At 47.2% G+C, this 101160-nt stretch overlaps 1 protein-coding gene across 5 annotated transcripts; it reads right to left on the reverse strand.

Annotated features, from left to right (window-relative positions):
- Positions 1 to 473: 473 nt before the first annotated feature.
- CLDN14 (claudin 14) lies at positions 474 to 99244 on the reverse strand. Of its 5 annotated transcripts, XM_057546153.1 has the most exons (4): positions 98366 to 99244; positions 49098 to 50088; positions 40507 to 40642; positions 474 to 1955 (listed from the first exon to the last, which is right to left on the reverse strand). In XM_057546153.1, exon 4 carries the CDS (start codon positions 1909 to 1911, stop codon positions 1201 to 1203), a length of 711 nt encoding a protein of 236 aa, XP_057402136.1. In that variant the 5' UTR covers positions 1912 to 1955; positions 40507 to 40642; positions 49098 to 50088; positions 98366 to 99244; the 3' UTR covers positions 474 to 1200. The 5 variants fall into 5 exon arrangements, 4 of the variants coding, with proteins under 4 accessions (XP_057402136.1, XP_057402139.1, XP_057402138.1 ...); XM_057546156.1 differs by lacking the exon at positions 49098 to 50088; XM_057546155.1 differs by lacking the exon at positions 98366 to 99244 and having other exon boundaries at positions 49098 to 50164.
- Positions 99245 to 101160: the final 1916 nt, after the last annotated feature.

Genomic DNA, 101160 nt, shown 5'->3' on the forward strand with positions numbered 1-101160 from the left:
CTCACCAGGCCACGCCACGCCACGCCAGTAAGCCCAGCCACATGTGGCTGACTCTCTGTGGCTCGCTTCCCTGCAGACAGTGACGGATGGAGCCCTGGTGGCCCTATTCTAAGACCCCTTGAGGATGGTGGGGCTTCACGTAACAGACCTCAGACTCAGCCCTTCCACACGGCAGGCTATTTCCTTCCGTGTTCACAGCTTGAGGCTGGGGCAGAGGCATGAGCAGTCTCCCTGGGCTAACGGGGGAGCAGCGTGTGTGTGTGTGTGTGTGTGTGATTTAGATCACAGCCCCGAAAGCAAATTCAGTGTCCTTAAAGAGGTCAGGCCTCACCTGGCCCTCGCAGCAGTTCTTTCCAGCTAAAAGAGCAGTCAGCAGCCCTTGTACCTGCTCTGATGTCAGCTGCCATCATACTTCTGTTCCCAGGAAAGACGCCAGTGACATTCTGTGCTTGGGGTGAGCAGCCTTCCTAACTGGGCCTCTTGCCAATGCCTGGAAAGCCAAGTGAACAAGGCGTGTTTCACTTTGCCTTTTTTTTCCTTCTGACTTTTGCTGCCTTACTAGTGCGGGCCGACTGCTTCCCGGTAGAAAATGACATTGTCCTTCTTTTGTGGTTTACGGCAATTATCTTTTTTTCAAGGAAGCCCGGCACCTCCTGCCTTGCCTCTGAGATCGAACCAGGACAGGGCGACCGTTTTTGGTGATGCCGCTCAGGCACCTTTTGGATGAACACCAGCCCAGCCCTCCTGTGATTCTCCTGTCCCGTGTGGGCAGAGCCCGGAGGCCTGCTGACTATGGCTACCAGCATCTTAGCAGACAGAATCAGGGTCTGCAAACAGACACGGATATTGTCAGTTTCAGAGACAACCGCATCCAAAAGGTTTATTCCTGGCTTGCAAACAAACCCCACTGACCAAACTCCCAAGTCGCTTTTTATTCAGCTGTCATTAAATCACCCACATAAATACATATAATAAATACAAAAACAGGATTTTTTTTTTTAGTCTTTGGTATGTAGAGCTTTTCTCCTCATCTTATTTCCCCGCCTTCCCTGCATCCTAAGCCCATTTCCTCAGGTTCACATTATTCCTTTGGACACCAAAGCAGCCCAGAAGTAAACTTGGTGCCCGGACCTTGAAGCGGTCGGCAGTCTGGGTCCCGGGCGCCTCTCGGGGGCCTGGGGAGGGCCAGGCCGTGGGGACTCACACATAGTCGTTCAGCCTGTACCCGCTGTGCGAGGCCGAGGTGGCCGAGGGGGCCCGATTGTCCTTGTAGGCGTCGGGTGGCCGGTAGGCGGGCGCGGTGGCCGTGCCGGCCCGGGGCTGAGCCTGGTAGGGCCTGGAGGGCGCCTCGTCCTGGCAGGACAGGCAGAGCAGCGTGCCGCCGATGAGCGACAGGGACGAGGAGATGAAGCCGAGGTACAGGGCCTGCCCGATCTCGAACTTCATGCCGCTGGGCAGCAGCGGGTTGTAGAAGTTCTGCACCACGTCGTGGGTGGTCCAGGACACGGCGACCATGCAGAGCAGGCCGGCCAGGAGGAAGAGCACGCCGCCCAGCACGGCGAACGCGGGCTTGGCAGGCGTGCCCTTGGCGCAGCGCGTGCACTTCATGCCGACCACGGCGCAGGCGCAGGCCACGCCCGACAGCAGGCAGGAGATGACCATGAGCGCGCGGGCCGCCTGCAGGTCGCGGGGCAGCGCCAGCAGCGAGCGGTAGATCTGGCACTGGTAGACGCCCGTGCTGTACCACACGCACTCCATCCACAGCCCCTTCAGGTAGGACACGGCCGTCAGGATGTTGGTGCCCACGTGCGCCGTCCGGCGCCAGTGCGGCAGGATGGTGGTGATGAGCGTGCCGACCAGGCCCAGGAAGCTGAGCAGGAAGCCCAGCAGCTGCACGGCCGCGCTGCCCATGACCTTGCTGGCGGTGGCCGCTCGCTCAGGCGCCCGCAGGAGTCCTAATGAAGCCGGGAGGCGGGGCGGGGGGAGAGGAAACGGGTTAAAGATTATCTCGATGCATCTATTTCTGCCACCGAAACGGCCATTTCCATAGGCGGTTGGTACCACGATTAACATGTTTTTAAAAATAGTTTCTGAGACTTGATTGGGTGAACGAATAAGCGGCTCGCCTAAGACACTTTCCCTGGAAGGCCAGAGCTAGAAGGGGTGACAGCCGACATCTGGCTGGGCTGTGCTTTCCCGGGACCCCGGGGAAGGACCCTCCAGAGACCCCACTTCTCTCAGTACTTAGCAACCCCACGTGGGAAGTTTTGTCTTGTGTCTGCCCTCAAACTCTGCTGCATTTGAATCTCACTTTATTCTGTTGATCAGTGATCACTAAGGTTGTTAAATCAACAAATGGACTGGTAAGTCTTAAGGCGTGTGCCGCTTATGACTTAGAAAATAGCTCAGACTGCCTGTCAGGAGGAGACATTTTCTGGAAGTGGGAGACTTCCCTATGTGCTCATAGGAGGGGGTTTGGCACCATAGGCGGGTCAGACGCCGCCTCCCAGAATCCCAGATGTGACCTTAGAGATTATCCACTGACGCCAGGGGAGAGGAATGACCAAGGTCATCAGCTCCTTAGGCGCTGCAGCCAGGACCACAAACCAGTGACCCTCCCCTGCGGGCAGGGTACCTCCTCTCACACCGCTCTGAAGAGGGGTGGGCTTATTACAAGACAGGCTGCTACTGAACATTGTAACCATGGCAAAATCTCAAACACTTCTTGGGGAAAAGGACCCAGCACGTATGTGGTATGTAGTGCCAGGCGTATCGGGGATACTCGGGAAATATTGGGAGGGAGGAAGGAGAGAGGCAGGGAGTGGGGGAGGGAGGAAAGGAGGATGGAAGGGGGAGAGGAAGGAAGGGGAAAAGGGAGGGAGACCAGAACTGCCTGAGTGGAAACCACCAGCTCCTCTCTCCTGCCGGGAGCAGAGTAAGGGGCAAAAGAAGAGAATCCCACCCTCTGCGTGACTCGGGGCGTCTCTGTCTTTAAAACAAGGGAGCTGGACTTCATGGCCGCAGAGTGTCTTCTGATTCTGAAGGGAGGAAAAGGGAAGCTTCTCTGCTGGTGCCAAGTCACTTCAGCGACCCAAACTGGTGAGAGTTCGGAAGGCAAAACCCGCTTCTTCCTTCTTTCTCAGAGCAGTGTTCTGCAGTTAAGCGCAGGAAGGCTGCAGGGAGCCAAAGTGGGCCGGGAGGGCGTCGCCCAATGCAGATTCTCTTGCGAGCTGTTTTTGGGGTGCCCCAGGCCCTCTTGGCTTTAATCCTGGGTCCGCTGTAAAGAAATCTCCCACTAAATCACGATGAAGGATTTGGTTAGTAACAGGTGATGCTTCCATTGGAGGCCTCTACGATCATCTTGCTGGATTTAAAAATCTACACCTGCATGTCTTAGCATTGTTGGAGATGATCTTTAGATCTGTCCTGCTTAATAGACAAACGAGATAACGGTGAGACAGCGTGGTGCTGGACAGGACATCAGTGGTCTCGGGGGGGACGAGGTCGGGGGTTTTGCTGATGTTAAAAATGACTGTTTGCTCAGGACCCTGTGTTCTTCACTCACACCTCGAGCTGATCGGCCACAGGCGTCTTGCGAAGCTGGCTTTCCTTAGGAAGCCTTCTTCCCTCCATTCAGCAAGCACTCACTGCAGGTGCTGGGCTTGTGGGGCGGGGCAGCGGGGGGAGACCCCACAGTCCCTGCTGCCCAGGGAGGGGCAACTGTCCTGTGGTCCTGTGGGCGGCGGGGCCCACAGAGGGTGCCGCTCTGATGTGCGCCGCCAGAGCTGCCGCCGCCCACCTCCTGGATGCACTGGGCACCTGAGCAGAGCTGACACCGAAAGCGCCAATTTACTGGGCCTGAATGATGCTCGGCCCTGGGCTGAGCGCTCACACACGCCTCCCAGTTTATTCCCCACAGTTACCCAGTGAAGCAGCAGCTGTTACCTCCTCTGCTTTCCACGTGGGGAAACTGGGTGCAGGGGTGAAAGTTCTTTTTCTGGCCTGGCTAGTATTTTCCCCGGTTTAAGTCTTCCTTTCTGAACGCAGTAGGACTGAAGTTAGCGTGAGGGCCTAGGGGTGGTGTCCTCGGTGTATCCTGGGGGAGTTGACTCTCCCCCCCCCGAAGATGTCCTTTTACAGTGGTTCAGGTGGCCAGGGTGACGGACTTTCAGTGCTGAAATTGGGACAAGTCCCAGGCAAACCAGGACGGTCGGTTCCTCCAGGGAGCCTGGAGCTGCGGATTTCTCCAGGTGGCCTCTGAGATCCTTTCAGTAATGCCTGAAGGCCACCTCCAGCCTGGTGGCCCCGCTGTCTGTCCCTGGCCAGGGCCTTCTGAGGCTCCTCACAGCTCTTGCTTGTCAAGGTCAATCATTAAGCCCACTGAGCCTAAAGAATGCGGCATAAAAGCTAAGCCTGCTGACCCCATTAGTCTAGGGAAGTGGACCAGAAGTTTATTGGATGTCTAAATATTTATGGAGAGCAACGACTGCTAATTTTAGAAACCATTAGGTTGCTATATTTAAACTTGTGCTTGAAGGATTTGCTAATTTAAGAAGTGAGTGTTAATGAGCCCCCAACTCCCAGACCCCAGCCCCCCACCCCTCTCCCCCTAGTTACCAGCAGCTGCTACTGGTGTTAGGTCATAATTCAACTTCCCAGCAACCACTTTTCACTTTGGGGCCATTCGATGGAAAAACAACCTCAAGCCAACGAATCTCCTTGGAAACCACATAAAACTCATCGCTGATGCTTCGGAAGGAACTTGCCCAAGCATGGCCTCCAGGAGGGGCAGCGCGTGGAGGGTCCAGCTGGCCTGCAGTTGGCTTCGTCCACGGGCTGCCCTTTTCCTGCAGACGTGCGTGTGCTTGTGGAAACATTTGCTAGAGAGATGTGCGTCCAAGACAAATATGGTTCTAAGAATCAGGTTCCAAAAAGACCTCGACGGGCGGGGTGGGTGGGGCTGTGTGTAACAAGACGACGCATTGCAGAAACAGACATCGGGCCTTGCGTTTGGGTTCACAGAGCCCCCAAAGCACGCTCCTGGGTGGGCAGTATGTGGCTGTCACACCTGTGAGCAGGATTTAGGGCAGTCCTTCCCAGTGGCTGCTTCTCAGGATGCCGTGCTGGCAGGAAGTCTCGTGGAAGACAGAAATGCCAGCTAGGTTGGAGAAGATCTGGTAACTAACTGTAGGACTTCTCATCGCTGGTAATATACAAACATAACTGGGAATCTCCCAGAAAAGTCTCGCGTGTGGCATCTCCTAAGCTCATTTGACTGGAGACATCCTCCCCCGACTCTGCCGAAGGACAGCTTAAAGTCAAATCACTTAGGCAAGTGGACTTAGAGGATGGAAGTCTGTTGCAAGTTTAATGGAGCAGTGATGAGATAGGGTTGATTTAAAAAAAAAAAGATAATCTTGATTTGGGGGAGGGTTGAATGAGCACAAGTAGGACGGCCAGCAAGATGCTCTGATGTGTCCCCAGTAGAGTCTCAGCAAACCCCAGGGCTGTAAACGAATGTGCAAATCTGTGAAGGGCAGCTGTGAAAAGCACCAGGGCTGCTGTCGCCCCTTACACTGGATCTGGTTTTATGAGCACCAGATCTGAAAGGCGAGGGTTTTTTTTTTCCATATAAACTTTTATGTTGTCTCCTTCCTCTGTTGTCCATGAGCTACATTTTTTTAAAGGAAGGAATTCAAAACAAACAAAACAAAACAAAGAACACGAGGCAGGAACCCAGAGCACATGGTGGATTTTCTCCCAGCCTGCCTGGACCCCAGCTGTGTCAACTTTGGAGCTTTGCCTCTGAATTAGGCATCATTTCAACAGCAGTGACCGGTGGGGAGTGCCTCACCGGGATGAGGGACAGATGGGCTGTTTGCCCGGCCCCTACTCCTGCTTCTCTACTGCCCTGTGTCCCTCAGCCCCTACTATGAAGAGCTCTGCTATGGACACGTGTGTCCTTTGTCTTTTCCACACGCACTGCTGAAGGGAATGGCAGCCCCGGGGCAGGAGCAGGTTGTACCCTGAGAGACAGGGCCCCAGCCAGGTGTGTGGAAGGTTCTATACCCACAACCACCTGGGCAGAAGAGTTGGATGATTTGGCCTCCCGAACCTCATTTCAGCTTCTGACCAGCCTGCGGTCGGAGTGGATTTAGAGCCGGTTGGGAATGGGCCATCCCATGCATGGCTGCCCCACGGCCTCCTGACACATGTTGGATCCACTGTGGAGACAGCTTGGACTTTGTTCCTAGAGCTTTATCGGAAAAATGAAGAGCTGCCTTTTAAGGAAGATGGTCATTGGACTTTGAAAGAATGCAGAGTTGCCTCAACTTTGATGTTCAGCAATTGAAGAAAACATCTGGTTCAAAAAATTGTAATGCTGAGAGGGATAGATTGGGAGTTTGGGATTGACATGTATACACTGCTATATTTAAAAAAGATGACCAACAAGGGTCTACTGTATAGCACTGGGAACTCTGCTCAATACTCTGTAATAATCTAAATGGGAAAAGAATTTGAAAAAGAATAGATACATGTATATGTATAACTGAATCACTTTGCTGTACACCTGAAACTAACACAATATTATTAATCAACTATACTCCAATATAAAATAAAAAATTTAACCAAAACCTGTAATGTCCTCCTTGTCACCTCATTATATCAGTAGTTCAGATATTTCATAAATGCTAGACCTTGGGAACTAGGGATAAACTCAAGGGAGATTTGGATTCATCTAAATGAGCTACATTAGCAACACTACCCAACAGGAGAAAAGAAAAAAGGACTTTTATGGTCTATCAGTATAAAATAACTCCAACCAGTAATTCCTAAATGACATGTTGGATGCTTGTTTTCTTCATAGTGTACAAAGCGAGTGGATCTCTTTCCTAGAAGCTTAGGTATACTCCAGAGGTGCTATTTTAGTACATCTTTTTATACAAATATATAAGAATTATGACAAAGTGATCAAGTAATACCTTGGAAAAACCATTTCATATTCATTTAGGATGGGCTGGACTGTGGGTTTTTTGGCTCTAAAAATGAAGTTTCCTTCATTATTATTCCAAGCTTTCTGTAACTTTCCTTGGGTTATTTTTCAGACTGGCAGGCATCTGTATTTTAAATTTATGAGGACCTCTATGCCATCTACACATGGTTTGGAAGAACCGCAGTCTTTCCATAAGAGGCAGAGACAGAATAACTATATAATTAACTTATTACTGCCATGATAGTTGGGGCTTGCTAATATTATTCAGGAAAACCAATGTGAGATATCTTGTACAAATCATATAGAAATGACAATTTATAGGTTAAAACTTCCCCTCTATTTTGGATGAGTAAAGAAAAATCTATTTTTCATAACAAGAGCTGGTTTGGGGAAAAAGCCTGTGTTAATACTGTATGAAAATCATGGTATGTGGTTAAGTGCTTGCAGAGGCCATTTTCAACTCAACGAGATTGAACAAACTATTGATTTAGTGAAAACTACAAGCTTAAGTTACCACGACCATAAAAATTCTAAACCATTTCCCAGGAGGCATTATCTCTCTAATTTCAACTCACCAGAATTTCATTAGAATCCATTAAAAATGCAGTAGATCAACATGTTAAAATGAAATGATTGAATTTCATTGAACAAAAAACCCTGGTGCCTTTGCATATGTGTTTTTTCTGACAAGATAGTTGTGTAGATTTGCTATGTTGTTTTCATTTTTCAGGGGACAGGTGACTAAAAATCTGCTGTGCAAGAAAAATATTAGAAAAGCAAAAAACACCCCATAGGTTGTAAGGTTTTTTTCAAAAGTGTTAAATGATGATTAGATGACTAATAGTTAAAGTGTTCTCTAGGAAGGCTTTATATAAGAGATGCAATGGGTTGAATTGTGTCTCTCCAAAAATGTGTGTTGAGATCATAACCCCTAATGCCTCAGAAAGTGACCTTATTATTTGGAAATAGGGTCACTGCAGAGGTAATTTTTAGTTAAGATGAGGGCATACTGGAGTAGGGTATATCGCTAAACCGATAAGACTGGTGTGTTTATGAGAAGACGGTTATGTGAAGACAAAGACATAGGGAAGACACCATATGAAGATGGAGGCAGAGATTGGAGTGATGCTGCTACAGGCCAAGGAGTGCCAAGGAGGACCAGCAGCCACCAGAAGCTAGGAGAGGAGCCTGGAACAGATCCTTCCTCACGCCCCTCAGAAGGAACCAACCCGGCTGACCCCTTGACTTTGGACTTCTGGCCTCTAGAACTGTGAGAGAATACATTTCTATTGTTTTAAGCCACCTACTTTGTGGTGCTTTGCTATGGCAGCCCTAGTAAACCAATGCAGGGGATCACTGAATGGTGGCCTAGGGGAGTACAGAAAAAAAACACTCATGTCTGAACATGAGAAGTGGGTTCCCTTCCAGAGCAGGCACTGAGCATGGTCTGATGACTTCATGTCTGCCACAGAAAACAGCAAGGCATTGGTCAGCTTCATGTCTGAAAGTGTGGAGGATAGAATCCAGGGAGAGGGAGAGAACACAGGGAAAGAGGAATTTGGAAGGCCTTCTGTAGCTGTAAAAACTCAAGAGCGAGTGCCAACTACAGTAAGTAACCCATACGGTGGTCAGATGACTCAGCTTCTCCAGATTGGAAAAGTGTATGAATCCACTGATCCCCCACAGAGTTTGAGGGGCTCAGTTCTCCACTTTGTATGTAATTGGCTGGGCTGCATCCAGAGACATGGCAGACCTTTTCAGGCTGGATGTCTGGTTTTCTTAAATCAACATGTTTTGGTTTCACAGACCATAAAAACCCAAATTTGGGGTGCCGGCAGGTTTGGATAAGGCAGCTCAGATGGTTGCCCAGGCTTTCCCTTGGAAATCCAGTAGAGCTCAGTGGGACCTCCCTTTAGGACTTACATCAAAACAGAAATGAAGTAAGTAACAGGACATTGTCTCAGCTGGGCTGGAAACCTCCATGAATAAGATAACTATTGGATGGATTTTGTAAGCCTGTGAAAATGATTTATTTGAGCACTGAACTGGGATTATATAGCAGTGACTAAAAATGTGTCAAATGAAAACATAAGACTGAGATTTACAAATGCTAAATAAAATACAGCTAAAAAATGATGTTTAATGCTCATTCTCTGTAAATTTAGCCTTTCAAGCCCAGGTGCACAGAAGCTGTGAGTTATTAATGATAAGAATAAAAACAATCACAGCTAAATGTCCTGAGTGTTTGTGATATGCCAGACCTGTGCTAAGTGTTTCCACTGGCGCTAACTTATTTAATCCTTCAACAAATCTGTGATGTGCATGTCATTGTCCTTGTTTACAGATGGAGAAACTGAGGCTTAGAGAGGTTAAGTAACTTGTCCAAGGTCACACCTGGGCTGAATCAGGGATCCTAATAGGAGAGTCCTGTGATCACCCAGGTAAGAGATGTTGGCAGTGACAAAGGTAGATGCTGAGAAGAGGTTGGTTTCTAGATACATTTGGAGGTGAGACAGGTAGGGTTCGCTGATGGCTTAGCTGTGGGGTGTGAGAGACAGGGGTCAAGCATGGCTCCAAGGTCTTGGGCAACTGGAAGAATGGAGTTGCCATTTATCGAGGGTGAAGACAGTGGGAAGTGGGAGGATCTGGGTTTGGAGGGTGAGGGCAGACAAGAGGAGTCTTGTTTTAGACATGCTGGGTTGAGATGGCTGTCCCCACCCAGTAGGGTAGGGGGATACTGTGGTTGGATGTATAAGTGCAGAGTTTGGGGAGGGCACAGAAGTGGAGAAGTCCACTTGGGACTCAACAACATAGAGACAGGATCGAGGGAATTCCCTGGCAGTCCAGTGGTTAGGAGTTGGTGCTTTCACTGCCGTGGCCCAGGTTCAATCCCTGGTTGGGGAACTAAGATCCCACAAAACAAAACAAAAAAAAGAGAAAGAGACAGGATTGAAAGCTGTGAGACTGGGTAAGAGCCCCTAGGGAATGAGTGTAGACTCCTCTGTAGAGGAACAGGTGCCTGATGACTGATCCAGGAACCCTCCAACATCAGAGATGGGGGTGATGAGGAGGAACCAGCCCTGGGCCACAGGGAGTGGCCGGGAGGGAGGAGACAACCCAGAGGGAGAGCGGTGAGCGAGGACAGAGATCCAAGTTGGAGGGAGTGTCAAATCATCAGATAAATCACGTCATCTGAGCATGGAAATGATGGTTAGCAACATGAAGGACATCGGAGACCTTGACCAGCTCAGTTTCAGCAGAATGATGGGAGTGGCTTCAACAGAGAGTCGGGATAGGGGCACAGGACATAATGAGCCCAGAGAATTCCTTCAAAGACTTGGACCATCAAGGGGAACCAGGAGATGAGGCAGCAGTTTGTAGGGTGGGGGCTCTTAATCTGGGGTTCAGGGCCCATAGAATTCAGGGTACCTGTCAACTTGGATAGAAAAAAAAGTTGCATGATTTATTTCATCAGCTTCTCCCTGGAAAGCCTGTCCTTGTGTTATGAATAAAGGCAGCCACCTACAGCGATCTTAACGGTGCCTGTGAGTTGATCACCGATAGGAATCACTCATAGTTCGCATTGCTTTATAGGTGTTGCAGATACCGGGAAAGATCATTTACCATCATTGCTATTTCAAAACTATGGTAGTTATAAGACCCCTGCTAGGTCTGGTAATGTAATGCATTGATAGAGAAGCACATAAGTTACTATGAACAAAATGATTTTAAAATATTTCGATAACTGTATTTCAATATAATTGGCTTCCTTTATAACCCTGCATATTATTTTATACATTTAAAAGTATTGTTCAGGGACTTGCCTGGTGGTCCAGTGGTAAAGAATCCACCTTCCAATGCAGGGGACGCGGGTTCGATCCCTGGTCAGGGAACTAAGGTCCCACATGCCGCAGGGCAACTAAGCCCGTGCGCCACAACTACTGAGCCCGGGCGCTCTAGAGCCCGCGAGCCACAACTAGAGAGAAGCCCACACTCCACAACAAAGATCCCGCGTGCCACGACTAAGACCCGATGCAGCCAAATAAATAAATAAATACTAAAATAAATAAATAAAAGCATTGTTTGGAGAAGAGATACATAGGCTTCACTAGATTGCCAAAGGGATCCAAGGCAAAACAAACAACAGCCCACTAAACAACAGCAACCTCAACAACAAAAGAACAAAAACAAAATAGTTAAGCACCTCTGCCAATGGGATGTGTGGTCAAGAGAAGATCTTTGTTTTGTTCTGTTGCTGATCTGAAGATGAGAGAACCCGAAGCACGTTTGCCTGCCTTTGGAAATGATCTGGTAGGAAGGGAAACATTGACGATGTTGAGGAGATGTCCTTGAGCAGAGCACAGGAGGGACCCGCGCACACACCTGGAGAGGCCAGTTCAGACCGGAGCAGGAAGGAGGCCAACGTGGGGAGCCTGGGGGATGGGGCAGGGAGCACTCGGTGATGTTCTCAGATTGTCCCAATTTTCTCAGGGAAACAGGAAGCAGTCTGATGTGTTGAGAAGGAAGATGGGGGAGAAGGTGTTGAAGGTTTGAGTGGAGAGAGAAGGGATGCTGTGGTCGCCTCGGAGAACGGGAGCTCAGTGGACTAAGACAAGGTCAGCAGGAGATGCCCGTGTGAGGCCAGTGGTCATGAGGCTTCAGTGACCACAAGCCGCTGGACAGCCTTCTCCAGCACAGTCAGCAGGACCACATGGCCCTGGAGTGGGCAAAGGGCTGGACTCAACTCAGTGGGGATTTTTCTAGGAGAAATGGTGAAGGGAGGGTGGAAGGGAGATTGGGGTGTACACAGAGGAGTGAGTGTAATGGTGGCTGACGCTGGGGAGGAGGGCAGGGAGGACAGGAAAGAATGAGCTGTAAGGACAGGAGATGGTGGCCGGAGACTGGGACACGTGTCACTGTGACCTCGGTGGGCAATGGTGAGCAGTAGATTAAGACAGTGGGAAAGGATGGGACCACCGGGGAGGGTGGAAGAAAAGGACCACCGTGGATATGGAAACACCATGAATTACTGAGAACAGTCCGTAATCTGATTGTTTCACTATTGTTTGAGAGGTTACATCTCCCTGATTACTGCCCTGATTACTGACTTATTTTCCGCCCGTGAAGGTGAGAAGAGGAACGGCACACAAGTTGAATGTCTGCTAAGTACCCTCTCAGTCACGGTCAAGTCAATCTTGGCCTAGCTCTCAGTTCTGCCCTTTATGTCTTTCACCCACAGGGCTGCTGTGTGATACACATATTGTTCCCGGAATTCAGTCTTCAACATCGTTTTTTTCATAAAGCCACCCTCTTTCCTTGTCCCCCGACACCCTGTTCTTCTCTGTCGAGCAGGAGAGAAATGCAAGATGGTAGCTTTGCACTTTTGAGGATAGACTCTGAGACACAGGGGAGAGGAATCATACCAGAACCTAGCCGGGAAATGCACACACTGCGTGCTGGTGTGCGTGACCCCAGATAACTGGACAAATAAATTGTGGGGCAGGTCTCTGCAGGAGGAGAGCTTCCTGGTGTGTGTGAGAGGCGGCTGGACCTCAGCCAGGTGGGAGGCAGCTCTGCTCTGGTTTCGCCCTTCTGGTCCCCCAGCTCTGCGTATTCCAGCCAAGGAACCCGAATTCAGCAGCTGTCCACTCCCCTAATGCGTCAGCATCCCTTGGAGAGCTTTAAAAAGACCCCGATGCCCCAGCCACCCCAGAGAGCACGATTCACTGATTGGGGTGGGGTCCGCATATGGGGACTCTGGAGCCCCGCCCACACCCCCGGGTGATTTGGATGTACAGCCAGGTCTGAGAACCGCTGTCTTAATTGACGTGACTTGTAAAGGTCCTATCAGGAGCTTTAAGAGAGTTTCTGCTGTATTTAAAATAGATAACTAACAAGGACCTACTGTCTAGCACAGGGAACTCTGCTCAACACTCTGTAATAATCTAAATAGGAAAAGAATTTGAAAAAGAATAGATACATGTATATGTATAACTGAATCACTTTGCTGTACGCCTGAAACTAACACAACATTGTTAATGGACAATAAAAAAAAAAAATACAGGGACTTCCCTGGTGGCGCAGTGGTTAAGAATCCGCCTGCCAATGCAGGGAACACGGGTTTGAGCCCTGGTCTGGGAAGATCCCACATGCCGCGGAACAACTAAGGCCGTGCGCCACAACTACTGAGCCTGTGCTCTAGAGCCCGCGAGCCACAACTACTGAGCCCATGTGCCACAACTACTGAAGCCCACACGCTCTAGGGCCCATGCTCCGCAACAAAGAGAAGCCACTGCAATGAGAAGCCCGCACACTGCAACAAAGCATAGCCCCTGCTCGCCACAACTAGAGAAAGCCCGCGCACAGCAGCGAAGACCCAACACAGCCAAAAATAAGTAAATAAATAAATAAATAAATTTATTTAAAAAGAAAAAAGAAATACAAAGTTAAATTTATCAAAATCCACCCCCACCCCCCCAAAAAAACAGTTTGAAACTGTTTAGCCAAGAGTCACAGTACCAACGTCTGCTCTGCTGGCTGGCTCTGCTGGTTGACTATGGGCCTTCTCCGGGGTCTCCCAAGATGGGAACGGTTGGGCTCATCTGCTCACAAGCCTTTGTCCTCACACTGCCTCTGCGTCAGAACCTCGTCTCCATCCACCCGTCGTACCTGTGCTCGAGTCCCACACCCATCCTTGACCCTGCACCTCCATCTACCCCCATACTTCTTCCTCGACAGCCAAGCATCTAGAAAGAGGCAGTTCCCCTGTTCACCCCTCTGCCATCTGGATCCTGCCCTCCCAGTGCTTCACAATCCACCCAAACCTGTTCTTACCAGCTGGGTCCTCTTTCAGTCCCTCTCGGGCACTCGGCCCACCTCATGTGTTAATATCGGCCAAGAAGCTACCCCACGGGGCATTTCTATTTTCCTGGCTGGCCCTTGAAAACAAAACTCTCGCTGGCTCCAAAGAGTGTGTTCTCGCAGTGGCAAGAACGCGGTGGGGGTCAGTCCTGGAGGGAGGCCAGTGCTGCTTTGATGTATGTGTTTTGAAAACGTTTAAGAAGTTTAGAATGAATTGGGTCAGGTCTGAGATTTCAGCTTGCAGAAGCCCTTATGAGAGCCTTGAAGATGAAACAGTGCAAGATGAAAACATGGGGCCCCTTGTTCAAAAATTATTAGGAATTTCAAGATGGTGACTGCAGAGCATCAAACCAAGCAGGCGCCTTCCACAGCCCAGGGTCCCATGCGGCCGCGCAGGTGGCAGGCCCATGCAGCCTGGACGCTGAGACTTTCCTCCCTTAAACCAAAGAGTACATCTAATTTGAACGTTGAGAGGAATAAGAGACACTTCTGCAGTGTTCTGCAGAAAGAAAAATATGGTTTCATATGTTTGTTTTTCCTTCATTTAAGTGTAGCCCAGATGCCTCTGTAAATATCTGCCAAGGAGCAGCCTTTGGAAAACAAAGCTATTGCTGGTCTCCTGTGCCCAAGAGAGGCGGCCAACAGAAACAGACCTGGTGTTCTCAATCTCAGCTTCCATTTCTCTCTTGCTCCGGGGAAGCTGTAGGTGTGTGGGTGTGTGTGTGTACCTCCAAGTCCGGGGTGAACCGCTGCCTCTGGGTGGCTTGGCTCTTCACCCCAGAGACTCTGCTTATAGGCCCCCCCTGCACCCTGGCGGGGGGCCCCAGCCCCAGAGAGAGAAGAGGATGAGGTATGGGAGTCCCATCTGCTCCCTTCTTGCCTTCACCCCACGGGGGGAGGGTCTCTTAGGGCAAGCTCGGGGCGCCCTCCCAGCAAATAGCCCCCAGTGGAAAATTCCTGTGCACGGCTGCCGTCGGCTTCCCAGCAAAAAGCCTATGACTCTGGCAGCCGCTTGTCCTGCAGACAGTGTAAGGACTCGCCCCGGAGTGAAGATTATGAAGATCAGCTGGAGGGAGGAATGTTGGAGTTGAAAAGTGCCAAGAATCACTCCTGAACTGGCAAGATTGACTATCTGAAGTTTTAACAAAGACGTCAGGAGAAGCCTTGAAAATAGGCTTTTAGACTTCTTGTTCTGTGTCATGCAAGATATCCTCTGATATAAGCAAGAAAATGATTTTTTAAAACCAAAAAATTTGATATATTCGATTTTGTTGACCTTTAAAAAAAGACTAACTGGAAAGCAGGAAATATTTATAGTAACATTTTCATGGCACTGAAGGAAGAAACTGTCTCTTCCTTTTTACAGATTTCTCTGCAGCTGCTCAAGAGGCGTTGGTCCTATTATATAGATGGATAAGTGAAGCACGGTAAGCTTTAGAGATTTGCAAAGCAGATGGAGTCAGATAAGAATGGAGGCTGGCTTTCCGGTCAGACTGATTTTTGGGCAAACAGCTTAGCCGTATGTGACTCACTTGGCCATCTACATCGTAACAGCTGCTTCCCAGAGCTGTTTAGAAGATGCTAAGATAATATATGTATAAACCTGTAAGCCCTGTAAGGAAGGACACCCAGTAAGGCAAGGTGTGTGCTATTGAAGTTTTATCATTATTAGAGATAAATCTGTTCCGACTCCACTGAAGCCAACCCGGCAGGAGACCAGCAGCTGAGATGCTGGGAGAACTTGATGACAGGGCTGTGCTCTGGTTTCCCAAGACTTTAAACTTAGTGATTAAGAGATTTTTTGGCCTTGGGACTTCCCTGACGGTCCAGTGGTTGAGACTTCACCTTCCAATTCAGGGAGTGCGGGTTTGATCCCTGGTCGGGGAGCTGAGGTCCCACATGCCTCGCGGCCAAAAAAACCAGAAAACATAAAACAGAAGCAGTATTGTAACAAATTCAATAAAGACTTTAAAAAAAATGGTCCGCATCAAAAAAAAAGAAAAAAATCAAAGAGATTTTTGGCCTTGAAAGCAGCAGGAATTAAATCTCTCGGTGGGAACGTGCAGCCAAAGGCCCTCCCGCTCATTCTGGGAAGCCCGCAGCAGCCTCTGGGGATGTGGAATTCAAGGTAGTTGAAGGATCAACTCACGGATCGGATTGCATGGGATTTCCCCTCTTCGGTACCATTTTTTACCCTCACTAAGAGAGATCTATCACTTCCCCTCCCCTTCTCCAGTGTCTGTGTGCGCTGGGGGGAGGGGGAGGGCTGGGGGGAGGATACAGGGGAGGGTCCAGGCTCCCATGTCTGGAGGCTCTGGACCTTCACAGCGCACAGAGGGGCAGTGACAGCAAGCGCCCAAAGCTGACCGTCTCCTGACACCCACAGATCCAGTCCTCCCAGCCCAAGGCCCCACCAGCGATGAAAGAGTTCAGCCCAAACGCTCAGGAACTGGACTCTGTCCCTCCTGGCTCGTTAGGAGCCTGGCTGTCCCCATACCTGGTGCTGGGTCCCCAGGGCGCCCGAGGCCCACGTGCCCTTCTGCAGGGGGTGATACCAGCCACCTGGAGAACCCCCGCCCGCACGCAGAGCCCCGGACAAACGACGGCCAACCCCAAACCCTCCCAACTTGTCGCCTCGCCTCTCACTCACATGCACAGGTCCTGGCCACCCAGCCGCCTCACCAGGTCCCCGGCTGCTCTGGGAACTGGCTGGGCGCCGGGCGGCGTGACCCACGGACTCCCCAGGGATGCTGCCGCCCTCCGGTCTTCCCTCTTCCACCGACTGGAAGCTTCAAGGCCAGGGCCCTTGAGAAGATAGTGACTAGACAGTTACTGGGTCCTTTGGGAAGGGCCTGCGTGGGCACACGTGTCATTTGGTTGGAGGAGTTAACCATCCAACTGCCCCATGCACAGGATAAGGCCGCTGGGCCAAGGCAGACATTCAGGACCAACCAGAAATGTCATCTCTGCACTTTGGAAACCTGCCTGATACATGTGAGCATCGTCATCTCCTCCCTGAAACACCCTCTGGTGACTCTCCTGGACTGACAGGACAAAGCCTGGACTGCCCAGCCGGGGGTTGAAGGCCATCTACGGTCCAGCCCGGCCCGCCGGCCCACTCTCTGCGTCCTCGTTTCTCCACATCCTTGTTCGTGACCCCCCAGCAGACCGCCCAGTTCCTGCTGATGACCCACACGGATCCCCTCCTGCTGCCCTGCCGGCCACCCAGCCTGCTCTGAGCCGGTCACCCAGCCGTTGTCTCCACGCTGCTTTGGACTTTTGTTCTATTGAGCAATGCAGAGTTTCTCACCCTGCAGGCTGCTGGGGGCTCTGGGCGCATGCCAGTGAGTTTTGATCAATGTGCAACTGTTTTTTGGCTACAGTTGCAGATATGGGTGGTTGGGTGATGTCTGTCGTGGGGAGTGTGAGCTGGGTGGGTCCTGGGCACAGGTGGGAAAAGGAACGGGTTGCTATTAGTTTGAGATGAGAGACGTCATGAAGAAGGTGGCTTTGGGGGGACGTTCAAGTATGACTTGAGAACCCAGTGGGGCTGGGATTGTTATTCTGAAAGTTAGGACTGCGCACAAGGCTGGCCGAGGGAACTGGGCCATGCTGGGACGCCTCCAGCTACTTCCAGTGTGCTGCAGACCGTGCTGGGATCCAGAATGGCTGAGAACCACAACTAACTTGTCACACACATCTGTCCCTTCCTCATCAGTTCCCTCACGGATGCTCTAAGGGCAGCAACTCGGCTCCTGAGTTCCTTCCGCAGCTCCTCAATCTGTGTGGCTCTGGTTGGTGCTTAGAAAAAGACACAGCGAAGGAACTCAGGTGTGGGTGGATGGCCCTGGGTGTGGACCCGAGCCCGTCCCTGTGTCCCTGGCAACGGGCTTGGGATGACAGAGATGGGAGCATTTTGTGGCTGGGCGTTTGGAGCAGGGGTTCAGAAGTGTCTCTTAAATATCACTGATTGAGGATTGACAACCCAAATCCACATAGTTTTATTTATTTATTTAGTCTCTTCTCTGGAAATAACTGTCTTAAACAAGATCCTCTTTAGTTCGGGGTCATTCATAGGCCCTTATCCTCTTCTATTTAGAGGTTTCCCACTCTATCTTATATACTAAAATGCACCCACATTACCTATAATTTTATGCTGGGAGTTTTTGAAATTATCTTTATAATTTTGCTTTTGGGATGATTTGGCTACAAGTCATACATTTAATTCACAACTGCCTTTGATTTCTTGATATTGATCGTGTATTCTTGGGCAGTCTTGCAGAGAGAGAAAATGTAAACCCCCAATTCTGGTAAAATATCATGATATATTTAGGAATACTGCATTCAACAATGAAGTGGACATAATGTTATGTGTTGTACCCTTTTGTTAAAGCTTGATTTTCTCTGGAACAATTCATTCCTATTCTGGGCTGAAGTGTGAAAGCTCCCAGGCCGGTGGCCCTGGCCTGTGGTTCCTGATGGACAAAAGAGCCCTTCCTGGGCCAGAGGGCAAAGTCAAAGGGACACTCAGTGACTCAACTGAAGTATAAAGGTATCGATTCATTTAAAAAAAATTTTTATGTTTTAAAAAAATATTTTATTTATTTATTTATTTGGCTGCCCCAGGTCTTAGTTGCGGCACGTGGGATCTTTTGGTTGCGGCACGCAGGATCTTTAGTTGTGGCATGTGGGCTCTTAGTTGCAGCATGTGGGATCTAGTTCCCTGACCAGGGATCGAACCCCGGCCCCCTGCATTGGGAGCGTGGAGTCTTAACCACTGGACCGCCAGGGAAATATTCATTCATTGAATATTGCTCGAACTCCAGCACTTGTGAGCAACAGGGTGCTTGGTGAGAAGACAGACACTGGCCCTGCCTCTTCAGGCACGTGGAGTCACCGCACTAGTGACAATTAGGCAGGGAGGCTAGGCTTGGCGCTCCAGCCCTCCCCTCCTACCCAGGACCCTCATCCTTGCTCCTCCCACCTGCCATCAAAGTCTGCCCTTAGATCTTTTTTAACTCTAAGGTTTAAATGACTAATAATGGTTTAACATTTTGTCCCTCCCAGGAGGTATTTTTGAGTCTAAGAGATAAAGATTTAATAGTGAAATTTCAAGCACCAATCAGGGTGTAAAGGGGAATTTGGGGAAGGAGGGTGGCGAGCATTTTCCTAACACCCCCAGTCATTTCACTGAGTTAGGGCAACCTCTGTCCTTATGAATACAATGGAAGCCAGTAGATATTTCAAATTAAATGGCTGGACGGATGGATGGATGATGGATAGATGATGCATGAATAGATCATCTTTATTCTATCTCAACTGGCCTTTGAAGCCTGGTTCATTTTTTTCATTCCTCACAGAGCCAGGCTAGGGTCTGATACACATTAGGAAGTTGGTAGAAGTTTGTAGAATAATGAATTAGTAAAAGGAATGTTATAATTTTCAGTTACTATTTTGGGTACCCTTTGATTTGAGACACACACCAGCAACTTGAGTCTGAGTGAGCGGATTCAGCTATCTTGCTGGGATGGAGGCCACTGTAAAACTTGACCTTGCTCAGTTTATCGACAGCATAACCTGTCAGACACACAAGACTTCCATGGAATCCTTTCTGTGTGGTTTCATGTTACCTTTGCAGAGGTCCAACTTTCAGAGAATTCCTGGTATTAATAATAGCAACGATTACAATTGTACTGAACTCATTGTGGGCTAGTTTTCGTTTTAAGCACATCACATATGTTTACTAATTTTATCCTAAAAACAGCCCTTTGCTTTAGGTACTACTATTAACACCTGCCCACCAGTTTTATGGATGGGGACATGGAGGCTCTGAGAGGTTAGGTTACCTGCTCAAGGTCATACTAAGTGGTGGAGGTCGGATTTGAATGCAGGCAGATTGACCTCAGCATCTGGGCTCGTATCACTACAGAGTCGGCCCTCGCTATCTGTGGGTTCTGTATCAGCAGATTCAATCCACCACGGATCAAAAATATTCGAAAAAAATTTTTCCACAAAGTTCCAAAATGCAAAACTTGAATTTGCCATGTGCTGGCAACTATTTACATAGTATTTACATTGTATCAAGGTATTATAAGGAATCTAGAGATGATTTAAAGTATACGGGAGATGGGAATTCCCTGGCGGTTCAGTGGTTAGGACGCTGAGCTCTCGCTGCCCAGGGCCCCAGGGAACTAAGATCCCACAAGCTACGCAGTGTGGCCAAAAAATAAATAAAGTATATGGGAGTATATGTGCGTAGGTTATATATGCAAATTCTACACTGAGCATCCTCGGATTTTGGTTTGGGGGGGAAGCTGGAACAGTTCCCTGCAGATGCCAAGGGACAGCGGGGTGTGTGCGCCATGCTGAAGGTTAGCTGGCAGCTGCAAGCTCTCCTCGAACCCCCGCTACAGCCTGCGCAGCGCAGCTTCACCCACCCGTCTGCATGGACAGGCGGAGTTGTTTCTGACTCGGCTCTGCCTCCATCTCAGCTGGGTTCAGGGGGCCTGCGGGGAAGCTGAGGCCCTTGCCGGCTTTGCATGTCATAGCCCTCAGGCTGCACCGTGAGCAGGGTGGCGTCGCTCGCTATCAAACCATGGATCTGCCTTCATAGGAACTGCCCGGCTGGGCCTGGGACTGTTCCCAACCTTCTTCTGTCTGGGGTCACAGCATCTGCGTCCAGTGAGGTCCAGAGAGCAAAGCTCAAGGCAGCTGCCCCGTCTGAGACCTGTTTGTAACCACCCGGTGAAGGACAGGGGGATTCTTCTCTACTTATGGGCAATTGGGGAGCACAGGTCAGCCTTGGAAAGGAAGCCCCCATCTTTGGTTGAAAGAACATGAGCTCAGGTTTGGTGAGGATGTGGCTGAATGAGTTGATGGACAGCACCTTGTCCAGCACAGGGATCGCCGAAAGACAGTTTCGTCACCCCTTTGTGCAGAGGGCTGTGGTGGGCACCAGGTTGCTAAGGTGCTGGTTTGGGGGCTTGGGACATTTTGGGGTCCTGGCGTTGATGATGGCCTTATCTGGGGCAGGACCATCTTGGTGGCGGAGACTCCTTCCCTGCCTGCTGTTGGCTTAGGTGGCAAGAGAAGCCAGGACCAGCCCAACTGCAAGCAACGAAGAAACAACTGACCTCAGGGCCATCCCCATCCTGCAAGGGGCAGAGGGGGCGGGGACAGGTACCAGGGCAGGGCCGTATCCATCTCAGGGATGGGCACTCTCATCTCATCACTGAGAAGGCCTCAGGACTTGCTGACCCGCCAGGTGGAGGAAGGTAAGGGCAAGGCCGACCGTCCTTCTCAGACACAGTCTGGATTTAGAATTGGGGGCCTAGGGCTATTTTGCAAAAAGATATTTTCTCTAGGAAAATACTATGTGGTGGTGGTGGGATGAATTGGGAGACTGGGGTTGACATATACACTAATATGTATAAAATAGATAACTAATAAGAACCTGCTGTATAAAAAAATAAATAAATAAAAATCAAAACAAAAAAGAAAATACAATGGAACTGTCCCACAGACAAGTGAGGTCAGAAGAGGGTGAGAATCTGATCATTTACATGTGAATGTCTGTTAGATTCTGGATTTGAAAGCTCCATATTTTGGGGTTTCAGATTGTACTTCCTGACCTAAAGAATGAATTGCAAAATCAGACTTGGAGGAGTATTACTTTTTCATCAAGTGAGTAGCCTTAAAATTTGGCCAGTATATTAGTTTCTTGGGGCTTCTGTAATAATGTACCACAAACTGGGTGGCTTACAATTACAAAAATTTATTCTCACAGTTCTGAAGGCCAGAAGTCCAAAATCAAGGTGTTGGCAGGGCCGGGATCCCTCTGGGACTCTTGGTAGAATCCTTCCTGCCTTTTCCAGCTTCTGCTGGTGGCCAGCAATCCTTGTGTTCCTTGTCTGGTAGCTGCATCCCTCCAATCTGTACCTCTGTCCTCACATGGCACTCTCCCTGTGTCTCTCTTCACGTGGCACTTTTCTAAGGACACCAGTCATATTGGATTAGGGGCCCACTGTCCTCCAGTCTGATCTCATCTTAACTTATTACATCTGCAAAGACCCTATTTCCAAATAAGGTCACATTCGCAGGTACCAATGATTAGAACTTGAACATATCTTTTTGGGGGGGTTCAAAATTCAACCCACAAAAGCTAGTGATGTACGTGGTTCACTACTTCCTGCTATTTCTGTTATGTGGAATGAGACTGATTTTCATTAGGACCAGGAAAATCTCATCTGTCAACAGAGGCTTGAATAAAGCTTGAATCGACAGAACCAAAGACGCCACAACAGTAACTGCAGCAGTCAAATGCACTTCCAAATACAAACCAAAAGGAAGATGCTCTCCTAATCTTATGCTTTGTTTTGTTTTCTGAAGCTGTCCCTTTGGCTGCCTTGGGACACCCTCTGATCCTGAGATAAATGACAACAAAGTGACATTAAAGGTAAACCAGGTAACTGTCTGGAAATCACACAGCCTACCTTGGAAGAATCCCTCATTTCTCATCAACTATCAATTATAATATTTGCATGTTTCTTGCAATAATCCTTCATAAATGACTAATGTCATTAGTCATTATAATAGTGCTTCATAGTCTGCTTAGAAAGAGGGTCAGATAGAATTTTACTTAGTAAGGACATTTCCAAATAGAGAATAGAAAAGTTAATTGATGGCGAATGTACTTAACAGGCAAAAACAGTGGGGAAATGAATTAAATAGGTTCCAATTTACAGTTTTACTTGCAAAAGTGAGGTATATCTTAGTTCAGGCAGGGCCTCTTTGGGCTGTCAGAGCATAAATATGTTGGCTAATGCTAGTCAGCTGGTATAAGAAGTTTCTAAAATTCAAACAACACATTTGTGAAACAGGACCCCAGTTTGACTTATCTGGTGTCCATAATTTAGCTGACAACAATGTCAGCAACAGACATTTCAACATAATCCTGTGTTTGCTAATTGCTCTTTTGTACTCTGGACACGGGAAGATTTAACCTTTTGGATGAGATAGATACCAGTAACTTTCCAGCCAAAGAACCAGGGATCATCTGATAAGTGACAACCAAAACATTATGTTTTAAACTATAAAGAGGTCAAAAGAATGGAAAGTGGGCACTCAGAGAGAAATCTGTACACCCAAGTTCATTATTTATAATAGCCAGAAGATGGAAATAACCCAAACGTCCATCGATCGATAAATGGATAAGCGAAGTGTGGTCTCTCCGTACAATGGAATATTAGGTAGCCTTAAAAAGGATTGAAATTCTAATATATGCTACAATGTGGATGAACTTTGAAGACATTATGCTAAGTGAAATAATCCAGTCACAAGAGGTTAAACATTGTACGGTTCTGCTTATATAAGGTGCCTAACGTAGTCAGATTCATAGAAACAGAAAGTAGTGGTGGTTGCCAGGGGCTGAGGGAAGAAAAGTGTGGGGAATTCGTGTTTGGTGGGTACAGAGTTTCATTTGAGGAAGATGGCAAAGTTCTGGAGATGGATGGTGGTGATGGTTACACAGTGTGACTGGACTTAGTGCCACTGAACTGTGCACCTAAAAATGGTTAAAATGGTAAGTTTTATGTTATGAATCTTACCACAATAAAACAAACACACAAAAAACGAGAGAACGTACTGGTCTGATTTTGGCCCTTCTGAGTTGGGCCACCCCACCCAGTGGTCTTGGAGCAGCCCATTAGTTTACATGTAAGGAACTTCATTGGAAAAAACAAGTGTTCTCAGATATTAATCCACGTAACGCTTTCCTCCTATCTCTGGAACCAAGCAGGACCCTATGGGGCCTTCCCAGGACAGACACCGCTCCCCCTTTTCCTTCACTTTAGCTCCTCTCGGAAGCACCTAGATAACAGTCTCTGATGCACATTTCCTGAGTTGTTTTACAGATGCTACAACCACCACCAAATGGAAGAAATTAACTACTTGATGTCCATGAGCACATAGCGCCCTGCCGTACTGGAGCCTAAGGACGGATAAGGTTAACCCCTGTGACACCACCCTGTTACCTCACCATCAACCAATCAGAGAGTTGTACCCGAGCTCATCACATACCCTGTGACTCCCCTCCCCCACCTGGGCTTTAAGAAGGCTTCCCTGAAACCCATCGGGGAGTTCGGGCTTTTTGAGCACAAGCTGTCCCGGACCCCTTGTACAGCACCCCACAATAAACGCTGCACTTTCCTTCACCGCAACCCGGGGGTCCGTAGGTTGGCTTTACTGCGCACCGAAGGGTTCGGTACTGCCAGAGATGTTCGGCAACATCCCTCTTCTAGCTAATTCTGAGAACCACATGCCAAATCCAGATCCCGGCCCACCTGGCAAGATGAACCACTGTCAGAGGATTTAAGGCCACGAGACTGTGACCTTCCCGCAGCAAATGCTTCCTTCCTCGAGGGCGCACCGTGGCTGCACCGTGGTTACGCCGCTCAGCCTGGGGCGGGCGGGCCCGGCAACCCAGAAGGAGGCAGCATGGAGCCGGGATGCCAACTGCAGGACCCAGTGGGCGGGTAGCATCTCCTGGGGCTGGAGAAGACCACCAGGTCGTCCACCTGCCATTCTGGACAAAGGCCCAGCCAGCCCTGGACGCCTCCTAATCGCGACCCCTTAACACACAGAAAGTCCCCTGGCGCCAGGTGTCACACCTCCGGGGCGCCTCACGCCTTGTCATTTACTAAGTGCTCTTCTACAGACTGTTATTTAATCATGCAGACACCACGGTGAGGCAGCTATTATCATGGTCAGGCATCTGCTCCAGTCCTCACAGCCGGTCAGAGAAAGAGCCGGGCCTCTGATCTAAGCCCACAATTCTCTCCTCCACAAGCTGCTGGCCCAGTGTCACCAACCCTCCCTCCGGCTGTTAGAAAAGCCAGTTGTTACGAGCAACCGGGTGCAAGGTGGAGCTCTGCTAGCGGTCGCCGAGAACCTCCATCGAGATTCGCTGGATGAACACGTGTGGATCTCAGCAAAGTCTCCTGAAAGGTCTTCCCTCCACCCCCGATCCTAGTTTAACATCCGTCACAGCTGAGGGACTGGGATGGCTTGGCCGGGGCCCAGCTAGAAACACCTTCAAAATATCTTGGTTGCCCTGAATCAGGCAGCACATGGATGGGAAAGTCAGAGGCCCCTGAGACACATTCAGATTCTATCAGGCCCTTTTCCAAAGGGCGAGGAATACTGTTGAATATTCAGTTTGATAAGCTGGGAGGGGTGTTTGTCCGCACTCTCCCCTCCACCTCTGCTTCCTGCTCCATCCTCAACCGTTTCCACACACACAGGCACGCACGTGTGTGCACATGCATGCCCATGGACACATGCACACACGTGCAGGCACACACACACACAGACCCACACTTTCTCTCAAAGTGACTTTTGGCAGCAGCAAAGCCGCATCTTCCCAATTCCCTGTAACTAAGGTAAAAAAGGAGAGTAACTCTGAGCCAGAGAAAGAGCTTCCTTTCATCATGGGAAAATAGGAGGCTGCACGTCCTCACCATTTTCAGTCCCAGATGCTGGTTGGTGGCTTCCCTGGGCCAAATTGTCAGGGCCACACGGGGACCACAGGGCACACTTCCAGTCCTTGAACGAGGGACCCCCTCACAGTCTCCTTTCTAAGGCCCGTGTCCTAAAACAAGGCGCTTTCACTGCTGTCTTCGGCGCTTAGTAGTCCGGAATCTCCCTCCTCGGCCAGAGGCCTCTTCCATAAGGAGGTTCGCCAGAACATAAGACCGCGTGCATGAAGCTTGCAAAGGCAGAACGGCAGGGAATGTTCTGTTTCAGAGAGTCCCCGAAAATAAAGAAGGGGGGCCAATGTCAAACTTAACGCGATCATTTTAATTTCCAAGTGCTTTGGGATTTTTTCATGTTGGTTTCATGGAAATTTACGTCTGTGGTGAAGACTGTTTGCTACAGGATCTTGCTGTGTTCCTTTAGCCCGGTAATAAAAACCGTCTGCCTGAAGTCCTTTTTGGAACAAGAAGGGGTATAAACAAATAATCAAATGGTCATGGAAGACCAGGGGAAGGGGGATGGCTGTTTCAGAAGGAGTGGGTGTGAATCCAGAGCAAGTGCTAAAGGCCAGTATTTGCAGGAGCTGCCGACTTCCGAAGGGATGTGTCCGGACAGTATGAAAACACACACAGTAGTCAAGGATATATGGTACGTTTGGAAGGATGGGTGAGGAGGAAGAGGCACCACTTTCTTCCCAGGCCCCCATTTTGTGCTTGGGGTTTTATCACGGGAGTAAGAATGCTATTAGGAAGCACTAACCCATGAGTCCCTGCAGTGGACTGAATAGTGTCCCCCAAACTCATGTCCGCTTGGAACCTCAGAAGGTGACCTTGTTTGGAAACGGTCTTTGCAGAGGTAATTAAGTTCAGATGAGGTCATACTAGATTAGGGTGGGCCCTAAATCTAATGGCTGGTGTCCTTAAAGGGAGAGAAGGGACACACAGAAGAGAAAACCATGTGAAGACAGAGAGAGAGGTTGGGGTGATTGCACCTACACTCCAAGGAATGCTGAGGAATGCCAGGAGCCAGCAGAGGCTGGCAGAGGCAAGGAGGGATTCTCCCCTACAGCCTTCAGAGCCTTCGGGGAGGACGGCCCTGCTGACGCCTTGATTTTGGACTTCTGGCCTCGAGAACTATGAGAGGATAAAGTTCTGTTGCTTTAAGCCTCCTAGTTTGTGATGATTTATTATGGCAGCCCCAGGAAACTCATGCAGCCCCCTTTCTGGCCGGGAATGGTTTAGGCTGGAAGGGATTGGGCATATTAGGACCAAGACCGTGGTCCAGTCCTTGGCCCCTAAGTTAGGAGCTGAGGTCCAGGGCAGAACTGATCTTGAAATAATCGTTGTTGAGCTAGTTTTTTGTTGTTGTTGTTTGTTTTCCTTCCACCAGAGGAGAGATGGAGACTCTTCTGGGCTCAAGGAGTAAGAAGACAGCCTCAGAGTGACCTTCAGGGTAAGCTCCACGGACAGGCAGGGTCACCCTAAAAGTCCCAGCTGAGTTGGGGGTCTGCGAGTAGAGACGGCTGCCCCTCTGACTTCCAATGAGGCAGGGCATGGAGGAGAAGTAGCCAGAAGGACTAGCTTTGGCTTCTGATCTCCAGGAGAGGTTTTTATGTCTCCGGCAAGACAGTGTTCTTGAAGGCCAGGCATTGCAAGAGATAGTTTTCAAAATTCCTTTAGCTCCTATTACCATATACAGATCCAGGCCCAGAGATGTGATCTCTGAGATTCTTATAATCCAGAACACTCAGGACATTGCGTGCACGTTTCTGCCACGAGGAATAGGGTGGATGAGGATGAGAAGGGAAGCTGAGGAAGGGGAAGCCAGTGGTCACATAGTTTGCCCCATTCCCCCCCAGATTGAATGTTCCAGGTGGGAGCCCAAGGAAGATGAGCTTTTCTTTTGCTCCCTGTTTGGAACCTTGGAGGAGATGACCCCCATCCCAGTACGGAGGCACGTGGGTGTTGGGGAACCCAACGTGGTTGCAGGGAGATGGCGTGAATGCGTGGGACCAGGATTCCTGGATGCCTTCATCTCCTCTGCAGCATGGAGGGGACCCAGGGATCCTCTTATGTCTCCCACGTCAGTGCAGCATGTAACCAAGCTCTGCTGGGAGCCAGTGGCTGTGAGGGGCCTACCTTGGCCAGGGATGGAGTGGACATCCCATCAGACCTAGGGGATCTCCAAGGTGACTTGGTCACACGTGAGAGCTCCCAAGCCTAGGCCCTCAGACCCTTGCCTTTAGCAGGGACATCAGCTGGATGCCCAGAAGGCCGACCCAGCCCACATGCCTCTGAGTGGATACCTGTCAGCACACTCACCAGGACCAGCACAGCTGCCTGGCAGAAGGGGCCGGTGCAGGGACGGGACAAGACCCGCAGACCTGTCTCCTCCCCACGGGGACCACGAGCTTCCCTGTGCACCGGCTGCCACCTTGGCTGTGAGGGTGGGGAGGAGAGAACCGCACTGATGAGAGCTGAAATCTACCAGTAAGTATTTCCTAATGGAGCCTGTTTCCATAGAAGGTGGTTGTTTCAACCAGAGGACCCAGAGCTAATATTAATGACAAATTACTCCCCTCTGCTACCCGTGCGAGAGGGGCTCACGTGGAAGAGAACGAAGGAAGTTTTGTGGCTCCCGCACTCCTGAACGGTGGACGTGAGTCTGAGTTCTCACCACCTTGGCCATGGAAGGATGAGGGTTATGGCTGAACTGTGTCCCTCCCCAAATTCCTGTGTTGAAGCCCTAACCCCCAGCAGCTCAGAGCGTGACTGTATTCGGAGATCGGGTCTTTACAGAGGTGACCAAAATAAAATGAGATCATATGGGTGGGCCCTAATCCAATATGATTGTTGCCCTTAGACACAGGTTACAGAGAGGACACACAGAAGGAAACCATGTGAAGACAGAGGCAGAGATTGGAGGCATGCTGCCATAAGCCAAGGGATGGAAAGATCACCGACAATAATCAAAAGCTGGAAGAGGCAAGGAAGGGCTCTCCCCTGGAGCCTTCAGAGAGAGCGTGGCCCTGCCGACCACTTAATTTTGGACTTTCAGACTCCAGAACTGTGAAAGAATACACTTCAGTTGTTTTAACTCACCTAATTTGTGGTACTTTGTTACTACAGTCCTAGGAAGCTAAAATACACAACTTTATAGAGATCAAGCTTCCGGAAGGATCTTGCTCCATCTAGGCAGATTTAGAAACGTTTCCCCTGAGGGCAAATTCCTCCGGATTTAGACCACGTGGTGAATTGGGGGCACAGGAGGTCACAGGGCACCTCCCCAGCATCCCTCGCTCCCCCTTCCTGGTTTAAATCGTCTGACCTGGAGCCCAAAGAGCAAATGCTTGAGTCCATTCAGGGCTCCCTCCCATCTGATGGAGAAGGAATCCCGGGAAGGAAGGAAGGGAGATGGCAGAGAACACAGGTTTTCTTTGCTTTCCAACAGGCAGTGGCCCCGAGCCTGTTTTCTTTTCTCTTCCCTTCAAAGTGATCTTTCATCTCTCCAGTAACTCTTATCTTTCAGCAAACTCAAGCAGGCCCAGCACGAGCTGTGAAATTACCGAACTTCACAGGTTTTGCACAAATCATCTTAAAGACCTGACCTAAGCCCAGGAAAGCCAGAACGAGGCCGAGAAATCATTCCTTATTTCACCTGTCACCTTCACTGCCCCCACGGGGGTCCCAACCACCTGGAGGCACCTGCATGACCCACCCTCCAAGGGCTGAGTTACGAGCTGCGCTCCAGGTCTGCTGCCAGTAGCTTGGATGTTATTCCAGGAGAGCCATGGCTGGGGCGGCCTCGTCAAGGCTGTGGTTTGATTTCCTTTGCTGCTTTCAGGGTCGTTTCAAAGGAAGTGGGTGGAAGTGATGGTACTCCGTCTTGGCCACTGGAGGTGACGGCACAGAGTGACGTTGTGGACCGGGAGGGGATGGCTTTGTGAGCCGGGAGAAGTGCGAGCAGAGAGAGAAGAAAAACAGGAAAATAACAATAACAATAACAATAATAATAATGCCTTTTCTCTGGTCCTGGAGGATTCAAAGTTGACCTTTCCTTCTCCATGGAATTTTATTTTACATCTCTTGTCTGGATTTAGCTATTAAAGACCAGTAAAACAGCTGATGGGAAAAATACTCTTGGTAGCAGCTTCGTTGAGCAAGAGAAGAGGCTTCTAGTCCTGAATTGGACACGTGCACTTATGTTCCACAGACACCTTGGGAGTATATGCCATGACTGAGCACTGTTTTGGGGATGGAAATGTGAACGTGGATAAGATGGAGAGCAAAGCCTTCCTCCGGGTGACCCGGGAAAAGACACAGGCACGGGAAGCAGCTGTAGCATCCGGCAGCCCCCAGAGAGGTGGGATCGCCCCTTAGCAGGGTCCTTCGGCTCCATAAAGAGATGGTAAAATGAGCCTCGGTTGTGCCCTGGGACCCGGCTGGCCGCATCTGTCCGGGCAGTGTCAGCCCTGTGCAAACGTGGGCCTCGTGGGAGCTGAAATGCAACCAGGGCCCCACTGGCCAAGCCTTGTTCCCGCCCCGAGGGTCACGTCATTTTCCTCTAAGTGGCTCACTCAGCAGGGGCACTTTTTTGCAATTCAGCCACCTGGACAAAGGTGTCTTTTTTGCAATCCATCCTCCTGGATAAGGCACCTTTTTTTCCACTTTGCACAGCTTGGGGCACGTGAGTGGCCCTGATCTGACAGAAGAGTGGCCTTTGTGCAGCTGCTTTTAGGAAATTTCACCGAGGGAGGGCGAGGGAGATGATCTCAAGGATGGGAAACCTTGAGAAGTGTGCGACATAACACACTGGTTTGCGGGGGCCAATGAACCCCTCAACTCATGGGAAACTAGCCTTTAGAGTTTTCGTGTGAATGGGGCCATTCTGTCTTCAGCTTTCTCCAATTTTGATTTTATAGGGGAAGTCCAGGACTATAATCTAGTGAGGAAAATGGGGGCATTGTGTTTTCTCTTTGAAACGACCCAATGCCTGCACGGGAAGACAAGGCCTGCTCTTACCAATCACTTGGTACACACAATAACCAGAAAAATCCTTTAAGTTCTGGAGGTGGCTCAGAAACCTTGCCTAAGCACTTGCCAACGTGTAACTGTTTTGTCTTGGTTTGGTTTGGTTTTGGCCGCATTGTGTGGCATGCAGGATCTTAGTTCCCTGACCAGGGATCGAACCCATGTCCCCTGAGTTGGGAGAGTGGAGTCTTAACCACTGGACCGCCAGGGAAGTCCCTCACTGTGATAACTGTTTAGGAAACACACGGAAGAGGGAATCAGAAGATGTGCATGGAGTGCAGAGCGGGGCAGCTGCGGTGTCTACCCGCTTCCTCCTCTGAAAACTTTGCCCCGTGTCTTCCTTGGATGATGATGGAGGGAAAGGCAGCGACTGCCGAGCTCCCCGGGGCTCCAGCCCTGTCTCAGCCAACTCTTGGCCATCACCTGGCCATCCTGCGCTCCCTAGAGACCTGTCTTCAGCTTCTTTTCTTCCTCAAGCCCCCTGTATTAGTTTCTTAGGGCGGTCTGACGACCACAGATAGGGTGGGTTACAACAACAGAAATGTATTCTCTCACGCTTTAGGAGGCTGGAAGTCCAAAATCAAGGTGTGGGCAGAGCTGGTCCCTTCTTGTGGGTTCAGAGGGAGAATCTGCCCATGCACCTCTCCAGCTTCTGTGGATGGCCGGCACTCCAATCTCTGCCTCTGCCATCGTCCTCTGTGTCTGTCTGCGCGTCTTTTCTCCTCTTATAAGGACGCCAGTCAGAATGGATGAAGAGTCCACTTTTCTTCAGTGTGACCTCATCTTAACTCTGCCGATCGCATCTGCAATGGCCCTATGTCCAGATAAGGTCACATTCTGAGAGTCTAGGAAGGACATGAACTTGGGGAGGGAGACACTGTTTAACCCAGGACACCCCCATCCTCCACTGACACTGAAATCCATGGAACTCAATCCCTAGAATTCCGTGGAATTCATCCGTGGAAGCTCCCAGCCTCACAGCTCACCTGGTCTCTGACTGTGCCTGTTCCCGCAGTTTCTCTTCTCTCCAGAAGAAGCCCTTCTTTTCATATTACGCTCTAAGAAATCCATTTGACCTTTGCCTATTTAACCGTCTAAACTCCTGCCCCTGACTTTTCACCCTGTCTCCTTACCCCCCGACACGCATCCCCCCACTGTCGATGTGTGGTCGCCAGTCACCCCGTGTCCTAGACCCCGCCCTTCTCTGCTCTCAGTCTGCCCAGCCCCGGTCAGGCTGCTCTCCGGCTTCTCCTCCCCATCCCCTCCTTCCAGCAGGGCCCATCCCCGTCCTCAAAGTGCAGCTTCTGTCCCCCGGATGGTGGAGGCAGCGCACAACAGGCCTCAGTTCGCGCTTGCTGCATCGCGTGGGATTCCGTGCGTGGTCGCCGAGCTCTCTAAGCCGCACTCACATCCCACGTTTCCAGTACCTGAGAGCCTTGACAAACCCGGAAGTTGCTCCATCCCTGACCTGCTCATGGCCTCATTGGTTCGCTGGTGTTTCCCTAACAAGCCATCTCCCCAGCTAGATTTTAGGCTTTTTGAAGACCAGGACCAGGACCTGTCTTTGCTTTGGTCCTCCTGGCATAATCCAGGAGCCGAGAACACTCAATAAGTTTTCGCTTAGAACTTGCACAAATGCAGCCATTTTGCTTTACGGGCCTGGGTGTCCACAGAGAATTACTTATTAGGGGTTGAGTCAGTTTGGGATGTTAACACGATCAGGATTAGAATTTAATTGTTGTATAGGATGTGTTTAGAGTTTCTAAAGGTGGGCCTTGGGTCTGCCTGTTTCAGAGCCTGCAGGATTGCTTGCTAAGAGGTAGGTTCCAGGGCCCCGACCCAGATCTGTTGATTCAGAATTTTAGGAGGTGGGTCCGAGAACTGTGTTTTTAGGTCAGCCCTGGCCCCTGTCCCGGTGATTCTTATGCATGGTAAAGTTGAGAATCACTGATCTAGACACGTGGACAATAAATATTGATTCTAGATGGGCTAGCAGAGCTGAAGATAAACTAGTGACTTATTACAGCTCATAGAGCCGGCTGGGGCAAAGCCAAAAATGATTCATTGCTTCCTAGGTGACCAGTCGCTTCAAGGGCCACCGTTGTCTCCCGAGGTACAGTGACATTTCACAAAATCGGGGGCCCAGTAGGAGAATCTGGGGGGGGTCTTTGGAGTGACCCCTGGGCAGTGCTGAGCCCAGCCACAAACAGAGTGTACCTGTCTTCCCATGCTGGTTCCCCCCCTGCCACACCCCCGCCCCAGGCAGAGAATTAGAGCGTGCTGTTCAGTGCTAATGTTTGTCTTGCTTTTGGAAACACCTCAGGGCAACTCAGGATAGGTTTTCAGAGTGGTGTTTGACTTGGCTTGCCTGTAAAGTTCCCGCTTTTCAGTCTGTTTATTGCAAGTTAGCACACGGCCCCAGATGCGGGAGCCTAACACTAGTTCTGACAGAAACCAGGGGGCAAATGAAATAAAACGCGGGGAGGGCTGGAGGGCGCTTCCCCGTGTCCGCTTGTTGGCCTGGAGCTAACCTGAGGTCAGGGTGGGCATCGGGCTTTGCAGCCTCCAGCCTGTGCTGCCCAGTGAGGCCTTGGGACTCTGGGGCATATCCAGCCACCGTCTGCCCGACACAGGATCCGAAGGGTTATTTCCCAGGAAGGAGATGAATTCCATTTTTAGCTCCTCTTTTGCTTACATACTTTCTCATCTTTTAAAAAGTTCAACTGACTTTCGATAGCTGGTCCCTCTTGATGTTTACTCTCAAGTTTCAATCTGATGCCACATTACATGTGGGTAATAATCACCATCACCGTGCCAGCTATTCCGTTTACATCGTTTCATTTAATCCGCGCAAAGTTCTATGCGGAGGGTATTATTAGATCCCACTTAATGATGAGAAAGCAAACTCGGAGAGATTGAGTGGCCCGAGGTGACCCAGCTATTGAATGCGGAGGGAGCAGGGATAGTAGTTCCAGGGATCACGCCTTCTCAGCAACAGGAGGGCTCGCCGCTTGGTGATGACCTACCCCAGCCGGAACCTTCTTTCCTTGACTTGAAGAAGGAACAAACAATGGTTTACTGAGGGCTGAAAGATTTCACCTAAGTCTAGCTCCTATTTGCATTAAGCGTATCAGCCCAGTTTATATCAGCAAAATGAAAATTGAAGAAAGTTATGGGTTTCTAGTGACATGTCTGCAGGGCATTAAAATACACTATTAATGGGAGTTTCTGTCCGTGTCACATTTCTTTTTCACAAAAGTGGAAAGCATGATCGAGATTCACTAGAGTGGGTGGTAGAAAGAGTTTGAAATCCAATCAGAACATAAACAGGACCCTTGGGATGTGGTCACCATCCTCCGATCCAGGGAGGGTCGTGCTGGGTGGAATCTGGGACATTTGGGGCTGAGTGAAACTAAACCGGAACTTGTGGGCTTTAGGGAATGGGCCCACGAACTCCCAAATTTCCTACTTGAAGATCCTTTTCTCACTGTTTCCCTTCCATAGTTTCTACTGCGTTGACATGGACGCAGCTCTCCTGTCCCAAACCCACAGGGTCACTTTGATCGTCAGAGACTTCAGCCTCTATTAATCTCTCTTATCAGCAGCCTGGCCTTCGTTCAAGGACCCATGGTTCTCTCTACTTGAAGGGACACACGGTAGACCCCAGTCACTTGCTGGCCCTGGGTGGAGGCTGCTTTTGGTGGAAAGAGGGATTGAAGTGAGAATATTTTAAGACTATGTTACTCAGGCCTTGAGAGAACACTCGAGGATAGGAAAAAAGAGTCCTATGCATAAAAAAAGCCCAGTTATTGATTGAATCCAAGGAACCCCAAAGAGGCTAAGCTATTGTTTAAACATGGATCTCAGTTCCTAGAGGCTGGACGAGGCGGGCTGGAAAGGGTTAATGGTAGTATGCAGCCTTGAGTATTCTGGAAAACGCCATCTTCTGACTTTTTGCAATGAGCTAAAAGGACTAAGAAGAAACCACCATGAATAATAGTAATTGCTGTTCTACTTGCTGCCCATTGTGCGTTTCATGTTTACAGATTTTAACTCTAATACCTGCAGTAGCTGACGTTGGTGTTATTATCCTAAGTCTGTGTACTGAGAAATAAGAGATTTGACGAGTTCAGGAATTTGTACAAGATTATAAAGTTAGCAATTGGTAGGGCCCAGAAATGAACGAGGTCCTTTCTTCTCTAAGCTGTCTCCCGTGAAATATTGTTCTCATCCCTGCTGTGGCCTGATGGGGTATCACATTCTACTACTGCACTAGCCAGAAGGTCAACAGCAATTATGCCATCCCTGTAGTATGCTTCGGGGTCAGTCCCGGAATTAGCAGAGCTCACTCTCAGCCAAGAAAAGAGTATTCCAAGGAAATGATATCTTAGACTTTTTTTTCTTTAGTTGGTAGACATTCCTTGAGAGGCTTATGGTATATTAAAGATATATTACTGTGACATCTTGTAAATTTTATAGCTACTGTTTTACACTTATTCAGCATTCCTGATCTCCGTGTGGTATTCACTTCAAATAATATTTTGTGAGTCAGTGTGTAAGGATCAAATGCAAGTTGTACATTATTTAATGATACGCTAAATGATGATGTCTTTAGGAAAGAATTTTTCTTGAATACCATGGTTGTAGCGTTATCCACTATTGCTTTAAAAGTAGATTTTCTTGGCATTCATAATTATGATAGTTATAAGAAATGAGTTGTTTACTGTAAAACAAATACCAAATATTTCTCAACTATTAAAAAATCCTTATAATCTCAGAAGCATCTGACTTAAATGCCGGAAAAAGTTCTCAGCTCAGGCTGCACGTTCGAATTTAAAAGGTTCGGACACTTTTACAAGCTCCAAATGTGTCGGCCTCACCTTTAGACCAATTAGATAAGATCCCTGAGAGGTGCTGTCTGGCTAGGTATAGTTTAGAAAATTCTGTAGGCAATTCTAAATGTGGCCAGTGTTGAGAACTACTGGGCCTAAGCAATAATGAATTTTTAAATTCATGGCGTTAGGTCTGACTAATATCAATGCATTAATGTATCATAAGGGAGAAAGAGCTGCATTATGCTTTACAAGTAAGAGTTTTGAATATAATGCAATTAAAATATATGTGGTGAATATAATACATGAAATAAGTCAATAAGTTACAGATATAAGGTAGATGTTCAATAATATTACTGAGAAGATGACTGAATGAACATCCTGCAAAGTTTCATATGAAAAATCATATTCTGACAAAACTAAGATGTTATCAATTGTAAGACAGAGTATCACTGAGAAAGAAAAAGTTTTAATTAAAATGTGATGTACCATATATTAAAATCCACAACTCAACTTCAAAAATATTCAAAATGCAAAAAAATCTGAGTCTTACAATTAATGAAATACAGTACTTAAAAATTATTGTTTTTTAATTTTTCTGCCGGCTACTCCATCTGTTATACCACTAATGTCCACTAGATGCCGCTGTGATCTGCTACTTCAGGTTCCAAAAGGAAATCGGAAAACCAATTTTGAGTATTTAAAATTGAAACAGTCTGCCCCTTTAAAGACAAAAGACTTTTAAAATCTCATATTTTGAGGGGTTGTTGTTCATAATTTCCCTTCTATTAAGATCCATCCTAAGTATCTCACAAAGTGTAAAATTATTTAAAAAGTGAATTGAGACGTTTTAAAGGCTTGATAGAAAAAACTATCGCTTCCCTTTTATCCGTATCCTCAGATTTCACATCTCGCTTTTCTGCAGCGGGTTATAGAGAAGGGGCAGTAATACTGATGGGAAGGTTGATGTTTGACTTAAATCAGATTGAAAGTAAAATGTGAAGGAAAGAATATGATGTCTCCTGGTTTGTAGCCAGCAGATTAGGGGACCCTGCACACAGGAGTTACTGCTTCCCACACAGGAAAAGCTGGGGATGGGGAGGGGACCAGGGTCAGTGGGGCAGAGCCCTGAGCTTAAACCCAAATGCAACGTTAACCGTGGGGATTGACCCAGGGCCTCCATGGCTGAAAACCGGGACAACTTCCCTTATTGGATGAGAATCCCTCTCCCAGCAAAATGATAGAGGCCTTAGGGTGGAAAGGAAGCCTGCAGAAGCTTCTGGAGATATGCTCTGAGCAGTGCGACTCAAACTGTTCCCCATCTCTCCAGTGAGATGAGAACAGAAACTGGGGGTAAACATTTCAAAACACTTTCACAGCAAAATATCAATAAAGTAATGTTATGTCTGTTAAATGTAAGAAAAAGAAATTGGGCTTGTGTTTTGTATGTCTGTTTTTTTATTTCATTTTTCTAGTAATTCAACTTTTCTAATATTTTGCAAAAGTATCGGTCCATAACAGATTGGAAATTTAAAATAAAGAGTAAACCTTCACCTCAGATAGCTTGAGAAGCACTGCAGAAGCCCACCCTGAGCTGCCAAAGGAGGGGACCCCAGAACTATGACCCTACCAACCCCCTTAATAATTTTCTAGTGGACAATACAGGCAGAAAAGGGCCGAAGAACAGGAGCACTTGGATTGTGAAGGATAGGATGACTAGAGAGGTAAAAAGAAATCCTAAAACAGCACACCTCAGGGAGCCCCAGCCTCTGAACCCACAGTTGGCAGCTCACCCCAGAACACCACCCCCCCCCAGCTCTACAAAGGCTCAGAAGCCCTGCATCATCACCCCTGAGCTGGTCCCTTGGCCCAATGCACACACACAGCAAATTGACCTTGGGACAAGAGGAACTCAGGGGCTGCAGTGAAAAGAAAATACAAAACCAGTCAGAATTGCCCATATCTTATATATTTAGCTTCAGAAGAGAAACGCAGAGAGAAGTCCATGGTTAAATTCTTTCCTGGCTTAATCCGGCCCAAATCAGCGGGCTTTGATGGAAGGGAGGCTTAATGCACCGTCCATGTCCATTTATGGATAATTGAGTTGGCCATTTTGCTTCTCTAAAAACTGCCCTGTTGCATTATCATACCGTCGGTGTCTTTTTTGGAAAGCAATTTGGTAATAATTATCGAGGCGTAAATTGTGACTACTCTTTAACCCAGCTGTAGAAATTCATCCTACAGTGATACTCTTAAAGCATGCAAAGACACACAATACAATATCCAATACTCATTGACTCTTTGTGGGAGAAAAAAAACACAACTAGATAAAAGCTAAATGTCCTTGATAAGAGACTAACTAACGGATAGCATCCATAAACTGGACTAGGACACCCCATTGAAAGAGTAAATGCTTCTCAAGGTTCTAATGTGCAAAGAGTTCCAAGATACAATTTTAAGTAAAGGAAGCAAGTTGCAATCCAGTGGGTACAGTATGACCCTATTTGTGTAAAAAAAGCAGCACATGCACTTTGATCATGCAGAGAATCCTTCCGAGGCTGTATCTGGCCACAGGGGTCACCTCTGGGAAGTGGAGCTAAGGGTTGAGACTAAGGAGAAGCACTTTCATTTCTAATAACACGCTCTTTTATGTGGTTTTGTTTTTTCAAGTAAAAATAAGTATTAATTTAATATGGAACAAAGCGTCTATTGCAGAATATCAAGAGCTACAAGAAACGGCAACAAACATCAGTCAGCCAAAGATATATCCTGAAACGAGGGGTTGCATAAAACAGTCATGCCCTAAAGGTCAGGAGAAATTGGCTGACGTCGACAAAGAAGAAACCACAACTCTTAGATTGTCCTCACCCATGACTGGTGAGTATTTTTAGTGACAGGCAGTATCATCCTGAGGGGCTGCATAAAACCCAGCGGACCTCCTGGCAGGGGACCCAAGGCGCGCAGGCATCAGGGCCACCACCAGGTGACAAAACCCAGAGACAACTGCTCGAGGATTTAATTACAATGTGGAAATGGAAAGGGATTGGGGTTGGTTAACTGACTAAAAAACGGGTTGCCTGGCCCGCTTCACAAATAGAGGGCATGTCTCGGCTACCAGCAATGCTGTTACCATTTGCAAATGGGACACGCACACTTCTTGTTTATTTCTACCTTGCACAGTGCCGATTCATCCTGATAACACTGGTCTCAGAAATACCTACCTTAAAAGTTACATGTGATTACTACACACCCACAGCCCCCCACCACGCTCTGTACTCGCAGGATGAGAGCTGGGAGGGAGGCTCCCAGCCCACCTTGGGGCCTTCAGCCCTGCGCTCCTGGCTAACGAGTATTTTCAGTGCTCCCCCGAGGTGACTGTGCTCTGCAAAACACACTGCTTACTCTGCTTTGGGCTTTCTTTCTGCCACTTATTTCATGTTCCAGGTAACAGTTTTGACCCATAGTTCCAAGGAAAAGGTGTTCGAGTGATTTTTCTGGACTTGCCTCAAAGGACGAAGGAAGACTATTATGCTGGATGTCAGAAAGCCAGTTTCCAGGCAGCTCAAGTTGCCTTCATGGAAATGGTGGAGGAAGCAGAGGGTGAAGGTCAGGGAGCTCCTGGGGACAGATGAAGTCCTCTGCAATTGTAATGAGCACCCCGAGCTGCCCTGTGGGCCTGGGAGAGATGACCAAGGGCATGTGAAGGGGGTGTCAAGGCAGAAGCCAGGATTAACCTTCTAAAGACCCCGAGAGCAATCCTTCCTAACTTCTGTGCACCTTCTATGTCATGGCCAGTCCGACATACACTGGGGGGCCCGGGTTGCCAGGAGTGGTGCGCAGGGGGTGGGCAGGCACAGAGCCCCCGCTACAGACACACCAGAGCACTCAGGCCTCCCAGTGTACTTGGAAAGAAACCACATTTCCTTTTAGCCCTGGGCGGGGGTGGGGGGTGGGGTGGGGGAGGGCAGCCCAAAAGTTACAGCATCACTGAAAACAGTAGCCAGACAGAGAGACAACAGCCTTTTCCAGATCTGCCTTGAGGGAAAATAGCGGGGGAAAGGGAAGGAATACTTGAATAGGACCTGGAATGAGGGGTTCTGAGGGGCCTGTGCGGGACAGTGTCTTCTGAGACAGGTGGGTACCCTTAACTGTGGGGCTTCTGTTTTGCAGAGGGGGTGGGCTGCAAATTTGGGGCCAGAAACGAATTCCCTGGAGGTGGGGGACAGGCTGAGACTCCCTCCTGAGGACCTTTTCTCCGGTTGGGCCCTTCCTTATTTTATTTAGAGGACTCAGCCTTTCCTCCAAGTAAATATTGAACAAATATTTTAAAACCACCCATTTAAACACTGGCAAATTGTTATCCTGTCTCCAGCCGGCCCCGGGCACGGCTGCTACGCTCCCTGCCTTACGCCCTGAGCGCCTGCCCTGCGCCTGAAGGCACTTCCAGTGTCGGCCATCTTGGCTCAGACCGGAAGTCCACGGGGAGAGAGGCCTGCGGCCCTACTTTCTGCTACGTTCAGAGAAAGGTAGATGTTCGGGTGTGGTGTTTCCCACTTGGAAGCAGGAGTTGGAATGGGGTGGATTTATTTAGACCCAGAGAAAGGGAGCCGTGCTGAGTTGCCTGAGGTCCGTTGAGGGTCTCCCATGAAGAAGACAGTATGGTCAGGGCCGAGTCGCTGTGGTGAGGAGGCCTGCCCTACCATTTAGAACTCTTCTCCATGCAAAAGCCTCCGAGGTCCAGAGTGTCTTCCCTTGAGGAAAGCAGTAGTCACTCCCTCAGAGGCCCTGGTTTTAGATTAACACCTTAGAAACCAAACATCTGTTTACGATCACCTACACAACCTGTCTATCCCCAAAGAACGTACAGACTCAGGGCCCTACTGCAGACATACTGCATCTGGGTCTCACGAGAGATGTCCGGCCTTTGCTAGAGAGGATGGTCTGAACAATCACAGCCCAGTTGTATCCAGGGCTCAATTGGATTCTTGGCCTCCTCATCCTCAAACGTGGTGAGCACAGCTCCAGGCTCAGGCCCAGCAAGCACTGAGCTTCCCAGGACATTCTCCTACCAGCCAGACTGGAAATACCGGAAAAGCAAAGGTAGCTGCCCTCAGAGGCAGTGCTGGTATTTTCTTTCCTTTTGGCCAGTTTGGTTTTAACTAGAAACTGGAATAATAATTATAATGATACATGTTTACAGGTTTTAACTAATTAATCCCTTGGAGTCCTCTTTTGGTGGGGAAAGCATTCTACGCACCTCATACATCAGGAAAACAGGGCCATATGATTTGGCTGGGCTGGGTGGTCACTGGTGTCAATACAAGAGCAGAGGCCTGAACTTCAGCAGTTCTTGACTTCTTGGCCTGTGTCCAGATTGCTGGGCCTCGCAGCCCCTAGAAAGGCAACACATGAGAAATTGAAGCAGACCAGACCATAAACTAACAGGAGCAGTTGGCTCTAGTTAGGAGGGCGGGCCCTGTGGCCTTGCCTGTGTCTGTTTCTCTTGGAGAGACAGGCTTGGAGAGGAGGAAAACCCATTTCTCCAGGACTGTTTTGCCCACCTTTAATTACCAGTTAAAACAAAACCGTCTGTAGAGGAAACGCCCCTTGAAAGAAAACCCAAGTTGCTGTGAAGGTTTCGTCTTTCCCTTTTGAATCCCAAGGTCTGCAGTCATGTAATCCAATGTCGGCCTGAAAAAAATATTTGTCTATAGAAACACCCACACGGGGTGTTGGGGACCCCAGTGCCCGGGCATAGGGGTGGAGCCTGCATGGGAACCCTCAGCCAAATCCCTCCAGTTGGGCTCTGACCTGCCTATTATGAACCCTCTTAACCCCTTTGAACAAGAGGTATCTAGGTTTTCTCCTGATTCTGTCTTCTCTATCTGCCAGCAATATTTTTCTCAACAAATTAGGGTGAGGTAGGAGGTGTGGGTGAAGAGAAAAAGGTAATCGAGGTCTTCGATGGCCATGGCTATTTCAAGGAAAGGGTGGTGGTAGGAACACAGAGGGAGGTGGGCTGGGAACCCTTCAACCTCAACAGCCGAAGACACATCTAGAAGCATCCAAGTTGGCAAAGAAATCCAGGCTGTGTCCCCAGAGAAAATTGCTTGTTTAAAAAATAAGTGAACAGGCATGGTCAAGCATGATCCTCTCAGAGTGTATCAAGACAGATAACCAGCCCTGTTTGGAAGCCTTACTAACTCAGTGGATTCTTCCTCCAAACCCATAATAGGCATTTATTTAGTCTCGATCTCATATGGCCTTGTATCATTGTCCAATTTTTCATATGTGGATGCCCTCTTTCCTCAATTCAATTGTAGACTTCTTAGCGGTTGGGACCAGAGTTTTCATAATCAATAGTAATCAAAATGATTGATCCAGAAGTTTCCCCTTGTGTGTTATCAGCTGAGGGGCATAAACTAATTTCAGTCTCATTCCTATTGCTTGATTTCCTTTCATTGTTCCAGGTTTCCTGTTAAGGTCCAAATTTTGAGAGTACTCTCCAGTGCAAGAGCACATCTGGGAGGCATGTGTTTCTTTTCTTTGCTCCTTCACAATGGTAATTTTTTCGGCTACTACAGGAAGCTCAGCAGATTCAGAAGTACAAGGAGCCCCACCAAAGCCCAAGATGATATTCACTGATGCTATCAGCAGGTCTGAATGCCAACATCTGCTTCGAGAGTGATTGCTCGGAGAAGTTCATCTAGTCCTAAATTTGGTTGATCTGTTTTGAGGTGATAGCCTCATATTGAAGTAATTTCTCCCCACCAAAGGGTCTGGAATAGGTTCAGTTGTAACCAATTTTATGTAGTTGTGACTGCCTCTAGAAACCTGGAAAAGGTTATTAAGAGTGTGTGTCTAGGCATATGGATAACTGTTCCAGCTCAACCGTCTGTGAACACCATTAGTAGCCCTTGAAACGGTTCTCCAGGAAGTGCAGGCTGTTAATAACTCTGCCCTGATGCTCCTATGTGAGCCGAACAGCGTATAACTTTGCAAGTAGCCCAAGTGCTCTGAATTGACAACCTGCCAGGGAGACTGCAATGAACCCAGAAAACATTGCCAAAGGAAAGTGGAAAATTATCAACTCTCCCTGGTCAGTAGATTGACTGGTCACTGTCGATAGACAAAAGAGTGACAAACTGATAGATTATGGAGGTGTGTCCCTTCTACTGGCTCAGAAAAGGGCTCCACCTCGAGCAGTCAGAATTGCTAAGACAACTCTTACGTGGCAAGAGAGAATCTTTCCATCAGTAACTATTAACTGACTTTCACTTTGTAGGAAAATATTGTGTTAAGTGCTTGGAGGTAGAAAGAAAAATACACCCTCAGGATGTTTATAATCTAGCTGGGGGATAAGACACAAAATTGAAAAAGCTATTAATACGTCTTTTGTTACCTGAAAATTATTGACCAGAGATGTTTCAATATTCATTTACATAACAAATCGCCGGCCACAGGCATTAGTTGCTGCAAAAATCCCCCAATCAATAATGAGTTAAAATGCAAAGCAATGGAATATCCACCTATGGGATAATATTCTGCCACTGAAGTGAATGAAGTAAATCTGTTAGTGCTGAGAGCTAAGTGGAAAAAGGCTGGTAGCTGAACAAAGTACCATCTATGTAAAAAATAAAGCAAAGTGTCTATGTGTGTATGAACATACACATATATGCAAATGCATAAAGGGGACAGGAAGAGGACACGCCAAAATAGAGACAGTTTCCTTCTGAGGAGGAAAGTGAGATTGGGGAAGGCTGTAAAGGACACTTTTCATATTTTTACTCAACATACTTCTGTATTGAATAAATTATTTAGGACAAGAAAATATCTGTATATTTCTTACATAAAAAAAGGGAAAGAGTGAAAAATATAACAAAGCAAGTACCTGATAGATACGCGACTACACCAAAGGTAATCACGTGGTCCCATCCCTCTGCAGTGATTCCTTGAGCTTAATCACGTGATATAATTATGGCCAATGGGATTTAAGGGGATATCCAGGGGGCTGCGGGGTAACGTTTCCTTGCTCTTAAAAGGAGGAATGAAGAAGAGAAAGCACATCTTCTCCCTTCTGCTGGATATCACAGTGTCTGGATGTGGTGCCTAGCAGTGCAGCAGCCATTTTGTTCCTTGGGGAGCTACCCTTGGGGACCAAGCCAAACTTTGAGAATGCTGCTCGAAAGATGGAAAAACCTGAGTCTTTGAAGACCTTAGGGAGCCACTGAATCAACCTACCCCAGAGCTGCTCTACCTTGGGACTTCTGCTCAGTGAGAGGGCACATTGTTCTTTTTATTGAGGTGGGATGATCTGTTACTTGCAGCCCAATGCATCCTAACTGACATAGCAGTCAGCAGGAGACCCGTCTGATTACGAGGTCTCAAGCTCCTTGGGCGCATCTAGGGGGATCTTTGGGTCCTAGGACCATGCCTCCTGGGCACCGGAATATACTCCAGAATGGAGAAGAGGTCATGAGCCTTGTGCCTGGAAGGAGAGAGGGAGCTTTGGGGGAGGCAGGGAGCCCATCCTGTGACAGGGGCACTCACTCCCCTGGCATCCTGGGGGGAGAGCTGGGCGGCAGGTGTGGGGTAGGAGGTTATCAGACAAGTGGCTCCTCAGTCTGGACCTTGGGCATTTGATACGAGCCCCTAACAGAGGCAGGAGCTGCACTTGGGAGGTCAAGAGAGCCATCACAACCTCAGGCAATTTGGAGGGAACATTTCCTTCCCCTGGAGTAGGAAGCCCCAGCTTCTACACCGGAGCAGCCTCCTGAGGGCTAGAACCCGCGTGCGGTGGGGTAGCACTGCCCAGAGCCGACCGCAGCCTTGCAGAGCTGAGTGTGGGCTGCAGGGGCCGCGACCGGCAGAGCCCCGTCCGGGCGGCAGTGGAATCGCAGCAGTTTGGAGGTGGCCCCACGCCACCTTGCAGTGGGGAAGAGGCGAGAAAGCCCGGGAGACGGCCGCCTGCGGTGTTCCCAGCATCCACCACGAATTTCCCCAGAAGTGGTGATGGTTTTGATTGGTTCGTAGCGGAGTCTACCTGAATTAAATTCCACGGACCCCAAACTGCTATTGATGTAAAATGTTCTAAACTGGAGTTTAAACACTGCATTGTTGGTGCTGAGTCCGTGAAGGCAGAACAGGGAAATGAAGTCTGACTTACCGTGGTTGCCTGGGGGAGCGAGGGGGAGAGCAAGAGACAGAGACAGACAGACAGAGACAGAGACAGAGACAGATAAAGAGAGACAGAGACTGACAGAAACAGAGACAGAGACAAAGAGAGAGACCCGGGGAGAGAGAGGGAGAAGGACCGAGTGATTTCTCATTTAACCTGATCCTAAAGAGGTGGGTGGCTGGTCTCCACGTGGGCTCTGAACACCAGCCCTCGCATGGAGGTATCTGTTTCCCAGTCTCACCTCCAGCTTGAAATCAATCATCCCAGTCACTTCTTAGAGTGAAGTCAAGGAAGGCTTACTCTTAAATCACAAACTCTGAGAGGGGGTAAAAAAAACAAAAACAAAAAAAACCAGCACCAGGTTTTGAACTAATCTGTGGAACTTAAAGTGACATGAAAGTGCTTCAGGGGCTGCAAACACACAACTCAAATCTCATTTAAAAACTTTCCTGATTCACATGGGAAACAAGACAAAATCAAAAAACAGGAAACAAGTGTTGGTCGGGATGTGGAGAAATTGGAACCCTTGGACATTGCTGGTGGGAATATAAAATGGTACAGCTTCTGTGGAGAACAGTATGAAGATTCCTCAAAAAAATTAAACATAAGATTTAGCAATTCCACTCCTAGATATATATCACAAAGAATTGAAAGCAAGGACTCAAACAGATACAAACAACCATGTTCATAGCAGCATTATTCGCAAAAGCCAAAAGGTGAAAACAACCCAAGCCTCCATTGATAGATGAATGGATAAACAAAATGTGTTCTATCCATACAATGGAATATTATTCAGGCTTAAAAAGGAATAAAGCTCTGATACATACAACAACATGGATGAACCTTGAAAACATTATGCTAAGTGAAGTAAGCCAGTCACAAAATGACAAATACTGTATGATTCCACGTGTATGAGGTAGCTAGAATTGTCGAATTCATAGAGACAGAAAGTAGGGTAGTGGTTGCCAGGGGCTGGGGGAGGGAGGAATAGGTTAGTTTCATGGCTACAAAGTTTCTATTTGGGATAATGAAAAGTCTGGACAATGGACAGTGGTGATGGTTACACAATATGAACGTACTTAATGTCACTGAATTCCACACTTAAAAATGACTAAAATGATAAGTTTTATGTTACATATATTTTACCACAATTTAAAAAATATTAACAAAATTCTAATTACTAAAAAATTGTAATAAAAACATCATAAACTTTCAGATACTCAAAAATACATGAATTGTTCAGACATGGGAGACCACCTGTGTGTTAAATTGGGCTTCCTTTTGCTTTCTCTTTGTGCCCTCCTGGGAATCAAGCTTCTTCCAGCATTTCTCTGAGGGATCTGCATTTATTGCTAATGTGCCAGGGGCCCGAAGTTTCTATCTCCTGCATTGATCTTTTAAAAATTCAGACTTGCCTTTATCCAGTTATGTAAAATTGTGGGAGCAGAGCTATAACCTTCTCACAGCCATAGGAGCCCGTTGTGTAAAAACACCTTGTGACATGCCCAACCACGAGATTGCATTTGTCATTTATTCAAAGTTTTTGATGCTTCTTGTCTGACTTCTATATTTATGAGTAAGAATATAAACCACCATTAGATACCGTCAGTGGCTCTGCTTTGGAAGAGAAACTTCCTTCTCTCTCCTTTTTCAATCATCTGGACAGTTTAATCAAAGAGCATCTTGACACAGCCATCTGGAGCTTCCCCTTGATTTTTTAAAAAATTTATTTATTTTTGGTTGTGTTGGGTCTTCGTTGCTGCACGGGCTTTCTTTAGTTATGGTGAGCGGGGGCTACTCTTCGTTGTGGTGCACGGGCTTCTCATTGCAGTGGCTTCTCTTGTGGCAGAGCACAGGCTCTAGGTGCGCAGGCTTCAGTAGTTGTGGCGCACGGGCTCAGTAGTTGTGGCTCGTGGGCTCTAGAGCGCAGGCTCAGTAGTTGTGGTGCACGGGCTTAGTCGCTCCGCGGCGTGTGGGATCTTCCCGGACCAGGGCTCGAACCCATGTCCCCTGCACTGGCAGGCGGATTCTTAACCACTGCGCCACCAGGAAAGTTCTCCCCTTGATTTTTGTATCCATCAAAATATACAAATGTTATCCATTTGAACTCATAAAGTAAAATTTTACTAATAAAATACTACATTTGTTTCAAACACTGGGGTTTCTCTAAGATTCAAATTCCAAGTTTCTGCTGATAAAAATAAAGTTTGAAAAGCACTGTACTTGATCAATTCCCATTTCATTCAATTCAATGAACATTTATTGAAGCCTTCATTCAATTATTAGCTGAACACACAGTGAGTTCATGGGGCATAAAAGTAAAAGTTAAATTCAGATTGCCTGCAAGCTAAGAGTGGTTCTCACTTTTAAATGGTTGGGGAAAAGTCAAGAATAATATTTCATGGTACATGAAAAATTATATTCCGATTTCAGTGTCTGTAAATAAAGTTTTATCGGAACACAGCCACATTCATTCATTTATATATTTTGTCCGTGGCTGGTTTTGCCGTACCCGTGCAGAGTTGAGTAGTTCTGATGAAGACCATGTGGTCCCAAAGCCTAAAATATTTGCTGTCTGGCCCTTTACAGAACAAGTTTGGATTAGACGACGGCCGTATCCATGTGAAGTCTGAACATCAAGAGCTGAGAAACCTACCATTCATCTTGATGTTGCTAACATTTCTGCAATGTTACCACTTAGTCCATCTCAATCAGTGGTCCTCCGGCCTGGGCAGGAGATGCCCTGAGGGGACGTTCAGAAACGTGCGGGCACAACTTTTATTGTTACAATGATGGGGACATGATGGGTGTTGAGTGGACAGGGACTAAAGATGTTAAACATCCCACGATGGATGGGACTTCCCTGCACAGTGGAGAATTGTTCTGCCTCAAACATCAATGGCATATCCACTGAGAAACAGTACCCAGACAATTACTGTGATGATTAATTTTATGTATTGACTTGCTTGGGCCATGGAGCCCAGATATTTGGTCAAATGTTATTCTGGATGTGTCTGTGCAGGTGTGTGTTGGATGAGATTAACATTTAAATCAGTGGACTTTGAGTAAAGCAGATTGCTCTGCATTGTGGGGGTGGGCCTCACCCAATCAGTTGAAGGCCTTAATAGTACAACGACTGACCTCCCTGAGCAAGAAGGACTTTTGCCAGCAGACCGCCTTTGGACTTGAACTGCAACTCCTCCCTGAGCCTCCAGCCTGATGGCCTATCCTGTAGATTTGGGACTTGCCAAGCCTCTGCAGTCATGTGAGCCAATCAGTTCCTTAAAATAAATATCTCTGTGTGTGTGTGTGTGCGCGTGTGCATGTGTGTGTGTATACACACACATCCTGTGGGTTCTGTTTCTGACTGATACAGTTACCCCAATTTTTCCATTTCTGGTCTGAAAGTGGTTTTCAGTCTACCTAGTCCTGTGCTTTGCAAATTTCACCTCTTTTTCAAAATTCAAAATTTCAAAAATTTCAAAAAATGATATGACATTGCAAATTTCATCTTATCAAATGATAAAAAAATCTCTCATACTCCTGCTTCCAGGATTTTAATTCAACAATGAAGGGTTTAATTGAGTACCGGTGCCACATTTGGTAGATGCATTTAGGGAGTAAGGCAAAGATAAAATAGTCTCTGTCCACATTTATCCAAAATTTGGGGAAGACTGACAGGTACACAGTTAATACCAGACCAGCACCGAGAAGCCTCTTTACAGGGGTACAAATTGGGGCTTGAGGAAGTGCTTCTCGTAGGAAAAGATCATAACTCCAACCAATGCAACTTTGACACTGACAAAACCGATTTTTATTTTTTATTTTCCTTTTTCCTTCTGGGCTATTTCTCTCCCAGTCATTATAAGGAAAAGCCATGAGCTTCTCTGGTTTCCCACCAAGTCCAGTAAGAGACAAGTCCTGGGTCCAAATTCTGATCTCTGAACTCTACCAGCTTTATACCATGAGGATCTCTCCCCAGTTCAGCTGCTGGAAAGGAAGATACTAAACCACACTGGTTACACATCCCATTTTTACCCGGGTGTGGCAGCTTCTCCCTTACTTCCAACCACTCGGTTCAGTACTTATACCAGAGTTCACCAGGTACTGGGTCGTAGGAGGAGGTGATTCAGCTCTAAGAACCACAGACATCAGAGATGGTGTTGCAGTCTCCTAGGGCTGCCGTCACCAATGACCACAAACTGGGGGGCTTAAAACAACCGTTTACAGTAAATCTCCTACATACGAACGAGTTCCATTCCGAGAGCACGTTTGTAAGTCCAATTTGTTCGTAAGTCCAACAAAGTTCGCCTAGGTACCCAACTAACACAATAGGCTATGTAGTACTGTACTGTAATAGGTTTATAATATTTTCCACACAAATAATACATAAAAAATAAAACATTTTTAACCTTACAGTACAGTACCTTGAAAAGTACAGTAGTACAGTACAACAGCTGGCATATAGGGGCTGGCATCGAGTGAACAGGCAAGAAGAGCTACTGACTGGAGGAGGGAGAGGAGGTGGGAGATGGTAGGGTGGAAGGGTCGTCAGCAATAGGAGACGGAGGGCAAGCTGCAATTTCACTCACGCCTGACGTTGATGGAACGCGTGTTCGCATCTTTGAAAGTTTGCAACTTGAAGGTTGGTTCGTATGTAGGGGACTTACTGTATTTGCTCACAGTTCTGGAGGCTGGAAGTCTGCAATCAAGGTGGCAGCATGGCCACACTCCTCTAAAGGCTCTAGGGGAGGATTCTTCCTCGCCTCCTCCATCTTCTGGTGGTTGCCCGTCATCCTTGGCACGCCTTGGCTGGTAGACACATCACTCCAATGTCCGCTTCCGTCTTCACGAGGCCGTCTTCCCTCCGTGTGTCTGTGAGTCCAAATTTCCTTCTTCTTTTAAGGACACCAGTCAATGGATTAGGACCCACCCAACTCCAGCATGACCTCATCTTAATTATATCTGCAAAGACCCTGTTACCAAACAAGGTCGCGATCGCAGGTTGTGACTGGGGAGACACCAGTCAACTCACGAGAGCTGCAGACTCCACACATCCTGACAATCCACCAGAAGCCACGACGACCCCAAGTAAAACATCTCTTTCCAAGGCCTGTTCAGCCCACGTGGTACCATCACAGCAGCCTCCGGTGGCGCTCGGGCAGGGAATGGAAAACAAGTTGTGCATTTTTCTTAGACGTTTGGCAGGAGGGAGCTGGTATGTCTCTTACAACACTACCCTCTTCTCCGTTCTCCCCGTGGATGAGGCTTTGCAGAGCGACTCTCGCGGGATCGTGGAAGGCCAGACGCTGTGGTCTGAGCGGCGGCTCACTTCAGTTTTCGAGCTGCGCAGAGCAAAAGGCCCAGCATGGCAGCGGCCAGACTCGGGGGAAGGCCAGACTTTCTTGAAAAGCTGCCATTTCAGAAGGGAAGAGAAAAGCCCACCTTTTGGGGGGATAGGCGCTGAGTAGCACAGATTTAAAAACTTGGCTATGACCACAGAATGTCTGAAAGCAGAGGCTGTTTTGTAAAGATCAGCTTCTTCTTAAACCACCAGGCCATGCAACAGACTCTTGGCAGCATCTGAGCTCCGCCGTGGAAGTGGCTGGCGGCTGGCTCTGGGAGCTGCAGGGGGGATCACATGGCCCCTTCCGGTACCCGCTTGGAGAAGGATGGAGAGGGAGAAAAGAACAAAGGTAGTGGGTGGGTGGGAACCTTTTCTAAAGGTGGTTTCCCTCCTTTCCCAGCTGACTGATATACAGGCAAGGAGAGCTCGGTGGCCTGCCGCGTATCTATTTAGGACAGACATACCGTACTGTAACCAGAGCCACACAAACCTCTACTTCTGAATGTTCTCATGGCCAAGACACAGATTTTCACAACATTCCAAGAAAATCCTGAAATCGAGTCCTGTAAATGGGTTGGAATTTTTTTGGCCAAGGAAATAATCTTCCACACATCAGAGGTGCATCTGTGTGGGCAGATGTCTTGGGAGCAACGCAGTGAGGCCCAAAGCTGGTGGTCACTGCTGGGGGTGGGAGTGGGGGACTGGAATGCTGACTGGAGAGAACGATTCAGCCCTGATGCCGAGATAGTGCTGGGCTGGGGCCCCAGGCTAGCTGATGGGAGAGAAGCAGTGTAAGGACTGAGGAATGCATCTGTCATCCCAGTTCCCCGTCCCTTACTTCTCAAGGGAACTGGCAGCATTGTCGTGATTTCCCAACTAAAAAATCATGTTGGAGAATATTTAGTGTTTATTAAAGCTCTTAGGCTTTAGAATGTTCTATCAATGGTGAAATGTCAGCTAAAAAATCCCTATCAAGTTATTATAGGAAATTTATTCGTGCCTTAAACTTAAAAAATAAAGGTCTGCACCTCCCAGCAAAATCTCTGCATTCCTCCTGTGGATAAATTATCTTAGAGTCCCAAACTAAGATAATGGCGGGCTCACTGGCACCTACACTTATTAGAAAATTCATCTTCTTTTCACGTCCAATATAATCAAGCCAGCCACACCCCACACTCAGCCAGCCTGGCCTTTCTTTCCCAATTCCAGACCCCACTCTATACGAGAACATGTGTAATTACCCTGGTGGGCTCTGAGCCTGTCTTGAAATAAAGCGCATCAGGACCACAGGGGAGTGACTCAAACCCGAACTGTGCATCCTGGCTTGGCACACGTGCGTCCTCCTTGTCCTCACTTATTAACTCTGGGAGACACTGAGAGCTCCCCAGGATGGGGTGAGGGCTTTGCAAACATTCCTGCCCCAAGGCCCGCAAAGGCAAAGGCGGGAGAAGCCGGGCCCCGCACTCCCCGCTCCCCAACCCAGCCCCTTTGGAGACAGAAATGCAGCCCTGACCATTCCGGCTGCCCTGGATTTCACCAACTCCATGCGATGGCATCTGGGGGACGCTGTGATATATGGTCCCTTCCAGAGAACAGGATACAGATGCACGGGGGAAGGTAACCCGAGAAGAGTGCAAGAAGATGCCCTGTCCCCCAGAGTTCCACACATAAATTACAAACCACAATTTCCAATTTGAAAGGAAGTATTGTCGTTTCTCTCTTTTGCAAACTTCGGCCTTTTGGACTCAAGGGAAGTTTGAGAGGAGTGTAGCTTTTACCCTGAGATAACTTTTTCCCATTCCATTTCAATCATCTGCTGGGTCCCCGACAAACAGGGAGTACGTCGATCTCGGTGACTAGGTCATGAACAGCGAGGACCTTGCCTCTACCGCCCCGCCACCGCCAGCCACAGATCCCTGGTGTTCGTGCGTGATCTTCCTGGGAGCAGAGGAGTTTGCTAAGGAAAAGGGGGAGATGAGACGGTATACACATACGAGATGGTGTGGGCAGACGCCCATGTCATTGCAGAGACCAAGCCTGAGACCAACCAGGGCACTCGGCGTGGACCGTCCCCCTCCCCACCCTGTTCCGTCCAGTGTCACTCACTGTCCTGAATGTACCCTCTCCCTACTCGATGCTTCCACCCCCCCAGCTCCAGGGAGCAAGGCACGAGCCTGAGCACCCCCAGTGCCCCCACACGTGAGGGCTACAGTCTCTAGCACCCTCTGTGTGTATTTCTTTTCATTGCCTTTGTACAGAGCAAACACACGGCTTCAAATAATAGGTTGGTCTCCTGCACATCTTGCAGGAAATCAGGTTTTGGAAAGCACAGATCCATCTCTTGAAACTTCATCTGGACACAGATAAATGGTGTGTGTGTGTGCGTTTGTGTGTATGTGTGTGCCAAAAGGAACATTCTTAAGCTAAATTGTTTAGATATCTGTGTTCACCCAAACTTTTGCAAACGAGGGACTGAACTCAGGACTTAAACTTTAATGATTTAGAGAATACTCTAGGAAGTTTCCCAGTTTAGGCGGAAAGTGGATTAGGCACCCCCCCCCCAAATGACACATGGGAAGGGAGGTCCCCATCACTCGACTGCCTGCTCTGAGATGCTCCAATCCTGCTGCCCCTGGAGCATTACGTCCAGGACAGTAGAGCGGTAACATGACAGGATGGGGAGGCACGTGACCTCAACACCGGGGCCTGACTGCCCTTCATGAGCTCAAGAAATGCCCCTGTAGCTCCATCCCCCACCTCCCCCTTCCTCAGCAGTGCAAGCTGCTGGCAACATTCATATGCCTTGCATTTTACCCTGCACGAGGGAAATAGGAGAGCCAGTTACAGTGAGAGCTAGACTCTGCTCCCCTCAGGTGAGGCTTCACATGCCCGTGGGGGAGGCCCAGCAGCCAGGGGGATGGTCTGCCAGGTACCATGCAATAGCCGGGATCGTATATCCAGAACCTGCTGGACCTGGGCCCACTAGGGCGAATGCAGCCACTTGGCGTTCAAATGTCACATTCAGATGCAGCCACTGGCCACTTTCTGGCGGGACCAGGAGGCACTTGGTAGGATGGGAAACAGGACCCGTGTGGAGACGTCCTGTCCCACGTCGTCTGCACCAGGCTGTGACACACGGCGGAACTGGAACTGGGGCCCGGGGTGAGTGAGGGTCCAGGACGCCCATCCTTTCTCAGGTCATTCTGGCGCGCGCTGGGGACGCAAGGCACAGATGCAAGGTGCCCTCTGCTCTGGCCCTCCCTGGGCTGCGGGGCCACCTTGACTCACGCCCTTGGAGTTCTGGGCCCTTTGAGAGCCTTCTTCATCTCCTGCTGCCCTCGGAAGCTGCTCTGTGGACCTTACACAGCCGAGCAGAACCCTCCACCTACACGCAGGAGCTCTGTGAAATATGCCGGTCAGTTACCTCCCTCCCGCGGAGAGTCAACACCAGGCCCTCCTTGGCAGGGCTGCCCAGACCACTCGAGAATCAATTAAGCACTGACTCCTAGTCAAGGCCCAATCCAGTGACCTCAAGAGAAATATGAGACGGAGACCCTGATGTCAAGGGCATGTGGTTGTGCATAGAGACGGAACTGAAGTGCACAGAATGAGTAGCTGCTGGTCTGCTGAAATACGCTAGGGGAGTTGGGGGGACAGGAGAGACTGGGGGGCTTCATGGAGGAGGTGAACGCTGAGCTGAGCCTTGAGGGACGAAGACATTGAAACTAAGGGTGGGGAGAAAGAGGAGGATCTGGGGCTGGAGGAGCAGCACAGTGGTCAGGGGGTCGCTGGAGGTGGTCAGAGGACGGCGAGGAGCCCCCAGGCCGAGGCAGGGAAGGCAGGGAACCACAGAGAAACTGGCATGAGGCCAGACTGAGGGGGAAACTTGGCAGAAGCTTTGAGCGGAGACTTCCTGAGCAGACAAGTGACAGGCTGGGAAGGGTCGGGTCAGGTCTGGCAGCCACACGTGGGGTGCCCAGAGCAAAGCAGACAAGAGCAGGTGCCCTCGGGGTGGAATCAGGCCCTGCTGACCCACAAGATCCCCAGTATGACCCCCAGCTGCACACTGTCCTGCACGTGGAGGGTCAGGCCCTTGGAAGGTGTGGGGAGCCCCTGGCATCATCAGTTTCCTTATTGGGAATTGTCTGCTGCTAAAGGGTTGTCGCGTCTTGAAAACGTGAGCCGGGGCCGCTCTCTGTGCCCCGCCCCACTTCCACTGTGGGCCCCCAGAGCATGGCCTGTGGGCCAGAGGGAAGCAACATCACGAGGGAAAAGAAATGTTTATTTTGGCCCATGCAGCCTCCCCTTCTGACCTTTCCTCTCCTCAGTGCTGTCCCTTCCACTCAGGTACCCAAAGGCCTCCTATTCTTTCCTTCTTCTCAGAATCACAGATTTCAGGGCTGGAAGGAACCTCTGTGGGAATCACCTGGCCCAGGGGCCAGCAAACTCTTACTGTAACGGGCCAGACAGTACATATGTTAGGCTTTGCTGGCCACACAGTCTCTGTTACAACTGCTTAACTCTGCCCCTGTAGTGTGAAAGCAGCCATGATGACACAGAAGCAAAGGGCATAGCTGTGTTCCAATAAAACTTTATTTACAAAAACAGGCGGAGGGCCGGGTCTGGCCCACCATCCTAGCCTGCCACCCCTGATCTAGTGTTCACTCTCATTTCACAGATGATGAAGCTGAGCCCTAGAGAAATGGACTGACTTGACCAAAGACTCAGAGATCTGAAAGTCCAGAGGGACCCGTTGGGATGTTTGTGTTTTCACTGAGGTAGAAAAAATAAAAACAGATGAAGGACTTTATTATTATTTTTTAGGTGTGTTCATTCAAATCAACTTTAAGTCCAACCAGGCAACCACACTCGTGAGGTTGGCCTGAGCAGTCATACCTGAGACAGACTTCACTCCAGTTTGATTTTAACTAATCTCTCCTCTGGGTCTGATCATCACCTACTGAGTAGTACAATCCATCTCACCTCCGAAGTCAGACAGGCTCCTTCTGTGCATGGCGGGGCCAATCCGCTGACCTCCTGAGACATGGGACATTGATGGGCAGAACCTTGGCTCTGAGGGCCACCAGAGAGGCACTGGGTTTCCCCATGCTCCAAGTAAGACCCCCTTATTATTCTCACTGTCACCTACAGGGACCGTGCACCCCAAGTAAGAGGAAAGCAAACACTTTAAAAGAGAAAACTTGGGGATCCGTATTCAACAGGCAATGCATAGACGGTCCAACACACGAAGCTGAACTGTCCTTCCTTTTGGACGTGATAATTTCATCTATTCGGACCACCCTGTCAGTATGTCAGACGTAAAATATTACACATGGAATAATGAAAAATTGCCAACATCTCACCACCATCTTTTGATTAATGGGTAGCTCCTCAGAGATTGATCAGTTTGTTTGATTTTGTTACTTGGAGTGACTGATGGCTATTTTAAAAAATACTTAGCTTTAGAGTTACCCAACATGAGATAATTTTCATATGCCTTGTGTAGCCCCATCCAGAATAATTGGACTTTATTGCCTTCCTTCCATGCATGAACTGAAGTTCCCTGGAGAAGCAAAACAGATTCGGACTTTGTTGCTTTAATATTTCCATGTAGATCAGCTGCCGTATTCATAGAGAGGCTTTGACCAGATGGCCAGCCAGCCTTGTAGTGACATTTCCCATTTCCCGTCTATTACTCACCGATGGAAAATAATGTGACGTGAATTCCCCATTTTGGGTAATATGTGGTTATATCCTGCTGTACCTGCACTGAAGATAAATGACTTATCATGCAATAATTTCTTCACTCTCTAGGGAGAAAATAGGAGAAAAAGCAGTTCACCATGTTTGGCAGGAAAAAGTAATAGTCACTGCTTAGGCATTTACCAGGACATCTCAATTTAATTTCCTAATTTCTTTTTTTTTTTCCCCCTCATTGCTTATTTTTCTGCTACTTGGAGGGGGGGCACTTATTTTTGCTGCTTAAAATATTTAAGCTCAGGTTTTAGAAGGCATCCTCAGACACCTGATTTTTGTCGCATCGCTGAAACATCTCTTTTCTAGACACTGGTCTGACGCAGAGCTGAGATAGCAAAAATCAGTGGAGAAAAGTCCAATTTTATCATTTAAACTGACTCGAATGGGCCAGCAAAAATTTTTGCTTTTTAAAATATTAGTTATTACTCTTCACTGTTTGACACAATGTTGTCAATATCGTAAGATCAGCCTTGGTTTTCAACTTCTCTCGCCTCAACCCCAGGAGGTAAATTTTTTTAGCTATCACTCCCTTTAACTATTGCTAAAGATGAGTAACTAATAATGATAAACTTACTCATAAAGGATATATAATTAAAACTAACATTTCTTCCATCTTTAACATGTGCCAGGCAATGCGGTAAGAGTATTCCACACTTAAGTCATGTAATTGTCACCACTGTCCTTTGGGGCAAGTACTATTGATATTATTTACCATCATTTTCCAGGTAAGGCAAGGGAGACTGGAGAGGAACCTAACTGCCCAGGTCCCACAGCTTGAGTGGGATTTGAACCCACAAATCTGATTTCAAGCATTTAACCTATGTGCACTGGGGAAGCCAAGTGCTAGGCAGCTCTTCTTCCTAGAACATTTTAACCTTTCCCTACTCAGAAAGAAGGCAACTTAGTTACTTCCCAGTTTCTGCTCTTCCCACTGGGCTGCAGGTCTCTTCCTGGCTGCTTCTTGCTGGAGAGCTGAGCTGGGATTCCTTCTCCATCAGTTGATCCTGAAGAATGTGGGTCCCCCGAGCTGTCCATCCATGCAGGGAGCATCTGTCCCTGTCCTGTCCTGGAGATGAGTGATTCACCCTGGGACCCAGGTTGGCTACTGGCAAATCGATTTTGCCCAGTGAAATAACCTGCATGTTGGAGACGGCAGAAGGTTCTGGAAGCGGTGGAAGCTTCTGGAAACGGCTTCCACTCTCCTCTCCCCCATCTCTGCCACAGGCAGAATGTGCTCCAGAGTGAGCCTCAGCGTTGCCATGGCCCTCCATCCATCTAGCCCAAAGAGAATACAAGCCAGGCTGCGGCTGAGAGCAGCCTTCAACAACAGAACTCAAACAAAGAAGGTCACCTGCTGGAGTTTACCCCGTTAGTAACACAAGCCTTTTACAAACTCATTTGTATTCATCCAGACGGCTGTTTTGGCTAGAAAGAAATGCTTCCTCCTCACTAGAATTACAAATAATTTGAGTAGAAAGCTCCAGGCATGACATATTAATCATGTTTGAAAGGATGTATCTTTTCATACAAAGGGTTTTCTTAAATAGAAAAAAACTCCCTGATATGTACTTATGTCTAATAGAGGTTGCTAACTCAGAATGCACAGCTTGCTTTGTTTCCTCATCTCATTCCCACCTCCCCTGCAGGCGAAAAATTCAAATCCTTATCCCATATACGCACCCCTGTAATCACAGTCTTCCTTGGTAACTTGCGTGAAGTTCTGAGGAATCAACAACTACGGAGATTTTTCCATAATATTTCCCCTTATCTCTTTTTTAAAATAAATTTTTATTGGAGTATAGTTGATTTACAATGTTGTGTTAGTTTCAGGTGTACAACAAAGTGAAGCAGTTATACATATACATATATCCACTTTTTTTTTTTTAGATTCTTTTCCCATATAGGCCATAACAGAGTATTGAGTAGAGTTCCCTGTGCTACACAGCAGGTTCTTATTAGCTATCTATTTTATATATAGTAGTGCTTATATGTCAATCCCAATCTCCCAATTTATCCCTTCCCCCTTATCCTCTGGTGACCATAAGTTTCATTTTCTACATTCGTGACCCTACTTCTGTTTTGTAAATAAGTTCATTTATACCCTTTTTTTAAGATTCCACATATAAGTGATATCATATGATATTTGTCTTTCTGTGTCTGACTTACTTTACTGTTTCCCCTTATCTCTTATTTGTATTTGTTAATCTGAAAAATTAGCATCACCTGATACGTGAAATATGAGATCTAGACATTTTCCCATAATATTTTTCTCATTTCTTATTTATATTTGTTAGCCTAGAAAATTAGCATTACCCGACATCTGAAATAAATATAAAAACATGCTTTATGCAGAGCAAAATACTGCTGTACAGTTTTGATATTATGTTAGTGTCAGAGCAATGCCATCTAACTGTTCCCTTCCCATGGACCCAGCATAATAGGTACCTGAGCCGGCGACTCGCAGGGAGGTGGGTTTTGATAGGAAGATTTAAAAGGTTAGCACTGCCTTTATTAGTTTATGCTGCACCCTGCATTTCAGTTAAAGATTAAGTCTTTGCATCGGGCTTTTGCTCAAAGGCAGGTTTGTGAGGGATATGGAATTTTTTTTTTTTTAAAAAACAAACCCTCCTAGATAGAGTCGGGTTTATTTTTAACAGGAGCAGAAGTGGTGTGGGCACTGGTCTGCAGATTCCATTTCAGCCACCGACTGTTCTGCAAAGGAAGAAGCAGCCTTCAATCTCCCTAATGAAAAAGTGTATCGGGGGCTCTGAGGGGACTAGCCCCCCCCCACATGGTGATCCTGGCCACGGGAGGGTCTGCGGCAACCCTGCTTTCTCCCTCCCTCACCTGATGGGGCAGTTCCCTCCCACATGCCCCGCCTCGGGCAGGCCAGCCCTCCTTTACGAGCACCTACTGTGTGCCAGACCTTGCACATGGCTGCAGGGATCAATAAACATCAACATCTCCTAGTCTTCACAGAGGTAGTTTGGTGAGGAGACAGCACAGAAACAAATATTGATTAGGTTAGGGTTAGGGTTAGGTTAATTATAATTAAGGGAAGTCCATGTGACGATAAAAACGTAAGTAAAATCCACGTGATAACACATACAAATGTAGGTGACAGAAAGTGTGAGGGAATGAGGAATTCTGAGAGGTGGAGGGGCAGGGAGAGCCCCCAGCGCCCCTGATGGCTGACAGAGCTTTGAAGGGGGCGCTCTTTCAAACAGTGGGAGGAGATTATGTTTTAGATGCACCTGGTGAAGTCAAGGAAGACAGCCTGGAGGAGGGGAGATGGGAGACCAGAGCAAACCTTCCAACAGCCCAAATAAAGACATAAGGGCTAAATCTATACACATGAACATGGAAAGATCTCCAAGACAGACTGCTGACTGAAAAGTCAAGATGTGAAACAACTTACACTAAAAACAATACTATATGTATTTTAGGGGTATATATGAGAGCCCCTGGCTATAAATGCATTTTTAAAAGGTTTCTATTATGTGTGTATCCCAAACCAATAACAGTCTCTAGGAGAAGCAGGAGAGAATTAGGATTGGGGTGTGGGGTGTCTGAGTGGACTGTAGTTTTTCCCTGTAATGTTTGTTTTTCTTTTGCAATTAAGGAGAATATATTCTGTAATACCTACACAATTAGAATATACTTTAAAAAAATTAAATCAATAATCTTTTGCTTTTCATTATAACACATGGCACTTACGGATATTACATTATGTCCATCTACATCTAGGTTTAGTATTCCTAAGTCAAATGGATTCTGGAAAAACAGAATTACTGATCCATAAAACCTAGAGTTCACAGAGTCTAATTCCCTTCTTTTACAAATGAGGAAACGTGGGTTTCTTGGGGTCTTTTTATTTATAAGCCCAGGGAGAAGTAGGTAAAATAATTCATGGAAAAGTCATTGTTGCCTTTAAGTCCTCCAGGCAGCCATGAAAACTACATTAAAATGCTTTTTTTTCCACCAAAATTCATTTGCCCAGCCACAAAAGCCATTTTCTCTGAAAAGCGTTGCTCGATTACAAGGCTTGAGTGTTAACATACTAGCAACTGGGTCAGGAGTCAGCAGGTTAAGTTCTACCCAGAAGCCACCATGTGACCTTGACATAAGCTAACCTCAGTGTCTCCATCCCAGCACCGGGGATTTTCTGAGCCCTCAGGGGATACTATTACTCCATTCACAGCAAGGATGGGTGGGGAGGACTTCTATCCGTGAGGATAAAATGCTAGCCTTAAAAAAAATGTGCTTCGAACTTATTTCAAAAGTGAGCTTCTAATCTAACCTTGCATGTGGTGGAGCTGAAAAACACAAGGGCTTCTCTGGAGAATTTGGTGAGAAAGAGAAATCAGTATTTTGACTAAAGAAAATATTTAAGTTATGATCAGAACTATATTTGTCTAGAAATAAAAAAGGGTTTTCCCCCCTTAAATAGTCACAGCTGGCTCTCTGACCATATAAAGTTACCATGCTGCCCGATGACTCAACTCCCCACATCTGTATTGGTGACTGACATAACGTATTCAGGGCTATTGAACCCTTTGAGTCACAACACCCCAGTTTGATTCAGGTTTATTTTACTAGCACCAAGAGACTCACACGTTCAACATCTGTGGTGTGCTCCTGAAATTCCGAGCCATAAAACCAGTAAATTCAGCATGGTCTGAAGTTCCAGAGCATAGCAACCAACTGTCCAGAAAACGCATTCGGAGGGGCTGGTCGGTAATGGAGCGGGGCTTATCTCAGGCGGGACTGCACATCTGGCTGCACCTTCCCCAAGCAAGTGTGGGAAGAAGGAAGCTGGGGCGCCGGAGTCCAGCTGGGCAGAGAGGGATGGGGAGGGCTCTGCCCTTTGCCCTGCAGTGGGTTGCTCCCAGTGCAGTTCACCTCTTAGGTACTGGAGTACTGAGATGGGGCACGACCCACTCATACCCCGTGTGCTGAGGCCGTGTTTGAAGATGCTCACAGCTTACAGTCGTGGACTCAGCTCTGTGTCCAGCACGGGGGAGAGTTCAGTAAGGCCCGCCTGTCTCTGGAGTATCACGGAGTCTTTAAAAATGATGGTTCCATAGACATTGAGCCGTCACGGGAAAATACTGCCGGTCAGACTAAGCCAGACAAAGAGCAGAAGAAACCAGGGCAGCAGCAATACTATGGTAACAAATTGGTAAAACCTGACATGCACATGTAACCCAGGGCCAGAGGTGAACACAGAAAAAGAGTAGTAGTTCAACTTACTAGGGTGAGTGTTTCTTTCCAAAAAAATTTCCATTCTATTAATGGAAATGCATAATTTTATATTATATTATTGGAAGTTATACTGATGAAAATTAATCCTCTAAAGACACAATCCCTGCTTTTTAGCAATCCCGAAGTCCTGGGGGAGGCGTGGGAGTGACGTAGGAATACAACACCAGGTCAACCGTGAAAAGGGTTATGATAGAAACACAGGACAACCCCCCGGGGGGAGCTAGAGCAAGATCATGAACTTCAAAGCACTTTGACAAGCACAGGATGATATAAACATATGGCTTCCGGGCAACTCACAGGACCACATCTTCCATTGCGGCTGACACCCAGAGGTCCCTCTTCTAACTGAATATACATTGTGCGTTAGGTGCAAATGCATTAGAGAGAGACGGATGATGAGAGCGCTATCCCACCAAGACAACCCACAGACTCCTTCCCGGCCAAGTGCAGGTATGGTCATGCCTGCCCAACGTCCTACACCAGGAGCGAGCAGCCTCTAATTTATCTGCCGTCACCAGCCCCAGTGTCCCGTTTTCATGATGCCACCCAGCTCTGGGTTCCTTCCTGCTACGGCCCGTGTCCTCGTCCCTCTCCCAACACTTATATTTCAATGACATGATACACCTTCAGATGTGCTGGGTGCACCTGAGCCAGTCACAACAAGAGGAAACGCCATCACTTTCCCCCGCCGATGATGGCAGAATTGAACCATCCCAAGCCAGGAAGTGTAGCAGGAAGCTATGCTCTTATTGTATATATAATTATAGCCATAGAAGTGTGATTTATGTAGGATGAAAAGGAGGGGCGAAACAATAGACTGTCCAAAAAGAGGGCAGCAGTTAATTAAATGGCAGTACATCCATTCAGTGGAAAAATCACTTATCTATTTTTTAAAAATGACTTTGTAAAGGCGATGCAGTAATAGAAAAAAAGCACATGATACAAAATTAAGTGAGAAAAGATACCGTACAAAATTATATACAAATTATGATGATAAATATAAAAAATATCTTGAAAGGCTGGAAAGGAATACAAATATAGATGTGTTTACACATATACATCTAAGTATAAATACATGTATAATCACAAGTTGTATTGTAGAAGGGAATGAACACATGCAGTGACAGAGAATGGACAGTCTCCCTGAGCAAGTGCCTTAGTTGATTTTCGGAAGTGGTGGGATCATGGGGGATTTTTTTTCTCTATTGCCAAAAATGTTTATGATGTCATATATAATATGTAATTGCAAAATTATCATGTGAGAGAGCATGCACTTTGTTTTCTGGCAGAGACTTTCCAAAGTTCAAATGGACAAACTAAACCGCACAGGTTTTGAGGGGTACATTTGGCAGCTAACTCACCCTGGTGGCCTGGCTGGAGGTGGAGGCAGGATGGCCTCAAGGGGCTCAGACTGAGGCCCTCCCTCCTCACGAAGAGGGATGAAGGGGAACCCAGTCTCACTGTTACAGCTGCTCTAAACATTTTCCCGGGAGGGAGGAAAGCAGCATGGCGGTGCTGTTCAGAGCTCTGGTTGGGCACTCAAGCAGAAGGAATAAAATTTATCAGAAAATCTTGGCGGAGCTCATACATTAAGCTGCAGCTACCTCTGCGCACAGGTTGTCAGATGTCGGGGGGCGGGGCTGTCCATCTTGGGGAACCCACAGCTAGGCTTTCAGCTTCATCCCAGAGGGCCAGCCTTACACTTGCTATGTTTCTGCCCCCAGAGTCCAGCTGGGATGGAAGGTCCAGCTGAGACCCGCCTGCTCCTGAGGACCTGTCGCGGGGTGGCCAGCAGAGACAGGAGGGAATTGAGCACAAGAGTCAGGGCCGGGCAACCCACCCATCCTCAGGGCATGCCAGCTCTCTCCTTGTATTAGGTTAGATGCAGACATCAATGTACCTAGACTGGACTCACTTTAAAAAATGACTACAGCGAGTTCCATTTTAATGCTGTGTCCCCGGCTTTGACCGTCTGTATTACAGAAGCAGCTCAGTGAAGAATCTTCCTGAATCATTTTATGGAGCTATTAAAGGAGCTGCTCATTACTTTGTTTGATGTCATTTGTCTAAGGATCTATGGGACAAATTATTTTTATAAATCTAGGGTGAGTAAACCTCGTATTTCGTGAAGATGATTTTTTTAACTTGTTTTTTTCATTTGTGCTTTGGCAGCCAGAAACTCAAAGTTAAATCTCACGTCTCGTCACGCTAACAACACTAATTTATGTTTATGGCATATTGGCCCCCTCTTTCCCCTCCACCATCCTTCTACATACTAAAAACATTTTCTTTTATTCAACAGACTTTCTATTTCACTGTAAATGGCCTTCAATTCTTTCTAGGAGGAGACAGTTTATAAATAAACCTGCATAGCACCATATGTTGAGGAAATTGACCATTGGCAGAGACCCAGCTATGTACATTAAACAAGGTTGTTAACCTTGTTTAACCAAAAACAAATCCACAGCCAGGACAAATCCAGAATATGGCTTTCTATACAACAACTGGACCAGGCAGTTCAAAAGTCAAAGCCATAATAAAAAAGGCTGAGAGACTGTTCTAGATTGAGAGAGACACACCAACCAACAGGCTGAACTTTGATTGGATCCCGGTTCAAGAGAAAAAAAAAAAAAAACAGCTATAAAAGACATTTTTGATGCAATTGGGAAATTTTGAATATGAACTGGATAGTAGATGATGTTAAAGTGAATTTTAATAGATGTGTTAATGGTACTGTGGATAGATAGGAAAACGTTTTTCAGAGTGAACTATTTATTGTGAAGTGTCATGATTGTTTACAATATACTTTTAAATGGATAAGAAAAATGAAACAAAACATGTGTGTGTGTGTGTATTATGCAGAGAGAGAACAAATATGGCAAAATGTAAACAATTGCTAGCTACAGGCAGACAGTTCATTGTACTAATTCTTTGATCTTTGCTGTGTGTTGGAAAATTTTCGCAGTACGTTGGGCAGAGATATACAAAACTCCAACACTTATAGATCAACCAAAGATGTTTTAAACCTGGTGGCAAATCCTTTTCTGGAACCCCAGCTGTACCCCAAACTTAAACAATTGGGGCAAACATTAAGGGGGATTCAAGGAACACTCATAAATTTAGCAAGAAAAAGGGAAAATCACCACCACCACAGTTTCACCATTGTCACAGTGTGGAGGACAAGTCGTGGGTCTCTCGGGTGGTCCAATAAGACACATGCATCAGAATCAGGTTGCTACAGTTCCAGAGAAGCTATTTCTATTAAAACCTATTTATTTCCATAATCTGCATGGACAGGTTTATTTCACATGTGCAACCCAGCCAGAACCAAGACATTCATGGACCTAGAACTGTGGCCATCACTCAAACCCAAATATGGGCAGAAATAGAAGCAGGAGGAAGCCCCTGGCACCTGACCACCAGCACCAGTTTAAAGGCTGCAAAAGTCCCAGTTGTGTCCCTCCCAGTTCCACCCCACATACAGAGGGTGCCTGACCTGTGAAACTCTCCGACCCGAGCTTTTAACCATGGATTTGGAGCCAGACATCTTACACTGATCCCACTGCAAACTGATATGAGTCTCTGTTGCTACTCGTATCAATCTAAGGGATGCCGAGAATGAGCTCTGAATCATTTATTCATCTGTTCAAGAACATCTGTTGAGGGGGCTTCCCTGGTGGCGCAGTGGTTAAAAATCCGCCTGCCAATGCAGGGGATACGGGTTCGAGCCCTGGTCCGGGAAGATCCCACATGCCGTGGAGCAACAAAGCCCATGTGCCACAACTACTGGGCCCGTGCGCCACAACTACTGAAGCCCACGTGCCTACAGCCCGTGCTCTGCAACAAGAGAAGCCACTGCCATGAGAAGCCCGCGCACCGCAATGAAGAGTAGCCCCCGCTTGCTGCAACTAGAAGAAGCCCGCGCACAGCACTGAAGACCCAACGCAGCCAAAAAAAATTACAAATAAAATAAATTAATTTTTAAAAAAAAGAACATCTGTTGAGCACCTACTATGTGCCAGGCACTGTGGCAAATGAGAACATAGACTTGTGAATAAATCAGATAAGGTTCTTGTACTCATGGTGTCTAAGGTCTAGTGGGAAATATAAGTAATGAAATAAGCAAACAAATGTGTGTATTTATATGTACTTTATAAATATATCTAAATACAACTGATTTGTTCTCAAAAGAAAATACATGGGGTCCAGTTGAATGATGGCTTTTATCTCTCCCACTGATGTTGGACATTGGGTAGCACCACCCCATGAAATCCCATCCCTTTCTGCATGAACGAGAGCAGGGGGGGCAGCGAGGTTCAAGAGGGCGTCTCTGGGGAAGGGACTTGAGGTCGAGTCCTAGAGGAGGGGAAGGAGGGAGTCAGCGCAGGTGAGAGCTGGGGGAGGAGGGGGCCAGGTGCAGAAGCCATGTGAGGTGGGCCAGGTTGGGTGGAGGAGAATGACCCAAAATGCACCTGGAGAGATGACATCAGGTCAGACTTTGTAGGTGGCGCTAAGCAGCTTTGCATTTATTCTAAGTGGATGGAGGGCCACTGAATCATTTTAAGCAGTGGATGGACATGACGTGACTTAGGTTTTATTTATTTATTTAAAAATTTTTATTTATCTTTACTTACTTATTTTTGGTTGCATTGGGTCTTATTTGCTGCACACGGCCTTTCTCTAGTTGTGGCGAGCAGGGGCTACTCTTTGTTGCAGTGCGCGGGCTTCTCATTGCGGTGGCTTCTCTTGTTGCTGAGCATGGGCTCTAGGCTTCAGAAGTTGTGGCACACGGGCTCAGTAGTTATGGCTCACGGGCTCAGTAGTTGTGGCTCACGGGCTCTAGAGTGCAGGCTCAGTAGTTGTGGCGCACGGGTTTAGTTCCTCCGCGGCACGTGGGATCTTCCCGGACCAGGGCTCGAACCCGTGTCCCCTGCATTGGCAGGCGGATTCTTAAGCACTGCGCCACCAAGGAAGCCTGTAACGCGTTTTAAAACACTATCCTGCGGCAAGTTGATTACAAGTGGGCAAGAGGGTAAGCTGTTGCTGTAGTTCTGGTGAGACATATATTCCTTAAACAAGGATGGTGGGGTAGGAGAGAAGTGGATAGAACTGACAAGCTTTGCTAATGGGCCAAGAAGGGAAACAGGGTGGCTTCTAGATTTTTGGTTTAAGCAAATGCTGGTGCCAGTTAGGGAGAGAGGGACAACTAGAAGTGAACAGACTGGTGTAGAGAACATTGAAGTGAACAGTTTAGACAGAGCTTTTCATCTTCTAAAGAATACCTCCTCCCTTGTGGTCAATTAATCAGGCTGGTGCTTGTTGAGGGTTCACCATGCACTGAGCTCTTCACGTTTACCTTGACCATATATTTTTTCAAAGATTATTTGAAAGGACTTGCATTAAAAGTCACAAGTACAAAAAAACTATTGAAAAGGTATGTGTGTGTGTGAAAGTACAAGAGCCAAGTGACAAAAGGATGGAAATAATCATATCTGAGTCTTAATTCTAAAAGAATCTGCTTTGATTGCAAACACAAAACTTAGCTCTCAGCTTCCCAGCAGCCAAGGAAGAAAGGGAAATGTGAGTTTTGTAGAGGTCATTGGCTAATAACAGGAAGCTTTTTGGCTTATACGGAGAAATAAAACTATGCCTATTCTCTAAAGCATTTTTATCACTACATAGCTTCTCTAAGGGCCAATGATCAATATGGCAAAAAGTTTTGTCAATAACAATTTTTTTTTTTTTTTTTGGCCATGCCACGCAGCATGCAGGATATTAGTTCTCTGACCAGGGATCGAACCTGTGCCCCCTGCAGTGGAAGTGCAAAGCCTTACCCACTGGACCACCAGGAAAGTCCTCAAAAACAAATTAACACAAAATACAAAGACTTTCTATACAAAAGCTAAAAGACAGCCCAAATGCCCAGTAGAATGTGCCACAGGGGGCATTGGCCAAGGGCACAGGTCTTTGGTTTTGTTTTTAATGGTGTCACTGTGATGGTTATTTTGGTATCCACTGATACAAGTCGTTTCTTTTGTCTTAGGATGTACATCTTTTGTGAGTCTCTCTCTCTGAAGATGTGTGTGTGTGTGTGTGTGTACCTTTTGAGAGTTAGTTGCAGACTTTCTAAGACGTTTTAATAAACCTCACACACTCCCCCTCCTCTCCGCCATCAGGAAAATTCCAACATCACTTGCTCTGGGAGAGCAAGCCTCACACAAGTTTCCAGACCTCTTCCATATCGTAAGGGAAATAAAGACGCATGAGCTCCTTGTTTCTGTCCTTTGCTCAACTGACCGCCCTGTGACAGCCAGGGAAGCCCCCTCTTACATCACAGCCTACTTCTTGGGGCGCCCCGGGGAATGTGAGCTCCTTGGGGCCAGCCTGAACCAGATTCCATTCTAAATGACCCGAGGCTGGGAGAGAGAAAAGCCCCACCCCCCACCCCCGGCTGAGTTGGATGCACACAGGAGGTGCCTGGGATGGCCAAGCCCCTGGCACCCGAACTCACCCCTCCTGGGCGGCTTCACCCCGGCTCATTGCCGTTCATGGGTCTGCAGCTGGGTACAGTGGCGCCCCGTTCCCTCCTCTTCCCTCCTCGGAAGCGGTCGTGAGCCCCCGGGACAGTCCCGGAGCGCTGGGGCCTCAACGGCCCGCAGGTGGCCCTGCACGCGCGCGGCGAGGGATGAATAATTGACTAACTGAGGCGGCGGAGTGGAATTACCGCTGCGGTTGGGTCCCGCGCAGGCCACACCTGTCCCGCGGCTGCCGCTGCCGCCACCCTGGAGAACACGGCTCTCCTCCGAAGACGCCCTTGACCGCTCGGCAAAGTGCACTGCCTTCTGGCTGGGAACACATTTGCATACTGCATTTCAGGTTCACAGGTGTGCCCAGAACAGGGAAGATTAATGAGCACAACCTGGCGGGAGGAGTGTGAAAACGCCCCCCCCCGCCACCCCAAGGGAGGGCCGAGGGACCCATCTGCTGGGGCTGGAGTTGCCCTCTGGGGTGGAGGGAGCCCCAGCTTCCAAACTGAGGCGCTCAGAGAGCAACTCGCTGCTCCTCTATTCTCTGCCTATTTTCATTCGTTTAAAAAAGTTTTTTTAGGTGTGGACCGTTTTCAAAGTCTTTATTGAATTTGTTACAATATTGCTTCTGTTTTATGTTTTGTTTTTTTGGCCCTGAGCCATGTAGGATCTTAGCTCCCGGACCAGGGGTAGAACCCTCACGCCCTGCATTGGAAGGGGAAGTCTCAACCACTGGACTGCCAGGGACGTACCTTTCATTCATTTTTTTCCCCAAGAGGTATTCATTGAGCATCTACTATGCACCAGGCTTGTGTTGGGAGTGGGGGAGGATACAGCCGAGAACAAAACAAGTCCCTGCTTTCAGGGAGCCTCCATATGGTGGGGAGGGGAGACAGAAAATAAAGAAATAACATAGTTGGGGGGGGGGGGAATGATAAGAGCAATTACCCAGAAAGGGCAAGGAGGGTGATGGGAAGTAATTCAAGATGCTGAAGAGATAATCCTCTCAAGCCCTTCTTAGATCCTTACTGTCCTTTAATAACTATGTTATTATTTGCTGATAGGACTTATCAAGCATTATGATAAGTGCTTATATATATATATATATATATATATATATATATATATATATATATATTTCCACTCCTTTCCAAACATGTGATGAGGCCAAAAATAACCTAATATGCATAAAAGTGATTTGAAAAGTAAAGGAACACCCCCATTACACGGTGTGACTCCTTGTTCTTGCCTAAATGTCTAGTTGATTCCTAAAGAGGGCAAGAAAATGCATAACTGGGACCGTTTACTAGGTGAGGAAACTAAATCACCCAAGAGTCCCCAAGCTGCCAGCAGACAGGTGGCCTGTGTCACCAATCCCGCCTGCTATGCTGAGCTGCACCTGCTCTGGCTGTGATGCTAGTGGCCAGGGACCCAGTGGGTGACACTCGAGAAGACAATGGTCACAGCAGCTCCTGACTCCTGCCAACCAGGTTTCCATTACAACGGTGCTGCCTACCAGCCGGGTGGGCAGTGGGTGCCCTCCAGGAACCAGTGGGAGACGGGCAGGATCACACCATGCCCTGGTCAGGTCTTGCAGTGGGTCCCCCTCTGCTTCCATCCACGTCTGTTCATGAGACGGGCAGCGCTAGGGACAATGGCCTTTTCCTGGAGTCAGGGGAGCCCGGGAATCCAGCCCCTTGGTGCAGAACCAGGGATCAGCCAAGACTCCCGAGAACCTCGACCCCATCCACAGGGCAGGTAAGGCTGGATTCTGGGTGCCCTAGAAATCTTAGCGCCCCTGACATGAGAACAAAGTTCTCCCAGGACCCAGGAAGTCATGCCTGCCCCACCACCTGACTGTTTCCATAGGAGGATTAAGAAGGGTTGGTGTCGGGATTTGGAAAGAGCAGCACATTTGAAGCTTGGGAGCATTTGGACTTTCCTGTGCATAACCACAGGCAGCCATTCCCTCCCCCTGGAGTGTACTCTCAGACGCCCAGTAAGCCGAAACAAAATTTCTCCGTGTTTTATCCAAATATGCCGTGGACTTCGGAATGAACTCTTACTCCTCCGTCCTGCTGACCCGACTGCAAATTAGCTTCTGATGGGGTTGGACAGTTTGGGGAGATGGGCAGTGATCATGCTGAAATATGACGACAGGGGCACGACTGTAAGACATGTGCCGTGGAGCGGCCATGTGAAAACAATTAGGACAATAAATTTACTAATTGCCAAAAGTAACTTAATAACAAAACCACAATGCTCTCCGCTATTAATCCTGGCTACCGAGTCGGGTGCCAATTGCATTTTGCTTGCTGGAGGGATTGTAAATATCAGGCCAGTGCCACAGTGTTTGCAGATATCAAGCAAAAAAGCTGGCCTGGCTTTTGGTAATTGAAAAGTAAATGACTCTCGGACCTGAAACCAATTCAGGGGGCCTTAGGGGTTTGAGGTATTTCTTAAACCTATGCAGAAAGAGAAAGGAAGGAGGCGGGGCCCTCTCGCCAGCTATGACTCTCTCTTCCTATTCAGCTTCTTTTACACTTTCTCCATTTAAACTAGAGCGATGGGAGTTGCTTAGGTTTTGGAGGCTTGGGAATTGATTTTTAACAAGTGGAGATTCAAATGCTATATTTTAAAGAGGCTTTTGGAGTCAAGTTTGAATGGGTAGGTATGAGGTAACAAGTAGATTCAGGGATCCATTCTTGAGTTGGGTAAAGAGTCTTTGGTCTCTGTGTGACCAAGTCTTTTGGGTGCTGCTTGTGACCGATGATTCCTCATCAGACATTAGGTATTGTGCCCTGGTATCAGGAGTAAATGCAGTATGTTTGGAGAAGAACCTTTATCCCCACAGAAGATCAAAGACAACCATCAAATATATCACCTTCAATAACTCACCAAAACACAAAGGACTGCAAGTTCCCTAAGTAGATGGGCTCTTTGAGCCTACATTTCTCTTAAGGTTGCCCAGGTCTTCAAGGATTTTGGATCATTCAAGCTTCACTTTTGTTCTCTCTGAAATATTCAGAAAGGAGAGACCAAAGTAATTCTTTTTTAAATGTGTTTGTATCTACCTCCACTCTGACCGTATCTCAAGGGGAAGCTGCATTTACAAAAGTTGGGAGTTCTGTTGGTACTTTATTGTGATGTTTTTAGCATTGCAATGAGCAGGTTAACTGTTTTTTCCAATTAAAATGAGAATAGCCTGAAATTTCAGAGTTTTAAAGACCAAGTATGCTTTTGCTGGACCATCCCCAAAGATGTCTGGATAGCTGATGGGAGGCTGAGTGGAGGAGGGGTGAGTGGGGGCACCTTGAACTCTTCTTACAGTTCCACCTCACTGAGGATGATCAATTTTTCCAAGAGGCCTTAAGCCCTGCCTCCAGCTGCGAGAGGGAGGGCCAGTGGGGCCGGCCTAAATGGGATCCCCTGAACAGCTGCCTTCCAGGAAAGTTAGAGGATATAAACTTGGACTTACTAAAAGTTTGGAGAAAAATAGTGTTTCTGAGGCCATCCAACCTCTAGCTCCTCTGAAGTGTGTTCTTGGTTTAATTCAGATCTTCAGAGACCTGCAGATGGGAGTGCATTGTTTTAATTCCTTGTAGAATTACTTTTACTAAATCCCACATTAGTCTTATCTCATTGGCCCACTTCTAAAGAAGCAAGAAAACAAATTCTCAGGTCCCATCCTATGGTCTGATGGAGCATTTCCAGGGGAGCTCGAGAAAAGCTGTGTCTCTGCTGATTCTCTGAGTCAGTGCCATTGTCCTGTCACATTTCCTTCAGGTTTCATTGTTAGGAAGAGCTGTGCTTATTCTGAGCAACCGGTTTATTTTTTATCACTAGACTCTGGTGCTTCTAACTGATCATGTTATATCTTTGGGTTGACTGCAGGAATTCCAGATTCAAATGGATAAGATCTTACTCAGCACATGTACTTTATGTTCATCTTCTCATTTCTGCCTTTGTCTCCCCTCTGTCACACTTTCCTTAAACTATGTGCTTACCTTTTTTATTATGAAAAATTTCAAACATACACAAGAATAGCCAGTGTACTGTAATGAACCCTCATATAGCCATCGCCAGGCTTCAGTAATTTTCAACTTAGGGTCAATCTTTAATATATGTTTTTACTCTTATTGGAGTTTTGAATCTTTGTAAGTCCCTCAAGTCCTTATTCTAATGAGATGGAAAGTACATTCTAAATCACCACAGTAAGTCAGTTGGTCTCACATGGAGGTGATTTTGCGCCTCCCCTTTCACTTCCGGTCCCGCTTCGAGGACATTGGAAATATCAGGACATTTTTGGTTGTCACAGCTGGGCGGAGGGCAGTGTTGCATTGACATCTAGCATGTAGAGTCGGGGATGATCAGGACAGCCCCCTCGGCAGAGTGATCCGGCCCCAAACGCCAGAGGTACCGAGGCTGAGAAACTTTGTGCTAAATGAAAAGTATTTTTCAAGCTAGAATAGTCCTAGGAAGTTGAGTTTGAGTAAAGCAAAAACTGCGTTTTCAAGTTGAAAACTATTTGAAATACCACAGGTTTGATGGTTTATCGTGCATTCCTGGTACATATGCTAGACCAGTGAGAAACTGGTTCACGGTGGTTGTGTCTGGGGAGGGGAGCTGGGTGGCTGGAGGATGGGGCAGGATAAAGACTTGCTTTTTTTTCACTTTACTAATAGCTCTGTAAGGTTTTTTAAAAATTGAAGTACAGTTGATATACAATGTCTCAGGCGTACAACAAAGTGATTCAGTTATATATATGTAATATATTCTTTATATATATATAATATATATATTCTTTTTCAGATTCTTTTCCATTTTAGGTTATTACAAGATACTGAATATAGTTCCCTGTGCTATACAGTTTGACCTTGTTGTTCATCTATTTTATTTATAGTAGTGTGTATCTGTTGATCCCAGATTCCCAATTTATCCCTCCCCCCTCCCCCCTTTCCTCTTTGGTGACCGTAAGTTTATTTTCTATAAGATTTGCTTTTTACTATGTATCTGTTCACGTCTTTTATATTTTATAATGTATATGTGTCTTACCTATTTGAAGTAGTACATTTGCATAGTATGGACTACATGACTGTTTTCAAAGGATCAGAAAACACAAAATTCTTATTTAAAAAAAACTTTTAAAGTGGTTGTATAAGGAGACTAGAAAAAACCTTCCGAAAGGGCTTTCCAGAGTACCTTGAGCCTGTCAGACACTGAGGGCCGCTCAGCAGAGCCCAGGGCCATTAAGTGAATCAGAAACACGTGGAGGGGCGGCCGTCTGGTTCCCGCATGATGGATCAATTTCGGGAGAGCGAAGTTAAACGAGATGGTCCCCATGCCAAGCCTCTGACGCTAATGAGCCCTCAACTCAGAGAGTGGGTCTCCGGGCAGGCGGGGAGGGGTGGGGACGCCCGGTAGCCTTGCCCGCCAGCCCTACAGGCAGGGAGTGGCCTCAAGCCCGGAGGTTGAGTCCTGCTCCCGCTGGCTTGTGGCCACGTGCCCCAGGGGAGTCACTCTCCCTTGGCCTGATCTTACGGAGGATAGGACTGTGATGAGTTCTAATGGTGATGGAAGTGAGGTGAACTCCAGGCTTCTTTCAAAGAGAGCAGCTCTCCAGCAGTTCCAACAAAGAGCTGTACTCTGGATGGGTTTGCAGACCCTCCCACCTCTCCATTCTCCTCTTCCTCCAGGCTCCCCTACCCTCTCAGCTCCAGCTCCCAAGGCTTTGTGTGAGCCCCTCGTACTCACCAAGCTCCCCTCTACCACAGGGCCTTTGCATATGCTGTTCCTTCTACCAGGCACACTATTCCTTCCTCTCTCTCCTGGTTAATGTCTACTCATGCTTCAAGGGGTGGAAGCACCCCTTGACTCCCGTCGTAGGTCAGATCCCCTTCTTATAGGATGTCCAGTCTGGGACCTATCTCTCCCAGCCCTTGGAGAGATACGTCTTCAGACTGTTTGTGTAATTATGTGACAAATGTCTGTCTCCTCTCTGGTCTCTGACCTCCGTGGAGGCAGAGTCTGAGTCTAGACCCTGGCACGGCACCTGGTACATACTTGGGACTCAAGTACCTGTTGACCAAGTGACCCAATGAGTAATAGAAATGACATTGTCCCAGGTGTGTGACCGCCAAGAACTTGTCAAGCCTCTCCTGGAAGAGCAGGAGAGCTGGGAGGAATGGAGTGGCCTCCAAGCTGTGGGAGAAGGGGACCCTCACATCCTGGAATCTTCTGTGACTTCGCCAGGGGTGAGGGCCTGGGTGTGGCCAGGTCAGGTCTCTGAATTGTTACCTCGAACACAACTCAGCATCTTCTGTTTCTCTTCTTTCCCGCCTGCTGTCGATGGAGTGAGGCAGAACTCACTGACGCTCAAATGATGAATTAGTGACCCTCTGAGGTTGGTCAGCAGATGTGGGAGCCCAGTACTGGAAGAGCTAAGAGATTCTCCAGGATGACCTGGGGAAAATGGGGAACCCCCTTTCAGTTGACCTTGGAGAGGAGTGAGGGATTCTCACCTTCCCGGCTACGGTGACCCCAGACTGTGTTGGATGCCCGTCTCTGGGCTCCCATGATGTCCTGGGCATATTCCAGTTGCTTAGCGATGGTGATGGTCACCTTGTTTATGTCTGGTGCCCAACAAGGTGTGAGCCCTCGAGAGCCAGACTGCGGGGTTTTTTTCCTCCTTCCTTTTAATTCCCAAACCATGTGCAATGCCTCAGTGATCAAGGTGCTGAGTAAATGTCTACAAAATGGGCTTCCCACTTTATCATGTGTCATCATGCATAGAGGGTTAATTTCTGGTGATTAAAAAAAAAAAACTTGTTCATCTTGCCGCAATTTCTGTCAGCACGAGAAGTGGAGACTGAAAGAAAGGGGGTTTGCTTCAAGCAAGACTTTTCTATTCCTTCAGGTGTTCATTAAACACACACACACACACGTGCGCGCGCACACACACACACACACACACACACACCCCTCTCAGCTACCAAGAATTCTTGTTGAAGCCAACAGTGGTAGAAGTATAAGAAAATGCTGTAAAGTGAGAAAGATGTATTTGGTGTTGAAAAGTGAATTGATGAGGAGAAGTAACGTGTGGGCTCCTGGGTAAGACGAGCTGCCCAGGAGACACGGCCGGAGTGAAGACCCACTGAGAGGTGTGCGGGCCTCCCCTGGAGACCCCTGCAGAGGCCGTGGTGGACAGTCTTCCTTCACTCACGTCCTACAGAGACCAAACCTCCTCTAGACCGCTTCCCAGAGGAAGGGCAGGCGGGGTGGGAATCCCTTCTGGGGGTTGCACCGTCTACACGCTGAGTGGGGAACACAGAGGCTGCTCTCAGAAACCCCGGTCAACCACGCAGTTGCTTTTAAGTGCGGGCTCTAGGCTCTTGTGGCAGCTAGAGAAAGTCACCTGAGCCAGGTAAGGATGCTGAAGCCAAGGATGAACTCGAGTCAGAGAGCTTCCGCTCCTCCTTCAGGTCATCACTCAAGTGTCACCTTCTCGGGGAACCCTCCAATGGCCGGCTTCGCACAGCTTCCCAAAGCCTCACCACGCACACGGTCCCTCCCCGCTGTATTTAATTGTTCCCCTGAACACAGATGGCCCCCAAAGTCCCTCCTGAACTGTAAGCTATAATGAGACCCTCACCTGCGCTGCCCATGGCTCTGTCCTCAGCATCCAGAATAATGCCTGGCAGGTGTGAACTAGGTATCTATTGAATGGCTGAGAGAATGAATGAAGGCCTCCTTTGGGCATGATGACGATCCTGTATTCTGATTCATTTAAAAATACTGCCTTCCTAAACGCCCCAAAGCACTAGGTGGTCCCACCTATATTTAAATTTCAGTGAATTAAAAGTACTTTTCTGGGCTTCCCTGGTGGTACAGTGGTTAAGAATCTGCCTGCCAATGCAGGGGACACAGCTTCAATCCCTGGTCTGGGAAGATCCCACATGCCGCGGAGCAACTACGCCCGTGCGCCACAACTACTGAGCCCGTGCTCTAGAGCCCGCGAGCCACAACTACTGAGCCTGCACTCTAGAGCCGACGAGCCACAACCACTGAGCCCGCGTGCCACATCTACTGAAGCCCACGCGCCTAGAGCCTGTGCTCCGCAACAAGAGAAGCCACCGCAATGAGAAGCCCGCGCACCACAACAAAGAGTAGCCCCCGCTTGCCAGAACTAGAGAAAGCCCGCGTGCAGAAACAAAGACCCAACGCAACCAAAAATAAGCAAATTAAATTTTTAAAAATAAATAAAAGTACTTTCCTTCTGAGAATATACTGTTTTACAAGTGACCCTGAGATAGCATTCGGGAGACTTGGCCATTGTTACAGCAACGACTGCAGCTTAACGCCTGTTACTGGAACCCAAAAGGTTGAATAAACTCTTCCTCTTCGTTGGTGTGGAAGTAGATATTCTATAAACTTCGCTTTCGAGCTAGACTGCACCCAAGCACCTCAGGGCAGAGTTTTAGTAATTACACGTGGAGGGAGAATTCGAGGCCCCCTAAAGTAAGTAGTTTGCTGAGAGTCATCCTGTCAAGAGAGATCTAGGGGGGTGACCAGACCCCCTCTTTGCTGGGGTTTCTCATGTGGTATCTGGGAGGTTGGGTCCATGGCATTTGAGTGCCCAGAGCTCATCCATTTCTGCCCTTTACACACAGCTGGCCCCATTTCCCATCTCATCTCCAAAGGGGACCCTGGGCCATCTCTTCTCACTTCCCTCCTCCCTCCCGGTTCCATCCTGCAGGTCTTGGTCCTCACCCCTGGCCTTCTCCAGTCCTTGGTGACCCATCTACTCTCTCTCTGCTTCTTCCTTAAGCCAGCAATGGCCCCCGTGCTGAGTGAGGTGCACGTGCCCCCAGCCACGCTCCCTGTGGAGACCATGGTGGGCTGGGCAGTGAGTCCTGTGATGAGCAAACAGCTCCTTTGAGTTGTTCCCTGGGCATTTCACAGAGCGACAGCCCTGCTCACACCGAGTCTGGACATTTGGATCAGGACCTGAGGTTAGAATTCTCACCCCAAGTTCCCTCCCGCTTTGTTTTTCCCTGGGAATCTTTTAAAATAACCACTTAGGGTTGAGCCTGAGAAAAGTGGGTGACCTCTGTCCCGACCACCTTAAAAGTCATAGGTGCCTTGCGTCCTGCTCTGCATCCCCTGCTCGCCGTGACCTGGGAAGGACGATGGCCCTTCCTGTGGCTCATTGCGCCCCTCCTTGGTTGGGATCTGTAAGTAATAAATCTTGTAACTTTACTTCCTTTGTGTGAATGTACTGAAATGCACCTTGAATCTAAATGACCCGGGGTTTTCACTTCCCCAAAGTGGGAGCTCGGATGCTGAGAGAGGGACCTGCCAACCTGTGTGGGTGGCTTGTGCATCCTCGGTCAGCGTGGTCTAGCCGATCTCCCTTGGGCCTCCCCACTGGGAGGAGGGTGTGGACCCCACGGAGACTTGCAGGCAGATACGCTGTGTACCCTGAGCCCCATCCTCGCGCGAGCTGACGAGGAGAACTCTGTCTGCAGCCCACCATTGCACTTGGTGCCCTTTCTAAGTGTCCCGTTTTCTCATCTGATTTCTCCCTTCAGCCCACAGACTGGCTCCCAGCTTTGGGCAGGGTGCCTGGCCCAGAGTAGAGCAGCGCGAATAGCTTTTGGACTGTAGCCACGCGTTACAGGGAGGAGATGGGCCGTAGCCGTCAGGGAAGCTATTGATACTTTTCTGATCTGGGTCTGAGACACAACCTAGGTGCGGGGGGTACCTCTGAACCAGCTCGGTCGTAACGGCCCCTCCTGGACACCCCAGATATGCCAGGCTCGATCCCTCACGGGACCACACACCAGGGGGACACATTTTTACATGAAAAGAGAAAATGCCCCCTTGCTGTTGGAGAACACTGAAACCGACAGCAGTTCCGTTCACCAGTTCTGTCCTGCTGGCCCAGATGAAAGCTCGGCCTGACCCTGTCAGTCCTGCCTTCTCGGCCGCAGACAAGCCATCCTTCTCGGCTGCTGTTTTCATCATTTTTAAAGGACTGTTGGGGGTGGGAGATGGGGGAGTAGGGAAGGAGGTTGTCTCGTGTGAGATTTCTACAGTTTGCTAACAGTAAAAAATGGGAGAAGTGATAAAGTTACTACATTCATCAGTCATCCACCCCGAAACATTTGCAACTGATTACGTTCCTCAGAGCTGGCACTGAGTCATGAGGTATTCTGGGAAGCAGCCTGCTGGCATGAACCAAATGCAGGAAAAGGAGAAGTTACCTCTGAAAGACATTCGGAAAAAAAATTCTCCCAAGTAATAGAAAAGATCTGGAGACCGATAGTTGCTTTTCTCAGCAGCAAAACATCCAGTGTTGCTTTAAAAAAATAATAATAATAATAAAATTGAAATGGTCTTGGCAGCTGTAAAGATGCATGTGCTTTTGCTGCCTCAAATGGACTTTCTGAACCCCTGTCATCGTTAACAGATGTCTCACGGGGAAAAGGGGGCTGAAGGTTGTATCGACCAGGTGGACTTGTGGGCATGTGGGGCTCTGGGTTATGTTCATGGCCAAGCCCAGTTGACCTGCTGCAGAATTCATTCCCCTAAAAGGGTCACTAATGACATCTGCTGGAAATCAATGCCCCAGATGCTCTCGCTCTGGCCTTCTAGAAATGGCCATGATCGAACTGGATGAAGACTCATGCCTGAGCCAAAAAAATCAACCCTACTTTGGCCAAATTAATTTTTATTGACTTAGGAAGTAAACTCGATTCGAATCCTTATCACAGAATGAGACAAAAACAAAGCACCCTACTGAACCGGAAAGGACCTGTGCATCTCCTGACGTGCCTGTATTGGGACGCCCGGCATCCTCAGAACAGTCACTTCTTTGCAGCCTTCGTCTCCCCACTGGAAGGAAGCCTTGTTCCCCCCACCTCCCCGCTCTGAGCGGGACCGCCTCCTGCTGTGGAGGTTCTGACTGATTCTGGGACTGATGGTGTGTCCTTGTACCTGCCTGGGCTTTGGGGTGCAGAGACCTCCCCATCCCATCCCTAAGCAGAATAACTCAGCTGTCCTGCTGCCCCAGGGCCGGCTAAGATGAGACACGCCAAGCCCCGGGCCAGGGCCTGTGGACCAACGGGAGCTATTCCAGCACCAGCTAGACGTGCACCCTCTCTGCTGCGCTGAGACCGAGGCATTGCATCATCACAAGGTTGCTGCGACAGAGGACCCCATCGGTGGGAGGACCCCCTTCCGGCTGACCTGGGGAGACTGGCAGTGCCTGCTGTGGTCTTCCTTCTTCCTTCTATGGCCTCCTGCTTTCCCGAAGTAAAAGGCGCAGGGGCAAGAGGAAGGCGAGGGTGAAAATGCCAGTGGGGGTGGGTTTCCACCCAGTGGAGGCTGGCAGCTCCCGCAAGACAGCGGCCCCTCCAGTGGGACAGATGCTCAGGGGTCTCCGGCCCAGCTACCGCTCCTGGGCACATGCAGGATGCACCTTCCAGCACTCTTCTGCTTGGTGCCCCCTCCTGGGCCAATACTCGGGGAACCCTGACAGCCCAGCCCAGCGCCCCAGAGCCTCTTCTCCCCATTTCCTGCCCCACCTTCCCCAGCGCCCTGATGATGTGTTTTTTTTTTTTAATTAATTAATTAATTAATTAATTTTTGGCAGCATTGGGTCTTCGTTGCTGCGCGTGGGCTTTCTCTAGTTGTGGCGAGCCGGGGCTACTCTTCATTGCGGTGCACGGGCTTCTCATTGTGGTGGCTTCTCTTGTTGCCCAACACGGGCTCTAGGCGCGCAGGCTTCAGTAGTTGTGGCTCGTGGGTTCAGTAGTTGTGGCACGTGGGCTCAGTAGTTGTGGTGCATGGGCTTAGTTGCTCCGTAGCACGTGGGATCTTCCCGGACCAGGGATTGAACCTGTGTCCCCTACATTGGCAGGCGGATTCTTAACCACTGTGCCACCAGGGAAGCCCCCTGGTGATGTTTTAGGAAGGACCAGGCTTGGGACACCTGTGAGTGGTGACACCCCTCCCCTTGTGGTCAGTCAACCTCCCCCAACCATGGGCAGGACGCTGGTCTCACTGGTCAGCCCCTGGAGGGACCCTGCTACAGCCAATAGCACCTGGAGGAAGGTATTCTCACTCCCCTCCTGGTTAAGGCTATTGTGTCCAAAGGAGTGAGGAAACATGGCCAGACACACATTTCCATGCAAATCTCTCCTGGTTGCGAAGCCAAGACCACCTGTCACGCCATCTCCTACGGTACTGACCATCCTCCCTTCAAGGAACGTGGCTTCTGGTGCAGGCCTGGTCCCTGCACTCCTGCCACACAGACCCTGCCTCCAAACGTGGACGTGTGCGCATAGAACTGCAGGTCAGGGTTAGAGGTGCCCCTGGGGCAGAGAGGGGAGTGGGTAAAGGGCCAGGGTGATAATATAAGTGGCTGCATATCGTAAGTGCTTGGTGTGAACCGGGCCTGCCTTGTTCTGAGCGTTCCACTCACTTATTCCTCACAACATTCATGGAAGATAGATTCTATCCTTATTGCCATTTCACAAATGGGGAAAGTGAGGCCCAGAGAAGTTAAGAAACTTGCCCAAAGTCACACAGCTGAGACCTGAAATGAGAACCGGTATTCCGGGGTTTTACCCGCTACATTCCAGTATTTCCAGCAGGACAGGCCTATGATGTCAGACCTCCCCAACTGCAGTTTAAGTTCCTGGAGGACAGGGGAGCCATATTTTTCCCCCACAGGATGTATTATCATCGAGGAAGCACTTCATAAATCCTGATTATGTTCTGCCCCTACCTCCTCAGGATTGAGGGGCCTGAGGCAGCCTGGGAAGGATATGCAAAATCTGACGTTTCCCCCGTAACCTTCTCTGAAGCCTCCCCCAAATCACAGAGACAAATGCCTTTTGCCAAACTCCTCGATGTTTATACAATTGTTTCCTCATTTGCTGGGCATCCCAGCTCACCGTGGGCCCCTTGAGAGCAAATGTCAGCCTCTCTTATATCCCCCTGGGGCCCACTGGGCCAGCCAGAGGCCTGGCAGGCCATGAGCCGTCGGCAATGTTTGTCAAATGAATGAATGAACCCCTCTAGCTCTGCCCAACTCTGAGGTTCTAACAGGGCTGCTTTGCTAGAATGCCCATAACAACTCTGCCTAATGGAGCGAGGGCTGCTTTCCTAGTGTTTGGAATATATTAGGAGGGGTTTCAAATAAATTGCCAAGATACGACAGGCTAAAACCGCCGTGGCTTTGCCAGAAATCACTGGAGAATTCGAGCCGGAGGAGGGGGCTGCCGGAGATGACCCTCAGGTGCACTGCGGAGCGCAGGAGCCCGTGGAAGAGCGAAGGATTTGGCTCCCTGCGCCCTGCCCTGCCCAGGGGTGCACTCTTAGGCTTCAAAACAGAACTTATCGATGATTTAGCCTTGTTAATTTGTAAGAAAACAGGCAACGTGTTCCAAGGTGGTAAGTTTTCTCCAACGTTCAGTTGTTTCCAGTGTTTTGTAAAACCGGAGTGGGGCAGGAGCCCACTGGGGCTTGCTGGGGTGATGGATATATGTGGAGTTTGTGAGGCACTTTTCCTGCCGTCTTCAAAGCCCTCTCGTTATTGCTCCACGGGTGCCAGTCAGTTTCTCTTAGTCCTGAGCAAAGGCTGTGCAGCTAGCTGGTGTGCGTGACAATCTCCAAAGACCTCTAGGGCCCACCTGGCATTTTCAGCCTTAACAGAAGCTTCCAAGACTGCAGATGTGGACACACACAGCCAGGCTTCGCTTGCTTTTCTGTAGGTCTGTGTGTGTGTGTCTGTGTGCACGCGCGGATATACACACACACTCACAGGTCACTTTGCGCAGCAGACCTGATGTTGGCGGCCCTGCCCTAAGATAAGGAATTCGAAGAAATTTCACTTTGATCATTTCCCGTGCCTCATCTCCAGTGTTGGCCCAGAGGAGTTACTCTGCAAACATCAGCCTCAAATCGCAGTGTTCATCCCGGGGCACTTTGCAGGGGTCCGAGCTGTCTGGTCAATGGTGAGTAATTTCATTAGTTCACTTCCTGATGCTGAGGGAGGCTGCCTTGTTTATCAGCTGGCAGATGAGGGCGGCAGTCGCCGCTCACCTCCGGGGACCCTTTCATCTCCCACTTTGCAGTTCTCAGAGCAAAGGGACTTGGTGTTTGCTTCTCTGGAGTCCTCAGTGGATAAGATGTGTTCTCCAGTATTTTTTAGTTAAAACAGCCTACATTCCAGGTAGGAAAACCTTCCCTTTGGATCAGACTCACCTCCTAGGTCATCGGAGGCGAAGTCTACACAGCAACAGAGAAGCAGCGAGGGTGCTGCCCTCGGCGGCTGTGGACCCTGCAGTCTGCTCAATCCGATCCCTTTGCTTGAGGTCTCACAGTCACCAGACTATGGGGTAATGAGAAGCCTGAAGCTTTTGAGTCCAACAGCCCAGGTTGGAAGTTAAGCTCTGCCCCTCCTGGGTGTGTGATCTTTGGCAAATTCCGCAGTTCAGCTCTCTGCGGGCTCCTCCCTCTGTGGAGAGAGATGTTTGGCCCAGCTGGTGGCTGTTAGCATGAAGCCAGATGACCAATAGGAGAGCACTTAGAATCGCATCGCATCAATGAGAGGTACCAGTTACTAAGAATTCTCTTTATCCACAGCTGTCCTCCTGAAAAAAAATTCTCAGTAAATAAAACTGCATTCCCATTAGCTTATGCAGATTTTCGCCAAATATCTTGTTTCCAGTTGATTTCCAGTCGAAGAGGCTCTTCCTCTGTGTTTATGTGCAACCTTTCCCTCACCTCTGGGAGAATTAAGTTAATTATCCCCAACACACCACTTGTATGTGTTTGCGTAGGTCACACTTTAAGGGAACCTGAGGTCAGTAGATTTATCTGAAAAGTGAAGCATCCTCAAAATTCAAGAATATTCCTCTGGAACGGACAGGTCTGGTAAAGTGTGGATTTTCCTTCATGGGCTCTATGTGCAGACATTTGTCTTTAAAATGATTCCCAATGACAAGGCCGAGATCATGACCATGGTGCCCTGGAATGTAAGCTTCCTGAACCCAGAACTTGGTCTTTTTTTTTAAAAAAAAAACATTAATTAATTTTATTTTATTTATTTTTGGCTGCATTGGGTCTTTGTTGATGTGCGCGGGCTTTCTCTAGTTGCGGCGAGCAGGGGCTACTCTTCGTTGCCGTGCGTGGGCTTCTCCTTGCGGTGGCTTCTCTTGTTGCGGAGCACAGGCTCTAAGCGGGCAGGCTTCAGTAGTTGTGGCACACAGGCTCAGTAGTTGTGGCTCGGGGGCTCAGTAGTTGTGGCACACAAGCTTAGTTGCTCCGCGGCATGTGGGATCTTCCCAGACCAGGGCTCAAACCCATGTCCTCTGCATTAGCAGGCGGATTCTTAACCACTGAGCCTCCAGGGAAGCCCCAGAACTTGGTCTTGATCTTGATCTTTGCTGGGACACCAGACTCACGTGCTCAAACATTCTCCTCCAGTTGGGCCAGCTCTCACATCTTCACCAGCTGGGCCAGCTCTCACATCTTCAAAGTCAAACTTTGCAGCCTGTCCGTCTCAAAGTCCCCCTTAGGATGTACCCATTGGAGGGTTCACGCAACCCGGGGAGTGCACCTCTTAGGGGGTGCGTGCGGTCTGGGGGTGTGGCTGTGGGGTGCTCCCCAGGACGATAAAGACACCAGGGCCTTCCTCTGAGCCACTCTACAGATATTTTCCCTGAAGGTGCCACAAGTCCTGAGGCCAAAGGAAGCCTTGAGAGATGCAGCGGGGGTAAAAATGGGAAAATATTCATTCTCATTACAATTCACACGTGCAGGAAACTTTGTCACGTTGCTTCTTTATTTTTTTTCCCATACAAACCTGATCTTCTTCTATAAGTCCCTATTCCCTGGACTGAAGGGAAAAAATATATTTTGACTGGTTTCAAACCTAGCCCCATCCATCATCCAGCACTTCTCTAAATATCTGTGGTAAGGGGACCCTTTTTTGGTTTGTTTTTAATTTCCAACCCATTGCAGATCCTTTCATAAAATCCAATAGAAATGGATAACTGGAAAATAAAATTTAAGAAGACACACAAAGTACAAACCAAATTTTTTTATGATTGACTTCGGTAAACATGAAATCATCCTGTCAAGTTGCTACAATAGCTTCTGAACGCCTACCCTCAATTTCAATGCTTTTATCATCCCATGCTGCCACAAACAGTTTGAGAATCCACCCCAGTCCGCAGGCCCAGTCTCAGTGGCACTAATTTAAACAGTGTCCAGAGATGTAATTTGACCTGTTTGATTTCATCCTCACCCCGTTGCCCCCGCCAAGGTGGTGTCTGGGCAAACGGAGGAAAGAGGGGGGGGGGCTTATGTGCCCTGGGGACACTATGGAAATGACCTGGTACTACTACACAGCTGTGGGTGGGGCTGGTTGTCCCCCAGGGGTAGAGTTGGCCAGCTGATGTCCATGGCTGATGAAACCAAAGGCTAGTGCTTCTTGACCAGTCAGGACCAGGTGGCCAGTCCCACGGCTTGGAAGAGGGCAGGGAACCCTCTGGGATTCTGCCATGGCCTCCATCTGCCTCTGGACACCCTACGATGCAGGTCACTTGGCTCCCACCACAGTGGACCACGTGGCACGCCCTCCGGCTGGTGCTGCTAGACGCTGCTCGATGACGCCCTTCCATCCTCTTGGTCCCTCAAGGGCCTTCTGTGTTTGTGAGGAACCACCCAGCAGAGTGATGTCCCCCAAGTGAAGAGAATGGCACAAACCCCTCCTCTGCCTTCTGTGTTCCCTGCGACTTAGCAAATGCAGTTCCCTCTCTGGGTCTCTGCCAGGAGAGGCGGGTCGGGACCCACACATCCCACCACTAACCCTTCCTTCTGCTGGCAGCCGGCATCCCGCAGTCGTCCAGACTGGAAGGAGCAGACGCCACTCTCTCCTTCCTCCTGAATATAAAACTCTATGGTTTAGTCTTCCATGCCTGGCTTTTGGTATGCCAGTGGATGAAAGAGAATCGAGGAGATCCTTTCTCTCAAAAATGCCTGACTTTCAAGTTTACGGTTTTGCTGCAGAATCCTGTTTTGAATGGCAGAAGCTAAATATTATTTTTTCATTTTCTTTGCAATCCTTCCATGATACTCTCAAATCTCTTGATGAATGAAAACGCAGTGAAGAATGACATTATGATTATTATCATCATCGTCATGTATGAGAGGTGACATACCATCTAGCTAATGTACTCATAAGGATAATTGCTCTGATTAATCTACCCCCATCCATTTTCCTGTAGGGAAACAAAGTCTAAAGGAATAGGACTAGGGTGGATAATACTTGATGGTGGTGGGGATGTACATCTGAGACAATGGCCTGCATCTTGGGGCCTTTTTAGCCGACATGAGTCACCAGCAGGACCCAAGGACAGGAATAAGCTATAGCAAGGAGGTGGGACCCCAGGGGAAATGGGAGAAGCACAAAGATAAACTTCACCCACTTCATAATTATCCTCTGGTTCATCCTTCAGCTAAATCTAAACTTATTCCCACTTCCCGGTTCTAAAAACATAAAATGTCTTCTGAAGCATTCCTGCGGAAAAGGGCCCATTTTCCTCCCTATTGTAAACCCCACCAATTCTCCATAGTGGACAGCTTCCAACCCACATGTCACCTTGTGTTTATAATTTATTCATCAGTTTTGCTTAAAAAAAATAAATTTCAGTAACCTCTAAAGAAATGCTTTCTCTCTTATCTCTAAAATATTCAAATGACCACTGCCCATTCTTTTTGCATGAACAAATTACACCTGGCTTCTTTCCTGCCTGGTGAGTAAACAGGGATCATGTAGGATGGAGACATAGCTTGCTCTCCCCACGATGTCTATCTGTCAAGCAGTGTAGTTTTGTGGTGAGCCCACTGGCCCGGGAATGCTAATAACCCTGGCTTCATGGGTAATTTGGGGTAAGTTATTCATCCTGTTCTTCATTTAGCTCCTCTGCAAAATGGGACAAATAATAACACAGCATGATTTAGAAGCCATAACAAGATGATGGGAATGAAAGTGGTCACCTTCATCTAACCATGAACTTGGGGGCTGCACAAATGCAGAATGAAATGTTATCATTCTTCAGGGGAGTTGGATTTCATGAAGAGCTCTGTGTTTTACTCACTTCAAAAAAAAAAGAAAAAAATAAACGATTGCAGCCTGGGATACGTGGGTTACATTCCCTGTCACTTGTTAGAGGGAACAAAGTGCCACACTGCTTTTAAAAGTTAATCACAGGGCACATTTGGTTTCATCAGGCCTGGTTGCAGGTACAATAGGAAAACTATTGTGTATCTCCAGGCATAATTTGGATTTTAATTTTTTAATTAATTTTTAAAATTTATTTTTAAACTGAAGTTGATTTACAATGTTTCAGGTGTACAGCAAAGTTTATATATAAATATATATTTTTTTCAGATTCTTTTCCATTATAGGTTATTATAAGATATTGAATATAGTTCCCTGTGTCATAGAGTAGGTCCTTGTTGTTTATCTACTTAATAAATAGTAGTGTATATCTGTTAATCCCAAATTCCTAATTTATCCCTCCCCCCACCTTTCCCCTTTGGTAACCATAAGTTTGTTTTCTATGTCTGTGTGGATTTTAAATTCTAAATCACAACATAAAATATATGGTCTCATTTAGGCTACCCAACCAGACATCTTGGCCTGGTTTCCTTGCTCTAGAGCTCTCTCCTAATAACCAAACAGAAAAAAAAGCAGGGATTTTTTCAAAGTTGCAAGTCAATGTGCTGTAAACATGGGTCTGAGGTTAGAATATTGAATTCCATGAATATCAACAATCTGTCTTACCCCATTAATCAGAGGTTTACAATGTCTACAGTCTCAGGAGCCATGGGGCCGTCAATGATAATTCTCTGTCAAAGAGAAATCTAATCATCTAGACATGTGCTTGAAGAGGAATTTTTCCCCTTGTTGATTTTATGTAGGAAATGATTATTAGAAAATGCTGGCTCACAGGGTGGCTTGGGGGTTTGGGGAGGAGGCCTCATCATGGGTGACAGGGCTCTGCAAACCCAAATAGATTCAGCAATTTGTTGGGCTGGGTCTCCTCGGGGACCTATCTCAGAGCAGTGACACTAATCATCCTGAAATCCATGCCCTCTCCTTGGTGCTAATACACCACCCTTGAATTATGTAAGTGAGAGACAGACATTGGCTCAACTCCGATTCCCCAGACTCCAAGGAAATGTTCCTCTTCCCTGATGAGAGAGCACTTTTTTTTTTTTTTAATCTTTTGTCCGGGCTGCGCGGGCCGTGGAATCTTAGCTCCCGGACCAGGGGATCAAACCCGCGACCCCTGCAGTGGAAGCGCGGAGTCTTAAGCACTGGACCGCCAGGCAAGTCCTGGGAAAGCACATTTGACGAACTCAAAGCTGTGTTTCTTAAGTCTGGTGTCCCTCCTCTCCAGCCAGCTCCACCCTGTTTTGGGGGTCCTTGGAAATGCCAAAGATGATGCAGGTTGGAAACTGCCTCCTTGAGAAGAAAGTCTGACTCCAAAGGAGGAGTCCAGGTCCACCTCCAAGTCCCCCGAGGTCAGCACAGTTCTTTCCTGCATTTATATATGAACCTTCCGTTACACAGTCCGTGTTATGTGTCAAGAAGAATGCCTGATTCTCCAAGTTAGGTATACTTGCTCTGTGTGGGGCTTTAACACATGAGCAAGGGTGGCAGGCGTCCGAGAACTTCCAGCTGTACCCAAGCCAAGCAGAGCTAGGAACTAAGGACACGATTTAAAGGAGTTTGGATACAATAATCATTTGGGGAAGGAGAACACTAGCACCTCTGATTTTGGTCCTTAAGACTACAGAACTACCAGAAAAATCTATTCCCAGTATCTAGGACAGATGTGGTTTTATCCCGCATTTCCTTGGTCATCACTGAGGTGAGAGAGGCTGGGTTGTAGTGACTTTGGTTACATCCCTCCAAAAAAAGATAGACGTAATTCTAGAGTCACTTCCAGGCTGTTTCACTGAAGACTTCGGTGCCATGTGTTGCTATGACAGGCAAGATAATTTCCCACCAAAGATGTCCACGTCCTAACCTCCAGACCCTGTGAATATGTCATGTCACGCGGCAAGTGTTAGTTAAGGTTGCCAACAAGCTGACCTTATAATATAACAAGATTAGTGTGGATTTCCTTGTGCACACTGCTATATTTAACATGGATAACCAACAAGGACCTGCTGTACAGCACAGGGAACTCTGCTCAATATTCTGTAACAACCTAATTGGGAAAAGATTTGGAAAAAGAAAAGATACATGTGTATGTATAACTGAATCACTTTGCTGTACACCTGAAACTAACACAACATTGTTAATCAACTATACTCCAATATAAAATAAAAAGTTTAAAAAAATAGTAAAATAAAATACGCTTTTCCTAGTTAAAAAAAAAAAGATTAGTGTGGATTATCTGGGTGGGCACAATGTAATCACAAGGGTCCTTAAATGTAGAAGACAGAGGCAGATGGTCAGTGTCAGAGGGATGTGATGTGACAGACTTTACTGTCCATTGCCAGCGTTGGTGACGAAAGAAGGGACCATGAGCCAAGGATACAGGCGGAAAGAAAACTAGAGGCTGGAAAAGGCAAAGAAATGGATTCTACCCTATAGCCTCCAGAAAGGAATGCAACCCTGCCAACACCTGGATTTTAGCCCAACCAGACCCATCTCTGACCTCTAGAACCGTAAAATAACAAATTGGTCTTCCTTTAAGCCAGTTTCTGGTAATTTATTACAGCAGCAATAGGAAATGAACACAGTTGCCTCAATATTTTCCTCTAATTGAAACAAGTTACTGAAGAGCTAATTTTGCTGTTCTCAGAATCGTGGCAAGTCAAGTGGGAACAGAGGTTTAGAGCAGCAGCTGGTGATGCCCAGCATGTGCATAAAAGTGGGCAAGGATGGATTCGAGGTAGCAGGTGGATAAGCGGTTTGTCTCTCTATCTGCCTCTCCCTGCGGCTTGTGGGGACAGGCACAAGGTCACCAGATTCTCTGCCTGGTTCTTTGGAAAGGTGGCCGTTTGGAACACCAGGGCCATTGGTTCTTCAGAAGCAGCCCTGCGATCTTCTTAGAGTACCATGGTTTCCATTTTTCCCAGTGCCTCTTTCTTTAAAAAAGTCTTTTCATATGTAACCCTGCTTTGTTGGAAGGATCCATAAGTTTCAGACCTCCTTCCCTGGTGCTGTGCTGCTCAGCCGGTTCTGGGAGTGGCAAAGCAGCTCTGCTATAGCGTTTGCCAATTTCCATGGTGTAAATGTTTCCACCAGGGCTGATGTCAAGCTACCAGCTTAAAGTCCCTGAATGCAGAGGAGGGAAGAGGTGTTCACAGACTGGACTGGGCAGGCTCCAGCGTACCCCAAAGCATGTCCAAACCACACCCCTCCCCTGCCCAGGGGGCTATTGAAGTGCAGGGGCCCTGAGTTTTCAGAAAGCACAGCACACTTAACAACAGTTTGACCCTTCCTGTAAACAGCGCTGTGGACTCTTTTAAAGCAGTTGTGCTTTGTTTTACAGCTGATCCTGTAACTTAATGCCCTCATCTCCCTGCTGCAGCTGCTCAGGACCAAGGGAAATTCTGAAGAACCAAAGAGCAGAGTCACAAGCAGTAAGGAGTTGATTAAAGACCCTGGTCACCATGGTCAATCCCAGTTTCAACTCTGGAGTGGGCTTTCTAGGATTCTTTTTTCCTTTTTACAGTTATTCTTCAGTCTAGTCTGATTTTATAAGGTTATTTGAAAACCACTGAAACCTGAAACCATCAGTCTCAGGGAAATTATTAGGAGACCTTTGATCAAATTAGTATGTCTCATTTTATAGCCATGATACCTGAGAGGACTAGCCAGTCTCATTTCTATCACTGACTGTACCAGGTCTATTAGTTAGTAATTTGGTATGAAATACTTAAACCAGTTTGTCGGAGGAATTTTAACACACATACAGAAGATATGATATGTACTTAATAATATGACCATTGACTTTCAATCAGGTATACAAGAAAGGGAATAAGAGTACCTACCTCATCAGATTGTTAGAAAGAAGATGCGAGTTAATATTTGTTAAGCACTTAGACTCACAGTGGGTGCTTAAGAAGTGTTTGCTCTTTGTTAAGCAAATAAATATGACTTTAAAAAATTGAGAACTTAGACTTCCCTGGTGGTCCAGTGGTTAAGACTCCACGCTTCTTTATCAATAAAGTTGGATTTCTGTCTCACAAATTATACCAAAATAAAGTCTAGATGGAGTCAAAAAAAAAAAAAAAAAAAAAGACTCCACGCTTCCAATGCAGGGGGCGCGGGTTCAATCCCTGGTCAGGGAACAAATATCCCACATGCTGTGCAGCGTGGCCAAAATAAATAAATAAATAAATAGAAATTGAGAACTTAAGAGGTCTTTGACTTGGAACTTAGTTAAATATCATTCAACGCTAGAAACACAAATCATGGCATAACCAAACAATTTCTCCTTTGCAGCTTTTTACCGAAGCTTTTTTTTTTTTTTTTCCATTTCATTGAAACTGGACATTCGCAGTGATTCTGCCCTCCGAGTTGGGCTTCTGCGGCCGCGCGGTCCCAGCAGCACATACGCATAAGCTCTGGCCGTTACAGTTTATGAGGCACCCCGTGCAGCTGCCCTCTGCATGATTTAGATGGCCTTGGTGCCTTCCCTTCCAAATGTGGGCACCAGCAGGCTGCCACATGCTCAAGCACTTTCTTATTTGCACAACCACACAGCACAAACTTAAATGAGGTAGCCCCTTCCCTACAGGCTCCGCGTTCCTCTCCAAATTCATTCCAAAGACCAGGTGATGGTCTGGCCTCAGCAGGCCCTGTTCGCTTGGTTCAGGATTATAAATCAGGGCGCTCCCGTTGAAGGGCGCAGAGGCCGGAAGACATCTGTCTGCCAGCGGGGAGAAGGAGGTGCTTGCAGCCACCCGGCTGACTACAAACTCTGAAGCTCCCAGGAGTGGGAAAGTTGGGATGAAAGGAAAGGCGGACATTAAAGATGCTGGAGCTACATTTTCCAGAGCACATCTTCATCCCATTGTGAATTGATCTGCAGCCCTGGATTTCATCAACTGCATAATACCTCAAAGTCAGCCTGGAGAGACAGCCTGACATCTTGTATTCACCAACAATTAGGAGACCTGATCGGAGAGGCCTGCCCTGCCTCAAGTTGGAACTCTGAGGGCGTGCGCGTCCATGCAGACACACGCAGAAAAAGTTCTTGCCTAGAAATTGAATCCAGTTCTTTCTTCCTGTGTTTGTTTTGCAATCCACCCTTGGAAGGGAAAGTTGGTGTAGGAAGGCAATAATTCTCCAAGGCACACCGCTTCAATTAAGAGATAGAGAAGCCCAGAGGGGCCCAAGGGTTTCAAGAGGAGCCAACCGCAGATTAATGGATGTTGAAGAATGCTGCATTCGAAGCCGGGAACTGCTGATTTATGTCTATTCGCGTATTCCGAAGCATTTAACTCATGGGCATTCCTTAGTCATAACAGGATCACGTGAGCACTCTCATTTGGGGGGATGGGGGTGAGAGGGTCTGTTTATTTGTCTGAGCTTTAATAACTTAGCTCTTTATTACAATGCTCTTGGTGAAAGCATTTTGGTTAACTGAGAACAGTTTCCAGCCAGTCCCCTCTGGGTCTCCCTTCTCTAGTTCCACAACCTTGGCTCTTCTTTTTTTTTTTTTTTTTGGCCTCACGGTGTGGCATGCAGGATCTTAGTTCCCCAACCAGGGACTGAACCTGTGCCCCCTGCAATGGAAGCGCAGAGTCTTAACCACTGGACCACCCGGGAAGTCCCTTCTTGGCTCTTCTTAATATGCAAGCTATTTTCTTCCTCTGAGCCTGAAATTGTCCAGGCCTCATGCACCCCAATCCCAGGTGTATTGTACTCAGGATGGTTTGAGCAAAATCCACTCAGCCATTTCATTTATGGAGGAGGGAAGGAGGGAAATCAGTGCACTCCCTAGGATAAGCCTAAGTCACTCATTTTTGTTTTCCACTCATTTGTTTCACTCAGAGGACGTTTACTTAGCACCTACTATGTGGCAGGTCCATGCTAGGCAGGAGAGATTCGGAAAGAAATAAGATTTCCCGCTTTTCACATGAGCTCACAGTCTAGTAGGGGAGGCAAGTGAGAAAACCTGTAATTATGGTAGAGTGAGAGGCCTTGGGTTAAGGCAACTAGGAAATGCTTCCAGGACTAAGGACCCTGGAGCTCTATTGAGGGGCAATAGAATACTGAATATTGAGGGGCAAGTGGGAGTTGGCCAGGTGGAGAGGTGAGCCCACTTGGACCCAAAAGGGAACTCGGCCACTTCAAGGAACCGCAGGCAGCTTGGGCTGGATGGAGCACGGGGTGGTGGGAACAGGGCTGGTGAGATAGATGAAGGGTCCTCTGTGCGTGTGTGTGACATGGGATGTACTGCTCTGACCCCTGCAAGAAAGACCTCACTGCCCGGCCTTGCAAGCCGAGGTTACACTGTTCTTGGTGTTCCCCCAGCCAATGGCTGATAAGAAGGGGGCACAAAGTCTCAGGCCTTGCCACCCACTGTGGGACTCCTCTAATGGGCAGTCTGTGCTCTGGACTCCCTTTGGGGCTCCCCTAGGGCCCCTGGCATGGGTGGGGGGATTTGAACGCAGTGGCCACGCAGATGCTTTTGACTGATGACAATGCAAAACTTCAAAATCCCAATACATGAAACTATGGGCGAGAATCCATCTTTCTACACCCCTTTCCTCTTCTCACAAACATCCCCTCCCTATTATTCCTTTAGGGACACTGAGACTATGTCACTATGATGCTACTGGACAAGCCATTTTATGGAACTGACTGCCATTTACTTACTGCCATTACTTACCCAAGTAATCAATTTGACTTTTTTTATTGCTGAATTAAGTGGTTTGAAATTTACCAGTGCTCTGTTGTCATATAGACCTGAAATTAAAGACCTGAAATTATATCAATATGCTAAACCATTTACGTCAGTAAACTACAAATAACATGGCATTTACAATATAAGGACCATGAAATATCTTATTTCAAAATTTCCAGATATTAAGCCGACTTATTCTAAACTTGGTAACTAAAGGGAAAGTGTTGGGCCCTACATCAGGGTTATAAAATAGCCCTAGTTTTGAGGATGACTCTTCATTATGAAATGATGCTAGCTAATAAATATCAAATAAGTGATCAAATTAGAAAACCACCATTTTATAACCTTGAATGAAATAATTGATTCAGTCAAGGATCGTTGATGGATCACAGAAGTGTTCAGGGAAGAGCTGATGGGGAAACTAATAATCCACAGATGACTTATTAGTCGCAAGAGTGGACAGATAACTTTATAATGGAGAGAGAGAATCGTGGGCACCCTCTTAACCCAGGAATCGAACTTCACATCACTAAGAGTGGGGTGACCTAGCCTGATGTGATACCATATGAAGTACACAGCACCAACCGTGAAGGTTTCTTGGCAAAAAATGTTTAACCTGAAATTAACCAATCCTTAAGATCTAACCGCCAGTGTACAGGAAGTAACAGGGGCTAACGGTTTGCCGGTGAAGACAGCAAATGCAATACAGGCCATGGCGGAATATATTCTTATTTTGTAGAGGTGTTTACTAACATACATAGTAATGTAGTGTCATTACTGTTATTGTAGTAATGTCCGTAATTTCTTTTGAATTACAAAAGCAACACAACAGATTGCCACAATATTAACAATTGTTAAATCTGGATGGTGAATACATGGTCGTTCATTATACTACATTCTCTTCTTTTTCTGTATGTTTGAAATATCTAACAATATAAAGTAGAAAAGGGAGATGCTGAAAGACAAAACGTTTAAGGTGAAAACTTCTAGAGAATACACCTACTGTTCACCATGTATTTTAATGGCTCTGTGTAGAAAGCTGCATATTCTCAAGGGTTTTGTGAAAACGATGATATTACTGACCAAGTTCAGAGACAATTCCAGTTGGAAAAATAAGCCATTCAGAGAACAGAAATGCACAGCACAGTCGCTATAGCTCCCTTACTGCAGTATATTAAAGAAAGTAATTATGTCGAGTGTGGTTAATATTATGCAAGGTAGTATAATTAAAGTGCTTTTAAAACCCCCTCCCGTATCTCTTATCATGGAGAGCTTATTCAGTGTAATATGAAGGTTTGCTAACTGTTGTTTCTGTTCTGTTCTTCGTCCACAACATGGTCAGTGGTGTTCAGAGTGGCATAAAAGATCCCAGGAGCATGGTGCATCAGTGTTTTTTTTTTTGTTTTTTAACATCTTTATTGGAGTATAATTGCTTTACAATGGTGTGTTAGTTTCTGCTTTATAACAAAGTGAATCAGCTACACATATACATATATCCCCATATCTCCTCCCTCTTGCGTCTCCCTCCCACCCACCCTATCCCACCCCTCTAGGTGGTCACAAAGCACTGAGCTGATCTCCCTGTGCTATGCAGCTGCTTCCCACTAGCGGTATCATCTCACTCCACTTTGAAGGTTATGGACCCCAGGGTTCAGAGCAGGCCTTTGGGTTGGAAGGCTTCCAACCGTGAAGGAGTGAACTTCAAACCCAACCGCAGACTGAAAAGATGGAGATTCTTGGAATGGGACGCCTTTTGGAGCTGAAGAACATACCATTACGTCCAGGTGCCCTGATTGATGTGGAAGGACCCTGCCAAATTCCATTCTGCAGACTGGAAATTCCAGGATAGTGCTGGTACTGGTGAGTGACACTTTCTTGGAATGTCACCAGGAGTTATAAAGTACTCTCCTCACCTCTACGTGTCTAAGGTACGAAGGGCAAAGGTCATCATATAGGACATTTAAATAATCATAAAAACATCGCGATGGATTGCAATGGGAAGAATGTGCAGAGGATGGATGGAGTCCGACTGAATCATCTCAAGCCCATTTCTCAAGGACGCCCTCCTCCCTCAGTGAAATCAGATACAGCAGCGGGATTGCCAAGTTGAGTCTGCGCTGAAGCACAACAGGCTTTGTTTTACAAGCATCTCTTTATGATTCTGTAATCAGCCGCGTACAGGGGAACCCTGTGCAGTCCTGGAGCCATGCTCTCTGGGATTGTTACCTCAGGCTTTTACTGCCTGTGGTTGGGTTTGTTTTGTTTTGTTTTGTTTGGGGGTCACTATGTAATTCCAGCCCTGGCGTCATCTGTATCTGTGTAGGGGGCTTGTGTAGTTTGTGTGCTTGTGAACTGGATGTGCTCCCCAAATAGCAGGGAGCACCTCAGGGGTGCACCACGCAGCCTTCTAACTCAGTTTGGTGTGGCCCATGTCATATGGCACTGTGGGCAACCTGCCCTCTGCAGAGGCTGGGCTCGTGTTTTTGCACCAGCCATGGCGCTCCACACCCCTCACACAGTTCCCCATGGTGACCAGGGATTGAAGAGGCGATATTGTGAGAAAGAATATATATATGTATAACTGAATCACTTTGCTGTACAGCAGAAATTAACACAAGCTTGTAAATCAACTACACTTCAACAAAATAATTTTTTTTAAAAATCAGTACCATTTATAATGGCATTCCAAAGTTCAAATACCAAGACATAAATCTACTGAAAGATGTATAAAACCTATATGTAAAAACTACAAAGCATTCCTAAGAAAAATGAAAGAGACCTAACTAAATGGAATATTTTCATGTTATTGACTGGAAGACCCAATATTGTTAACATGTCTATTTTCCCTAAAATTATGTATTTGTTCAACACAATCACTGTAAAAATTTCCAGGAGGCTGTTTTGAAGAAATAAATGAGCTGATTCCAAAAAGATCCAGAGTATCCAAAATGATTTGGAAAAAGAAATACAAACTCGGGGGACTTACACTATATGATTTCAAGGTATATTATAAACCTACAGAAGTCAAGGCAGTAGAGTATTGACATGAATATATACATATAAATCAATTGAATGAAACAGAGAGTTGATTGGTAGACTGACACATAGACAGTCCATTGATTTTCCACAAAGATGCCAAAGTAAATCAATGAAGAAAGAAAAGTTTTTATAATAAATATTGCTAGAACTAAATATGTCACATTTATACAATGAAATACTATTCAACAATAAAAAAGAATGAACTATTGATATATGCAACAACATGGATGATTCCCAAATACAATATGTCAAACAAAAGAAGCCAAAATCAAGGGAGTACATACACTTTGACTCCGTTCATAGGAAATCCAAGTGAAGATAAAACTAATCTCTATATGTAATCTATAAAAAAGTCAGAACTGGAGAAAGCTTGAGGGAAGTTTCTGGTATGATAAAAAATGTTCTATATCTTGTTTTGAGTGGTGATTACCAAAGTGTATACAATTCTCAAAGCTTGTTGAATCAAACACCTAATATCTGTACAGTTAACTTACATGAATTATACCTAAATAAAAAATTCTAAAGAAATGAAAAATTATTAGGGCAGGAAATGTTTAGTTAGTGAACTGCTTTCATATCTGTTCTACATTTCTCTACATGCTGTTGCAAAAAACACATGTATCATATGACGGTATGGATCATATGATATGACTTCTTAGATTGTAGCCCTATTTGAATTTTTAGAATTCTTTTCACATGAAGCTGTTTCAAGCAATGAAAACACAATAGAATACTTTATATTGTTTGTGGTGCAATAGTTTCTAACCCAAAGAAACTCACTTTTCTACTTAAGTTAAATGACAAGGCTTTGATTCAATTTTTTTTACATTCCCGTTAAACTTCCAGAGGACACAGGGAATGAAGTCTTTAAAGCCAGTTCCCAATGCTTTGCTTCCTTCCCCTCTATCCCCAGCCCCACCATCTTTATTTACTGGTAGAGACAGTTTTAAGAAATAAAATCATTTTTAGCAAGAAAAATCAAACTGGAAAACAGACATTCCTGTCTCTCCCTAAGAATAAGACTGGGTAGAGCATGTCACCATATTATCTTCTTATAGCATTCTCTATACCATATTCTCTTTCTATAGAATTGAAGTTATTTATTTATTTATTTGGTTGCACCAGGTCTTAGTTGCAGCAGGCAGGCTCCTTAGCTGTGGCTCCAGTGCTCCTTAGTTGCAGCTCGCCAGCTCCTTTGTTGCGGCATGTGGGGCCTTAGTTGTGGCACGAGGGCTCCTTAGTTGTGGCATGCAAACTTTTAGTTGCGGCATGCATGTGGGATCCAGTTCCCTGACCAGGGATCGAACCTGGAACTCCCTGCACTGGGAGTGCGGAGTCTTATCCACTGCGCCAGCAGGGAAGTCACAGAATTGAAGTCTCTATTTTTGCAAAGAAATTGAGATTACTAATGCCAGCCGTGCTGTTTGGTTGTCGTCTCATTCGCCATCAGGCAATGTGCAGGGTCCGCCTTGGGTTTACTCCCGGCTACTCTCTTGGGTCAATCAGCTTTAATTGACCCTGATGCTTAGTGATGTCAAACTGTGATAATCAGCCAAGAATAACTCATCCATGAATTGAGCCCTTATTATATGCCAGGCACTGACATATTAATATTTGTCTCCACATACTGCCCTGAGGTAGGACTATCATGAATCCCCATTTTACAGATAGGAGCCTGAGGCACAGAAAGGTTACATAACTTACATCTAGTAAGTAGATGAGCTGGGGTCTGAATCCAGGTGGTTTGCCCCAGAATCCATGTTTTAGCCACCATCTCATTCAACCTCACTAATGCTTTAGCAAAAGGGAACAAATAAAACCAGAAGCAGGTGATACTGCTGTGTGTGGTGTTTGATAATGGAGGCAGTCTTGGGAGTGGGCACCTTGTTCACAAGAAGCACAAACAAGATTTATTGGCATAGATGGACGTTCCCAAACACAATTCTCATGATTTCAAAGATGTTAATGGTCTTGAATCTTATAATTTTGCAGCTGTTGATGAAGTGCCTCTGGATTTATACCTGGTTTCACTTACTCCCTAGAAGGAGCCATCTTGCTTTTAGAGCATAAAGAACCACCTCTCTGGTGAAATGAGCTCGTAGACCCTGAGAACAAGCTTCTCTAGAATTCCGTAATGGAGAATGCAATGATATTTCTGCAGTCGTTCTCCTGGAGACCCCTACACAGTCCAGAAATGCACTGGAGTTTCTTTCCTTTGGAAACTGATCTTGCCATTAATCAACATGAACACAAAATCTGTGTATCCCAAAATTACTATCCCATTTCCATGTACTCAGTGATTAAAAGGCAAACAAACCAAACCATCCCTTCTTACCAAAGGAAGGTAAAAACAGGACTATGTTTTGCTGACATCCTCAGAGTCCAGAGATATATATATATATCTAGAATCTAGACAGATATATGGAATACAGAATCTGTCTAGATTCCATGCAGTCAGAGCCACTTAATAAAACAAGCTATTGAATTACTCACCAATCATCCAATCTACTCATTAAGAAACACAGAAATTTCTCATCTTTGTCTTCCTTCCATCTTTCTTTCCTTTTTTTTTTTTTTTTTAAAGAGAGGATCTTTTTTTTTTTTTTTTTTAAAGTTTAATTTTTTAAATTTATTTATGGCTGTGTTGGGTCTTTGTTTCTGTGCAAGGGCTTTCTCTAGTTGTGGCAAGTGGGGTCCACTCTTCATCGCGATGCGCGGGCCTCTCATTATCGCGGCCTCTCTTGTTGCGGAGCACAGGCTCCAGACGCGCAGGCTCAGTAATTGTGGCTCACGGGCCCAGTTGCTCCGCGGCATGTGGGATCTTCCCAGACCAGGGCTCGAACCCGTGTCCCCTGCACTGGCAGGCAGACTCTCACCCACTGCGCCACCAGGGAAGCCCTCTTTCCTTTTTTAACCTCCTTGCCCATCCTACTCCCAGCTCTCCTGTCTGCTCTTATTATTTTAACCTTCCGTGGCTGGCAGAGACTCCAACCTCAAGACAAAATTAGGCAGAGATGTAATTGACAAACTATAGTGCAACTCACCGTGTTGGTGTGTCCCCAGCCTGGTCCGGTTCTACATCTGAATGCTCTTCCAGGCTCCTCTTAAACATCTTACTCAGCTTCTTTCCCAGGTGCCCCTCGACTCCGGACTTTCATCTGGCCAGGTCGCTGTTCTCAGTAGCTTCCCCCAGCTTGACCTCACCACCAACGAGATCCACCTGGCCTCCGGTCGGGCCGCACTTTGCTTGTCCTTCCTAGGGCCGCTGAACTCTCAGCTGGTGCCTGGCCCGCTCCCGTATGGATGTCTCTCAGACCTCCTGGTAATCCAGGCCTGTGACACACCCAGTTTCAGATCTCAATGCTGCCCTTTGGGTACCTGCCATTCCAACTCTGTCCACTCTAAAAAGGGACCAGTGTCTCTCGGGCCCAGCTTAAATTTAGAGTCACTATTCTCTTAACAAAAGGCCAATCAAGTACTAAAATGGTTTCACTGACGTATCTCCCGGCTCAAATGACCTGTTTTCTTAGGCCTCATTGTTGCCGGTCACCGCTGATGCCTCTTGGTGTTCAAATTCAGACGAAAGCCCAGGCTAAGAGTGGCATTAGGAAACAGGAAGAGATCTGGAGGAAAAGCGAGGGGGTGAAGAGGGGCCATGGAAGAAATACTGCAGAAAGGCAGCACTGAGGCCCAGAGAGGAGGGAAGAAGTAGCCAGTGGGTGAAGTCCACCAGGAGGGGAGGAGAAATACATGTGGAAAGTGATTCCCTAAGGAAAGGGAAGGCCAGGAAAAGACAAAAAGACCATCTTAAAAAAAAAAAGCAAAGAAAAGAAAGAAAGAGTGGAACTTAAAGATCAGGGTTAAAGCTGTTTTGTTGTCTGGGAACAGGAAAGGTAAAGGAACTTCCCTCCGTGTGTTTTTCTGGCCAGGTAACTTTCCAAAGCCTGTCTACTTCCATTTTCCCAAAAGGACCTCATCCTAATGACAAAGTCAGGCACACATTGCTGCTTCCCAGAGCTTGATGGGTGGAGCTGAAAGTTCCAACCCTCTAATCACTAGGTTTTTCTGGTGACCAGACCCATCCTGGGGCCCCACCCTAAGTCATCACTAGCACAAGCTCAAGAGAAACTTCTCATGAATGACAAAGCCAACTCTTATGACTCAGGAGTTCCAAGAGTATGAGGAGCTCTGTGCCAGGAACTGGGACAAAGACCAAATACATTTCTTATTACACCTACCACCCCCTTGCCACATGACATAGCAGATCTTCCCATCAGAACTTGGAGTTGATTTCTCCATCCTTTGATCTGGGCTTTGTGAAGTGACTTGCTTTGGCCAATGGGACATTAGAAAATGTGACACCATCAGAGATCTGAAGGGTGGGTGTACTGGGGCTTGCCTTCTCCTGCTGCTGGGAATCCATTAGCCACCACATAACAAGGGCAGGCTGGCGTCCTGGGGGATGAGAGACCATGTGGGGAGAGACCCCAGCCATCTCAGCTTTCCACCTGAAAAACCAGACATGGAAAAAAGGCCAAACCAGACCATTCAGCCATAACTCAGCTGGCTCAGACTGAAGAACAGCTCACTCAACCCACAGAATCATGAGATACAATAAATGTTTGCTATTTTAAGCCATTAAATTTGGGAGTTGTTTGTTACGCAGCAAAAGCTAACAGCAACTCGTACCTGGCAATAATAGCCAGTATTTATTAAGGTCTTATTAACAACAGTCACACTGCTACGTGCATCCCAGTCTGCTATGCTGGATCTCCCTGGTACCCAGGACAGAGTCTTAAACACAAGAGATGGCCAGTAGGTATCATTTGAATAATTTTTAAAAGTTATTTTTACTGTACCTGAATCCAGAAAGCTTAAAAGGATACTAAAACACAATCAAACAGCATTAGTTAAAAATAGGTAAAAGGAGAAAATGCAAGTGTGGGAGACATAAAATGAAACTAAGAGACAGATCATCCAAAATGAAAATAAATAAGGAAGCACAAGCTTTAAATGATACATTAAACAAGATGGACTTAATTGATATTTTTAGGACATTCCACCCAAAAACAACAGAATACAATTTCTTCTCAAGTGCTCATGGGATATTCTCCAGGATAGATCATATCTTGGGTCACAAATCAAGCCTTGGTAAATTTAAGAAAATTGAAATCGTATCAAGTATCTTTTCCAACCACAATGCTATGAGACTAGATATCAATTACAGGAAAAAATCTGTAAAAAATACAAACACATGGAGGCTAAACAATACACTACTTAATAACCAAGAGATCACTGAAGAAATCAAAGAGGAAATAAAAAAATACCTAGAAACAAATGACAATGAAAACACGATGACCCAAAACCTATGGGATGCAGCAAAAGCAGTTCTAAGAGGGAAGTTTATAGCAGTACAATCCTACCTCAAGAAACAAGAAACATCTTAAATAAACAACCTAACCTTACACTTAAAGCAATTAGAGAAAGAAGAACAAAAAAACCTCAAAGTTAGCAGAAGGAAAGAAATCATAAAGATGAGATCAGAAATAAATGAAAAAGAAATGAAGGAAACGATAGCAAAGATCAATAAAAATAAAAGCTGGTTCTTTGAGACAATAAATAAAATTGATAAACCATTAGCCAGACTCATCAAGAAAAAAAGGGAGAAGACTCAAATCAATACAATTAGAAATGAAAAAGGAGAAGTAACAACTGACACTACAGAAATACAAAGGATCATGAGAGATTACTACAAGAAACTATATGCCAATAAAATGGACAACCTAGAAGAAATGGACAAATTCTTAGAAATGCACAACCTTCCGAGACTGAACCAGGA

The sequence above is a fragment of the Balaenoptera acutorostrata genome, chromosome 4 (assembly GCF_949987535.1).
Source record: "Balaenoptera acutorostrata chromosome 4, mBalAcu1.1, whole genome shotgun sequence".
NCBI classification, from domain to species: domain Eukaryota; kingdom Metazoa; phylum Chordata; class Mammalia; order Artiodactyla; family Balaenopteridae; genus Balaenoptera; species Balaenoptera acutorostrata.

What these genes read in the sequence shown, in the direction of transcription:
- CLDN14 (XM_057546156.1), bottom strand. Translation starts at nt 1,911, where the DNA reads ATGGGCAGCGCGGCCGTGCAGCTGCTGGGCTTCCTGCTCAGCTTCCTG.